The 136,404-nt window shown below is 41.9% G+C and overlaps 2 protein-coding genes across 10 annotated transcripts; one reads left to right on the top strand and one right to left on the bottom strand.

The window, feature by feature from the left end:
• Nucleotides 1-14,901: 14,901 nt before the first annotated feature.
• Nucleotides 14,902-22,277, bottom strand: slc35b3 (solute carrier family 35 member B3). 2 transcript variants are annotated; one of them, XM_079661023.1, is made up of 10 exons: nt 21,768-22,277; nt 20,373-20,609; nt 20,048-20,169; nt 19,747-19,901; nt 18,297-18,404; nt 18,045-18,142; nt 17,543-17,635; nt 17,098-17,209; nt 16,858-16,927; nt 14,902-15,747 (listed from the first exon to the last, which is right to left on the bottom strand). In XM_079661023.1, exons 1-10 carry the CDS (start codon nt 21,816-21,818, stop codon nt 15,597-15,599), a joined length of 1,197 nt encoding a protein of 398 aa, XP_079517149.1. In that variant the 5' UTR covers nt 21,819-22,277; the 3' UTR covers nt 14,902-15,596. The 2 variants fall into 2 exon arrangements, with proteins under 2 accessions (XP_079517149.1, XP_079517150.1); XM_079661024.1 differs by lacking the exon at nt 21,768-22,277 and adding an exon at nt 21,345-21,564.
• On the top strand, nt 21,497-108,036 carry LOC307025986 (uncharacterized protein). Of its 8 annotated transcripts, XM_079661026.1 has the most exons (7): nt 21,715-21,844; nt 21,974-22,056; nt 25,662-25,824; nt 31,484-31,589; nt 88,850-88,985; nt 89,199-89,256; nt 107,917-108,036. In XM_079661026.1, the coding sequence occupies exons 2-5, from the start codon at nt 22,031-22,033 to the stop codon at nt 88,903-88,905; spliced, it is 351 nt and encodes a 116-aa protein (XP_079517152.1). In that variant the 5' UTR covers nt 21,715-21,844; nt 21,974-22,030; the 3' UTR covers nt 88,906-88,985; nt 89,199-89,256; nt 107,917-108,036. The 8 variants fall into 8 exon arrangements, 3 of the variants coding, with proteins under 3 accessions (XP_079517153.1, XP_079517152.1, XP_079517151.1); XM_079661027.1 differs by lacking the exons at nt 21,715-21,844; nt 107,917-108,036 and adding an exon at nt 21,497-21,636 and having other exon boundaries at nt 89,199-89,324; XM_079661025.1 differs by lacking the exon at nt 107,917-108,036 and having other exon boundaries at nt 89,199-89,324.
• The last annotated feature ends 28,368 nt before the right edge of the window (nt 108,037-136,404 follow it).

The following is a 136,404-nucleotide window of genomic DNA, read 5'->3' as shown; positions in this document are numbered from 1 at the left end:
AGAGGAGGCATTGAGGTTACTGTATGTGAGTAAATAATGCCATGCCAGGGTAGAGCTGTACCAAATATTGAAAAACACATCCTTGTAGTGATGCAGCAAAATACTTGCGACTCGAGTTGGAGTCCAACACCAATTCCTGTCACTAGAAGCAGAGCAGGGTGGGAGGGGGAGGGGGGGGGGGGGAGGCAAATGCAGAGGCAACAGGAACCATCAACATAGAGACTTTAATTTAAAGTATAACCGGGCAAGGCAAAAGAGAACAGAACTTCCCGAACAACACAAACAAGAATCCAACCAAGGACAAACAACAACCAGGACGGAAATACTAGCAGAGCTAATGAGGGGGTGAGGTGTGCAAAAGGTCAGGTGGTTGCAGGGATAATTGGACACAGGTGGAACCAATAAGGCCAGAACAGACAATCAAGCCAAGCGGGAAAACACACAAAGACAGGAAGAAAAAACACACACACCGAGACAGGGTTTTTCCCAAAATAGAACAAGATAGAGAAAATACAAAACAGAAAATCATGACAAATACTTGTACAGTAATGTATCTTGGATTTGAGACCAATATTAAAAAGTTATTCAAAAATAGTGCAGCAAATTGATTAATTTCTGTTCATTCCCAGCAGGTCGACACATAATTTCATAAATCCACCTTGTTTGAACCAACTTTTTGAAAAGTTGTGAAAAGAATCTACTACATGGTGGTCGAGGAAAACAAATTGTTAGAAAAAGTGAGGCTTAAAAGTAGCTAAAGGAGGCATGGTATGACTTGTTTTAGAACTTGAGACTTCATGTAGGACCTAGGACTTGAACTTTAGTGGATAGAAGATTTGGGATTTACTTGCAAAACAATGTATTTGCCCCGTCTCTGCCATGAAGAGATATGTGTTTATGACACTACTTTTATTAAACTGATCCACATGTTCTCTCCCGTCGATTACTGCATTCCTTCTTGTATTCAATAACTCCTAACTGAGGTGGATGGTACACTGGTACTCCTGGACAGTGCATATCTGTTTTAGTGAGTCTTTGCCTCTTCTCACCTCGCACCCGGAGAGCTTTTCTCATCTCGGTATATAAAGCCACTTTGTATGGCTATGTGCATATCTGCAGGCGGCACACCTTGCTGTACACATATCATTTGGTCTAGTGGCAACAGACCCAGAACACAGTAAAAATATCTCTCTCTCTCTCACACACACACACACACACACACACACACACACACACACACACACACACACACACACACACACACACACACACACACACACACACACACACACACACACACACACACACACACACACACACACACACACACACACACACACACACACACACACACACACACACACACACACACAATGATACATATCTGCCTCCAGAGGTCCCCTTCGCTCTCTTTCATCTTTTATTCAAAAGTGCTGAGTGGGAATAAAAAATTGGACAATACAGTGAGAGTGACGGGGGGGAGGGCGGTGTATCTGTGGGTGGTGAAGACATTTGCGTACTCATCTTTTTTCCGCCTGCTGTCGGCAGGGGGGACCTCTAATCATGTTTTTAGTAGTGTTTACTAATGTTTCATTCATTAAGCGTCAGCCGCCACGCGAGAGGCATCATCCATCCGCCAAAGTGGAGGTTATTATCGCCTTAAATCATCTCACAGTGTACCTGTTTGGTCGGCTGTCAGCGGCCGAGGGAGGCCAGCCCCTGTTAGCCCCCAGGGGGAGAGAGGCTGTCACTCTCCCTCTCTCTGCTCCTCTCCATCCTTCATTCTTATGCTTCCATATTACTGCTTCCTCTTGTTGCATCCATTTCTTTCTTTCTCTGCGTATCACATACCTGATATTACTGTCATAACATACCATTATGCATTTCTAACTGCACTGCAAAACTATATTAAACTACATTGTGCTGGTTAGATTAAAGTAAATATTGATTGAACCTATACCGTAGCATACAAAAACATGATAACAAATAACTTGAAAATGAAATTCTTCATTGTGTGGACTACAAGCATCAGGGCCTACAATTGTCCTTGCAACGCGAGAATGCTTTGTCTGCTGAATGTGCCCTCTAGCAGTCACACACACACACACACACACACACACACACACACACACACACACACACACACACACACACACACACACACACACACACACACACACACACACACACACACACACACACACACACACACACACACACACACACACACACACACACACACACACACACACACACACTTGCTCTCCATCTCCATTCTGTTCTTCCTTCTATTCATCTCTGCCTCCCTCTCTCTCTCCCTCTTCCTCTCGTTGCCATCCTTCACTTTTTGCTGCTCAGCACAGCAATTATCGCCCCACCTCGCATTGCGGTGACCTCTGAGATGATTAAGTGAGATTACCTGTACAGTACTTGTGGCGAGAAGCATGCTGTGAGACATTTTGTCTTTGTTTGTGTGTGTGTGTGTGTGTGTGTGTGTGTGTGTGTGTGTGTGTGTGTGTGTGTGTGTGTGTGTGTGTGTGTGTGTGTGTGTGTGTGTGTGTGTGTGTGTGTGTGTGTGTGTGCAGGATACAGTCGCTACAGTCGTCTTTAGCCACAGGGCAGGTGAGCCCCTACAGTGTCTGTATGGCTGGCTGCTTACTGTACGTTCGAGGGATGTGTAGCCTAGCATACAAATGCAGTTTATCATCTGAGGCCTCAATGAATATGGAGAAGTAAAAGAGAAAACAGAAAGTAGAATACTCACTTAGTTCTAAAAGCACATTACATAACATGATATGGATGCAGCAATGAGGCCCAAATGTGTTCAATGTATTAAGAACTGAGGACATTTTGTATGTGCTTCTAAAAAACATTACAGAAAATCTACCCTACGGAACAAGAAATCTATACATTGGGCAAGATGTATTAAAAGTCTTTCCTCACACCCCAATTTGAGAGCCCATGCCTGTGTTGGGGCCGTTGTTTCATTACAATATGCGTCTCATTAGGTGTTCGTTGCTCAGCACCACCTCCGGGTGGAACTTACACTAATGAGGACACTACATCTAACGAACATCCTCCTCCCTCTGTCCTTAATTACAGCGCTGTGCCTCTCCCCGAGCCAACGCGGCACCCAGAGTTGCAGCAAAAAATCTGAAACACAAGAACCACGCACAGACCTCCTCATCCCCGAGAGCCGAAACAGAAGACACATGTCCGCGTTGTCACTGCACCGTGTGTAGCACGAGGTTGTGTGTGTCTTTGTGTAGGCAATAGGGTGTTTGTTCATTACACGGTGAGCTGTGCTATTATTTGACATTAGTGGAAACAAGCTGTAGGCTCCTGGGTAGATTGGTGATTAAACATGCAGTTACAAGTCCATGCGTGTCGCGCAGTGCGTCAGTGGATAATAACTTAACAAGGAATATAATGACTGATACGCTTGCTATTTACATACTGATGTAACCACCGTGGCAGGGCCTGCTTTAATTGTACTGTAAACAAAGTTTTATTTATTTTTTAAGGGAAGACACATTGTTTTCCCCACAGTTGGCCTTAAGAAAGTACAAAACATGGAGCTGGATGACATAAAGAAACATGTTTTTCTATGATGTTAACATGATCACGTGATGTTTATCTGCTTTAAGCCTTTTGTTGCAGAATGGTATGACTTTAGATAGGACCTCATCATCCAGAGCTTCTTGTTTCATTTGAGGATACAAACTCTGTGATACAAAGTCTTATATGACAGTTAAGGAGGTAGACTAAAAACAATATATCACATTGCTTAAAAATACTTCAGTAGATGCATGAGGGCTCTGTCAGTTTTCCATTTTAACTTGATTTCCAGGCTCGAGTTTTGTTTTATTAAAATCACAGTAGAAAAGATGTCTGGTGACCTAAATATGTGTTATACTTTTTTCTATCTATCTACAATTCGTGACAAATTGATGCACTAATTATAATTCATTCCTTGTGATTCAATAAATCATTTAACTGTGTGTAGCTGCTAAGCCCTTTAAAGGATGAGTGCATGCTAATCCTCAGTAATAGGCATGAATTATGAACAGAAGCTGTTGACCGATTCTCGGCCACAATAACACGGCTCTAATTGGTCATTTTCAGCTTCTTAAGACCTCCACCACGCGGACATGCTTCCGGGCCTACATTTCCCATGAGCACCCGGGGTTATTATGTGCAGATTCGTAACAATTTCTCAAAGATTGACCCATGGTCGAGGCCGCTGGCTTCTCCTCCCTCTCAGGCTTGGCGAGGATGTGAGGCCACTAATTAGGGCAAAGGGGAGATACTGTAGTATGCCTAAAACTTTTGTTCATTTTCCTTTCTCTCTCTTCTTCATCTCCGGGGATGTTCTCTAATAGCTGAATTAAGCTGGGTCTAGTTAAGCTGATGTACAGTACACTTAAGGGGAGACTAACCCTAACCCTGGGTGGATAGGGTTAAAAATATTAACAAATAGTTCCCAACATGACACTTCTCCAGATTATGTTTTCGGGAATGTTAAGATAGACAAATAAGACATTATCTAGTTGTACATTTAGTTGAAATCTACAGAGGCATATCAAAAATAAAAGTGTAATAAAAGATAAATGCCTTAAACTGAACTGGAGATGGTTTTATTTTTGGTAATCAAAAAGAGAACAAGATGATATCAAAATCTTAAATTTGACCAGTTAACATATTTTGGTCTTGGATCTCACTTTGAATCCAGCCATGTCTTTGAATGCACCACTGTATATTTATTTGGGTTGTGTACAAAGACTCTCCTAGGTTAGAGCGTCCTCTTATTCCTCCTTCCCTCCTTCACTCTCCTCTCCCTGCTCTCTCAGCCTTTATTTCCTCTTCCTTGCTGCGTCTCTGCTACCAAGGGCGCCCACAGCTCGTAATAAAAGGCGTAGGATTTTAAATTAGAAATTAATTTGGATAATTTTTCTCCAACGAGCACTCTCCTCCTGCCGTTCCTGCCAGAAATACTGTATGTTAATATATCATATTAAGTAATTTCTGGGCCCAGATACACATGGAAAAAGAGAAAGTGAGTGTGTGTTTTTGTGTGTGTGTGTGTGTGTGTGTGCATGTGTGTGTGTGTGTGTGTGTGTGTGTGTGTGTGTGTGTGTGTGTGTGTGTGTGTGTGTGTGTGTGTGTGTGTGTGTGTGTGTGTGTGTGTGTGTGAGTGTGTGACAGACTCATCAAGGTTGGATCTTTAATTAGCAAGGTTGGCTCTTTGGGCATGCTCAGTGCAGTAGCACCTTAGCACTGCCGTCACTTAGAGCACCTTGGAACCAGAGATGACAAGCTTAATATAGGAGAAGGGGGTCGGGGTGGGGGGCCGACGAGGTAAGAGGCGAGCACCTTTGAGAGATGGGGGATGGGTAGAAAGGAGAGACCAAGAACTGCGTAGAAAAGAAAAAGAAAAACGGATGAGGATTAGGGTGTGTAACTTCCTATATGCTCCAACTGTTTTCGCTACTTTGTGGCAATGGAAATAAACATAACACTGATTTTTCATCACGTTTTATGCTGATATAGCAACTTGCTATTTATAGTTTTTTTTGCACATCCAACAGAGAGCCATACATGTGATATAAGGCCATCGTTCACTCCTTTGACTCTATTTCTGGAGGAAACACTAGACTCTTTAGCTGCTTAATGCTCTACCAGCTGTAGTCGTCCTGTTGTATTACCAAATATACCTGTGCTGTTCAAGCTGTGTGCGTTTCATCCAATGGTATACGAGCGTATTTCCGTGCTCTGATGAACTGAATCATTCCCCCACTATGCAGAGAGAAAGATGGACATAATACGCTTTGCTACTGCTGCACACGCTGGGAATTGAATGGGGAGAGAAATGTCATGGCAGCACTGGGGGTGGAGTGAGCAGAGTGGAACCGGTGTGTGTGCGCGAGTGTGTGTGTGCGCGTGTAAGCGACTACAACCTGAGATCAACTTCACATTAAGAAGTGCCCCGTGGGTAGTTTAACAACGAGAGGCTGGGAAGAAATATGCATGGCAACGAGACAGAGAGCGGCGAGGTGATGGACGCACATATCACGCTGTGTGTTTTGACCAAACACTGTTTAATCTGTTATGGATTTTTCTCACCTTCTCTATGATCCTCTCTATCTCCCGCCCCGCATGCTTGACACTTTTTATGTGGCTCTCCTCAGGTCTAGCGACTTTCCATGCCTCGTGGCCGGTGATTAAACAGTGTGTCATGATTCAAAGTCAAATCTGCTCCGACGTGCAGCGGGGAGCTGTCACCTTGCATGTTTTAGGAATCAAATTAGTTTTCAGAGTCTCCTGAATAGTGCCCCCCCCCCCCCCCCCTTCCGTCCTGACTGGCCACCAAATCTTCACAGTTTATCAAATGTTTTCAAGAGGCACCCAGAGGACTCTAGTTGAAGGGAGAGAAACAGAGCATTCCCAATTACAAAATGTCCTTTGAATCCTCAATTGTGGAAAGACAAACTGCAGTTAAAATGGACTCCAAAGCATCTTTTGCATTATTAACAACCATGATGTAACAACAAAACAACTTTTAGGAGAGGGGGGACAAGCTTACAATGTGCCAACTGCGCCTCTTCATTGAAAAAAACAACAACACGTAAAAAAACTGTGGCGATATTTAATGCGTTTCACAAATGTTTAATTAGCCTGTATTAATCAAAGGCTTTCCTCTCCCCTTTCTCTTCTATCTCTTCCTCTCCCCCTTTCTTTCTCTCTTCCTTTCCCTTTTTCTTTTTGTGATAGATCTGCAGCATGACCCCCAGTTAATTGAAACCCAGGAGACTCTTCTTGCATAAAATCAGATTTATCTATCCATAAAAGGATTTCGTTAAAAATAGTCCAAATCCAGTGGCTCACAACTAAAAGCCTGCAGCTACCGAGGCGAGCCTGGCTCCAACCCCTTTCGCCCTCTCTCAGTCGCCACGGTGAAACAAGTGCTGCCTACTGCTAACTAGCTAGGGACCCATTAATTAATTGCAGGAAAACACAGACATTATGTCTGTGGGGCACATTTTTTCTCCCCAAAAAGAAAGAAACGACTGTGTGTGTGTGTGTGTGTGTGTGTGTGTGTGTGTGTGTGTGTGTGTGTGTGTGTGTGTGTGTGTGTGTGTGTGTGTGTGTGTGTGTGTGTGTGTTGTCCCCATCCACAGCTCTTCTGAACTGTCTCGAATGTCCCCCAGACTATAATAAGAGGAAACTAATGATGGGCCGTAGTGATAATGAAAAACCATGCATCAAACAAAACACTGATTGTACGAGACAGGTCAAATGAATAGCTGGCAGAGTGGCAGTGAGACTGTCCACTGTTGCTGTTTTCTACCAAGAAGCAGGAAGTGGTCCATGACTGGCAAACAGAAATGAGTTGTACGCAAATATTTAAAAGTTGAGTCAAAGATAATTCACTCTGCCGCTGCACCTAAAGTTAATCTTGCAGGATGGGAACACACATTGAAATTGAAGACACTCAAGAAGAGCTTCAGATATGAAGTCATTGGCTGTTGCCCCTGCATGTTTATTGCCACCACAGTAGTCGTTTGTGACTGATAGTGGCTCGTGTCCAAATACCTCTGGATTTATAGCACCCCTTTTACTCCCCCATGGTGAAAAAGAGGTGTTTGGATCAGCTCCAGCGATATTGGTGCTGCCACGCCTTCTTTAGTTATTTGGGAAGCAGGGGAGGGTTCAGGAGCTGGGCATACTAATTAAAGCGGACTGGGAGAGAATGCATAGGAAGAGCAGGGAAGTCCAGCCTGGGGGGGGGGGGCTATTATGGATGCAACACCCTGAGGACAAAGTCACATATGGGCCTCTCTATCTGTAGGCTCCCCTTTTTAATTCACTATCATTAAGTATAACCTCGCTGCCATGCAACCACTGACATTGTGGGAAACAACAGCACGATTACACTGTGACGTGCATGTGCCTGCCTGTGTGGATTCATGTGGGTGCGTGTGCATATTTCTGCATTTATTTGCGTGTGTGCGCCTTGTTTGGCTCTGAAGTGATACATGATGCGGCTGTGTTGTCTCTCCAATCAGTGCTCCCAGCCTCCCCCCTTCTTTGCTTCTGCAGGAAATTAATAGGCGGTTGCCACTGATGCGTTAAATTGCTTTGCGTTGGGCACCGCAGACAACTGGATTATTTATTCTTTGTATTCTCCATTTTGGAACAACTGCCTTCTGCTTTGCTATTGTTTTTAAATGAGATCTTGTTTCCCAGTGTAGCGGTAAGAGATACTGTATGTAATTGTTCCAAAGCGTCACATGGTTAGAGGTTTGCTATTCTGTCTTCTGATGTTTGATCAAAGATTTATTTAGCCTTTTTTTATGAATACCTTAGAAAATGATGCCCAAAATATGAATTAAAAAACCAAAAGAGCCACATTTGCTACCAGTTAAACATCTAAATGGTGCATTGTCAAAGGTTTATGGTTTCATAAAAGGATAGAAAGGATCATATCTAATAACTATTACAAATGTTTTTCGGTTTGCCAAGCTTGGATTTATTAGCTTTATATTTATGTTAGCATTATTCAAATAAATCTATTCTCATTGCCATTCAGCATAGGCCAACTGTGTGGAGCACCAACCGGTTAAAGTCCGTCTGCACTAAGACAACTTGTAGACTGAAAAATAAGAATTCTATAAAGGGCATCACGATTCTTCTCCAAATGGACAACAACGATGATTTAGGATTTTTTTTAAGTCTTATGTCATGGAAAATCCACCGTTTTATACTGCCCTTTAATCACACATGTTCAAGCACACTGACTGCCCTCTAATTATTCTAATTATGAGACATTCCCAATAGAAACCCAACAGCTATCTGCAAAAGGTGCACTTTTATTGTCAATCAACTTTAATAATAATGAATTCATTTAATTGAAGCAGTTTTCAAACAGGGGCAACATTGCAATTGATTTGATGCAAATACTAATACTACTGCTAATTCAAACTATTGCCAAAAAATAATAACAAGGCTGATATTTTATTTCCTATAACGGAGAAAAATTATAATTTAACTTCTTGTTTACCTTGCAGCATGCCGGCTCCTTACACACCAGCTGACCTAAGCAGTAATTTGTTTTGTGTTTTAGTTTTTATTCTCAGTGGCTCTGCTTCTGTATATGTGTACCATAGTGAAGGCAGGAAAGAAAGCCTGCTGTTTGCCTCTGCATGGAGGTCTGCTCTCCCCCCACCGGACCACTGTCACCGGGAATCTCCTTCAAGCCCCTGCTGCTGCCTGGCCTGGCATCGCCTCACGCTGCCTCCGCACATATGCATGTCATGTGGTGTCAGCGCCAAGGTGTACTCTGACGTTATGGGGCCTGATGGTAGCATATTCCCTGCTGATAGCGATGATTGCCAGGTATATCGCTGAGTGTGTGTGTGCCCTCTGAGCCCCCCCTTCACGTTATGGGTCTTTGCCCGAGCTGACTTCTTTGCCCCCTGCTCCTACGTGAGTCCGCAGTGAGGATTCAACATGGCAGCTGCAGGTTTATGAGGCCGCCGACTCTACACCCGTGTCCTCTATGCTCTATTTCACCTGGCTCTCCATCCTCTTGCCCCCGTTTCTTGCCCTTCTTCCACTAACCCTCCCATTTTTCCATGTGGCTGAGCTTGGAGTATAAGGGGGTGACTCAAACACTGTGGCTAGTGTACAGACTAGGATCATGGCTCTGTGGCTATTTTGCAACCCCCAGTTCAATTTAAAGAGAGGAAAAAAATACTCTGGAACTGCCACGAGTCACGATATTGGAGGGATTAATGAATGCCATCATCATTAAAAGATATATTTAAAATGATCATGATGTCACTTTTTAAAGAGGATCTGTAGCAAACAAAGATATGTTATTAAGACCGTAGAATAAGATTTGCAGGCGGGAACATCTATACAACAAAAAAATCCTTCATTCAGAATGAACCATACTATGTAGATACATGGCATCCACGAAAGTTATTCAGATAAGGCCTTGGATGAGTTTTTTCCACTTGTATTAAAAACAGCACAGAGTAATATTCAACTTAGCTGTGATTTAATATGACATTTAGTAGATTTTCCCCTCGCCCACAGCGCAGGCCAGGCAGCACCCATGGGAATCTCCTCTCCTGGTACACAGTTAACATTCTGCATTTGTCCGGCACTCTGTAATTTATTGGATCTCATCTGTCCAGGCTTTGATTTATATATTGATTTGAAAAATAAATAAAAGTGATAGGAACCTGCATTGGGGTGTAATGATGGACTGTGTCGACATGCAGGAGTAGGGATATGAAACATTGGGAGGAAATTAGATATTATGCCCCGAAGACAACTGCAGCCAGCAGCACATTCATTATTGGCTGGATATTTATTATTAAGAATTTCTCTTCATGAGTGACTGCAGCGGAATATTTCGGCCCTGCTCCAGCTACCCAAAACGGTGTGTGTGTGTGTGTGTGTGTGTGTGTGTGTGTGTGTGTGTGTGTGTGTGTGTGTGTGTGTGTGTGTGTACAGTATCTGTACAAGCTGAATACAAGAAGATATGGGTTGTCATGTGTTACTCTTTACATGACACACACAAACCCACACACATACGCTGCTGTACAAGCTCCTCGGGTAAAACAAAAAAAGACATGCAGTAGTACATGTTTAAAACGCCCTGATCTTGGTTAAACAATTCAAAATCAAATCCTCCATATTTCCACCTGACAGGACCACATTCATGGAAACAGTGTGGTAGAAAACACTAGACAGCTGTTAAAAACCAAAGCTCTTTGCCAGGACTTCCTCCAGTTTTAATCACAGCACAGTGAATTTTAAACAGCAGTATAGAAGGGCCGCTGTCCAAGCCCCCAGAAATGTTATTTCATTTTTTCCCTCCCGCCTCTCCGCTCTAATCCACTTCAATTATGTTTCCTCCCATTTCTCCTGATCACTTTACAGCTCAGCAGCACCTGTGCTAATTGTGGCGGCGATGATCGCTGATATGTTTTGCATCCTTAAAGGAGTTTGAGAGGGGGACGACAGATAAACATCTCGCCCCCGGGCTTTTGGAAAGCGTGGCTCAGTCTAGCAGATGGCCATCATATTATATGAGGAGAGCTTCTCGCTGAGGCTGGGGCATGGGTGGGTGGGGTGTAATGAGTCCGAGGTAGCAGGAGGAGAAGGAAGAGGTGGGGAGGGGGCTGATGTGGACAGGGAAGGATTAAAGGAAAGGAGGAGGGATGGGATGAAGGAGGGAAACTAAGGAAAGAATATAATGGATGTTAGAGAGAAATACAGGAGAAATAAAGGATGAAAACATGAGGATAAGGAAGAAAAGGAAGGAGTAATATGTTTTGTAACCTACATGTAGCAGTATATATATATATAGATATATATATTATTTTTGCACATTTCCTCCTTTGTTGAAATTAAGATAGGAACATTAAAACCACACACTGTACATTTTAAGCTACCATAGCATTCGGTTAGGTTAGCTTCGTTTAGCATAGCACAAAGACTGAAAACAGTGGCATAGCTAGCCTGGCTCAGTCCAAAACAAAGGAAATCCACCTACCAGCATCTCTAAAGCTTACTTGTTAATGTGTTTTCCCTTATTACCTCAAACTGTTAAAATACCGTTAAACTACACATGCTTGCCTAGGGACCTCAAAGACTAGGAAGTTACTGCGCCTAGCAAATTAACGGTAGCAACTTCACATAAAACCAAAACAAACTGTCTAAAGGTTTCTTAAAAACATGAACAAGTTCACACTTTAAAGAAAATGTGTTAGCATTGAGTCTCAACTCAATGCACTGCCTTCAACCAAAACACTGATGATATATGTAGCCTACAGTCTTACTATTTGTTTATGTGTAGCTCCTATTTAGCAAAGGACGACAGAGATTGTGTGTGAATGTGTTTGTGTGTGTGAAAGAGAGAGCAGGTGTGTGTGTACATGTCTTGGTGAGAGCGACCGCGTATCCCTCACCTAGCCACCTCGCTGCCCCCACTGAACCGATTGCCCCCGTAATGAATGTGCTGCCAGCCCTCCCTGCTGTGGCTATCCGAGGCCGGGCCACATATTATATAGCAGCCCATCTGAAGTGGACCACATATTATATAGCAGGCCATTTGCTGGGATGATGAGCTCCGGACACCTCCCATTATTTATTAGGAAGGGCCACAGCAGAGGTTGGATGGCCTAGGTTACCAGGTGTGTGTGTGTGTGTGTGTGTGTGTGTGTGTGTGTGTGTGTGTGTGTGTGTGTGTGTGTGTGTGTGGTTGGGAGTGGGGGGGTTGAACAATGAGGTGGCAGTTGGATAATGAAAAAGAGAAAAAGGTCAAGACAAAAGAGTTCAAAAGCTGGCCTATCTATATTTAAACATTATTTTGTTTCATTTGTCTGAATCATACACACAGTCATCGCCTTCTAAAAACAACTAAAGTCACTTCTGCTTAAAAAAGAAAACATGTTTGTGTAAAACAATAAAAAGGCAAAAAGAGGCAAATTCCTATGTGGCTTTGAAGAATGGCTGAAATCCTCAGCGTTCTAACAGGGGTCAGCCTGCTTTGTTACGTGTGTTCTCCTGGTGCTAAAAGACAAATGATGTACTTTGCCTTGGGTCAACTGGGCTTTCCCATCCCATAATGACCTTTCAGGGAGCTGGAAGAGAACAGCAGTTCCCATGGCGATGAAGCAGGACTTTACGGCGCACGTCAAACCTATATATAATGGCAAACTAATGTTGTAACACTGCGACCTCTCGACCTATAATGGACTGCTTTACTGTACATCAATCAAATAAAAACATATGCTTAGCACGTTGTCATAAATAAAGCCTTTTGAAAACTAAAATGTTTTCCCCAATAAGAATCTGCAGCCAAACAAGAAAGTCATTTCCTGTTTTCAATCGAGTTACACGCTCCCCATATGTTCGACACAGGAAAACTTCTGTGTGTGTGTGTGTGTGTGTGTATACTGCTTCACTGCCAAAGGTTCCCTGGAGGAGCGAGGATCTCTGTCAGTTTGTCATCAGATACAAGCTGCCAAATCCTATGAAATACCAAATTACTAATTGGCCCAGCGTTCGGTTTCCCGCCTGGAAGTGAGACTGTAATATCAGGGCCTCTATTAGGATCACAGGGAGAGCCACACTCAGCGGGCCCCTGCTGAGTTGGCAAGTCTTTTTCATTTCACACCATGATATGGCAGCGACACTCACACACATAAAGAGAGCATCAAGGACAAAAGACTCCTCACATGAATTCCTCAAATATCTCCTTGATTGGGCGGTTTAAGTTTGCAACCATTTAAACAAAGTGAGATTTTCAGTTTATTGTAATATAGCATTTCCTTGACCTCTCTCAGGACATTCTCTTCTCACCTGTGTGTCCATCCAGAGGTCAGAATGAATGGTCAGCTAACAGAACTGCTGCAGGGCATCTGACAGGGACGACTCTGGGTCCAAGGGTGAAGGACGGTGTCTCTAATCGCTCTGCAGCCCTGCAGCTTACAACTCATTAATCTGGGGACAAGATTCTAGTCATATTTTGTGGATTTTTACTCAAAGCAAAACCGTATCACAAAGATTTTACAATTTAAATGAGATGTCTCCTGTAAAGAAACTGGAAAAAGTAATTGTTTTTTTGTGCACCTTCAGCATGGAATATGTTGCTGTAAGACTTAACTCTGGGTGATCGATCTCATCAGATGGGGAGGTTGTGGCTCAGTGGGTTGGTAAGCTGATCTTCGTTTCAGGGGAGCGCTGGTTCAATCCCCACTGCAGTCAGCATGTCGTTGTGTCCTTGGGCAAGACACTTTACCGGAAGTTGCTCCTGTGGGGATTGTCCACAGTATTGAGTATATGTAAGTCGCTTTGGATAAAAGTATCTAACAAGTGAATGACATGTAATGTAAAAATGCATTGAAAATAAAAAATATGAAGCACATTCCTTTAAATGTCACTATTTATTTGTATTTTACCTGGTTACGAAACAGACTTTTAAAAACACTTTTGAAATGTCAAGTTCCTTTTCTTGATTATTTGTTCCTTTAATATCTTTTCTCTTTTTTCTTCTTCTTGTATTTGCTGGTGTCTGCCTTGGCCAGGTCTCCCTTTTTCACCATTAAGGTCAAACTACTGGTTATTAAAAGGGACAACAATCTATATATATATATTGGATAAGTATTTTATATAATACGTAGATTGCAACACGATAAACAGTTAGTTAGGCAATCGCAGGTCCCAATTACTATCTGGATTAAATGTTGTCCATTAAAACACAATGCACAGTTGTATCTATAGTAATGCAGGGATTCAGTGCAGATGAGCTCTGCAGGAAATACAGCAACCCCCCCCGCCCCACAAGAATCAGATGAAATCCCCTACTATTACACATTCATGTAGATTTGTGATTGGTAGAATATCTCCAAAAAAGTCTGAACAAAATATCCTCAAAAGCACCAACAAAGGGGACTGAAGTGTACTGTGGTAGAAGCAGGTGTGAGCTTCACCACCACATAATCATTTAAAGTGAATGAGTGTATGAATGACACACACACACGAACACACACACACACACACACAAACTCACACAGGATGGATCCACATGCATTGGACAGCCTCGGCACAGTTAAGAAGTCTGCTGTTTGTTTTCTGTCGAGCAGTGCTATATTTTTTTCAGGACTCCTAATCAAACATGCCTAGGGCCACTGGATGGATAAACACACACACAGTTTGGCAACATTTCAACTCTTCTCTCAAGCGGTGCAAAGGGGAGAGAATAAGGGTGGGCTGATGAGAAACACTCACACACACACACACACACACATATACACATACACACACACACACACAGACACAGACACAGACACATACACACAGAAAACGCCGGACTTGAAGAGAAACGTCTCAGTTTGTTTTAATGTAAAAAGACCCTTTCAGCCGAACACATGGTTAAGAAATTATGTTGACATTTTTGATGAATCGATGTACATGGGAGCAAATGTCTCCGTATCCCGCCAAATGTCACCACATGGTCACACATTCTTCATGAATCAGGGCACAGTCTGATATAAATTACAAATAAGCTATGAAAAAAAAGCCACTTTAACCGAGACAATGATTATGTAAAACTAAGTTCTTTCTGGCACATGCGGAGGCAAACATGCCTTTTTATGTTGTGGGGGACAAACATTCATTTCTGACATGATCGATAAGTCACCCTGTTTTCTTTCTTCCTATATTACACTTTTTCCAACCATTATACTCGTAAAAGTCATTTCCAGTGCAAAACTGTGCGATTTGGTTAGCGAAGGCGCTGGCTTCCCTTTAGAGAGTCCTCAGTGTCGTCCTCCATGATGGGAATGTTTCCGTAGGGCTTCAAATGACCCTCTTAGCATTGATCCCCTTGTAAAAAAACGGTTAGAGTTCCTTCAGGTTGCTGCAGTTTGAGGCAGTTCTACACCAGTGGTGTACTGGTAGATAGAGAGGGGGATACAGCAGCTATCACCCGTCATAGTTTCATTGTGTCATGTAGCTGGTGGGCCAACTCTACAACAGACTGCCACCAGGACTTCCACTGCACCCTTGGGTTCCTCCTATACGTTTTGTGAAAGAAATCTGACTTTCTTTCCCGTCAGCACCCAGCTCTTAAGGTCCTTGATGGAGGGAAGCTTCATTTTATCGCTGTTTTTACTGTAAACATTCAAGAAGATGCCAAAGAGCACCAGAAGGCCAGCCCAGATGTACCTGACAAAGAAGAGATAGGATATTTTATTATGGCAGAAATGATAAGCAAAACAACAAGGTGCTAATGTAATAACTGGTATAAAGAAGGGCAGGGTTCAACTTGATGGTCATGGAAACACTTTGCATATGCTGATAAGTAGAGATGTCCCGATCCGATCACGTGATCGGCTCCAATCCCCGATCACGTGATTTTCAAAAAATCGGGGATCGGGATTTTTTTTACATTTTCTTTTTTTTATAAATATTTTTTTTCTTTTTTTTATTCAATATTACAAAACAAAAATGACCATGTTCAAGTCTTAAAGTCACCCTGAGGCCTTAGTTTTGGTTTCAAATTACACAACATCATGTATGTGTTGCTTCTTTGGGGCTTGTTTTCATAGACCTGGTTGCTTATTTCTCTCAAATCTGGCAACAGAGTGGGCAGGGCGCAGTGTCTAATTGTAGCAGTAAGCTAACGAGTACTGATAAGCTTTATTTAGTTTTGATCCAATGCTGCACAACTGAACTGATCCAATGCTGCTGTGAAAAAAAGAAGCTATATCCATGTTGGATAGAATATCCAATTTAAATAAAAAAAATAACCTTAGGGACAACTTGAATGCTTTTTTTTTTTTTTATCTTAATGCATTGCATAAAGATCGGATCGCGAAAGATCGGTATCGGCAAATTCTCAAAATCAAATGATCGGAATCGGATCGGGAGCAAAAAAAGGTGATCGGGACATCCCTACTTATAAGGAAATATTTGAGTTTGAAAAGTGGAAGCAGCAGCCATGAAACGGACTGCGAGTCCAGCATGGTGGAGGGCACACATCAGCTGGAGGGTAGAGGAAGTTGGCGAAAGACACACAAAGTTTTGAGTATCTTGTGAGTATGCATGTAAAAAGTAAAGACAGAGCAGGAGAGGTAGAGCAGAGAACGACCCTTTGACAGCAGAAGGAGGGAGAGTGAGAGTGAAGGACAATGTGAAAGAGCAGGGTCTGAAAATGGACTGCGGACATGAAAACTCAGGGCAGTGGGAGCCAGATGAAGTTTTATTAGTCAAAGGAGAGGCCAGAGTAGACTCATTCTAAACTAGGAGGAAAGTAACCAAAGTCCATGTACTTACTGAAAAGTGAAAGGTTTCGCAAAGAACATGAAGGAAAGCACGACAGTCATGGCCTTTCTCCCCGTGGTCACTGCAAAGGATGAGAAACATTTGTGGTTTTAGGTCCTCATTAAAAAGAAATAAAAAGCTCAAGATATGATATGTTACTCTTATATGTTTATACAGACATTTCTAGTATTGTAACTCTTTTTATTATAAGTTAAGTATCAGTCTAAACTATAATCTCAATTCATTACTGACCTGTCACGGCAACCAGGGCACCGAAGAGCTTGATCAAGGCGAGAACGAAGGAGATGCCAAAGTAACCCGTGAGAGAGAACAGGAACGCGTAACCGTACGTCTTCACAGGGTGCTGCAGGGAGGAGGGTGAAAAATAATTGGACAGGGAAACATTCCTTTAAACTATTGCCCGCTAGATGCTGCAACAACATCAGCACACACTAACAGTAGGCAAATAAAGGGGCATCTTATGAGAATATAAAATCTAAATTATTTCAGGAGTTTAGAAATAAATAAGGTTGAGTTGAGGTTATACAGGAGACACAGGCTTTGATACAATTCATCTGCACATCTTAAGGGGAGATTTGACTCGTAACATGTCTGCAAAATGCTGACCTTATCAGACAACAGCTGTATGTAGCAGCAAATCGTGCATCATGTGAATGCAGTATTATGGGACACTCACCTCTGAGCAGAAAGCCACTGCTGGCCCCAAACCCCCCACACAGAGCAGGCCTGTCAGTATGTAGACAAAGCCGATGGAGTATGAGTACAGCACCTGTCAACACAACCACAGTGGATCCGTCAGGAGTCACACACAGAAAATGACAAAAATCACAATTCATTTGATGCAAGCTGCAGATGTACAGATTCTGCAGCGGGCGCCATCAGTGTGAATAAATCTACTTTAGACAAACTTGGGAAGACCTATTCCACATGTACATGGGTATTTTTGAGTTTGCCCTCCTTTGAAATGTGGGTGGTTGGGTCTATGTCCTGGAATTGTATCAGTGGGTGACCTTCCTAGCGCATTCTGACGGCTGCTATAGTAGAACAGTTACTGTACCTCTATGTGTAAACATGTGGACGTCATGTTTGCAATGTTAAAAACAGCAGTACTTGTGTGTACCTAACCTGCGTACATTTGGCCTTGTATCATGTACTAATGTATACTTGGGACAGTGTACCATTTCAGAGTTGGAGCCGTTGTGGAGCTTCATGGCCTTCTCCTGCACGTTTCCGATGGCGGCGTCTGCACACAGTGCCAGGGAGATGAGGAGAACACCTGTAAGTAAAAACACACACACACTCAAACTAAGACCACAGATATCTGAATAGAAAGTATTTGTTTTAGCTGAAGCTGTACAGAGATATGTTGGTGAGTTTGCACAGAGCACAATATGTTTGCCATACTTATTTTGTAAGGATAAATAAAATACCTGTGACGTTGAAGTTGGGGGCCACTTTGCTGTCAGCTAGAGTAAACCAGATGAGACCCAGACTCATGCAGAGAGCAGCCGACACATCGGCCACATTATAGCGTTTACCTGGGAGACAAAGAAACAGCATTAAAAAGACGAAACTAACTAATCAGAAATTAAAACGTCTACAATCTCCTTATCCCATTTTGTCTAACTTTGGTTAGAAACAAAACAAGATCTCTTTCAGGAATGAACCGATACAACTTTTGATAAAGCCACCATCAATAAGGACAGAGTATTTTTCATCACGTAGAGAAATCTTCAAAAAGATAACCCTACTCTTTTTAACTAGAATTAATTGACATTGCACTCAGGTAAAACCTTGAACTAAAAGTTGTTCTCACTCTTGGCAAAAGGTTCTGAAGGTTGTGCATGTAACAAAGAACCAAAACAGCTTTGTGAAGAGGCAAAAGTTGGGAACAACAGAGTGAAGCAGTCTGACGGACAGATGCCTAGAGGTTGACAGGGGGACGCAGCATCAGGTCGACCGTGGCCGGCTTTGATTCCCTGACTGGCCTTTGAAGGGCCTCACATCAGATGCAGCCCCCCCCCCCCCCTCCCCCCCTCTCCAGCCCCCTCTCCCCACTTTCTTTGCATTCTAAGTGAATAAAATCTGTTTTCCACTCGACCCCTTCAGGGACCCTGGTGCTCACATCTATCCATCCAGAGTGAGATGCAAAACATTACACATAACCTGTCTGACGCCGAGGACAGAGAACTTTGAGATGGCCGGGTGAGGATGAAAGGAGAGACAGAACCAGAACAACGGACTCAGATAAAAAGGAGATACCTGAGGATGAAAGGTGGTCAATGCTTTAGAGGAATTGTGAGATGACTGGAATAAGTTTTAAAATGCACCTTATGAAAAGTGAAACTCTCTTGCCTGATGACTTCGGTTAAATTATTTTAAATTCAAAGAAAACATGTTAACCTTTAGTTAATGATGCAATCCGAATTCCGCTTTCCTCTGAATTAACACGTCAAGGCCTAACCTTAGTATACAATTAGATCATACAAAATCCATATCCATTATTTTTTCTTAAGAATGAACAATTCAAATTTTTTTGTCAACTGATCACAACTGCAAATATGGCTCTGGGGGTTTTCAAGAAAGCAGGTTATTTGAAATTCATGATTTCAGTTTATCCTAACCGTTGAATTATGTTAAAGCTTTTCCACGAAGCCAACCCAGAGATCACACTCCACCTTGTTCAAACAACACATATAATGGATCACATTAAACCCCAGGGGTGAGGTGTCAAGTGCAGATCAAATAATGTGGATTAAAGAGACAGCTGCCATATTTAACCCAACAGAACAGCACATACTGAATGACATAGCATGAAGGATCAAATGATTGTCAAACAGGAATCAACAGCATTAGTTGTTTATTGTAAATTCAGCTCACCTTGTATGAACACTCCTCCGATCATGACTGGGATGAGTTTACAGCACTTGAAGATGACCTGTGTGGGGTAGTTCAGGTATCCCAGGGAGGTGTTGGACAGGCCCATTGTACCCACTGTTAGAACGGCTATCATCATATAGGTTTTCCCTGGTATCCTGGAACACAGGAACAAATAAAAGAAATTAGAACAAATTTAGTTTTTGTACTTTATTTGCATATTTAGAAAACAATTCCCTCTTTCATGTGATTTACTGTATTGTAAGTGTATAGTGTGTCATCCAGGAGCAGGATAATAATGTACCTTCTGCGTTTGTCCTGCGTTAGCTGAAGCTCCACCAGACCAAACGTGGAGTAGAATCCAAACTGGATAAGAGTGAGATACCATCCGAAAGGCTTGAATCCTTCCATGGAAAATATCAACTCCTGGATGGAGGAAAAAGGAAATCATCAGAAACAAGCAGGTAATGACACCTTGTGAAATAAAAGCTTTGTTTATATGTTTATATCTTTAACAGCATTATTACTGCAACTAGATCAGAACAGCACATTTTGGAGGGACAACCTTTGCACGTATCTGCATATCCACAAACAAAGCCTTAACAACACAGTCTTTCTGTGTGTGTTACCTGCAGGTATCCATAGATGAGGTAAAAGAGGAAGACTCCGGCCACGCAGATCATGAACTGTGTGGGCGAGCTGTAGATGCTCAGGTTGATCCCCAGGACCCTCAGCTCCTCCACAGACTTGATGTGGGGCGACATCACCTCCGTGGACGACGGGATGGAGATGGAAATGTGCTTCCGTGAACTGTTGTAGCTCACCAGGCCATATTTGGCACTCATTGTGTCTTCGGCTGCTGGGAGCTGTAGGGAAATAACAATGTATTAAAGCAACAATTACATAGGACATTCCTGATGAAGTGTCCTCTTGATTAGGAGAGGCATTGCAGCCGTATGTTGATAGATAGACTTTCAATGCAGTATTTAGATAAAGTAAGGTTTTGAACTTGTTGCATCAAGGGAATTACATCAACAACATTGTTTGAGTATGTTATGCAAAGAAGTGACATTTACTATGCAATACGTATCTACAATATAACATTTGAAGCACACACTTGCATGTTTTCTCTGACTGCTATTGCATCACTAGTCTACAGTTATTGCATATGTCATATATTCCTTTTTTTGAAGTATTCATAATCAGCTTTGTTGTTTATCATGCAAAAATTTGACTGTTTTGATGTTTTCTGTAATCACTTACCTCGTTTCAATGGTCTGTTACTACTGCAAACCGCAGCATCATCATCATCATCATAAACTAAACTTCAACCTTATAATAGATGTATAGTTCCTCATATTAAATGTGCTACATGTACATGTTTAAAGTAAGTATGACGTTAGCTCGGCTACATGGAGCAGCCGGTTGCTAACGATGTAAGCTAAAGCTGTCATTGGATTAGCTGTCATAGGCTAAGCATTTAATCACGAGTGATAATCCTAACAATCAAGGTTATTTTATGAGCAGAGTGTTATTAGCGATTACTTTAATCCCTGTCTTTGATTTGTCAGCAAAACAACCAAGCTACAACAGCTCTTTACCTCCAACAGCACTTCCGGGATTCTTTACGTCAGTTTATTATCTTCTTCAGAGGCGAAAAATCATTTCCGTGGACGTGTCGGCATCTTCTGTCGCACATTACGACCGTTTTCATATTTCTCTTTAACAATGACAAACAGCTAACACACATTGAGCAGCCTGTTAGCTTGCTAAATGCTACCTGCACTTTCAGCAGGAGCAGCCAACAACTTCCGGTCCACCGCGGTCCGCGACCTCTGAACTGCGACGCTATTGGTCAACGCAGCCACGAGTCACTGCTCATTATTAGCTAAGGTAATAGCATACTTATGCGTCTTAAATATGTACATACAATGACATTTGTCAGCCCCATGAGTTGTGGAGTAGGACGTTTAGAAAATGAGTAAAAGATGTTAGTTAGAGTAAACTAAGGCTGCTTTTCTTACCTGTTTTGAAGTATACATCTTATATGTGGGTTTGCTGTCTCCACCGGCCATGGTGCACCTGACCTAAACACATTCAGGTGATGCTAGTTTTTCCAGTTTAGCAAGTTACTTCCCTCCTGTGATAGGCTTATTCACACATGTCTTACCAGTACAAACCTAATTGGAGAATATTAATGTTACATTCATAACCTCTCTGTTTGTATTAGAGAACAGCCAATGGACCGTCAGCCAACAATGTGACCTGCCAGAGCCTTTACAGAAGCATGTGGACAGTCTACAGTGAGCAAAAGTATGTAAGTACACTGATGATTCAAACACCATAAGCCTATTTTTTTAAATATAAAGATGTATTCATTTAATTTACTTATGTATTTTAACTTCATGTCACCCTAAATAATATGGTATACAATTTTTTTTAAAGTATTTAAAGAGGCAATAGACAAGTCTTTGTGATTTTACGTATCATTATGAAGTAAATCTTGATTGCACAATGTAATTATGTTGAAGTAATTTGCAAATGGAAATGTTTTCATAGTAAAACAATACTAGAGGTGCCTTAACATGCATCAATCCCCATCTGTAACACTGGCCATCAATAACACATATTTAAGTACAGTAAATAAGTACATTCTGCTGCTAATTAACGTGTACTTTTACTACTTTTTGAAAGCAATGTTGAAGGCATGACTCTTAATGGACTTTTTTATATTGTGGCAATACAACTCAATCAACACTTACAACAACTTAACATGTCTGAACGTGAAGCCACTTCCATATTCACCTGTTGATGATATGACATGGTGCGTATCATGTTCATATATCATCCTAATAGTGTGGTTAGGTATACACTGGAGAGCAGCTTAGTAGCACATAATGCTTTTATATTGTCCAAATTGAATCTCTCCCTATAACTTCTCCCACCTCTCCTATCTCCTCCCCCAATTATTTCCCTCTGTCTTTCCCGTCCTCTCTCCTCCTTTGAAGTTATGTCCATATAGGCTGTCTCCCCCCCCCCTACATTTCTTTCCCTCTAAATCCATTATTCCCAACTCTCCCTTCCACTATTCTGGCCATCTCATATCCCTGTCTCTCCCTCTTTGGCTCCCCCTGCATAAGGCAAGAAACTCTCCCCCCCCCCCCCTCATTCCTCTCCTCCCTCTTCCAGCTTTCCTTTCTCCCTGCTGTCCAATCTCAAATCCCTCCCTGTGCCTGCCTTGTTTCTCTCCCCTCTTTCTCCCCCTGTCCTCTTTCACCAGCCAGAGGTTAATACACTCCAGGATGGCATTATTTCCTCCCCGGCCCTCTGACAATATAAAAATTCAGAATGGACAGCTCAATCCCTCTTCCATCTCAGATTTGATTGTAATGGTATTGCCTCCTGTCCCTGGGAGGCCCCTGCCGCCTCGCCAACCTGGGCTTTATGACACTAAATGGCCAGGCTACAATTTTTCCATCTATTCAAAAAAATTCTGTTAATAACTCATTTGGAATGAGACGTCTACGGCCAGGTCTCTCACCCCTCTGCTCATAGGGGTCACAATATACACAGGGAAAAGATGCAGGGCGTGAATTGCAAATGTAAAAGGTTAATTAATCTCTGTGAATTTACAATCCCCTTCCCCCGGTTCCCCTTGCACTTCAATTGACAGTCCCAAAGAGACAAAAATGTCATATTTACAACCAAGTGCTCAGCCAGGCAGTGCAGGCCGTCCGAAACACTCTCCCCTTCTCCCCCGTCCAACTTTACAAGTGTACCCATTCATCAAGCGTGATGGATTTATGTAATGAAACCCATTTCCTTTCCCCCCATACGATCCTATTAAATAATAAAATAATTATTTATTGATTATTCAAAAAGGTACATATGCGCGGGTAATGGCTTTGTACCACACCACTGGACCTGCAATAAATAAAGCAGGCAGAGAGAGACAGAGAGAAATAAAGCAGAGCGGGAAGGAGAGAGAGAAAGGGGGGGAGAAATGAAATGACTTTTGAACCAGTGAAATCTGGATCCAATATGGCCTCTCGCTGCACGGATCAGGAAGGACATTATTCAATCTTCAGGAGGCTCATATGGGAGCGCGACCTATGAATGGTTTTGATATACTATATGGACCAAAGAAATGAAAATAGACAACCGGGTGAGTGTCCTGCACAGAGTTTAGCATTTGTTGAATACTCATCCTTAAACCATAATATGTAGGATGTATTTTATGTTTTCTCACAGACAGGGTTAAATACCAATCAATAAATCACATACTAAAAATATAGCAATCCCTCTTCATTAAAACCCATTTCAATTCCAGTTATTGTAGAGATGAGACTCAGAAGATTCTACCTTTTTTAATCATCAACGGGCATCAAAGTGTTTGTTTTGGAGCCGTTAGTTACAGAACAGGCCTTCTCTGGGTTTAGTTAAGTCCCTGCTGATAAAATAACAGTGTTGTTCTTCTTCAATACAAACACCCACTCCCTTATAATGATCCTTCATACTATTTGTTCAATATTAGTATCATCAAAAATCCCCCTAACCCTGGCAGAGGATCATTTAGAAAAAGGAGACACTTTAATGTCAGCCAGATATTACATTGAGGGCTTCTTAATAACCCATTTGTGTTTGGTCTTATCCGCGGCTAAAGTGCACCCGCTCTGCGTTGTCTTCTTCCTGGGCTCGTCTCAAGCCTCCTGCATGCTACGGAAAACAGATGCTATCTCGCCTATATTACTTCTCAAAGCACTCATATCCTCTCCCATGTTATTTTCTTTGATCTGCTAGGCTTGCTGCTCCTTACATTTTTCTTCCCCCCCCCCTCGTCTCACGCCCTCCACTCCTCCACCACCACCCCTCCTCCCTCCATCCCCTATCCTCCCTGCCTGCAGTGACCAGCGAGCAGACACAGACCGGCTCACGGTGGCTGTGGATGTTTGAAATTCAGATCATCTGTTCCCTGTCATCAGAGGGCAAGAGGTGCACGCTGGGTCGGACCTCTTTAGATTCAGCCATTTAATATGCCTTCCCCATCAGAGGGGGGCTTCATATCAGCGTGAGGGTCAATTTACATTCAGTAAACAGACTGCTAAATTCAAAACAGGCAGTTGTACTAATACTAGCAGCCCTATAGGATGACATAACGCTTTTTTATTTTAAGAAATCCTTTTTTAATGTTTTTGCTGACTTGATAGTGAATAAATCCAATCTTGGTTCCTGTGTTTTTTTAAACCAGCTGAAAAGTGGAGTAATCGATTACAATTAACAATGTGGCAATAATTTAAATAATGGAATAATTATTAAAACCCATGTTTAAAAACAAAATATTAATATTTAGCACCTCAAAATGTTGGGCTTTCTAATTAAAATGTATAAGCCAAAGCTCATGTAATTAATGCAAATTTGTCGGATTAAAACAATTCCTTTCAGACAGCTTTTTAGCATTTTCCCACCAATATGTTATTCTATGAGTAAGAAGAAGTAATTACAAAACATTTTTAGTTCATGAAAATCAGTTTGACTGAAACCTATTCTTTCAACCAACTTCTTTAAGTGAGTACTTAAAAACACTTTTAAAAGAAAAGCAACACAAATAAAAGGTCTTACATAAACTGCACTTAAGCAACTGCATCTCCCTTAACAACTATTATAATTTACTTTATTATTTCTGTATTAGATTTTTGCCATTATTTGACAGCTGACAGCTTGTGTTGACACAAGGGGAAGGAAGCAGTGCAGCTCATGTCATGAATTTCCACTTTTTTCGATTTTAGCAGCATAGCAAATGTATACGAATACATTTGTTTAGTGTCTATTAATGCAGTAGTCACACAAGGATTCACTTTGTGTTGGTTCACACACAAAGTGACTGCACTGCTAATGTGGTTTCTTGCATTCACACACAGATACACACCCACATGTGTGAAACGAGTGTGTCCACACACAGGAGTGCAGAGGTGGCACCGAGGGCAGGAAGGAGACCGGGGACTCTTTGGCTTTCTTATGAGCAGCCAGGAGGGGGAAGCATCTCTCTTTGCAAGTGTGCCCACAAGAAAAGGAAAAGAAAAAGTAATTAAACAAACAATTTAACAGGAATTGTGCGTCTGCTTATCCAATCTACCATACTCGCTTTTGCACTAATACTTGTAGACAGAAAATGGGGGGGTTGTTGTCTCCTCAGTGACGGTAAATGACACACATGTTCCATTGCCCATTCATTTAACCTGCGCTCTGCTTATGAAGGGAAAGGGATTGAGAAACAAATTATTAGTCTCATTTAATTACGAGTTTTGCTGTGAGCAATAATCCTGTTTTTCCCTCATAACCTTTAACTACTTAATGGATTTGAGAAGCTATTACCTTTCAAGATTTGTGTTTTTAATCATTTGGAGTATTGTCACAGATATGAAATGTCAATCACACACCAGAATTAGTGCTGTGTTTACGTCTGAATATTATTTACTCATGGATTGACGCTGGGGGAGGTCTCTTTGTTGACAGGTTTTGCAAAAACACTGAAATTGTGCAAATATGCAAAAATGTGCTCTGTGGCCCAGTTAGCTTTTCACATCCTTTTGCAATTACTATAGGCTCATCTTAAATCCATGAGGCAGTTATTTACATAGATATTAACATTATATTTATGATAATGGCAAGCAATGGTAAATCTCAGAGTGATATTAAAAATGCGCTTATGTGAATCTTGGATCAGATTATAATAATGACTCAGTTTTAATATGTACAAACTCAATTTTTACTCTTCCTCCTTTGGCGTTTATACTGTAGGTGTGGAAATAATACCTAGGAAGTGTGTGTGTGCCACAGCAGAGGACTTACCTCTTACCCTGATCACGTTTAGACAACACTTCGACTGAGTTTGTTTACTTCCCCTGGAGGACATCGCAGTCCTCTGCCAACAGTCCCACGTGCCGTGACATCCGGCCTGCATATGCCTACATGAATATAGCCTTAAAAACACGAGCCATGTGAGGTATGCTTGATTGATTTTGCCACACACTCACAGGCCCGTGTCGGCTTGTGTCCTGATCTCAATTCAGTGCTCGTACGGCGGCATTCTGCATAAGTGGGGAGTAAGTGGCTCAAAAATATATATTAAAAGTTGATTACTCGAAGAGTCTAGGAGGATACATGACGCACACCTGGAGCACTTCAAATATTCAAAACCTTATTCAAATAGAGGTTTTCACCCAGGTTTGACACGGCTCTCAGGCTGACTCCTTTAGACCCCCCATGGCACGGGGGGCATGTAATCATCCTGAGAGTCTCTCTGGGTGTCTGCGCTCTCATAAAGCAGGAAAATGGATCGTGTGGCCCAGGAAGGGGAAAATGAAAGAAAAGGAGAATGAAATTACAGACCTGGCTGACTGCACAAATCATGCATATCATGTTTTATGGCTTGCCAGAAGAATTCAACACCTGTGGATCACCGTAGCTATAATTGTACATGAACGCACCGGGCTGGGGGGGGGCTGCGGTTTGTGTGTCACTGAGTGAGAGTAAGTGCCCCCTCGTAGGTGTCTGTGTGTACGCTAGTGTGTTTTTCTTGGCATGTCCGCGCCTCAGAAACAGAGGGAAGATGATAAAAGAAAGTTACGGGAACGCCTGGTGTTCACTTCTTTAGTACATCCTGGGTGAGCCGCCCACAGCCCACAGGGTTCGCTCACACAGGCTTCATTTACCATTGTAATTACCCTGTTTATTTACCCTACCTGCTTTTGGTGGTAAAACGGGGCCCAATTCATCAGATCAGGACCATTTGGCCTCGCTCCGGCTTTGCCATTTACTTTAATTAAATGAGGCAATCAGTGAATCATAAATCACTTTTCCCTGGGACCACTGGCTCCGTTTGAACCTCTTCTTTTAAAGTGACACGCCTTGTGCCAAGACTTACAGTAGACACACCCAAGTTAGCCAGCATTAACTTTGCATGTGGGCTTTTCTTTCTACACCTCATGCAAATGCCCTATTTATACAAGTTGTTTGACACTTCAACAGTAAAGCTGTTTGAATCAAGGCTTAAACGTAAATAAGAGGACAAGATAGCAGATCCAAGAGCCTCGTCCCCCAGTCTCCTCCCTCCCTCCCTCCCTCCCCCCCCTCCTGGATGCTGATGCTTGAGTCAAATTGATTACACCACTCCATCTGCATCATGACCGGCCTCCTCCTGTGTTTGCCGCCTCTGCCTACAGCACAGAGTTAGTGTACAATTACATATAGTTTAATATATCTGCCTGAGCACCTTTAAATAAGCATCACAAGTCCACAAGGTGATTTGTCTTCCAGCCCCATTACTCCGTTGTACATCTTGATAGCCAGGGATCGCTCCTAGCTATGTTTAAGCATTAAATAGTGTATTATTATTTCACATAAATCAAGCTGAGATGTGAGGGTGGTATTCATAAATTTTGCATTTCTCACAGACAGTATTTTAAAGCCTCTCTCCGCCGCTCTCTGAATTCTGAGACTAAAGCAATTCTGCTGCCTGCACTTGATAGTACATTAAAGACGGGCATATCAGCGAGGTATATTCAAAACAACATGTAATGCAGTTTAGATTAAGTTGCTCTAACACATTCATCACGGCACCGTTTCCATAATAAGTACCCTCGCCTTTGCCAGTGATGCATCCACACATGCGCCATTACCATCGGAGGACAGTGTATTGTTATTGTCATGAATAATGGGGGGAAATACTAATAAAAGTCAATTTATCATAATATCTTCCCAGTTAACCGTGGCTACTGAGTGTCTTATCTGCGCGGGGTGGAATTACATTTAAAGGTGAATGTTTGCCGTCAGCCCGTTCCTTCAAGTACCCCCCCCCCCCCCCGCGCTTTTTGGATATTAGTCCCGTGTTTGTGCAAAACGTCTACTGAGGAAATGACTTCACTCAGGAAACTGGATGTCAGCCTCACACACGGGGCAGGAGAGCTGCCAGTGTTTCAGGCAGGCCGACAACACGTTCTTTTCTCAGCTCTCCAGTTGAGTGTAAAGCTATGAAAAGTGACAAAGGAGGAAATTGGACTCACGTTTGTTTTGGTTACTCCAAGGACACTTCGCACGTTCGTTTCTATTTCCCGTCTTTGGCCTTGTTTTCCCGATCGGCGCTGATGTAGAAGTCAGGGAGTATAAGGTGTGAGGAGAGCTTTGTCAGTGGCTAATGGAACGGAGGTTACCTTCACGTGTCGGGGACGTGTTCAAAACGTGTTTCTGTATGCGAGATGGGGCCATGCAAGGAAAAAAAATGTTTGTTTTTATTAGACCAAAATACCTGACTTAAGAAATCAAAGCAGAGCATGTGCTTCTCATTGTCTGACACATGTACAAATCTAATAAATATACATAATACTCCAAAAAAAGTAAGTGAGAAAATCCACAATATAAACTTTAATTATCCCGTAATATTAAAACAAAATCATAAACTTACTATACTTGTTTAAATAATGCAAAAGTCTCGTAAGTTTGTCATTTGCGATTTTACATTTTAAACCTACACCGCAATTAAACCTAATTTTCACTTTTGAAACATGCTTTTCATTTCCTGCACATATCAGTTATATGACCCTCTGGCCCGGGGGGGCTTCAGTGCTGCTACAAAGTCAGTAAAAGAACAAATCTTGTAAAAAAAAAAGTCATCGCAAATTGGAAATTGTCTAGATGCCAGGACAGTAAGTTGAGGGTTGGGGGGGGGGGGGGGGGGAGTGAGGAAAAAATGTCTTTGAACTAGTTTTTGCTTGCAGGAAATATCGCTCCTGGGTTGATATTCTTTCTGAAGTGCTTCATGGCGATGAGAATTAAGAAATAAAGCCCAGCGCCAAGTGATTCAGTGAGAAGATGGCGCACACCCACAGGTATTCTGTTCACATGACATCACCCTGTGTATAATTGACAACTTGTGTTTTTTTTTTAGGTAGGTTCGCTAAGTTTATAAAAACGTCTTTTGAAGGAGAGAGCATGGCTGAATGGAATCAATCGGCAAAAGCAGTCATAATGCAGGAAATTAAGATAATATACTACCGGTATATCAAATGCTTTGATTGATTGACGTTTGGTGAGTCATGCTCTTTGAATCAAAGCCACATCAAGGCCCGTGAGAACGAGATCATATCTGTTCTTCATTCCTTGGGAGAGCGTGTGTTCTGACCTTGACATGTTTCCCACTCTTCAACTCAAGAACTGGAAACTTTTCCTCCTGTCATCTCTCCGTCATGATCACTCTCCTTCCCTAGCTTAAACACACACACACACACACACACACACACACACACACACACACACACACACACACACACACACACACACACACACACACACACACACACACACACACACACACACACACACACACACACACACACACACACACACACACACACACACACACACACACACACACACACACACACACAACAATACCTGGGAGGATAAATGCCCAGTTAAATAAAACAAACAGCATCCAGACGTGCTCCATTCCAGCTCCGTCCGTCCGTCATGGAGCGCGGTGATCGCTGATTCCATCGGTGGAGAAGGAGCACAAACAACAAGCGGAGATTAGACGTCAGCTGAGAGGCCAGCGTTAGATAAAGGATTATTCACAGCTCTGGTGATGAAGAGGATTTGAATCAAACATCAGATAAAAACACCTTCATTGCTGCCTTTGTTATCTTTGATGACCGACTCTCACGTGTTCCCTCCTTTTTCTTTACACAGTCTCGGTTGTTTGCTTGTTTCTGAAGGAGGTTCATTCATGCACTTATCCAAAGATTCAAAAGCTTTATTGTCATATGCATAAAGGCAATACAAAATATATATATAACAACGACCCTAGCTTCCCTAAAAGTACAATATACAAGAAAAAACTAACTATAAAAAATGATAGATAATATGAAAACAGGATGTGAAATAAAATACTGTACGGTGGAAAAAAATACTGCATATTATATTAATCTATAAATAAGCCAAACAGATGTATGTGTACTATACATACGTAAGTTTTCAAACGGTCACAGGTTAGGAATGCTGTGTTTTAAACAATCTTATACTGTGCTGTTTGAGTCAAATCTTCCAAAAGTGTTTCATGAATGTTGGAAAATTGCCCCCCCCCCCCCAGTTCTTCTCCGTGCTGCCTTCTCTCCGATGTCCTCTCATGTTAAAACAAAGCATCTGCCCGTCGATCATCTCACCCTGGGCTCTGGGTGGGGCAGCGCTTCCAGTCTTTGAAGTGAACTTGTCGTAGGAAATCTGCATCAACGCGGCTCAGCACAACCACAGGATGATTGTTTGTGGTGCACCACTTCAAACACACTGCATTATGGGATGAACTTTTGTGCATGGGGCCCCCTCGTCACCTGTAAACACACCTGCACATGCACACACAATACATGTTCTTGTAAGGTTCAACTCAGATGCGTCATCAAATACTTGAGAAAGGATCATGTATTTACTTCAAGAGATGCACACAGAAATGACGGTTTAAATGTGTATTGACAAGTAACACCCCCTCCGAAAACACACTCACACACACTCACACACACTCACACACACTCACACACACTCACACACAACTCCAAACAGACTGCAGTAACACAACATTAAGCGCTTTTCTCTTCTCTGTTATCTCCAGCTTCCTTTTTGCCCTTTGGTTAAACATTCTCTTGGCATGCATGATCTCATTTAACTTTGATTTCCTCTTTTTTTTTTTTTCCAGGACGGCATCGTCGGTGGTTCCAATTTCCAGCCCATTCCCCAATTTTCAACCCCAATGACAGACAACACACGCTTGAATGGCTGTTCAGCTAAAGAAGGGGGAATTGGTAAGTGACAATTTTAAATGCAGTTTAAGATAAAAATAAGAGTTTGCAGCTGATAAGGATTTGCCCGGACAGCGAGCAGGAAGCGCGGGGAGGTATTGGATCACTTTGCTGCTGCAGAAGCTGCATACCACGTGTGTGTGTGTGTGTGTGTGTGTGTGTGTGTGTGTGTGATTTATGTTATTGCGCTTTAGGAAACACTGCTGCAGATTAGCTAGTTTGTCAGAAATGACAAACTGTTTTTACGTCAGCTCATTATATTAACACAATTGTTTAGTTTGATCTTAATGTTTTTAATAAATGATTGATGTTCCAGCCCAAAAAAACAACCGATTTTTTTTAATATTTACTGCTTAAAAAAAGAGTGATATTTAAAAAGACTTTAAAACATTATCAAAAACTGATACAATTTGTTTTTACAAGATTGTGAATTAAAAACAATATTGCTATTTAATGAGCATGGTTTGTAAACTTTGAAAAATATAATTTTAGGATAGTAAATTGTTGAAGATTCAAAACACGAGTTTGAAAGAACATTTTGGGCTGAATCTCATTCAAACTGGGATGACATTAAAGTTATAGGGCTGTCAACAAATACAGAAATGAATAAAGTTTACTTAAGTCACTTAGCAACGTTCCCGTGAATATATAAAGGTTTTGCACGTTACAATTTGAACTGCCTCACATTGCCCGGATTTTGTATTTTTCAATGTATTTATCATAGTCTAATTCTCTAAATCACTATTGAACCTACTCCTCTGTGCAATTAAACAAATACAAAAATATTTGTTCAAGACCTTCAAAAAAGAAAGTTTCCTCCTGCTTTAATAATAAAAAATCGAATTGTTTTTATTGTCATTCTATATAATACGTGTAGCGATGGTGGACGGCACAATCACAATATTTGCTTGATTTGTTCCTGATTGACCTCTGGGGTGTGGAGAATGTGTCCAGCATGAAGCACTTCTTGCAGCTTGAAAAGAGAAGCTCATTGTGGAGCTCTAAGTGGTTTGTGTAATCCCCTATAACCAATACCATGAAGCCAGAGCGTTCTGAAAATCTGTTTTCAGCACATTTTGAGTAGGAGCGAACCTGGGAATGCTCTCCCTCTCTCCCCCTCTCCCCAACTCTGTCATGAAACACAGCACCCCATTTCCATATCAATCGGATTAGTTCCAAGACCAGGGAAGTAGGAGTAATGTAAGTAACCGTACAAATTTAAATATAGGACATCAAAAACATTGTTAGGCATTCATTTATTTTTGAAGCAGCCCTGGCTCTCCACGTCTCTCTCTGTGAAGATGAGATGAAAATGCATCGGTATGATTTTCATTTTATTTTGAAAGGTGCTGAACGCCGCAGTATTTCAGCGTTTGCATGTGCACAGTGGCGTCCCGCTGCGCTTGTGTGCTTAACCTCATTTGTTGAAATGAATATGTCAGATCAAGCGAGTACACTTGTTCGAAATGCAACATCCAAACAATTTCAAGTGGGCAGCGTTCACACCAGATGATTGTTTTTGAACGTTTACTGCACACCGTACAAATGGTCAACTCCTGGTCTCCTGTGGTGTTGATGCCAGCTGGCAACACACAGATATGGTTTTACATACAATTCACAATGTATTGGCACATATATGTTTTTAACATTTACATGCTTCTGGAGGAGAATAAAATATGCAAAGTTTAACATTGAAATCACTTGTCTCCTTGTTCTTCATTGTTTGACTTCTTACAGTAGACTAGCATCTTTAAGCTAATAAATAAATGCATATAAAAAGAAAATATTCAATAAAATGTCTAAAGTGGAGGATTTTGAGCACGAATGTACCTTTTTAGAGTCAACTCTGAATGTTAAAACTCCTACTGATGTTTGTACTTTTCTTACATAACAAATCATGCCTTTTGGAAAAATGTGGAAATAAATTCCTTAAAAATACAAAACCTTAAAGAAATAGGACTTCATTTTGAAGACACTATTATTATATAAATATACAAATATTGTTTGTTTTGTACTGGGAAAAACTTTGGTGAATCTTAGAATTATTTTGTGACTTAAACATTTTCGAAAAATTACAGTAATTATCCCGACTACAACATTTGTTTTGGGTTAATTCTACACAGCGTGTGTGTGTGTGTGTGTGTGTGTGTGTGTGTGTGTGTGTGTGTGTGTGTGTGTGTGTGTGTGTGTGTGTGTGTGTGTGTGTGTGTGTGTGTGTGTGTGTGTGTGTGTGTGTGTGTGTGTGTGTGTGTGTGTGTGTGTGTGTGTGTGTGTGTGTGTGTGTGTGTGTGTGTGTGTGTGTGTGTGTGTGTGTGTGTGTGTGTGTGTGTGTGTGTGTGGGGCCCATAGAGATTATTCAGCAGTCTGAGCCTTGCTGAGTGATCTGACCGTCCGGATGAACAGGGGGTTAGATGGATGCCTGTCTGTGCTTCCTCAGCCCTTTATGAGCCCGTCTGTGTGTAATTGAAAAACTAGCTCGGCTGTGTTGTCTTGGGATTTGTCCCTTTTTTATAATGCAGCTTCAAAACAGGAAAACCAATAGTGGGAATAGACCCAGAATGTAATTAATTTCGTAGGGGGGGGCGGGGGGTGAAGCTGGGGGGACTATTATTGCAGGAGGAAGAATTCTAATCAGTTGCAGATTCCTTCCTGTTTGGTTAGCGTGACCGTGGCCAATTACCAGTGAACTCTGTGTTACAGTTTCACTTCCTGTGCTACCCAAAGAATGGACTGAGGCCGGCGATGCAGAGCTGGCAGGGTGGAGGGAGACCGAGAGGGAAAGAGAGCGATAGAGGGAGAGACACAAAACAAGACACTTGAAGATGAGACTGTCGGAGAGTAAACAAAGCAAAGGGGAAGGAAATAATGGAAGGGGGGGGAAATCTCCAGCCAGATCTAAGGTGCACAGACATGAAGGCACATACGTCCCTTATCCAGCTAATATATAACATGACATGTGGTTTGCAAAGGAAATGAAAAGGATTTCGGTGCTGACTTCTCTCTCAGTTAAAGCCGGAAACTGCTGAGCAACAGAACGAACTCCAGTCACAAACACATAACTCAATCATTGCAGCGATGGTATCGAACGACACAATTTGGCATTGCTGTTTTCCCTCAAATCGAATTAAACCACCGGACTAAACAACTGAATGACAATTGCTACGGTGCACCTGAATTTGCATAAAGTCTTGTTTTTTTTCCTTCAGCGCGCAGAAGTAACTCAATATGCCATGGTACTTCCTGGGAAATTCTCCATGCTTATTAAGTCTGATAATGCTTTCGCTAAAGGCTCTCCAAGCCAGTAGTTTACATTATATTACAACAACATGCCAGCAACGTCAATCATGCTTCTCAGGACGTTTTCTAATTTCTACATCAGAAACAGGAGATATGAGAGAGAAACACCATAGATTTCCACAGACAATCAATTACGACCTGACCCGCCATCATGGTTCCCTTTGGCTTGATCCCGCTCCACAATTCTGTCTTCTTCTTTTTTTTTTTGCTCCTCCAGAGGGGGGTCTATTCCCATAGTTTCCCCCTGTAATAGTTTTTTGGCGTATTACTCTCCACGATCCACCCCAGAGGTCTCCCATAATTCACTTTTGATATCGTTGTTTAGTTGAAGAATTAGGGGAGGGGTGCACACTGGGAACAGAATTGGCAGTGGGACATTCAATCATTCAAGTGATAGGCATTGCAGACATGAATTATGGTAAGTTGCAGTCTTTATAAATTAATTCATCATTGGAATTTTATTGTTTTATGAATAAAATTGATATGTTTTGGGTTGAATTGAGTGTTTTATGTAATTCTTAGCTTAAATATATGTGCTTTTTCGATTGTCAACGCTATAATGTTTATTATTTCAAGTGTTGTAGATTAAATAAAAACCTGGAGTGATTTAAAACTTATACATATTGGAAGTGATAAGAACAAATTCCTTTCCGGTAAAATGTATACAATCTGTTTCTGCTTACCGAACAAATGACATTGCATTTATTACCATTTTCCAGCAAAGTTGAAAACATCTCAAGGGGACCAAATACTGTAGCTGCTACAAGTGGAATAAACAGTTTAGAAGATGTTTCAGGGATGATTCCCATAACTGGCAATATGAATGTGAATTCCCTGGGAAGCCTATTTTACACACACACACACACACACACACACACACACACACACACACACACACACACACACACACACACACACACACACACACACACACACACACACACACACGGGGGAAAAACATGAGAAATGGGGAAAAACATGAGAAATGGGCGAAGCGCCACGCTATTCAGTGTGAACTGGAGGGTCCAAGTCACTAAACTAATCCTAGTAGCACACAATCCCACTTCCAGCCTTCGTCTTCTGCTGCAGCTGCCTGGAATCATTTCACAAACACAAGGTATTCCTGGAAGAATTGATTCCGTTAGATAGTGCATTGATCAAACACATCGCCTGCGGACAGAAGATGGCTTTACAAGCAATAAGACGGGAGACAATTATATTATTTTAGTGAAATAAGACAGAGTACAAGCAGCGAGTGCCAATGGGAGGAGGGGCGGGGGGTACACAGGCGGGCCCCTATGTGGCTGCCGCGGTGTGTTTGTGCTCCATCCTCAAGTGGCACGGTAATCCACTAAAGTTTCCTCCACCCGCTTCTCTCAATGCAATCAGGATGCGAAGGCTCACCAGTGATTGCGTTCATTTGTAAAAGCATCCAAGCCAAAATTGAACCCCAAGGCTGATAAACTATAAAGATGCTGATCAGATCGCGGCTAAGGAGTCCACACTTGAGGGCACAAGGTGTCAGGGCTGGAGCCAAAAGAGCAATGACTCTGTATACCTCACTCGGAGCCAGGCGGCGGCCCCGGAATACAAACAAGAGGAGAGAAAAAACACATAAAAACGACAACAAACTGCAGTTGGATATTTCATCCTCCAGCATCTTTCAGAGGGGTATTATCTGTTCCGCAGATTAGCCGTTTTTCAGATTCTTTTTCTCTTTATCGACTCCATTGGTAAATTGGGTGCATTTATTGTCTGAGCTTTAGCAAGGTGTTGTATTGATGAGCACGGTGTGGATTTCATAATGCATCTCCGGGAAGCCCAACAGAGATACTGTTCAGGGACGTCATGTTTCCAACCTGGCAAAATAACATTATAAGCGTTTTCTAAGAATGAAAACGATGCATAACCGCAATGTGTAATCCATTTTGTTTTTACGGCACAATCCTTATTGCCACAACACTTTAAAGAAGTACTTTTTGTCTACTTTGAAGTTATTTCTCACAGCTATTGCACTGTCTGGCACTAAATGAACAGCGTCATTACTTTAAACACACATACCTGCTCTGCTAAAGCACAGAGATTGAGGACAGACAGACAGACAGACAGACGGAGAGAAAGAAAGAAAGAAAGAAAGAAAGACAGACAGGGAGGATCTGAGGATGTTTTTTTTCCTCTCCATCCTCGTGGCCCCAGTGCGTTAAATGTCAAAGAGCAGTCAGCGGGAGAGACTGATTCCAGGAGGCGATGTGAATGGGACGATTGAAGACCCGCTTTGATTGACAGCTCTTCCTCTCTTGCTCTGCCCCGAGGGTGATTGACAATGTGGTTCATCTCACATTTTGTGACTGAGCTAATCCAGTAAATTCCTACCAGACGCAGCACAACTCAGCAGAGACCCGCCGCTCCTTTCCCAGGTGGAGTTTTTATTTTATCTCTTCCACCCCAAAATAAATATGTTTTTCCATCTGTGGCAATGAAAACAAACCAAGGAAGGGGGGGCTATAATTAAGTGTAAGTACATAATTAAGCGAGTTTAGAAAAGTGCTAGTTTTCGATGAATTAAAACGTAGACTAATTACATGTGGGAATTAGCCTGCTGTTGTGTTTAATATTGTCATAGGTTACTGTTTCAATATGCTGCCAGTTGGAGATGGGATCACCTGACTGGAACGATTGATCTCATGCCAAGTTCGATAATTAATTGACTCAACAATCACTGACACACAACTATCTCACACTTTGTCTCGCACGCCCACGAGGTGCACCGCTCGTCCTCTCGACCTTGCACCTGTATTTTGATGTGTGCACGTTTCCCAGAAATCTCGTCCGCTGAACTGCAGCTGGCTTTTCAAAGAAGACAAAAGAGGGAAACCAAATAAAAAACTAATACGAGAAGGAATCACTTCGAGACGGAATTCTTCTACAACCGTGACCCACATTACCACAGTCGTCCAATAAGAAGAGGAATGCAAGGGAATATTTGAAGCTTTCATTAATCATCATTCCTAAATGATCACACTGTGAGGGGATGCATTTAAGCGTGATTAATTGCCGAGTGAGCCTAATCAAGCAATGAATTACCTGCCTAACCTTTCGTAGGAGGTTGTTGTTAACCTCGAGTCGAAGCAGAGAAACGCAGTGTGGTTAACTGTGTCAAGGAAACTTAGAAATAGACAATAATGAGAATCAGTTAAAGAGCCCATGTTTAAAAAAAGGACACCCGTTGTAATTAGGTTATCAGAGACCTCGAAACAAGTTGAGAGAAATACATATTTATAGGCTTTCCACTAGTAGATGTGGTGAAGAAGACATTACATACATCCTATTGCTCGCAACTAACCTCAATATTTGTCAAAGTTTCCAGATACAGTATGTTTTGAATATATAAAAACACAAACCAGACTTCTTTGAATGCACATGCTGCTTTTATCAGGAATCCATCTCCAACGCACTGCAGACAAGCTGAGAAAACACTTTCTGTTCTATCTACAAACTTTCTCTCCTGAATCGCATTGTCATTTGTAATTCCTCATGCAAGTCGGCGGCTTTTTTCCGTCCACTCCGAGCCAAGAAGACAATACCCCAGTGTGTGCAGATCATGTGTTTACCTTACGAGCATGATGAAAGCCCCGCCAACCAATTGTGACAATGGCAGTGAGATAATAACCCGGCGAGATGATTTTAAGAATGACTTGTACACGCATCAAGCGTTGGGCATTGCACAGTCTAAATGGTATGCGTTTGAAGTGGGAGAAACGGAGGGGGGTGCTAGACGTCGTCTGGTCCACCTCATTGTGTTGTGCTACTGTTTACACTCATAATAATGTAAATTCATCCATTGTGTGGACGCTTTGTATTCATGACATTCAAAAACAAAATAAAAGTGAGACCGGATCCTGGAGAAGCGAATAAATATTGCATTTAAATATACTCAGCATTTGACTTCAGAGCCAATACTCATTAGAGGCAAATATTTGCTCACATGCACAAACGAGGCCTCATAATTGCACGATTTTATTCACAATTCAAATCATTCCTTCAGCCAATACATCTGTCACGAGGCTTTTTTTGTTGAATAATTAAAAAAAGAAATAGAGAAACATACTAATGAGAGAACCTTACTTGAGGGCTTTGCCGCTCCACTGAGTATCATATTAATGTATTCCTGTGTGAATTAAACGCATCATCAAACACCTAAGTTCCCCTCCGTCTTTTCCTCTGAAGACGAGGGCTGGACACCGGTGTCTACCTTGCCCTCTGCAAAAATGAAGGGCATTCTTCATTATCGCACCTCTTGTGATTACTTGTTAATAGCCATGTGCTAAAGGTCCCCCCATTTGAAATTGACAAAAACAATGGGAATCAAGATTTGTATGAGAATGACATTGTTTCGGTCGGTGATTAAGTCATTAAGATATGTTAAATTGGATTTAAAGTAATATAATTTTTGGTGTCTCGCTGGCTTTGTCGTGTCTGGTTTTAGTTTTGTAAATATTGAATATTAGTTAAAAATATCTGCTTTTTGATCTTCAAATGATAGATTTACATTTTTTTTCTTCATGTTATAAAAATAAATAAAATATCTCCACCATTTTTAGGTAGATTTTCTTTTGAACACCAAGCCTCAATAGTAGAATTTCACCTTTTCTATGCTCCTCTGCCTGAAGCTCCAGTGTAATATGTGCCTGACCTTTGTCCACCTCCCTAAACCTCTCTCTGTTCCTCCCTCCTTCTCTCCATGCACTCACCCCCGTCTCCCCCTCCACTCACCGCAGACTGACAGTCATCACAGCTCCTTTCTCTCAGTGGCTGACAGCTTGAACTGGCTCATTAAGGCAAATTGGGAAAGGGAGACTAAACTGAGCATGCAGAGTTATTTCAGAGGCCGCTTTGAGTCAGAGCAAACATGCCAGCTCATGCTCCATATAATGGCTTGTCCGGGGGTTGAAGAAATATGTTCGATTTAATTATCATAATAGACCATTAGTGCTTCGGTGCTAAATGGATGACACGGTGTGCTACAACAGTTTAGAAGTTCTTACAATTTGGAATAATAACTTCTTGCACTACAAAGGTGCTGAAAGTACAAAGCAGGTAGGACTAAAGTTTGAATATTTCTGAATGATTCGCCCATAGCTGTTGGAGCAAAGCAGGCAATGTGTGATTGATCACGTCCCACAGGGGCGACAGCCAGCACGCCATTTATACACAACAAACGGTGTTGGCGACACTAAACTAAGCTCACACAACCTATGCAGATTGCACAGTCTTTCATTTTCACATGTGCATGCTAAACCTGGCTGATAAACGATTTGCCTAGCAGCACTTCCGTCCATATTTTATCACGGCAGACAATGCTCGGTGGCGTTGCCAGACTTGGTGTATATCCAGTATTCAGGCGAAAAAGCTTCTCCTCAACAGCTTGGCTCCCATAATTAACTTCCACAGGACTGATGGGGCCTTAGTCACAGGCTACAGGAATAGAAAAGTATGAAAATGAAGAAGACATGTTCAAAAGGAAAAGAACACACACTACTGTACAGGGAGAGATTATGTTTGACAGCGGGAGGTCTCGGGTCAGTCAGGCTTGAAACGTATTCATTGTTGCGCAGATAACCTCCGTCGTACAGCGACTCCTGTTGAGGGCAGAAATGGCTGAAAGGATTAATGAATGTTTACTCTTAAAGCGTCGGAAACGTTTAAGCCGTGGCAAGCCGGCAACATCTTAAGCCAATATTCTGAATATGCCAATTTTGCCCAAAAATATGAGCAGGGTAGGATGTTTTATCCAGAGGCGATGGTGGCTGGTACATCTGCTGCTCCATTGTTTTTTTAAAGTATCCGATGAAATAAACACACACAACAATTACTTAATATATATTTACTTTCATTATTTTACAAGTTGCTTTATTAGCTTTAAAACCAACTTTAAAATGTATCGTTTTACTTTAGTTCGCATGCATGTTGCCATTTTTTTAATAACAATGCAAGAAATTGCAGGTCATTTAAATATGTTTCTACTGTCATTAAACACAATGTTAAAAAATATATACAATATACAAAAAGGTACATGTACACATTGATTGGGGCAGATGACTGACCTGGTCGTTCTTTGCCAGCATATATACACACACACACACACACACACACACACACACACACACACACACACACACACACACACACACACACACACACACACACACACAGACACACAGACACACAGACACACAGACACACAGACACACAGACACACACACACACACACACACACACACACACACACACACACACACACCAGAGCCGCCTCTGCTCTTCCTCAGTCTAACCTTAACCAGACAGATCTTCCTCTGGAGGCCCCGGGTGACTCCTGCGCGCCCTCTGATTGGATGGATCCTGTGCGTGCTTTTTGTTAAGAAGGGATCATTAATAGGCCGCGTACGACCTCTGACCATCCCTTTAAATCATTAGCCGGCCAACTGATGGTTCCTATTTACCGTCCCCATAGGAGATCTTAAAGAGGAACACTTGTTATTATGAGGATGTGGTGACACTGCAGTTGTAATATTTAGTTAGTATCTGGACCTTTTTAAGTGAAACAGGGAAAATGAAAGCATGGCATTTTAACTATGGCCCTCCACTTCCATGATAACACTGAATCAGTCAAATAAATACATTTATAAAAATGCACTTAATGCATCTCATCATAAAGCGATCCCAGGATAATATACCTTTTAATGGCTAGTTATTGTTATTATTTGGCAAAAAGAAATGTGCAATGCCGGATAGCATTTTAATCCAACATATATAAATGAATAAAAGTGTTGGATCCATTTAGTTTGACTTTAATTTTAGGAAAATGTATATTACACACAAAAATAATAAGAGTGTTGGTATTTGAGTCCAGCGAACAGATACAATAATGAAATACAAGTGTTAAATCTATTAAGTTCGATTGTTTTGGAAGAAAATCAACAATACCAAATTATAATTAAGTACAAAATAGGTCAAATACATTTTCTAATGGACGGTCATTTCTTTCAGGAGGAACATTTTAAATTGAAATGCTATAATATATAAAGTAACACAAATGTTTGACATGGCACACGTTTGTGCTTTCATACAAGTGTCCGTGTGTCCATCCACACGCGTGCACCCATGTTAGTGGACGTGTGTGTATATAAATGAGATATATGAGGGTAGCTCCATCCACCAACCTATATCACTTAAATCTGGCTGCGGGCCACAAAGTCCATTTGTCACGTCACACTTTTGTTATCGAACTGGTCTTCAGAGAAAGCAACCAACAAAGCGCACCAAAGACCTCGACAGGGAAAACGCCGCCTCATCCAATGAGAGCTTTGCATGAGATATGATGGGCAGAGCAGGAGAGCTGAGCCTCTGCACAGAAAGAGGAGGAGGAGGGAGATGTGTGATTAAATGCTCCAGTGTCACTGTGTGCACGCCACGTGTTTGTGTGCATAAGTGCATTTGGCTGTGTGTGGAGGTGTGTTAGGAATAGACCCCGAGCAGTGCCGCACCGTCCCGTGCCTAAATCATGTGTACAAGCTGTTTCCAATAAACTGTTAAATTTGATAAAGAGGTCTGGTATTATATTACCAAGCCCACAGGGCACTCGGACCGCTGCTATCATGAATACATTTTGCCTGATAATAATGCTTTGACTTCAATCGCTGCCACAGGAAAAACTGCTGCCCTTCTGGAAATCAAGTTGCGAGGCAGGGTGACACCTGTATAAATGGACAGGTGATGAGATTATAATATATTTATGCTTTCTGGGTCAGCGTTAAGGGACTTCTACAAGTGAGCGTGAGTAACATGAGGGACTGGAGGGCCGAGATGGAGTGCCACGGGGGGGCAAATCCTCACCTCGCAGAGGAGCCTTTTATTCATGAGGGGGAGCTGCAGAGATATACAGTCGCATTTGGTTATAAGTCATTGTAGGTACAGTGGAGCATGCATGATACCAAAGATCATTCCCACTATTTTTTACAGCTTGGGGAATCCTATTGTTTTCAAGATAAATGAAATGGAGCATTACATGAAAACTAATTAATATTGTTTCTACTGAGGATTATTGAAAAACACAAACTGCTGCTAAACAAATATTTAATATGGGTCAATATCACACTGAGATTAACTTAGCTCTAGTAGGGTGTTGGTTAATGAAACTTTGAATATGTGTTATATTTCTGTAATATGGTGTAGTGCTCTTTCCAAGATCACCAAATGTTAACAATGTTTCCTTTGCAATTTATTTTTTTATTTTTTATTATTTTGTAAAAGTAACAATAGATCAGATCATAACACTGGGTCAAACTGATCTTACTTTAGTGCAATATAAATAGAGGTAAAAAACCCAACAGTCATATGAAAACATAGCACTAAAATTGGGTCAAAATATCCCATTTATTCCTGTAGAAATGTACCTAATGTTTGCAAACTGGCACCCAAAGTAGATTATTTTCATATTTTCATATATATTATCAACTTTTTTTAAAAATATCCACAAATACACAAGATCAAACCTCTCAAAACCTACACAGATTTCTAAAAACATACACACACAGACACCAAAACATGAAAAAAAAAAAGTCTAATCCTGCTTTCCCAGGGTTTAGGAAGTCATTACTGTGTTAGCAGCGTGTGTTACTTGGTATTCCCGACTGCACCGGTCTGTCCCATATCTCTGGTCTCCATACTGTATCTAGGTAGCTAAGAAGGTAGGCAGGTGATGAATGTTCAGTAATTGTAAGAGTTCAGTGGTAAAAAGATTCAAATCCATGACAGTGAGAAATGGAGGAGAGCCCCGGGGGAAATTTCAGGCTGTGAGGAAGTGCATCCAACCTGTCTAAATAACAGATCACACCTCAACTTGGTCACTTGCTCAGAACGTGCTCTGTGATATTAGAAATGTGCCTTTATTGCAAATGAGTTTCGCTGAGCGGTTCGGTGCAGCGGCTTGATTGTGTTATACGAGAATAAAGTAGTAACCTAGTGCACACAACAAATAATTCAAGACCTTTAGTAGGATTTGAATTAGAATTGAGAAGAGACTTCAAACATGGCGAGAGTTCTCAGGTTCTCCTGCAGCTGCTTTGAAGGCTCTGAGGTTTGCTCACTGTACTCAATTTGCATAATTATGAGATGTTAGAAGGGCTGTTGTGTGTTTGCGTGGGTGCATCTAGTCTCTGCATGCACACAGTGTAGGAGAGGGGAGTTAGTGTGTGTCATTGTTTTACAAGTGCCTCTCAGGTCTTTAGACTCAAGTCCACAGTTAAGACAAGTCCTTTGTAATATAATGACATTTTTCGATGCACATGTTTGGGATACTGTCACTACTTTTGCTTTTGCTCGTAAACAAAATAAATTGGTGGTATTTTTTCTAACTGCAACAGTACTCTAAAATTATATTCCTCAGGTTTCACTTGTGCAACTTCATTGTTTTGCTCAGAATTAATAGCGTTAAAGGGGCCCTTATTATGATTTTTGGGGTTTTCCTAACTGTGTTATATAGGTTTTAGTGCATGTAAATGGTCTGCAAAGGCTAAAATCCCAAAGTTCCCTCCCTATGTCTGCTCCAGATTTACACAATGTTATTCCTCATCCATGATGCAGTACAGCACAACCGAAACCAAGCAGTGGTTAAATAAATCTCCAATCACATTCATGTTTATCTTAACCAATAATCTGCACCTTATTTAGACATGCAGCTTCAAACCACGTCCCGCTAGGCTCAAGACAAACACCCCACCTATTACGGCGAACGTCAGATTTGGCTAGCATGCCTCGGATTCTGACTGGAGACTGTAAAAAGTCCAAATTAAACGCAACAAAGAATGGATTTTGTTTGGCAAGGAGCGCAATGAATAACAGTCAGGTAATTATACTGAGCTGTGATTATTATCAGCATTGTTATCAAGGATTTTGTAAGATCAGTGTGTGATCCACGTGTGCATTTTTCCCCCGGAATACTTCCCCCTGTGCATGTCTTATAATCTTTCTGTCAGTATTTCATTCACCCTCTGTTTGACATCGCACCACTTAAGCAGTCAAACATGCCGTATCCCATCCAACGTGGAATGTCAGGTAGAGTTTTTGAAGCTAAGCAATCTTGCAGGAAATTAATTGAAGTATTTTCTTCACCCAATACAAAGTGATTGAGCAGAAAGTCTGGATCCTATAATAACAGTCAAGCTATTTATATAAAGCTGACATTATTTTCTATTTTTATCGCAGTTATTATCTTAATTTACCCGTCAACATTAGACAAAACAGCCCTATTTCTATTATAACAAGTGGCTGTCACTAACTTTTACACCCTTTCAGTTAGAGATGTCCCGATCCGATCACGTGATCGGGGATCGGAGCCGATCACGTGATTTTCAAAAGATCGTAATCGGGAGAAAAAAAATCGGGGATCGGGATTTTTTTTTTTTTAAATACTTTTTTTTTTTTAATTAATTGTTACAAAACAAAAATGCCCATGTTCAAGTCTTAAAGTCATCCTGAGGCCTTAGTTTTGGTTTCAAAGGACACAACATCATGTATGTGTTGCTTCTTTGGGGCTTGTTTTCATAGACCTGGTTGCTTATTTCTCTCAAATCTGGCAACAGAGTGGGAGCAGTGTCTAATTGTAGCAGTAAGCTAACGAGTACTGATAAGCTTTGTTTTGTTTTGATCCAATGCTGCACAACTGAACTGATCCAATGCCGCTGTGAAAGAAAGAAGCTATATCCATGTTGGATAGAATATCCAATTTAAATAAAAAAAATAACCTTAAGGGACAACTTGAATGCTTTTTTTCTTTTTTTTCTCTTAATGCATTTCATAAAGATCGGATTGGGAAAAATCGGTATCGGCAAATTGTCAAAATCAAATGATCGGAATCGGATCGGGAGCAAAAAAAGGTGATCGGGACATCCCTACTTTCAGTGTCTTACTTAATGAGTTTTCACAGATGATGAATACCTTCTGTGGGTATGGTACTCCCAACAAAGTTTTCTAACTTCATCATCAAAAATGCCGCCTTGGTTGCATAAATCATCAAGGATGCTTACACTGAGCGGTGCCTGAGGCTATTTCCCAAAGCGTAGGGATAAAAGTTTTTGCTAATAATACAGGCAGCTTCATCACTTAGTCACAGCAAAACTGACATCAAATGACAGGATGAAGAAGTTTGAGGGTGATCACCGTAGTCGATACAAGAGTGCACTCCTGACAACATCCCCCTTCAGAAAGTACGCGTATCTGCAAACAGGATGGAATTGGAGAGACAGTGCAAAGAGAAAAACCTACTGAACTGTGTGTTGCCTCAAGCAACAACTTTGCAATAAACTAAGTTTAACTCAGCGGTCAGACAGACAAAATATAGCAAGAGGGAACATGAGGGGTCGCCTGCTTTACTGGAAGCAGGGCTCATAAAGGGCTGACCTTACCAAACAACAATAAATGAGCACCCTGTGTCCACTTCCTCCTAAGATAAGCTGTAGAAATAAAGACCGGACGACTGGTATTAGCGGGACAATCATCGGGCCCTTGCAATATTAATGATATAATTACTGCATGGAGACAGAATGAGGGAGAGAAAGGGGAAAACAGTGAGTTTAGAAAGCTACAAATGAGGCAGATAGAAGTGTTTTAGAAAGAAAAGATGGATTGACATCCCCTGTAGGGGCTTGTATAGAGAACATTTCCCTCTTTTTTTGGGGTGGCTGGACCCTCCCTCATTCTTAATTGGAGTCCTCGCTTGTATCCCACCGTCCCGTACTCTGTCGGCGCCCCCCAAGGTGCAGGGAATTGCCGTGTCTGCCTCCCCTCCTCTATATTTAGGCCATTTAAGGTTGCACGGCTTTAAAAGGGAAAGTCAAAAGATGCCATTCTTCATGAATGTCTGAGGATATGAATAAGGTCGCCGCTCCTCTCCCTCCGTCCCCTCAGGAGTCCACCTTTTCAAATATAACAAATGCCTCAATTAAAATCCCTTTCAAACACCATGCTTATTTTTCGATAACAATCGTCCGCCGCTCCCCTTTAGTTCCTCAGGAAGGGAGGGTGTGGAGGACAGAGGATACTCCTGTGTAAAGAAGAAAGGAAATGAGGAAGAGGAGACAAAGATAAACTTGGTAATGCAGAGAAACAGAGAAGGGGAGAGATAGCAAGGTAGAGGTGTGTGAGAGAGAGAGAGAGAGGGGTGTTTGACGGAGGGATGGATGCAGGGCCTAGAATGATGTGAGCCAGCAGATGGCAGGGTAAGAACAGTAATATGGCCGGTTCCACTCTGTCTGTCTGTAGCCAAACTGCAGGTCAGTGGGGAGTCCACATCCTACACACACACACACACACACACACACACACACACACACACACACACACACACACACACACACACACACACACACACACACACACACACACACACACACACACACACACACACACACACACACACACACACACACACACACACACACACTGTTACAGCCGCTGCCTTCCTGGTGCTGTTAACACACACACACACACACACACACACACACACACACACACACACACACACACACACACACACACACACACACACACACACTCTTACTGTACTTTTCTTTATGCATTCACTTATAAGACACACACGCAAGATTATTTGTAGCAAATACACCTATTTATGCAAGATTACATTTCCTCAAATGTTCTATTTCATTTCTTTCCTCATGGGACTGACTCTGAACATGTATTTAATGTATTTTTCTTCACACATAACGTTAATTTGTTCCCTTCCTGATAAGTTAGTTGAAGTACTTCCACCCTCGTCGTTGGAAGGGGTTGCGGGTGGCGTGCCTGATGCAAGTTAAAGCTCTAATGGCTACAAGACAGTTTGTCGCCATTTGAGGCTCAAAGGGAAATGAAACTAATGCTGAGTAATGCGTTCTTAGGCCGTCATTAGCATCGGAATAGTGAAACGCATGAGGGCTCCATGGAAGATGGCTGGCTTTAATAAAAGACTACTTAAAGACGGCAAACAACAGCAAACAAGTAAATCTAAAAAACGTGCGGCCCCCGCTCGCTCGCTTAAGACCCGTGGACATTATCAGCATCTCGACTGTACGGTGGTGGAGATTAACTGCCTGGTGTTGTTTAGCTTAGCTTCATCTTGGCTCAGTTCGATTAAGCTCTGGGGAGGAAACCAAAGACAGACTTTTTCCATTCAGTAATATCGACTAATTAATAATTATGTCAATTCCTGCTTCCAAGCTTTTGGTTACACGCTGGTTTGCGGCCACGATCGCGACCGTGTTTTTTTGGCGAAAGCATTCAGTTTACTGCGTCTTAAAACATGCCTCTCTGCATGCAAATACACAAGACTAAATTAGAGTGACGGATGGTTTACTGTACATGTTGAGGATATAAAAGTGGATCTGTCCCTGTTAGCAGCTCACAAGCAGCCTTGTTGTGGAGAGCAGTGTGGTTTCCATACAGAGCTCCAGCTGTTTCACATAGAAGGACATCAAGAGGCTCAAAGCTATCTGTGCCGTCGCTAAGAGGCAATATATTTGAGCATTCTCCCTCTCCGTCTATATGTGTCTGCCTCCCGCCCCCGCTATCTGTTTGTACTGGTCTCTCCCTCACTCTTTCTTCGCCAGTCTAAACCAATAATGTATGATATCTTTATCTTGAGAGTCACGGTAATGTCATATAGCACACAGACATCCCCACTTGCCTTTTGGGCTTTTTCTGCCTCCACTCTGAGCGGATACTCGTCGTCAGGAGCGTCTCCTGACAATTTCTAAAATGCGATGTAATGGTTTGTTTATGATTATTTTTCTGTAGAATTTGTCCCATTTCTTCTGACTGATGTTTATAGAAGAGCACGCTGGCAAATTGGATGGTGAGATCCCCGGTGATTGTGTCCCTTACATATCCACCACCACGCCAGTAAATAAATCTCTCAGACTCCAATAAAATATGTTATTTCTTCACTATGAATCAAACAACATGGCCTGGTCTTCATTTCTGACCGTACTGTGAGGCTGGAGGCTCTGGAATTGTTCAGAGAGAATTATAAGATATATAGAGTAGGACACTGGTTGTTAAACACTGTCAGGGAACAGTTTCTCAAAAATGATATGGCAAACTCATCTGGAAGCGTATATGTTAAATGATGCTGCCTATAGTACATTGCTACACGTTGTATTTATTACCTTCTAGGTTGCAGCAGATTCTTGCTCACTATATGCCTATTCTTTACAATTGCCCTTTTAAACGTAAACTATGATGTATTTAAAGGGTTGATAAAAGGAATAAGCCTCTTAACAAAGAAGCAGATAATTATCCACACCTGTGTTGGCTGCTGGTGTATTGTTAGAAAACCCCCCCCACCCCCCTCCCGTCTCTTCTTTTTGCCCACTCCAGCATCACTCTGACTGCCTCATATTATCCTCCTAAACCCAAACAGCAGTTTACTGCGCTGCTTTTCACCTTGTCGGGTCACAATGCAGCAGGCATGTCGAGGCAGACCTCTATTTAAAGATGGTGTAAATGTTTGGGTGGCTCAACCCTTTCAAATTAAATGGATGGCATCCCAGGGAGGCCTATCAAAAATGATTAAAAAGGGTGGAAGACAGCATGTGTGTGTGAAGTGTCAAGACGAGTCGGCACAGGCTAACCGACCTGCACCGAGAGCCAGGAAGCTTATTAGCATTTCAGCGCATAGCAACCTGCCTAGCCCCGAGCACTGATCTTAACACGGTCTGTCCAAAACCGCACCGCGCTCTCTCTCTCTCTCTCTCTCTGTCTGTCTCTCTCTCTCTCTCTCTCTGTCTCTCTCTCTCTCTCTCTCTCTCTCTCTCTCTCTCTCTCATTCCTCTTTCTACTCCTGCATGTGCAAAAACATTCATGTCAAGTTGGTGGTTCACTCGAGTCAGGAATGTTTCTGTGCCTGACAGTGAGTGTTTGTACACAACACTGAACTGAAAAGTTTAACGCCGTCCAAATACCGTGTGGGAAATAAGTGAAGGTGATCCCAGGTTCTCGGTTATCAGATCGTGGCATCAGATTGAAGTGTTGAAATACATTAAAGATGTGGTTTTAAACAGTCTGAGGTGGAAATTGAACGTGATGGAAGCTCATTAAAACTGTAAAATTCCTGTCATGTTTGGACCCAGCAGAAACGTCCGTTTTTTTTATAGAGGCACTTCTATGCAAATATATTCCCAGGCAAATTCAAAGTGCCAACTTTTCCCTACATTCATTTGGAAGACCTTTTAACTTATGGCCATGTGTCAGACGCATAAAGTATGTTTAAGTTTCAGTTTGATCAAGTGCTGCAAGAGTATTTCAGTGAGGAAGGACCAGTCAGCCGCTGCAGGCTGAAACCACTATCTGGACAAAAAGTGGCACTCTCTTTCATTTTTAATCTCTGTCATTCCCTTTTCTCATCTCACCGTCTTTGTCTGAGTCGGTATTGACTTCACGACTGGGGAAAAAAAAAAACTGGGCTGTAACCTCTACCGCCAGACATTTATCACACAAAGGAAGTAAAGCGGAAGTAATTGGTATGTTTTAACCATGGCGAGAGGGTATGGGAAATGTATTTCATCTTTCCTTCTTGGTGATATAGCATCCATAATTGACTACACAGATTACTGTCATCAAGCTAAAGCAAAAATAATAATGTTCCTGTCAAATATCAGATGTCATACTGAAAATATATGGCTTAAAGACGTTATTAACATCTCTACTGAGTCACCTTTTGAGAATAAAGCAATGAAACGTGACTAAGGATGTCCCGATCACCTTTTTTTGCTCCCGATCCGATTCCGATCATTTGATTTTGAGAATTTGCCGATACCGATTTTATGCAATGCATTAAGACAAAAAAAAGAAAAAAAGCATTCAAGTTGTCCCTTAAGGTTATTTTTTTATTTAAATTGGATATTCTATCCAACATGGATATAGCTTCTCTCTTTCACAGCAGCATTGGATCAGTTCAGTTGTGCAGCATTGGATCAAAACTAAATAAAGCTTATCAGTACTCGTTAGCTTACTGCTACAATTAGCCACTGCGCCCACTCTGTTGCCAGATTTGAGAGAAATAAGCAACCAGGTCTATGAAAACAAGCCCCAAAGAAGCAACACATACATGATGTTGTGTAATTTGAAACCAAAACTAAGGCCTCAGGATGACTTTAAGACTTGAACATGGGCATTTTTGTTTTGTAACATTGAATACAAAATGTAAAAAAAAGAAATCCCGATCCCCGATTTTTTTTCTCCCGATTCCGATCTTTTGAAAATCACGTGATCGGCTCCGATCCCCGATCACGTGATCGGATCGGGACATCTCTAAACGTGACACAATAACAACCATTATGCCTCGGAAACACAAGCAAGAGCAAAACCCTGCACAGTATTCTTTTCCCCTCCTCTCTCCCTCCATCCCCCTTTTTCCCCTCCTCCGAGATGCTAGATCATCATCACAACTGGACCTGGACCCTTAATCAGTCACCGGGGCGCGGCATGTTTCGATATCAGGCCTTTCATATGACTTTATTGACTCTGAGTTGTTATGCTCTTCTTCATCCTGACAGTATAAAGAATGGGCTGACGGCGCTCTTCCGAGATTGGAGGCCATTTTGTGGCTGAGCTCGGTGCTCAACAATGTGACTAATGGGAAGCCCTGGAGGACTTTCGAGGGTATCACTCAAAAACAAAGTTTGGAACAGTGAGAAAGAGTCTCCTGTTTGCAGATGCACTTTGGCAACAAGTAATTGAACATTTAAAATGTCCGATGCAAACAAGACTCAACTTTGAGTTGAAAGGGGTTGCTTCTAAAATTGATAATTAAACTGTCATAATGTGCGCTCACACACAGCGGGTATCCTTTGTCCCCAGACTCGTCTCACTAAGGCGACCTTGGGAGGGGGAGCCCGCCTGCCTACCTTATAGCTCCCAGCCCTCCACAAGCCCCCACAGAGCATCTCATTGTCTCAAATTAAAGATAAGGTCTGCCTACTCTGTGTACGGTAGATACCCTACCTTTGGCATGTGGTCGTTGCTAATTACTTTGAGCTGTTAAGGGAGACATATCTGGGGAGACAGGCAGGAGGGAGAGACCTACAAACCCAGTTTAAAAGAAGAATCTGATTTTCCCAATGCTCCCAATGGCTTTGTCTGACCTGTTGGATGTGCATTGTTCTCTAACGGTCGATTTCAGTTTGGGTTGTACCTGTTGTTTTGCTATGCTGAGCGTGAATGGAGTGATTTTTTTCTTTGCAATCATGTCAGAAAATTGCAGACAATTAATAAAAAATGTAAGATGAGGTGATGGTATTCATCATATGTTGGATTTGTCAATATGTGTGTTTCTATTCGCCCTCAGTCTCTCCTGTGAGCTGGCCTCAATGTTAGTTAGCGGCCGCCTGGGAGCAGGTGTAATTTTCTGTAAAACAATATCCGTGGCTAAACCTGTGACCTAAGATTTTCATCGTCATAACTACCGTACACTGTAGCTATGTTCGTATGACAAAATAAAAAAAACCTTGAAAAACCTGCTCTGGGTTGTGATTGATAAAAAAACAAAAAAAGGAAAGAAAAAAAACAATGGCAAAGCAATCATTAGTGAAAACCAAACAAAAGTGGCGTTAATGAATTTGAAACAGTAAATTAGCATAAATCATGGCCGTGGTGGTGTTGCTGGTGTCAGTGATCTGGTTTAGCGTGCTCGCTGCCTGGTAAACTGCTCCATTTAACTCCCCTCCGACTCCCACTGGCTCATTGCTAAATAAGGATATCAATTAGGCTAAAGCACTCAGCAAAGGCTCCCAAGTTAACCATCAGCCGAGGCATGAATGGATCTTTGGGGATATTGACTGCTGCGGCAATAGGTTTGTAAGTGGGCTGACCAAGGGGTAATTAAAGCAGCATTATCATGTTACGCCGTTTATGGTACTTCTGCGGCTCTTTGCTGTCCATGCAAGCAGGGATGCAAGCGAGGGATCATTTGCTTTTTTATTCTTGTAACCTATTGATTTAAATGTGTGGAAAGGTTAGTTCTGGGTGTGTTTGACTACGTGTCTTAAGGAATAGTTGGTGTTGGTCTTACCTGAGCCGTTCTTAAAACTAAAAAGCCTCAATTTAATGGTAATTTATGATTTCCCCATTCAGTTTCTATGAGAAATGTCTTTACATGATGTGAGGGAATCACACTGGTAAGCTCAAGCCTCCCCACTTTAAGAGGTGGCCTTGATGTATGTGCAATTACAGCATAATTGCAGAGATAATTACTGTATGTGCAAGATTAATAACTTTATTAGCTAAAAATGGTTCACTTTTAAAAAAGGGAAATCTATACGTCGGTCTTGCAGATCTCAATTTGCTAAGAGTCAATTAACGGCTTGATTTTGTGTCTCATTACTCACGTGCTTCACCTTGGAAAGGCACCTTGAGAAGCTAAATTTAAAATGTAAAAAAGGTCAGGAAGTCCCAAGTACAATTAAGTCAGGAGTTTCTAAAGAATTCCATCATTAATTGAGGAAATGATAAGTGTCTATTTTGGCCAATCTAACGAGAATCCTACTTTAGAATTAAAAATCTTGTTAACTGTCGGGCCAGCCTCTTCAACATCTCAATTACCAGAGGAGCGAGATTTAAATACAGGCTGCAATTTCCTCCCCGACCTCTTTTATATTGGTTTTTACTTTGTTTTAGACAGAGGGGGGGGGGTCAAAATCCAAATGCCTGTGTTTTATACAGAGTAAGAATCAGCCCTTAAGCTCCTTTGAAACAATAATAACTTCTCCTCTTTAATTTAGCCAACCTAGCCATGTTGCACCATTTGACAGGGCTAGATTGGTCTTATCAAGACCTATTAACCATTTCCATTTTCTTATTAAATGCATGCTGCATAATTTGTGATTTTTCCAACGTGATGTAATTATGATGTATCATTTCCCTCAAATAAAGGCCCTGTCCTCTCTTGGTGTTAATTTGAGCGTGTGAACTTTATACTTTGAACTAATTGGTTGCTGTCGAAATCCCCTGAATGTGAGTAATTCGATCAGGTATTCCATAACCATTGTACAATTTAATTTGAGTAATTTAATTGGATTTGACTGCTCATTTCTGGGCCACTCTCCACTCAGTATTCAAGAACTGCAGAGCTGCAGAGGTATCCTGAGGCAAACACACACACATGCCGCCACCAGTCTCTCACACCAACAGAGCTGAACTTCCCACCATAGCGCTGCTGGATCAGACAGTGGACTTTGAGAGGACACAGTGTGCTCATTGTCATGTTCATATTTGTATTTAGTGTTTTTGTTTTGTGGGAGAAACTTCCTTTGAAGGGAACTTTGGGATCTAACCCTTTGCAGGCCATTTACATGCACACAAATCTATAGATCACACTACAGCAGGGGTGTCAAAGTCAATTTCATCGCTGGCCACATTCGCATAAAGGTTGCACTCAAACTGCCGGTTGTAACTATATAAATATATAATATATATATAAAATAATGTATTATATTACATTATTGCCTCTGAATTGGATTATTATCGGATAGGATAATAACTTAGTAATTAACTACGTCTGAAAGCAGAAGTCCAGGGCAAATAATTGCAAGTCTCTTCAATGCGCATGTCACAAAACAAGATGCATTGTGGGACATGTAGTTTATGGGCAACCTGCTTCTGTAAAGTAGCATGTAACCGTATAATAAACGTATTATATTCTTTGCAAGCTCTTGCGGGGCCACATAAAATGCAGTCGCGGGCCGGATTTGGCCCCAGGGCCTTGAGTTTGAGTCCCCTGCACTACAGGAAAGGGAAACCCCCAAAAGCAGAATAAGGCCCCTTTAAGATGCTTTCCATGGGGGGTGACATTAAAAGATAAAGTGAAACAACATGAAAGGTTAAGATCTGTATTACTTGGTGGTCAGCCCACACTATTATCCATCATGGATCCGAGGTAATAAAAGCATAATATGTTTACACATCTTTCTGTGTTATACGCTAAATCAGAGGGATTGCTCTTCAGTACTTACATTACCAATGCCATCCTCTTTCATTGCCTTTTTTTAACCAATTGAGCTCGTACCCTGCGCGTAATGTCATTCACGCTGCACCACAGAGGACTTTATCTGTCCTCAGAGGGTCAGCCATCTTGCCTTAGTGATGGCCGAGGCCCGGAGACTTTGAGGCGGCAGAGAGCAAAAGCAGCAGAGACAGGCTCCCCTGACACCCTGATGTGAGAGAGAGAGAGAGAGAGAGAGAGAGAGAGAGAGAGAGAGAGAGAGAGAGAGAGAGAGAGAGAGAGAGAGAGAGAGAGAGAGAGAGAGAGAGAGAGAGAGAGAGAGAGAGAGAGAGAGAGAGAGACCCCCCATGGGCGACACTGTCTTGCCTGGCCCTCCTCCCAGAGACAGGGATGACGCTGCCACTCTGCATTAGTCTTATGTAGTATTCATAGCAGCAGGTCCTCCTAACACAATTTGTGACCTCCACCCCAGCCGAGGAATATTGGAGTTTAACAATGACCGGCCCTGTAGGGAGCGAGCGCGCCGAGACCCCAGCGAGCAACTTCCCCGACTATTATTTCTCTTTTTATATATTGTGTAGAATGTGTCTTTTCTGGGAATTCTACAATAAAATGACTGTTATTTATCATTACCAACCTCTTTATCATTTAGTCAATAAAAGGCCTCTCACTTTCTCTCTCTCCTTCCCTCCATCGCAGTCTGGGAGTCAGATATCTGTATTAGTCCCCCCCCTGCCTCGGGGCGAGCTGTGTCAAAAGCTAAATCATGATCAGCTATGGCTTTCTGGCTAAATTGTGTATGAAGGCCCCGGGCGGGAAAAGGTGCACATGCTCATTATTGGAGACCAAGAGAGAAAGAGAGTGAAGTTTGCACACACGCGCACTCGAGCATGTGCACGCAGACACACAAACACACAAATAGAGGATAAACTGCAACAGCAAACATATGCTAAGAGTACGTGGGTCAGGAGGATGTCCGCTAATGGCTCGGGTAATGACGTGAATCGTGTGACTTTAATGCAGATCACCGCATTAAACTGTTTCTACTCTTTTAAATACTCTCTTATAGTTTGAAACACAGCCACATCTAATGCTAATAGCAACTTTCAGTGAGTGCAAGTTTTTCATTAAGACTCCTAAATTACAGGCTTGTTTACCATACCATGACGTCACACATGCATTTACTGGAAGCAACCCGATTCATTTGAAGCTGTTTTTTGTATTTTAGCTGAAGAAACATTGGAGAGACCAGCAAGACAAAAAAAATATCTACCACATTTTTTTCTTTTATAATTTGAATTAACAATTGTTGTCTCGACATGAAGAGTATTTCAACAATTATGGCCAAAATATATACCGTCTAAAATAAATGGCCCACCATAACCATCATGATACGCGCAGAGGCATGCCAGGGGGGGCGCGAGACACCAGGAGGAAAAATGGTTATAAAAAAAAAAAAATCATAAATTGAAAAATTATTTATTCAAAAATAATATGATGCAGTACTATTACGTCTGGGTCTCTGTGTTTCATTAAAGCTCGCCTGTGTGTGTGTGTGTGTGTGTGTGTGTGTGCGTGAAACGAGCCATTTTGTGTGCGCGAGCGAGAGAGAGAGCGCACCGGTACCGGAGATCGTTATTGTTAGCTGCTGGTGCTAGCGAGCTACGCTAACGGATATAAGGAGTCCTCTCCTGTCAGACTGAGAGGCTCAGTGAACTAATGGACTCTCTCAGTGTTTAGATAGTTATGATTAATGTAAACAATTATTTCAGAGGCACACATTTCTATGATCATTATAGTTATAAAAAAATGAGAGAATAAATGAAAAACGGGTATGAAATACTATATGACATTAAAAAAAGAATAACGTTTAAAAGGGAGTGATTTGTAAAATATCCATAAAGAAAAAGTAAATCTGTTAACAGTTCTGTTTCATATGGGTGTTGAGATGTTCTTCATGTTGCTCTCAAAGTGCACCAGATTGATGCTTTTAACTTCAATATTTAAAAAACAAATCTTCCCGGGGGAGCATGCCCCCGGACCCTCCTAGAGGAGGTGAGGTCCACACACCACCTATAAAAATAGCACTTTACCCCTGCTTACACCTATATGCCGTGAGCTGATTATCGAGCCTTCATTGTAACAGTCACACTGTGTATTTGCGTGGGGAATGTTGCAGTAGAAAATTCCACTGTAGCGACCGGTACATTAATGGGAAACCCTAAATGTTTGAGCACCCTCTATGAAACGTCAAGCTACCCCACAGCACCCCCAAAAGAAATCTCTAGCGCCACCACTGAGCCTGACTATTTGTGTTGGGGGGGCCCGACTTTTTTTTTCTCCAAAGGGGGGGCCTGACAGAAAAAGTTTGAGAACCACTGACTTAGCCTAAGCCTAACAATGTGGGACATCGAGCATCTGCCTCAAGCTCCTTCCTGTATCTTGTATGCTGTTTGTACATGCAAACCTTTTCCTTTCTTGGTTAACAGGGACTCTAGTCAGAATTAAGCAATTAGGTTTGCTTTCAAAACATAACTTGGAAAAGTTAGTTTCAATTTCTAATAGACATGGCTGCTTAGACACAGCTTATTGCAATAACCCTTGTTTTAATCATCGATACTCAGATTTTGTACAGTTTTTATTGAACTATTTTCTGAATAATCCAACCCAATATCTGTGAGACACCCAAGCATAATAAAGTTTCTAGGTTGGTTGAGGCCAGATGTGTGCAATGGGAAACATCCACTATGATTCGTACTGTAACTTCAGAGCCATTAAGCATCAGCTAGCTACAGTATATGACTTAGTCTCCCCTTTAGGACATTATCACCTTGTCCAGTCCTCTGAGGACCCTCCTCTCCCTGTGGGCCAGCGCTTCCTGCTAGCGCTAATTAATTAAGAGGGCAGGTTGGCCACAGTGGAGAGCGGGCCCACAGCCTTTTCATCTACCAGCAGACAGGATGCCTAGAGACTTATCCCCTCCTCTCCCAATAATGCCACTGCACAGCCTAAAGAAGTCAGTAGAGATTTAGGAACCGGTATGAAAACTTTACTGTAATGGGAATAAGCGTTTGTAAGAAGACATCTATTTTTCAACTCCTGCAAGCTTGCTATTACTGCCTGTCTGCATTGTGCGTCTTGTTAATAACATGATAAGGACACCCACCTCTAGACCTTACTGTATGTAGTGATACTTATAACCTAGACCTTTATATTACAATACACCACTTAACAGCGCTACATCGTGCACGTGGTTCTCAAACACAATATATAAAAAGTGTCGGAGGGAAATAGAGCTGGGAAGCAAGTGAGGGAAATAATACGACCACATTTAATGAAAGGTTAAATTTTCATTTACTCACTATTGACTGAGCTGAAAGGGCCATTATTTATTGTATTGGCATGATGTGGCCCATTAGTGCTGTATTGGAATTGGTTTGGCTTCTTTCTCCCTGACTCTCTTGTTCAGCGTTGTGAGATCGCTCCAAGCTAAAGTGTGAGGAAAGACCTGTTTGTGTGTGTATGTCCTATGTGTGTGTATGCGTTTCCACATGTGTGTGAGAATTCGTATGCCGAACTCCTCAAACTTTCCCCCAATGAATTCCTTTTGTTCATTAATGCATCTTCACATATCGCGCGGTGATTCTGTCATCGATCTGTTGTTCCCACGATCCCACTGACACATCAATGACAATCTAATTCCGTTCAACGGATTTTATCGGCCGCTGTCTCCGCAAAGTGACAAGACACATTGCGGCCGTGCGTAACCTAATAAAAGGGTGCTCGGCTCAATCCAGATTAAGTCACGAGACACTGTGGCTCCAGAAGCGCACGGCACATTCATTTAGAGAGGCCTTCTAATTGGGGTCGGTGGAAGGGAGGCAAGAGGTGTGAACGTTGCTTTGTTTGAATTCATACAAACCCCAAAGACCATTTATAAGCATCCCGGTGTACACAACACATTATTGCAATAATGAGGCAGCATCTACATAATTCCACGCTTAAGAAGAGGACCCTGAGGCCAAACTTTCCCAAATATTCAAACTCAAGATCAGGTCAATAGCTCTCAGGGTAATAAGGCTGTTTAGACCTGTTTAGACCTCTTGTCTGTTTTTTATATTCTTGCTTAGAAACAGTACATTGAAGCAGAATTGAAACCCCTGATCTGCAAGTCAGGAGGGGTTTGACCTTGCTGTACCAAAGTCTTGCTTTTAACAACATTCGTAAAGTGCTCAATTTATCATATTGAAAAATGAAAATCAATGCACAATGGAAATCAGTAGAAATTGACATCTACAATGACTTATTAATAGGTATCACAAATATCTGAAAGAAGCTGGTTTTCCCTAATGTAAGCATATGTGTGCCTTTTTTCTTCTTCCTTGTTTAGGGCCCATTGCTTTTAGAATGCTAGCTTGCTGAAAAAAAGTCTGAATTGTTGCCGTGTTCAATGGCCCCTGGAAACTTTGGTGACTATAAAGACACAACTTTTTGAGGTTCGGGAATGTATAATACGAATGGAGAGTAGGTTGCTTCTTTGAAAAACTACCCAAAATAAAGGGTGCTATCTCAAGGGTGAACATGCTAGAGACATTTTCTTTGTCAGCCTTTCACTGGTTTCACCAACTGGGAGAACATGGAACATGTGGAGCATATTTTCCACTGCCGTTGTTGGGTGCCATTTAAAAATGTATTTGAGCTATAAAGCAATATGGAATACCTGTATTGGCTTACAATCTAAATGCAGTGTAAATGCAAATTGCAGCTTCTGCTAGAATGCTGTAACAACATTCACTTCACGTAGGAATCTGTACTGCTGTTACCTGATTTTAAGAGCAGAGTAAGTCAGGCCTTCTGTATGCACTATTTGTGACATTTGATCAAGGAAAGTCAAATGAAAGCACTCTGACAGAGGGCACCAGATGGCCTGGGCTTTAGACAGACTGGCATGGCTAGAACGACTCCTCAGTGTCACATTCACATGGACATGCGTTCACAGAAGAGCTCATTTAAACAGGTACACAAACACACATGCTCAGCAGTGTCACAGAGGTCAATGTGCTAAGAAGGGCAATGCCACTGTGAGTGCCATCTGGCAAAGTGGGGTCAAGGTTACTCCAAAATGAGCCAACTGAGCTCACTCCGAGAACATTGGTCTATGTTAGTGAAGATTTGCTCTAGATTTAGCAGATTGCAGTGTAGTGGAATGTTAATTGCTTTGCATCCTGGTCTTAAACGCATTAAAATGCATCCCGGTTCCGCATGTTCACCTCCACAGAACACACATACCTGAATGCTCTTCAAATCTTACGACACTGTCAATTCCCCTTGACACGCTTTCTTTTCCCCCCGTTTCCTAAACACTACATAAACAGCGTGTGGCTTTACAGCCTTGTTTTGTGTCTGTCGGCGCGCTGTGCCAGCATCCGACACAAGCTCCCTGCCACTTTCACAGGCTGTAAACATCTGGGCACGGCCTTTCATCTGGTCAATGTGGCAAGGGGACCCAGGGGCTCTGGATTAGCATCACGATAAAAACAGGCTCCTGCTCTTGGTTTAGCAAGCTCCGAGGCCCGGTGCTGTGACAAGCTTGTGTTTTAAAAAAAGCAACAAAAAAAGAAAAAGAAACCGCTTTACAGGCCAGCGTCACAAATTAATAGTTTCCTCCAGAAGGCGAACTTGTTCCAGAGTAAGCTCATTAATTTAGCATTACAAATGGCCAGAACTAAGAGCTATTGTGTTCCTATTTATTTTCCTTTTTAAGTTGTAGTACATATTGTGTTGTCGTATTGGAAGAAAAAACATGACTTTTTTTAGGTTATTGATGATTCAGGAGATTTTGTATATAAAAGGCATATTCCTCAAGTGCAGAGTTCATATAATTATACATTCTTTCATGGCACCTCTGCTTTATTGGATTTTGTCGGAGTGATAAAAGCAAAAGTCATGAGTTAGACTCAAAACACTGCGATCCCATAGCATGCACCCCATCCGACAGTCCCCCCCCCCCCCCTCTGCCCCAGGTTTTTTATTTCTAAACTTCACAGTAAATCTTCAGAAGCAAGGTGTCAGTCAGCACCAGAGTCATCACAAGAGATGTTGTCATTCATCTATCCATATATAGAGTCACATGGACGCGGATATGTCTACAGTGTGTTTTATCTCACTGAAAGGGCAAGTGATTTTCTTTCACCGCCGTGTCAGGGTTGAGATGGACTGCGGTTCAACAACATTAATATTTAAGGAACCCTGGCAACCGGTCTCACCCTCATTTATTATTTGGGAGCTTCCTGACACTCACGGATTGTTGTCCCTGGCTCACACAGCATCGAAATCTTACCCCCATATTGTGAAATAGCAGAGATGCTCATAGTTGATCTAATGCATCCATTCCTGATAGCTCTGATTCCTTGCTTGATGAGCCTTTGCCCAGGCGGGGTCCTGCAAATATGACCTCATCATTTGCTATGCATTTGTATTTGCAAATATGGACCAAGTGAAATAACATGCAGAGTCTGTTGAGGTAATTGTCCCTCTACATGGCTTGCATGATAATCAGATGATTTCCCACTTGACGATTGCCACAAGGGAACATTTTGATGTTCTTTCAGTCGTAGTTTAAAATGATGTTCCCATATACAGCACGTGTGCACGGATCTCAACAGCAGTGCTCCTCAATCTCACACAAGCAGACTCGCATACCTGGAAATGATTTTAAGGACTCGGGGGAATGTGGCCCAGCCGACACCCCAGTTCTGATGAAGCAGCCCCCTGCCCCTACCCTTTCCTTCAGCCCCAACCCACCACCTCTGTGTCCTGTTTTCTGGGGCCCCCCTAATGCATCCCCAGACCCCTACCCAGAGCAGACGCTCTACAACATGCTGGAGCAAATCAAGGATTGACCTGAAGCAGTTATGTGCTGTAGAACATTATATTCTCATCCGGGTGGCGTGGCGACTGTAAAGAACACTCTGTTTGCCGTGAAACATGGCTTTGCTTATGCGCTCTGCTGCACGCCCAGGCGCCACCACGCTCGTACATCAAGCGCCGGCCTTGTCGCTCGCTTTATTGAGAGGGAAAACAAAGGGTTGAGCCGGTTGGAATCATTTTTTCTCGGGACGATTTTTCAAAACAGCACCAAAAGCTTTCCTTTTGGGGTTTTGGGGTGGCCAAGGAGGAGAGCACAGAGCGATAAAATTGATGAATGGCAGATTGATGGATTTCATTCCCTCACTGAGGAGGAAAACAAAAGGGATGCACATAAGGTTTTTTATGTTTCCAGAGTTGGAGAAAGTTACTTATGACAGATGGAGGCGCTTGCTTGCACATTTCCATGCACAAGTGATAATGGCAGGTAGTTTTAGGGATAGTACCTGCAGAGATCTTTATTTATTGAGCCAGTTGGACAAATGTAAGGGACAGGAGGACAGGGAAATGATGTCTTTGGGAAATCATCTGTATAGCCTAAATGTGGACATCTGTCTTTATGTGCAGAGATCTCACAAATGCAGGATGCAGGATGAAATTTGTATTCTAAACCTTGTAAAAATAGTGGATATATATATATACGTTTTTGTTATCATTCACGGTGTTACAGCCTGGATAAAACTAAAATGTGCCTAATTACCGCACTTATGTTGCACACCTTATTCACCAAACGAGTTGCAGCTGTGTAGTAAGCTACAGCTGATCTGATTCTTAAAATGATTGACAGCCCATTAAATCACTTACAATCAGCAAAGCTAGCTTCACTTCACAAACAAATTGTTAAATAAGTTTGGACGATTCCATATTTGCGACCAATCTTCATGGTCCAACCCAGCAACTCCATGGAATTGAAATGATGGACAATAGCCAAAACAAAAAAGTGAAGAGGGGAATGTTGGAGTGATCAGTCCATGCATGCACCAGCAGATTTAAACATTCACCGTTACCTGCAGCTAGACAAAGGATGTTTAGCTTCTACCAAAATTCCAACAACCAGAAATGGAATAAACATAAGTGCCAAACCAAAGTAGCGTCAAAAAGATTCCTCCAAAACAAAAGGCTTACAAACCAACCAAGTTATCCCAAGACTTGCAGCACAATGAGGCAAGCAAACTGTAGAACCAAGCTCGCCCAGCAGCCACAACTTAAACAGACCATACACAGCCAAGCAACTGCAGCCATGTCCCTCTAATTACCTCCCCTGAAACGTACTAAACACCCCCCTAGTCATCCCATTTGTTAAAACCCGCCTCAATGACTGAAAACAAGATTCAAGACCAGACGAGTTTAAATGTAACAAAAAGCATATTAAAATACATTTAAAAGTTATCACTTTGTTTGCATTACGTTTCCTTCAAAATGTATACTGTTGAAAATCAGCATGTGAACATAATTTCTATGAGACGTCATGAAGTTTATTATACAGTATGACTGAGAAAATGTATTACACCCCCTCAGTGTGGATAATATTATTATGTAACGGCCTGACAAACACTAAACAACAGGTTGGTAATAAATGCAAAAATATTTCATTTTGAATTAATTACCTTTGAATAAAAAATATCATATTTAATCACAGAACCTCAATTTGTCCCCCTTGCGTTCTGTCTCCCAGTCGATACGAGGCCTTAGACTTTAATAATGAGCCATTAAACAATGTGTTTAGTAAATTGATCTGTGAAGAAACACACAATCACCAACATCCACTAATGAGTTCCCATTCGTCTCAGAGAGCGAGGAAGAGACACGGCCCTTCATCCCTCTCTTTTCATTTATTCCGCTATCTTTCACTTCCTCTTTCCATCCTTATAGTCCTTTTCCCCATCTCATCCAAAACTAACTATCTGTCCATAGCTCACCATCGCCTGCTACATCTCTCCCCCCCCCCCCCCCCCTTCTTCCTAAAGGACACAGGTGACTGAACCCATGACTGTCCTGGCGTCGGAGGATGATACATAACAGCTCAGCCTCGAATGACAAATCCAGCCGACACTGGGCCGAGAAGAGACATATTGATTTTTCAATGATTAATAAGTGGAAAATAATTGTGTTTCATTAAGATGGATGGAGTTTCATTTAGTCCTGTCGACTCTTCTTCACTTCAGCGCCAGGGAGGCAATCAAATCTACCGCAACCTGTTAGCCTGCTATGGCAACAAGGCCGGCCACATGTGTTTCTCCGTGTGTGTGTGTGTGTGTGTGTGTGTGTGTGTGTGTGTGTGTGTGTGTGTGTGTGTGTGTGTGTGTGTGTGTGTGTGTGTGTGTGTGTGTGTGTGTGTGTGTGTGTGTGTGTGTGTGTGTGTGTGTGTGTGTGTGTGTGTGTGTGTGTGTGTGTGTGTGTGTGTGTGTGTGTGTGTGTGTGTGTGTGTGTGTGTGTGTGTGTGTGTGTGTGTGCACGCGCTGGGAGAAGGAGAGCAATGTGACGGGGAGCTGAGAGTCTTTCTCTCAAAGGCTGCACATTTACTGGCAGCCACAGAAGACCCCATAGAGAGATCACATGTCGACCACAAGAACTCAACGTGAATATTTCGACAACACTGATTGTGTTTACATGCATTCAGATTTCCCCCTTTGAGCAACAATTTTCATCCTGGTTTTAGGTCAGCATTTTGGAAATATCAACACTTGGTCAGAGTAACCCTGCTTAGCTCATGCACTTATTATGTGAAACTAGAAACCATCGGTGGGGATGATCTTTGGGAATCAAAGAGCTTCATTCTGGACTCACTCACCATTTTGCGGTTATGCAGATCACAGGAGAGGAAGAGAATCCAATTTCCTCACTGATAGGAGTTTTAACATACACTTAACTGTACTGCAGCTACGGAAAGTGGAACAACTTCTCCACTCTGTCATCCTTACTCTAACCTTCACATATTGATTGTTGCAAGACCAGGCATGTTGCTTAATTATGGGAAATTAGGGACTTCTCTAACTAAAGGAGATAACAAATGTTGATTGAAAGCAGGTAACCTTTAAAAGTACTCAGATAAACAAATGTGTAGGCTGTACGTGCAGTGCATTGTGGGTACATTTTGATACGCTGTTGTGCAGTACTTAGCAGGCGGTAAATGAACACTGGCCACCGGCCAAGCGCTCGCAAATTTTGTTAGTGGCCAGTGAATCTGTCTAACCTTGTTATGAGCTGTGTTGTTGGAAAATCATATGCAGACACTGGGCGCAGTGAAAGGGATAGTGTTTCACAGTTTCGCAGCTTTGTATATTTCCAATTAAAGATGATTACACATGAAACGTAATCTGACATATTTAAAAAATGTTTATTATTTACCCCTAAAGACATCTAGATTTTTCCGCCCTCGTGCTAAGATAAATATGTCTTTACAGGGCATAGAAAAAATAGTCATTTAAATTTTAAGACAGTGTTGTTAACTGGTTACATAGCATTAAGATATTTAATTTATCAAATTACTTTTCATGCAAACTCAACAGAGACCTTTACGGGAATATAACTAATATCTAGGAAACCCATGTTATGGAAAGTAACAAGTGATACAAAATAAATGTAGTATTTAAACAAATTGACTGGGGGATTATACTGAAGAGATTATTTTTATAATTTCATGAGCCAAAAACAGGCCTCACCTTTTGTTTTAATGGAGGAATCACAGCGCATGTAGACATTTATTATCAGACAGATCAATGCAAATGCCCAAAATACTCTACATCAACCACTACCTGATCAAGTGCTACATTTTGTCCATTGAATAAGACGTAATAACATTATCCTGAGGGATAAAGCCATACAAGATAGGGCCTTGTTTGAAATGAAGGCATCGGAGGAGCGGGGGGGAGGGTTGGGGCACCCTGGCCCTCCATCCCAGCATCCCTGTGTATCACTTTAATGTTCATATAATGACATCCCCTCCAAGTTTGTGTCATGGGCCATCAACAATCATAATTGTAAAGTGATTCATTGACTGATGTTGTCAACAGTGCTACTGTCAAGAGAAACTGATACCAGAGGAAGAGAATAGGGCCCTCTAATGAATATATCAATAACCAGTGACAGGTGAAGGAGTACTCCTGACGAAATTTCAAATAAGCGCTAACACCTCTCGTTGATGCCTTCATTTGTTTTGCCTCTGCACGTTCTGTCGAGACGAGAGAGGAGAAAAAACTCAATTTACTGCAAAATGTCTTGTTATAAATACATTTTTATTAAGATTTTCAATTATTTGTATTGTAACTGAAAAAAGAAGTTTGATTTTAAATTCTAAATGGCACATTTTTTAAATTGGATTCTCGACTTTGTTCTTGGTGACTGTTTATTTAACTTGTGTCGGATCTCTCCACTCTGAATATACATATATTACATTTGGATGCCATGTGGCAGAACAATATGTGATACCACCAGACTCTCAGAAACGGTAGCTCACTTCAACATTCGTCCATATCAAGGACACCATAAGTGCGAACCTCAGATTGCTAGGGGACCGATTTGTCGTCTTTCGCCCTGTGTGAGTGTTTGTGTTTGTCTTTGTGTCTGTGTATAATCACCTGCACACTTCACAGGGGAACGCTAGTGATACATCACCCAAATGAGGTCCAGTCGGGGCCATGATCCATCAGCTAGTGTCTAGTCTAACAGCCAAGGTAATGAGAAAGGAACCTATGCAACATTGATGGGGCGGGGGCGCAGACAACTCATGGACAATGCTATTGATGGCTGACCATCACTATTAATGGCTGTTTTAGGGTTATGACACGGAGAAAAGAATGGACTTGGATGCCCATTTGTATTTGATTTTTTTAAATGTAAGTGTCCAATGTCCACACACACTCATCTCCTGCGTACACCCGCCACCCTCACCCCGACTGAGAAATAAAAACCTGGCCGAAATGCAATTAAAGGGGCACTGTGGAGCACCATTGTGGCATCACGCCGGGGCTACCTCTCTCCGCCTGCTGCATTAATAGGGTTTCAATTGCCAGCGCCCGCTTCTTAATGGCTGATTTATTTCATTTTAATACCCTTGTCATGAGGTAAGGCCTCGACTGTGGGTCGCATAATAGGGGGCCATTTTCTTCTCTTTCTCTTTCTCCAGCGGGAATGCTTGGCTCTAAAGATCTCCATTTGATATGTGGGCCACAACCCTTTTGACTAAGGCAGTGGGGGTTGATGAGTTTGGGGGGATGGGATATTTTGGAATATAAGAAAGTGTTAAACATACATATTCACAATTACTTACTTCTTAAAGATAACTTGCATGCAATCCAACTGTTTTTATTTTTAGTATGTTGCTCAAAGTTGGTTTTTGACGTAAAGGGGACATTAGGATTAACCATATTACTTTATAATCAGTTAAAGAGGCCATATTATGCTATTTCCTTTCCTTCAGTGTGTTAAATAGGTTTTTGTGCATGTCAATGGTCTGCAAAGGCTAAAATCCCAAAGTTACTCTCCAACACATCCCCCCCCCCCCCCTGCATGACATGCCTCAATTGGACTTCTTTGTTTACTTATGTAACATAATGACATCACTATGTAATACTCCTTGCGTTTCAACACATTGCACGTGATAGGCTATGGAGGAGGACATTTCCGACACATCTCTAAGCGATTGACCAATCACAACAGAGCCGGCCAGCTAACCAATCAGAGCAGACTGGGCTCTGGTTTCAGACAGAGGGTGAAAAGAGGTGCTGCAGCACAGGCAGTATGAGTAAAGAGCTTTAGGATGTAAACATGTCACAGTAGAGGCACAACATACAATGATGAACCTGGATATGAGCATAATACTGTATGTCCTCTTTAAAACAAGGAAACTAACTATCTGGAACATTACTTCCTTCACATGTTTGCAGTTAAATGTAGCAAAGGGTTTCCCAGAATAACTGCCTTTGTCCTTTCTCTGTTTTTGAATTGTAGAACAATGGAAGGCTTTTTCCCAAGAGAAACTCAATTGACTGGAACCTCTGTCATTTAACACACTATTAATTGACTAATGTGCGTCACATCGCTATGCGGCATAGGTAGATGAGGACCATGGGGCCCTATCAGAGTGGATTATGGGAAATTAGCTGAAGCGGCGACAAAACAGGCGCGCTCCTGTCTTTCCTCAGCATCACAGAGCGTACAATCAGCTGAGGCAGAGCGGATGTTGCTGTTCGAGATTATTTGCACAAAGGCGATTATTCTAATCACTTAATTCCGGTATTATGAGGCATCTGCTCTGTTAAGCTTTATATTTCCATTTCCCCAGACAACTGCGTGCAGACGAGACTTCATCAATATCATTACTCACTACATTGTTTTACTCAAACAACGCATGTATGATTAATGAATAGGCAAAGACAGTGTACAGCCATAATTCTCACAAATCAATTACTCATGCTAAGGAGGCCCGTGTTGCAGATCAGCCGTAATATAGTTAATCATACACTTTCAATGGGACGCATTGGAGTCAGTCATTCAGTGTGTGGGTGTGATAATCAACACTAATGTATTAAGTGTTTACTGTATGCATGCGAGAGGAATGGTACAGTCCATATGTACGAGCATGCTCTGCAGAACATGCAGCTTTTTGGTTTTTGAATACGTCCATGTAATTGCATTATGTACATTACACGTCGCTTTCCTTGGATATAACGCAATAAATGAAGAAGACAAATGCCTGTTCACTCACATCATCCTCCCCAGCACATGCTGTTTACAGCACCCGGCTGTGTGCTCCAATCATGAATGTTTCTATTAGCATAAGAAGCTTTGAATTTGAATGTCTTTCTTGGCATCAAAGGACAATTGTGGCGATAAAGAAATCCCAACAAAGTCCTGTTAATTACAAACCAGTTGTGAATACATGATGCACAGATATATCACACACACACTGTCTTTGACACACATCTTCTTACAAATAAACGGCCGCCCCAAAACATCAATAAAAATCATTATTTCAATTATGCTCCTCGAGGTGTCAAATGAAGTATATCCTGATTACGGAGCTGGGATCCATCCATCTGGACTCACTCTTTATTCTGGCCTAACGGCTCTAATTAGCTTTCTGTCCATAGACCAATCTTTCATTCATCAATCGATTGATTTTCCTGTCTTCATTACTACCGCGCTGACATCGTGGCGCTGAGTTGAAGCAAAGATGGCCAATCCTGTGCGAAAGGTTAAACATGTTAAGCTTGGCAACTAGCGGCAGACAAGCCATTGTTTGGGACAGGTTTATAAATTAAGATGTCATGGCCAGCTGTTTGTTTTTTCTATCAGGGGATTGCCATTAATAATAACTGATAGTGGCAATAAAGAGTCAATATGACTGTCACAAATATAACAAAAATCCATTAAATAAAATAAAAACATGGCAATTATTTCCATGTTTAGGTAAGATTTCCATTTACTAGACTATATACTACAGTATCACTCAATGATGTTAGTCAACCAATGGCCTCGTACACACCCTTAAAGCCTCAGGAGGTATTCTGCACCTCTGAGGATTAAAGCCAGTGTTTTATGGGCGGTGGAGTGTTTATCCATGTTTCCGCAATTTCTCCGCTATATCCGACAATCGTACTTTTTTTTATAGCCGTTGCGTCCCTATGCAATCCCTTCTTTGTCTCCTCGTCATGCTCCACCCTCTGATGCGGTATCGTTCGACGCCAGTCACGGTTCAAAGCGGAGATTACCTTGGTTTTATTTAGAAGAAGCGGGTAAACTTTAGTACAGTATAGACTTTTGCACAGAGCCTGCCTCGCCTGTCAACGGGAAAATAAACAGATGTACATTTTTTGTTTATAACTGCTCCGAATGATGGATTACAGCGCACAGATAGCGGTAATTATCGGAAAACCATTAACATTCCGACACTATTCAAGCCCTTAACACACAGTCTGCATCGTACTTTGGACATGGGATTTAGGATCTACAGTATACGGGGAACATGTGCTGAGCGGAATAAACGCTCGCTTAAACCCACTCGCCTTGCCCTTAGGTTATCTTTATCCTATATTTATTTTTGATCCTCTCTTTCCCTGATTCCCTATGTCTCTCTCTTTTCTCCAAACCAAGGTGTATGGGTTTACAGTAATGCAGAGTGTATTGGAACGGCAGTGGCATGCATTGTCCCGGTTTGACAGCGCTTCAATAGATAATCTCCGAGTGTCTTGGATTTCGTTCAATCTATTAACCATAATGGCATATATTTAGTGCTTTCTAACTTCGCCTTGGGCTTCTGTCACCCAAACACAGCATTGAAAGTGGCAGCATGTTAAAAGCAAAGGAAAAGCACGCTATCTGGTTGCTTATGAGACCTGAAAAGCATTTTGTTTACATTGGAGGAGAGACAATTTATTTGTAATTCGCAGCAATGGAAGCACTAAAGCTTCCAGTCTTTTGAATGTAGGCGTTTTTCGAGACACACTGATAAACCCTAATAAACCTAGCTGACAGGAGCAGTTTGAATGCATGGTGCTATTGTATACCTGCAATGAACGATAACAAAAGCAGCTAGCATCAAATGGTAGGATGAGTCTGCTTGCACACTTGAGGATTTCCAGGACTACAGAATCATAAAATTCAACTAAGCTTCGCTCCTTTCCTTATCCCACTCCATCTGCAGAAATGAAAACACACAGTAGGCGCACAAGATCTCAATACAGTTTACATGGTATTATCAAACTGGTGTACATTACAGTATACAGTGCAGAACTAAGCTCTTAAGGGGAAGAAAAGTAGATGATTCTTAATATTTATCCTATATTTTTCAAATCTTGTGAATCATCATCATCATCGTCATCGTCATCATCATCATCTTTATTTAAAGAGACTCTTGGTCCATTATTACAAGACATACAACATTCATGTAAGGGCTATCTGATAAACTATTACACTGTTATTATAAATTATTGGCCAGTCATGCACTGCCAGGTCCACAACTACATGTAAACGCCTATTCAACTTCAAAGAAAGTATTTATGTTGCGATGTTGTTGTGCTTTTTAGTAATTCACATTTAACATATATCCTTCTTATTGGTTATTACATTTAAAAGAGACCTGAAAACTGAATCTTTAAATAGCGGTCACAGATAATGGCATCACATATTAAACATCTGGCAGCTTCAGGTCATAAATTCAATTAGTGTTAATCCAACACCTAAACTATTTTTATCACCTACACACGTTGTTATTTGAGTTTGATAAAAAGAAACAGAATGGTCCCAATGTCGGAATAAATATAAAATACTGTCTTTAAAAAAAAAGCATTTTACAAAAAATTATGTTTTAAGTGTAATATATTTGATCTTTGATTAAAGTCACAGTTTAATCATGTAGTTAATGTTGTAGATGGTATGGGAACTTAATTTGTAGGATAGTCAATACCAAGGGATTTTAAATGTGGAAGTCAGTTAAACACATCAATAAGAGATGACTGTCCCTTTAATGCTTCAGTGGTCTTTGTTGAAATCCTTTCCAAACTACATGTTTGACTGTATGAAACCATCTTGCACTGTGTGAATCATCTTACACCCACTGTCACTGTATATACTGTAGCATGAACACAATAAACATAAAAAAACAGGACCATTTCTTACTTGTGCACATTCCCCCCCCCCCCATGTATGCTAATAGTCGTGGTGTTGCATGATTAGTGGCAACTATTTACAGTAGAGACGTTCGCTAATCAACCCAAAGAGTTATGCTGCAGATCTGGGAGCAATTATGTCCACACACACACACACACACACACACACACACACACACACACACACACACACACACACACACACACACACACACACACACACACACACACACACACACACACACACACACACACACACACACACACACACACACACACACACACACACACACACACACACACACACACACACACACACACACACACACACACACACCTATACAGACCCTAGCATACTTCCACACACACACAGTTTGGAACACATCAATTACCAGGGCCAGCGTTTTACATTTAATCTTCTTATTGGATCCTTGTTAATGTTAACCACTTCCTTCCCCTGCAATTTATTTTGCTTTGTGCATGTGGCCTCTGCACCCAGCAGAGTGTTCATGGACCAGACCATCCATAACCTGCAGAGACAGACAGACAATAGAACAGACGGACGGACGGACAGACAGAGGGACAGACGGATGGACGGACGGACGGATGGAGGAACAGACAGACACAGAGAGAGGGAAAGAGGGACAGAGGGACAGACAGACAGAGGGACAGATAGAGAGACAGACGGAGATATTCGTTTTTTTAAAGCATTGTTTATAGCAATTTAAAGATATTTTTAGCACTTCATTTTCATTATTTAACCCTAACCCTTACCCCAACCCTAACCTCAACATGTTTGTTTCTGTTACTACACCTGAACATAATCACAATGACCTAAATGTGTTCACTGCTTGAGTTATCTTTATTAATCTAAAGGTGATGAAGTTATTTCCGAGAAGTACCTTGCCAAGATCGTCTATTTACTTGTGAATAAGAAACTACCCTACCTAGTTAAAAAGCAGTCCCTCAGACTCACTTCCTGAACTGCCCTCCCTGTCGTGCTTCCATTCATTGCACAAAAGTTCCCACCACTTATAAAAAAAACCCGAGCGCTTAACCTCTCCTCATGGTGCAACATTTTTCCTTTCTAATTACGTAATCAATGGCCTTTTAAAGGTACAACCAAATCACCATGATGGTGAGCCGCTGACCCTCTCTGCGAACCTTTGAGGCTTAGAAAAACGAGATTTGTACCAATCAGGCAGAGCTGACGCTTGACTTGGAGCCGCGGACAGAGAGTCAGGACCCCTAATTAGGAGTTCTAACCCCTTACTGACAGACAGATTTGTTTTTGCCTCGCCTTGTGTTTGGCCAAGATCTGCTGGGACCCCCAGATCGGCAGATATGCGTCGGGAACTACCAGCATCCCGCGAATGGCGTTCATTAACTGACTTGTTCAAACAAAACATAATCAAACCCTCGGTGTGCTATCCAAATAATATAAATAATGGGTCTTTTCCTCCCCTCTTTACCCCACGAAAACCAAGGAATATGGCTCATATTGCAGGGATTCTAGCTAAAGTCAAAAATAAATATAATAGGACATAGAGAAAATGGAGGAATAATCAATTTCACTTTAATGTCAACTAGATTTAAAGGCTTTTTTGTTAACATCATGTCAATTGTACAAGGACAATACGAGTCTACATAATTGATTCGGTGCATTTGGTTTCAGACATGGGAGGCTTGTTGGGTAAAGAGTGAATCCAGGCCGTCAGTGCTTCTTATTAGGCATCTCTGGTATTTTCCAAACAGCTGCCTTTGATTATTCGCAGCAGGGGCTGCCACAATACTGCCATGAGATAGCATCAGCTGCCTCCAATGATGCAGCCAGGGACAGGCAACAAGGACAGGATGCAGATGCAAACACACACACACACACACACACACACACACACACACACACACACACACACACACACACACACACACACACACACACACACACACACACACACACAGGCAGAGGGGTGTACGCACACACTCATGTCAAGCAAAGACAAAGGCCAAGTGGCGTGGAGGAGGAGGGAGGGGGGGGTGGATGGCCTGCAGTGACTCTTCAGGGCTTCCTGTCTTTTTTTTCTGTCCCTTGGGGCCAAAGATACTTCCCATGGCTGGTCACGCTCATCCAGACCATTTCACATAGACTCCAAACCTTATTGGATGTCGCACATAACCCCAAAAACCAGACTCACTTCCCCTCCCTGGCAACTGTTTTTATTAAGCATCTGAGTGAGGTTTTTTTACGGAAAGTGCTTCTTTTATTTGCACAATCAACCCCCCATTTCGACATGAAAACCCAATCATTTCATATTGCAGCATCAATTACTGCATTTTTAATACATTAAGTCATGATAGTGTTTTAAGAAGGCGCAGATGTCTCCATGGGTTGCCTTTCATAGCATCTGATTAGACATAAATTAAGGTGAGTTAGAAAATAACGATAATTGTGACTCATTGCTTTTGCTTCAACGTTAATCTCGAGATAAACAACAATATTTGGTAACCCGATAATCAATCGCAGCGTTAGATTATGGCATACAATCTCCATTAGAAGTCAATTGTGGTTTCAGTCTGATTAAAATGCCAAGGTGAGGTATTCTACCACCATCTGTTGAATGGGGCTAAATTGAAAATAGACTTGAGTGAGTGGGGGGTGGGGGGGGGCTGCTGTTGATGTCTGCGTGGCGCTCGTAGCCTTTTCCATTTGGGATCAAACTGCGATGGAAGTTCCCCCCGCTGCTCGCCTCTACAGCAGGTGCTTCATGGTGTGTGCCGCTCTCAACTCAACCCCTTTTACCCGCTGACATTTAGCAGACACACACATTCTGATCCCCCGCTGCCACGCTGCCAAATATTGAAAGGCAACGAGGAACATAAAGAGCACGTATTTACTTAGCGCTCGGCAATGACACCGCACGGGGGGTAAAGAGGGAGAAGAGAGGTTAGGGGAGAGAAAAGTCAGCGGGGATGTATCTGTATCCATAGAAACCTCAATCAGAGCCGATTTGTGACCTCACCATGTAGAAGAGTTCAGGGGGAAAAGCACTCAACTTCAGCCTCTCCGTTCGCACGAGCCATTTGGCGAATAATCAGTTTGTTATTGGTCTTAAATAGTGCCTAATTAAAACCGTGACCTCGACCAGGCACCCTCTTCCTACACCTAAACTAAACAGGAACGATCTGTTTAATTGCAGCTGAAAAAAGAGCAGGTCTTTCTATGGAGGGGGGGGGGGGTTAAGGTGGTGAGAGGTAAGTGACCCTGTGTGAAACAAATGAATCCTCAGGGGGAATCTGGCTCAGATGGATATTTAAACGCAAACAGTAGTCAGTCCTCTCGCAGCGGAGGGCCAGAACCACGCGGCCCCCTTCGGTCCCTGATGAAATCCTATAAAATCAAATCAAAGAATCTGACATTTTCACTAACCAGAGGCCCTGGCGCCGGTTCCGCTACAATAACATATGGACTAACGGGACAAATTGAAATGAAAGTTGTAAATGAAGCTCACGTTTTAAAATGCCTGGGATCAGAGAGGGAGGCGGGGAGCTGAGGCGAGGAGAAAAAGAGAGGGAGAGAAGATTAGTGGTTAGGTGAAAATGTTTATTTTCACACTTCAAAGTTCCCAGCTCAGTGTGTGTGTGTGTTTAAGATCAACAGACCTTGTGATGAACAACCTGTTCCATGCTGGAAATACATTCTGTGAAACACAACAGTCCTCTGTAGAAACCCTGCAAAGCACTGACTGGGGAGTATTGAATTACAAGTCGACTGCACTGTGAAGCAGCAGCCAGAGAAACACACTCTCACTCTCCTTTCAGAAGATGTGACTTTTATCTGCATGTCCCAGCCTCAGACACAAATCCAGCCTTTTTATCTCAGCTGGGAAACCTGCTGATTCAGTTCTGCAACAGCTGAACCGCATCGTGACGGTTACCACAGTTTGCTGTGTGTGCAACAACTGTACGGCAACCACTTAAGAAATGATGTGTGTCACTTTTTTAGAGAGATGCACGTGTTTACTTTTACCTGAGTTTTGACTGTCAGGTAGTTTTCAAATCAAATGGCAACTATTTAGTGTTATATTTTCGGGCTGCTTTAACTGGAACCATCATTTTTTACAGTCATGTATTTCATGGATTTTTTAGCAATGAGCTTATCACTTTTTGGAGTAGTTTGAGATTTATAGATCAAACATAATGTAGTAATTATCTTAGCCGGCTCAAGGCTTTATAGTCCATTGAATGAAAAATGAACTTTTCTCAAAAATGAAGTTGAAAAATGTTCAGTAAAAATGGAGAGGAGTGTATTAAACACTTCAAATTATGAAATGCCATTCAACATTTTCTCACATTTATTATTTAAAAAAATGTATTGCACATAAAAACAATGGAAAGGTATAAAGACAGGTTGTATTTTTTAGCTTTAAATTAAGTCATATTGGGGAATACATTTTGCGACATAATTCTGGTCTGCTTGTCTTTTTAATTTCCATTTAAATTCTGAGCTAAACCATACTCTTTTAATATTTAAATAGCAATACTTCTCAGTTAACGGTGCAAACATATTGTCAGTTGAGGAAATAATTAGCAAAGATGACAGACATTACAAAAGATCATGATAAATGTGTATTGTCACACTCTGCTCTTCCTCCATGACTCTTATAATCAGAATCAAATTTTCCAAATCTACTGATCTCTTCCGAGACTTGGCCTCGAGTGGCCTTTGACATGTGATTGAAGTCTCAGCCGTCTGAGGCTCCACAGTCTGTCTGTAAAACCCGTCTGAACAACCAAGAGATGGCAGTATTTCACAGAATATGTGCAGCGAGCAGGGAGGGAAGGGGGGGGGGGGGGGGGGGGGGTTATCAGCAGCCCTGCTTTACAGCGTCTTCTGTTTGAATTGGAAAAAAGAAGGTCTTATGAGAACTTGTAAAGGAATATCTAAGGAGCATATTGTCATTCCATACTTGTTACATCTCTATATGTCGCTCTTTAATATTTACATCTCCCTGCTGGATTGAACAGCGCTACTGGCCCTCGGTTCCAGTGTGTGTTTAAAAAATAAAAAGAGTGAGACGTAATGTTGACGAAGTAAGTAATTTATATCTGAGTGGATTTATTTGTAACAACAGACGGAGTCATTTCTTGTGTGCTTGTCAAGGATTGAAGCAAATAATGACAAGACATGTCATCTAAAAAAAAAAAAATCAGATTTTCTTTTTTTTAAAAAGCTAAAATTAAATAACTAATAATATTAACATTATTACACTTTGAAAAATAAAGATAAATATTTACACAAAATATAATTAAATACAAAAAAGTACATTAAAAATGACAAAATCTAATATAAAAATTATAATATTATTTAATATAAATATAATTGTTTTTAATAACACATCAAAACGTACTTAACATTGAAATGTAATATTATTAAAATAGTAGCACTTTCCTGTCGCACTGCCCCCTTCACATTAACAGTGATATTAGATTTACGCTCTCTGCTTACAAGTCAATATCACAGGCTGGCGACACACTTATTTGTGCCCTTGAATGAGATGCTTGTGAAGCGTGTATGGAGAGGCAGCTGCTCAAATGTTAGGGAAGAAATGGAATCTAAATAAACAAGTTGCACCAAATGTTTCGTCAGCTGTCGGGACGCGAGAGGAGGGTCACACAATGAGACGAGAGACTTCCTCCTCTGCGTCTCCCCGCGCCTCCCCAGAGCCTGCCAAAGTTTGCGCGAGTGTAACATATTCACTGAGTCAATAAATGACGTAAAAAGTAGAATCTGATTGCAGCTCCTGGCTAGTTCTGCTCCTGCTATTCATTCTTTGCATATTCAACATTGAACTCTATAATTGTTGATGGCATGAATGTAGGACATCAATTGTACTATATATTTGTATCTGCCCACATCAAAGCGTCCGTCAAATGCATACGTTGTGATGTGCGTGAGTCCTCTTTTTGTTTCCTGTGCACCTTCCCGTGTGTGTGAGTGTGTGTGAGAGTGTGTTACAGTGTGCAGGGTAGAAGTCAGGCTCGGGCCTTTGTAATGAGCAGCCTGGGCTCTTTCTGGTTCAGCTGCTCCTCTCCCTTATTTCACGCTGCGCTGCTCTCCAACTCCAGTTGCCCAGTCACTAGAGTCCCGCGTCTCTCTTTTCCCTTCACTCTTTCCTTCCCCTTCTTTTATTCATCTTTTTATTTTCTCTTTTCCCTTCTTTCTGGTTTCCCCTCCCCTGTGTTGTTGCACATATCTCAAATCTGACCAGCATTTGAAGGGGGGGGGGGGGGGGGGGAGGTGAAGGAGCATGCATGAATGGTCACTACTGCTCCATACCATTCATTCCAGTCAGCGAAGGACTCCAAACGCTCCCCTCCACCTCCCACACCACCTCTGCAGGCCTCTGTGGGGCAGAGGGGCCTGAGCAGCTTTAGTGTAGAGTGGTTTTAACAAGCACACACACAGAAACTGTCCCCCCTCCCCTTTCTCCCCTGCGTCTCCTTTTAAAATCCCTTATTTCCGGTAATCTCAGACAGATATTTTTCTCTTTTAAATGCTGTTTCGCCTCGCTCTTTTCCTTGATATGACCCCGTACAGATAAAGTCACTCAGACGAAGGTATATGGGATGGGTGCGGGGGGGATTCCTCTCTTCATCCGGTGCATTTGCCCACTGAGGCTTGGTGTACAGTCAGTAAAGTGGCACTGCCTCACTATAGTCACACATTGAATGAGCGCATTGAAAAGATGAAGGCACGAACAAATATGGAGTATTATTAGAATAGTAATAAAAGAAGAGGGAAATGCGACTACGCCTTGACTTATTTTCCTTCTTTTGATGAGGGGGAAGAAAGGATGTTCCACAAAGGGTCCAATAAAAGCAGGCTTCCCCGAGTGGAGGCAGAGCGACGTGTTTTTGAACTCGGGGGAAGAAGCTTCCAGGCCACTCTTTGCAATGGGTGGGAATGTGTCAGTCACGGAAGTAAAGGTGTGCTGTGGAATTCAAAAGCTTTGTGAGTTACATTTCAAGGCCAACTTCTAACAACTGTAAAGGTTTCCTTCTTTTTCAACTTTTTGATTAGCCTGAAGCTGACGAATGTGTTCGGGTTTGTATTAGTTGCTGTTGACAGATATCTCGTCAAATGTGTTCACTTGACCGTCGTTGGCGGTTAGTTCAAGAGAGAAAATGAGTGAAAGGAATTTCTTTCTTTCAATTTGACTGTCATAGATTTTTATACTTACATTTTTGTTTAAAAAAATGGTGGGTAATCTTGATTTTACAAAGAGAAAGCACAATGACATCCCATTTATACTACAACACGAGTTTTATCTTTAAAGACACACATTTAAAGAGATGCACTTTTGGTATTTACCACAAATATTGTTTAGAATATATTTTCAGATGAATAGCACATAGTTCTTTATTACTAAAATGCTGAATTTGACCTGCAGGCAGTGAAGTTAAAATGTAATCTGCGTCATTAACATATCGAATTACTGCAAATGTCCTAAAACAAGTATGAAAGTGTTTAGTGCAAATGTATCTCAAACTTTAATGAATAAAGAGACTAAAAGACAATTTTGGCAGAGTTGCTAAATCAACATTTTGACAGTATTAGTGTAATATTACATTCCTTTAGTCACTGCTCATTTTGCAGTGTTGCGTATCAGAAGTGTTATTTGGGTGCAGAGCTCTTCACACCTTGCTCCCTGTGACAGCGCTCCTTGGAGAATGAATCAATTTACACCACACTATGGATATTAAAGCAGGTGATAAATATAATCGTCTCTGGCGATCACCTTCCAAAGTAGCCGTGTAACTGTTTTCAGCGGCGTGAAATCCTTTATCAAGCCGTCGCTGGTTGACAGAAACAATTATCCAGAGAGGGAGGTAAATGAATAAAATTAGCACTCGGAGCCCCCTTGCACATTTGTGCCCGTGGCTATCACCATGCGTTGACTTCCCAAACTCTTATCATGAGCTTCGGCAGCAGAACGGCTTTGTATCGCACAGTAACCCCCTCCCATTTCACAATAGCACTCCAAACACACACACATTTCGCCTCACACTCCATGCTTGCTTTAATCATGTGGCAGTGGCAGTTCATAAAGGACTATTTTTTTCTGTGGAGCGCCAAAGTTGCAGAATACATGTGTGAGTGTGTGTGTGTGTGTGTGCTGAACAGGCTCACAGAGGAACTTCGGTTCACATACTTGACATACATTTTTATTGCAACAGGAAACACTTAGGCCAAATGCTCCCATGTTCAGAGGTGACTTGCGGTTTCCAAACTGGGCATTCCTTTCCGAGAGAGACTATTAAATGAGGTCATAATTGTTTCCCCCCACCCTCCTTACCCCCTCCATCCTCACCCCCACCTCGTTCACCGGTCCCCTGCACAGCATTTCCTGTTAGGACGGCAACCAGACAGCCTTTATTTACCCTTGCGCTCATTTCCCTAAATGAATACCCATCGCCCACATCTATGGCATGGGCTCTTGTTTTGTGTACCTAATAAATGTTTGGTAAATGCGCCGCAGTTGGTTCCAGCTGAGCGAATAAAACACTTCCTCCAAGGACCATGACACCCTTTTCAGATTGGTCAAGTCCCACCCAACTTATCATCAGCGCACAGTGTCTCAGAGAACATTTTGGTAGATTTAAAACCGTTATACATTAAGGAAACAGAAACATCAGACGGCGAACTCTTGATGAGATTTAGGTATTTAAGGATTTCTGTTGAAATTGCGGCTAAATCCAATATGTTTTCCATGCAATCAAGTTGATTTAATACACCCATAACCATACACTACATGTATGCACTCTAAAAAGGATAACCCTAGAGTATCAGGTTCTGGCGATCTTAGGTCTCCACCAAGACTTTTGGGGGTCCCTGGACTGCAATCTGAAACCCACTGAAATTCTCGTTATAAAAATACAAAAGCACAATTAATGTATATCGGCAAAGACTGAACAATTATTGACATTTGTTACATTTAATAATAGGATGCATCAAGATCGTGATTTACATGAAACTGCATAGTGCGAAGGACAATCACATGATACTTTTGTCAGTATTTTCATTCATGGAAGTGCATTTGATCGTAACAAAATAGTTAAAATAAATAAATGACGTAGAAGATTTTGTTCAGGATCTTAAACTGCGTCAAAATCTAACTAGTTTTTTGGACCATGGCTTCACCAAATTTCAAATGAGACCAATGAGACATAAATCTTTTGTAATCATTGTAATATCTGTGTCCTTGGTTAGATGTAATGTCCTCTAAAGCTTTGTCTGCAGTTGCTAATAATAGGCTGTATTTAGGGACACCTCATCATCATCTCATTTGAAATCGTTTAAAAACACCCTAACCCTACGCTTCCTAATATTACCAGCTACGATTCACAGCCACTCAGTGAGTGTGTTGTCTCAGACCCACCCGGATGTGTTGAAAGTGCTTCATCCTCTTTAAGAGTGTGCCACTGGTTATCTCCTTAACTCCTCAGAAAATCTAATTCCTCTCTGGGCAAGCATTTAAATGCCTAATGACTGATAAGTGCAGCTTGGACTGTGTGTGTGTGGTTCCTCCTTCAGCTGGATTGAGATAAGAAACTTTGCAGATCAGTTTTTTTTACCCTCTCTCTCTCTCTTGCGTTGGGGGGCAGCGATAACTCCCCAGCTCTTTATTCGCTGCTTATTCGGCATCATTATGTGTAATCGGCCTAATAGAATATGTCAGGTTTAATGCGCTGAGGTTTTGGCATGATGAAACCGCTTTCTGCCTTTTGTAGAGGTAGCTGACGCAGAATGACATCCATCATAGATGAATCTTTTGAGTAAATAGAGGGTTTCATGTTGCAAAAATGAGAGTATTGATGCCATCCTACATGCCCTGTAGCCAGAGCTGAGAGAAGAGGGAATGGTGAGAGAAAGCGCGACAGAGAGAAAGGAATCAGGATAAGCGGTGTAGGATATCCAGGAAAAATACTATTGCTTTGGCTAAGCCAGGAATAATGACTTTATTGAATTTGACTGTGGTGCATTACGGTCTTGCATTCTTGAATGATTGACTTCTCTCTTTTATTGTTTGCTTTCCCCCTTCTTATTTTCCCTTCCCCTCCAAGACATTCATCTTTGGACACACAGAGACATGAGAATAATGTTTCTCAGAGGCGATCAGCAATTGACCTTGGGCTCTCTCCGCCATGCTTCAGTTCCAACAGAAATTGTACTCCACTAATTGTGTATAGAAATGTACTTTGAACTCGGTGGGGAACTTTAACTTGATTTTTGCCCACAACCGATGCCCCGGCACTAATGATTTATGTGTCAGTGTTTTGAATATATACACTTTTTATTCAAGCCCTGACACAAGTACAGTAGCTCATCAGAAATCCAGCTCTGCTGCCATCTCTAAAGGCGACGCCTCTGTTGAAATAGTTTAAAGAGAAAGTGCACTATAGTCAATTGACTTCTTGTTGGTGATTGAAATGGTATATGCACACATAAACACAACTGTCCACGCTCAATCGCTAACACACTTACCACACAATGCACACATCTCACACACTGTCTCAGTCCCCTTGACACATTCGCTCGAGTCCCTAAACCGTGACATCCAGGACCGTGCTATAATTACAAGGCAGATGAACACATGGCGACAAAGCGCTCTCAGGGGGGGGAGCGAGCGACGGAGGTAATGATCTCTAGAACAAAGAGGCAGACCTGGGAGAACAGGTTCCAGAGCGAGCCACAGGGCCGCCGACACCACAGGCATGACCTTGGAGAACTTTCTGGAACACTCGAGACTCTCTCCGCGAGCTCGCCTTTACAACGTGTTTATGTGCAAGGCGGTTCCACTGGTGTGTGTGTGTGTGTGTGTGTGTGTGTGTGTGTGTGTGTGTGTGTGTGTGTGTGTGTGTGTGTGTGTGTGTGTGTGTGTGTGTGTGTGTGTGTGTGTGTGTGTGTGTGTGTGTGTGTGTGTGTGTGTGTGTGTGTGTGTGTGTGTGTGTGTGTGTGTGTGTGTGTGTGTGTGTGTGTGTGTGTGTGTGTGTGTGTGAGCGTTCAAAGGCAGACGTGTCCTCGGGGGAGGAAAACCCTAGAAATTGGTTATTGTATCACTGAGGCTATTTACCTATTTTGGGGATTAACATATTTAATTCCCCTTCTTAATCCCGTTGGAGTTAATGCCCTCGCATTTCCAATTATCTGACTAAGTGTAACGCAGAGGGAGTCAGGGCTTCCTCTCTTGCCTGTAACTGGGTTTAGCATGCAGGTCGCAGAGCTACAGTGTGTGGTGTCTTCAAAGACAACTTGTTTACGTGATGGTTTAATTGACTTACCAAACTGAGTAACTTTTTAAAAATTAGAACTTCATTTAATCTAGCAAGAATGAGGTGAAGTCAAAGAGTACATTCTTATTTTTATTGTTTCTTTATGGCTGCTGCAATACATAAGTGTGTGTGGAAAAGCCCAGCATAGTGACCGTCTTCAACACTTTATTTTGGATGTATATTAAAAGAAACGGCAGCTTTAAGGCTCTTATTTGACCATTCATGACTTTGTTGAAGGAGGTCAGTATCAAAGGCATTTGTGTGATGTAACATTGTGGTTATATCAGAGATCAATTACTTCAAGTTGCCCTGTTCCGCTCATTTTCAGGTTCATATTTGCATTTTGTGCCTCTCCTGTGACATGTCTCCGTGCTTTAATGTTCTAAATAAAGCTCTTTATTTTTCTCCTACTCCTATGATGCAGGCACCCTCTGTCTGAAACCAGAGTCCAGTCTGCTCTGATTGGTTAGCTGGCTGGCTCTGTAGTGATTGGGTCAACAGTTTAGACCTGTCCCACCCCATAACCATCACGTACAATGTGTTGGAGCGCTAGCAAATAGAGGCAAGAGTATTACATAGTGATTTCACTATGTTACAGAAGTAAACAAAGGATGCCAATGGAGGCGTTTCCATGCACAACAATCAAAGAGAAACTATGGACATTTTTTAAAGTTCTTCCTTGAGGATATCATTTTTTACTTTGAGTAATGAATATGACATTTTTCCCCTTAAAAATATGCCAAATCTTTAAATACTTTCCTACAAGTGTCAACAAAGTTCTTCATCATAATCTTCATCATCACTTCATCTTGGTCACCCAGCAGTGTTTTCAATCAGCTCCACCTGGTTCCCAAAGCTGGGCTGAGTCACACACAAACAAAAATCTTTCCACAACACACATGAAACGCATTGTGAGTGTACAGCACACACATGCAGACAGTACATCTGCACACACACACACACACACACACACACACACACACACACACACACACACACACACACACACACACACACACACACACACACACACACACACACACACACACACACACACACACACACACACACACACACACACACACACACACACACACACCCTCTCTCTCTGCGGATGTAATCACTTGGGTCGGTCTGCTCAGTGTCAGTTCCCAGACTGGTGAGGAAGCGTGGCTTTTAGCTGCCTCTGCTTTTAAAGCCTGTGTCTGTCTGTATTTCTATCTAACTTAGTAGACATTACTTTGCAAAAAATCCTCACAAATCACAGCTTGAGGAAACATATGGTTAGGATAAAAACAATTCACGGGATGTGCATAAGGCTTCCTAAATGTTCAGTGTGTGCCTCTTTTTATGCGTCATAGCCTCGGATGATGGCTGCATTCTTCATTAATCCGATAATGACTCAAAGGCTGCACAGAGCAGTGTTGTGAACCTTAATAAGATGTTTTTGTATGTTCTCTCACTTTCAGCATAATTACGGCGTACCAGTTCCTGCATGCCGAGCGAACACGGCCAGCATGTGCATGTGTCAGTCCCATTAAAGTCCCAAAGTGTTGCATCATTTAGGATCCTTTCTGTTTAAAATATCCCAAGCGAATAAACGAAATGTCAAGCTTGAGCTAAAACATGCTCATGCGCTCATCAAGGGCATTTTTTTTACATCTCCAAATCTTGAAAGCAAGGAAAATTAAGAGACGATTTGTCTCAGCCAATATCAAAAGGCCATTCAGTGCCGTAGCCATTACCCATAAGCTCTCTATTGTGGACGGAGACGCTCCCTGTCACAAGACTCCAGTCCACTGGCACCATCCTCAGAACCACCATCCTGCTCCCAAGCCATTGATGAATGCATCAGATTCATAGATGTAACATAAAACGCCATGACATACCAACTCGTGGCATGTTGGAGAGATTCTCTGAATGTGTGTGTGTGTGTGATAAAAAGTGAGTTGCAGTATACTTTCACAAAACTACAGGAAGTCTCGTTGACAAAACAACTCAACATTTCTCTGCCTTTGGCGATAAAACTGTATATATCAGACCTACAACTAACACTACAGCATCCAACAAGTGCACAAATATATTCTGTTGTTGCCACTGCTATTGTTTAATTCATTTAAAACTACACAGGGTCATGTAAGGTGTGAAAACAGGAATGCAGATTCACCATCAACATGTTAACTGAAACGTTAGGAGCGTGCTCTTGGCTGTTGAGCTGCGATGATCATCGGGGATCTACCTTTCCAGATCTTTGGAGAGGTCAGGACCATGATGCATTGCAAATCATGAAGTTATGTAAGAGAGCAGTTGGAGGCAAATGGCTCAGCGACTAGTAAGCTATCGCATACAAATAATCAAACTTTTGGAAACCTGTTAAGTTGAAGGAATAATGATTATTTTGACTTTTGCTCGTCCTCGTACTCCTTAGTGTACGTGTTTTTTTTGTTAAAATACATTTCATTTTTTTGTATTTACTTGTTGAATAATATACATAAAAATTCCTACAGATCTCTAATTGTGTGATATCTCTTAATTAGATTTTTCTTTTGTGAAAGGAGAGCTTAAACAACATTTTTGACAATGAGACACGCAGCCCAATCACCCTGGACAAATCCTCCTGCCTCCCCCCCCTCATAAAGGTCTCTTTCTCTGCCCTCTGGAGTGACAAGGCCACTCCAGCACCTCTCTCCTCCAGCAGCACTTGTTGGACTCCTTCAACCCATTCCTGAAAAAGAAAAGCCCCAGTCTTTCATTCGAACAAGTTTAGGTCTTCCTCCTCCCCCTCCTCCTCTGCTCCCCCCTTCCCATACTCCATTTGGCGGTGACAATCCGGTCATTATACAATCTTCACCCCGTCTGCAACCCCCCCCCTACCTCAGCCCACACTTCTGCGCTGCCCTCTCCTCTCACCCCTCCCCTTTCGCCCAGCCACTATGAGCTATATTACTTTGACCCCGGCCCATCAATCTGCTTCAATTGGATAATGATCTGTAATCACGTTCTTTCAGGGGAGTCTATAAAACGAGCCGGGGCCTCAGCACCCCCCCCTGAGAGGGCTCCTTCTGTTCCCCAGCCCCCCCACACATTTGATCCAAGCGCTTCTCCTTTCAGCTTTCAGGCCCCCACTAAATACCCTCGCACATGGGCAGCCGCTGCAGTCTTGTAAAGGGAGCGGAGGAGGGTGGGGGCTCCGCTGTTGATTTTTCATGGCCCCCCGCTCCAATGGAAAGGGGGCTAAGAGGGACAAGGTGGAGCCCAGCAGGAGGGAGCAGGGGGACACAGGAGGAGGAGAAGGAAGGAGAAGGGGTGTGCTAAGACCCCCCGCCCCTCACATTAAAGCTGACCCTCCATTAGGTTGTTTTGTACGACAGGCTTGTAATCGATAGAGCCTTATAACTGAACAGGAGGAGCGGCAAGGGGTGGGGTAGGACGGCGTCGGGGTGAGTGTGGGGGCAGCGGGGGCGCGTCAAGGGTGTCAAGGAAATAGTAAGAGGAGAGGGATAAAGAGAGAGATTAGGATAAGGTTGATGGACAGGGAGAAAGAGGCAATGAATGAATAAGTAAATGAATGGAAGGAGAATTAAGCCGCGAGCTTCACCTCTTCCCACCCTGTCTTAGGCTCGGCTAAATTAGGTCTGAAGACAAATATAATCCGAACATGGGAACAAAAATCTAAAATCATAATCCTGCTTGCAGATAAAAATCAAGAGTAAAAACTAATAACAATCCAGTTCCGCGTTTCACTCTCAGTCTTTCCGCCGTCTTTCCTCCTCGGTTTGTTTGGAGAGGGAAATGACTTAATGTGTGTAACTGTATGAGATCTTAAGTGGTGTTATCACATGTGGAGATAAGATCTGAGAGGGGGGGGGGCAGCACAAGGGGCCTGTTTTCACAGCATATTGCACATTTCCAAGTTAAAACTGACCTGGCGCGCCACCTCGGCTAACAGTTATCAATTGTTCATTGGGGCTTCCATTGTGACGGTCGGCGGGGCAAGCTGCGTCTCCCTTCGTGTAAAACACACGTGCATCACAGTTCAGGAGGCGAGTGGAGCAGCTTGACCGCAATTTAAAACGCCATCACTTCAGCGGGGGCTTTTGTGTAATCTCTTCTGCGCTCTTGAATATACATAAAAAGGCTGTAGAGTTTTTAAGGGCCATACAATAAATTGATGAATGGTTTATTTTCTCTCTCAATCTCTCTCTGGCTCTATGAAGTGAGGGGCCCGTCTTGTATATCATTATTCCCCCCTCCACCCATTCTCTAGCAAGTTTAGGGCTCTTACATGTGGAGCATATGCCTTTTGAAAGGGTGGCACCACGCAAGGCAGGCACAGATGGAGTCACCCTCCCTGTCAATGGGCGGACAATGGGAAATGGAAATGAAAGTTAAAGGGGTGCATCCATCCCCATTTAGCCCACACAAAAGGCGCTTGTAGGAGGCAGGGCATGAGGGACCGAGGGAGGGGAGGGGTGGAGGAACATGTCCCGGGCCAGTAGAGTCCATCCTCAGCTGGCCTCTCCATCACCGAGGTGATAGAGACATGCTGCCACGGCGCTAGACACCCCAGCATCGTTACTTTTAAAGTCCCTGTCGCAGCGCCTGATGAACGGGGCCCGGTGATAATTGAATTCTTGTATTTGTTTTTAACGCCTGGCCACAAAGCGCAATTTGTCACCTAAAATTGCGTCTAACACTTTACAGCGTTAAATAAAAATGTAGCAAAGTGCGCCTCAGCTGGCCTTTCTCCATTTCCTGAAGGAGAGGGGAAATGCTGACATGGCGACTTGAGACTGAACACAAGTTGAATGCATATAAACCTTAACATTTACAGCAAATGGTTACTTTGGTGGATTTATAAGATACCTCAGGAGAAGGTGGAGCTGATTCATTGACCGTTTTTATTCTGGGATTGTCTTTGCCGCACTTATCAAATGACCCGTTTTGATACTAATAAATAATGATTTTCCTGCCTAACAAAAATAACTTTGTCATTGTTGTTGATGCTGTATTAAACTACTACAGTGTTGACACCCGTTTGTTTATCATACATGATATCCATGACGACCAATTAGTAAATAAGGCAGGGTTAATAGAGGAAGTAAAATGAAGCAGAGGAGGAAGTGGTGAGCCGTCCATCCTGTTGTTGTGGTGGATGCTTGCTTTGAACGCAGCTCTGATGTGACCTATAAAACAGTGTGTGTTGTTTTAAGAGACAGTGATTTCACTCTCATTAAAGATAACTACACTCTACTGTACGCAAGTGCACCACACCTCCGCTGTTAATGGGACAGTTCTCCACATGGAGGCTCATGTTTCCATGTAAGGAGTAAATAAACCTCACTAAAGTTATTAAATGTTTTAATTAAAAATAAGTCAATATTCGTTATTTGTTGTTGATCAGAATTACACTATATGAAGACCATCATTCATAATGAGAATATTTCATCTATCCCTGGGGAAATTGGGTTTTCTGAAGGTTGCTCCATTTCATATAAAATACATAAATAAAAAATAGAATAGAATGTATCCAAAAATATGTCGTTAAAGTAAGTTCAATAAAGAGATTAGATACAATAAATAAATATATTTTTACAAGTAATTTGTCCAATAAAGAAATACAATAAAATCAAATATTTATAAAAACATTAGAAGTCAATTGTGCACTTTGTACTACAATATGAAACTATTATATAACAAACATACAGTGGAGTATTATTATTATTAATAAGATATGAATGCTAGATGCACAGTTTAAAACATATTGGCTACTGATATCTATGTATAAATGACTAAGTACAATGTTAATAGAAAATGGTGTACTGAATACTGCATGAAAAAAATTACCTCATAGTCAATAATCAAGTTTTCCCACTGCATAATGAAATGTATCCGTATTTGAAGTGCTACAGTAAAACCCTTTGTTACCATCCTGTCTGCAAATATTTTGGTTTAGTGTTCCCCTCTTCCCATTGTCTGAAGGCAACTCTCCATGTGATGTGTCTTAATGACAATAATCCTTCATTTGATCTGTTTGTGTCTTGCAGGGCTGCTGACAGTGGGGTGTTGGCGTCTGGGAATCCTGAAAGATGGCAGGCCATAATGAACCTCGGCCCGACCTTTGACCTCCCACCCCCGACACCATCACCAGCTGAGGGCTTCCACAGAGGGCCTGCTTGTGTGGTAGGGCGCACACACAGACACATTCACACTTCCCTCCCACGATCACTAACACAAAGGCATTATAGATTTAATTATTTATAATTACAAACACAATACTGTTGCAAGGGATGCCACTTTTCACTTTTATCACAAATGAACATCTCCTAACTGTCTTTGAGTGTCTCCAAATACTGAAACATTTGACTGCGGGTTTTATCTGTGTGCTGGTTTTAGAATGCAGAGTTCTTCCAGAGATGGTTCACCTCAGACAGCCTTCTGTGCTGTGGCGTAGGTAGGGGCTCCACACAGCTGCTGAAGCGTAATACCCTCTGACATTTCTGTGCTGTCAAGTCTACCATATCTCCAATGCATGAATAACTCATGACTCCAAGTGTGGTATCCGCTGTCTATGCCTCAAATGCAATATTTGTTTCCACTTTCTGTCTCTCTTTTTTAAATCTCATTTGCAACTGGATATATTCATAATATAAACACAACTCTGGTCAAGTAATATTTCATTCTGCTATAAATACAACTCCAAAAATGTACATGCCGAACGAGGAAGTATTGGAATAATTTCCTGGTAAATACTATTCATTTATTTAAATTAAGCAAATAGATTAGATAGATAGATAATATTGAATTTATATGATAGCAAAAGTAAAGGGCTTTTTTGTATACAAGTCAATATTCCCATGCAGTTGCTAATTATTTATTTAGCAGTATTCTATAGATGTAAGGAATTTATTTTAGATGATTAGGGCAATTTTGTGTAAATATTCCCAGAAATGTCCCATATCTTGTGAAAATAACACGAAATACATAGAATACATGCATACGACATCTCAGTTTTGATCTTTATGAGCCTGCTACAGTAGCTGTGTCTTGCATCACCACAAGCCTGGACAACAAAAGGATGCAGTATTCCTCTCTCATTATTCTTCAGCTTTTCTCATACTGACCACATTCTCTCTGTTGGAAACATCTGCAGCTACACAGGGCTTATTTACAATGCACAATGTACAAATGAGGCCCCGTGTTCACCGTACAGCCAGCGTCCCAAACAAGTGCCCTCCTTAGCCTCACTCCAGCTGCCCTTAACTCTCCTGCAGAATATGCACCCGATTATAATAAGGCCGTTCTGTGAAGCAGACTGACCACAGCACATCCAGAAGGACCTTATAATTGTATGTTGTGTTTACACGTGCATCTGTGTGAGTGCACTTGTGTCTTCCACCTCATTGATCCCCGCAGACATTTCCGGAGCACGAGTAAACATCCAGCGTAAGCCGCTAGACTTCACCCCGTATGGACAGCGTGAAGGATCAGCCTTGGCTGTTAAACGGTCAGCATGTGATTAGTTTAATAGCCTGACAATGATTGCTCCGGTGCCTGGATATAAATTACAAAACATAACGAGACTTTGGTGCTTATTGTAATGGGCCTCCTTAGTAAGAGCAACAGATGTAGTCACCAATACTGGACGCCAACGTTTTCAATTGCTTTTTGCATCCGTTATTTTCCAAAAATGTGATATTGCTCCTCAAATATTCAAATATGTTATTTTAGGGACACCATTTACACATCCAAAAAGGACTATACCTTCTTTTTTGTGTGTATCTTCCTGAGAATCAATATTTTCTGCAAAATCTGGCATTTCTCTGAATATGTTGAAAAAGACCACTTTTCGTCCCAATCTGGCTTGTTTTGTTTGTATCAAGGGAATAACACTGAAACACTGAGAACACAAAGACAATAATTGACTAATTGATCCAACTTGTCAAGGATCCAGCCCGCCTCCTCTCCATGACTAACCAATCAATCCAGGCTCTCGTCCGAAATGGCATGTCCCATAACAAATTACAGCTAATGAAATAACCATCAGAATGTCATTACATTGGCAGGCCCTCAGCATTATTACCCAGCATGGCGTGTGTGTGTGTGAGAGAGAGGTTATGAGAGTGTTCATAAACAGGCCTGGTCATGCTGTTATTATCCCGCATGCTATTTAACACCTGAGTCGCTCTGTGTAATTGACAGGCCTGATGAAGGCTCTCTCTGGTCGATCGGGATATGAAAATGGTGATTGTGATTGTGGCGTATTATTGGTTTTAAAATGCCGTACAGATTTTACATTTTCAAGGCAGAATTTGTTTTTAAAACTTGGATCCTTGTCTCCTGGAACTCACACTCACTTAGCTCGTTCCCATTTGTTTGCACCGAAAATCTAATTTAGCTCCGTCGTGTTTCATGTACTGCCGATGTCCCTCCGACAAGAGACCGCCGTGGCAGCTCGCGCTCTCCACGTGAGTCCAGCCATTCTTGTTCCGTTCCGAAGCCAAATCCATCGCTTTTTCTCCCATCGCCTTCCTCTTCCATCTCCTCCTCCACCACCTCTCCTACCATTCCAGAGCTGACGGCAGATGGTGTTTTAATAAAGTCCAGTAGGAATAGGACTGTGAGTAAACAATGCAGCACATGCCAACTCAGTAATTGCTGGGCACTATTACAACCCCTGTGTCTGGCAAGGGAGGGAAGGATGAGAGGATGCAAAAAGAGGATGAGGACAAATCAGGGAATGAGAAAATAAGAGGACGAGGATAAACCAGAAAAGGAAAAAAGCAAGAGATGGAGGGGAAAGAAGGGGCTATGGAAGGGGCGGGCAGCATACACACCTAGCAGCTGGAGCCAGAAAAGCGCAGCTGGTGAAGGTGCAGGGAGGCCACAGGGAGGGGGGGCTGGTGGAGGCTGTGCTGGGCTGGTGGAGGCCAGCGGCTGCAGTCCTGGGCCTTCAGCCTCCAGGCTGTGGGCTCCCAGCCCAGTCTCTGAATCCCAGGCCCTGCTCTGCGGTCTCCACTGCTGACACAGGGCCAATGCAGTCCCCTGTCCAACCCCCAGTCAATGGTCAGACACATTCTGGAGGAGTGAACTCAAGCGAGACCAAAGTTAAAGCTCCCGTTCCATGCAGCTCTAATGTCTGTCCTTGCTGTAGAGCAGAATTTAATATGAAAAGGATGACTGCAATAATACCTTAAAGGGTACGCTCAGACTTCATCAGCTAGATGGCTTTACACTGATTATAGTCTTTTTTTATTCATTTAATTTACCCTAAACCTTCAAAAGCAACTCCCATATCCAAAACCTAAATAAAAGGTAGTATGTTGCATAAACACAAAATCCTTCCACATGCCCGACTTGCTATCTGATCCCTCTTCATCGAGCCTTCATCACATACGAAAAACGGTCCTTACAAGTCTGCAGAGAGTTTTCCCATGATGCTCCATTATGCTTATCGCCTCCAGCGGTGTCAATCAGAAACCATCTCTCCACAAGTCTGACAGCTCGGCTACCTTACGTCACACACCTGTGTGGCTCAGGTATTCCAAAAGAAAAGTATGTGAAGCGATAGATTACCAAGAAGTCCAAGCAAACGCATGGCACCTCAAAACAAAACCCTTAAATGAATCTTAAAGTTGGCGTGTTTCACTTATACCTAAGGGACTTTAACAAGAGTCAGCCCCCCCCCCCCGAACAGAAAAGGTAGAACAAGGTAATAAAACAATAATATTTCACTTTTGCATGCGTAAAAGTTGATGAAAGACCTCCCACAGCTATATAGTTAGTGGTCTCATCAGAGACAATTAAGGGAAATTACTTTTATTTTAAAGCTGAGGTTAAATGACCAGTCTCCTTAACCTTGAAGTTCACCGTCCGCATGAATATTGAATGATTCTTAACCTTCTGTTCTAATGCTAATTGAAGCGGAGGGGGGATATTACATATTTGTAATTAGGGGCTGTTGGATAGGGCTTAAGCTCTGAGCCTCATTAGCTTAATCATGAGGACTCTATCAATTATGCAGGTGGAGGTATGGTGGTGATTTCAGAAACATTCTGCTCTGTTAGAAAACTTTCCCCCCCCTGGAGTCATTACATTGACGAATACCTCTTGGACCTTGTCATTAATTCGAATCCCATTGAGGGCACATTTGACCCTGCACATACGAATATATATAATCGTGTTTGCAGCGTCTTCCAAGAAATCGTCCGCGTTATATGAAGCTAATCCATATGGAAGCTAACACAAACACAATGCCCGAGGACATCACCCAAATACAACTTCAAACGGCTTCTTGACAGGAAACTGATGAGCACAAACAAGACTTCGTGTCGAAACACAACTTCTCCCTTACGACATCTTGAACTTATGTCCAACCAAGTCTTCTCACATACTTTCAGGCCTTGGAAAATTTGCCTTTTACCCCTGAAGGCAGAGACACAGAAAGAGTGAAAGACAGCGAACTCGGCAGCTCAGAGAGAGTGAAATATGAGCTAACGCTCGCTAGCTCCTGCAACAAGATGTCTTCACCGTAAGGACACTCCCAACGGACTTGCCATATTTGTTTGAGTGGTTATACACAACCACACAGCACTCCTATCCTGCACTCCAAACTTCTGTCAAGCCTTACCTCCGACATCTTCCTTACCTCCAGTTTGCCAGCAGGTTTGGGTTCAGACCATTAATCTTGAGCAAGAAAGCGGGAGAGGAGATGGAGGAAGGGAATTCGCGGGAGGTTGGAGAGGTTGGAAATTGGGTCAGAGGACTCGGACCGAAGCGAAGGCAGCTGCCCCTTCAGCACCTCGTGTTTCTCCAGAATCCTCCACATCGCCCTCGCCTCCTCTACGAGGGGTGGAGGTGACAGTTGGTGAGGGACCTTGGAGAGATCTGCAGTTTGGCTCTGGCTTTACTGTACCAGCCAGGGCCTGCATGCAAAAATGTTTCCAAGAATAGGAACGCTGCTTCGGAGAGCTTTCTTTTGGCAAGAGCTTTGAACTCAAGAGGTTGAAATGGTCTCAGTTGTACACTGCTATTCTAAGATAGTGTATGTCATGCTTACGTACTGACATACTTGGGCCTTCTTAATCCCAAATGACACAGAGGAAAAAATGCTGTATTTCCACTTGCTTGGACCTGCTTACATTTAAATGGCATACTGTATAGTCTTCATTTGAACATTAGTATTCAGATAGTCCGGATACTTTTTAATATAATGTACCCAACTTGTGGGAAATCTATAATTTAAGTTTATAGCTTTGTAGTATTTTTTAGAACAAACATAACATTTGAACTCTTTATTGCCATTGTATTGAGCAAATTGCTTACATTAGTGAAGAGTGACTTTACCCTGATAATACACTTCCTCTTATTCTCCAAATGAACTCATATACCACTCTATCTTTCACCACAGAGAAGCGGTGTTTCCACGTCAAAGGGGATGGAAAATATATAGCCATAAATGTGTTAAAATATTGCTTTTACAGCCCATCTATCACAGCGCAATTTCATGGGTCGCCTTTTTAAAAATTAATTTCATTCTTTGACCTGTTACGAGTGGAAGCGCCAACATGGGTAGGCTTTGAGTTAAATTGCAATTGTGACTTCATGGATCACATTTTCAATTACTTCCGAAACACTGCGTGGTGCGTGAGAACGAGGGAGAGAATAAATCATGAAGGCAGGAACAACAACTTTATTTACCGGGACAAGTGGTATGGAAAAGTGAGATTTAATGAGCTATGTTCAACGGCAAGAAGGTAATGGAGTACAAGCAGGAGTCTCCGACAGACAATGACTGGCTGTCGATTGACTGCACACTGTCATGTTGTGGCTTCAGTTCAATAATGCCACAGCAGAAAAACACTTTCACCCATTTAATGCTGGGTTTTTGATCCTGTTGGATTTTGGATGAAGCTGCGTGTATTGTAGAAACAAAAGAATATAGCTATACAGTGTCTGGATAAACAAATATAGCATATCATATTTAATTTTACCGTAAACAGTGAGCTGTAAGAATATCCCACGTCCCTTCGTCTTGATCAAAACATTTTTTTTTTGTATGAACAGACTTGTTTATGTCTTCCTACTATGTGTCTAAGCAAGACAATTGTGTTTTTATTAAATCCAGATGGACACAGACCTTTTTATTTCCTGACTTGGTCAACAGGACATACCTTGATTTATTGTGGATTAGAGTCAGTGGGGGGCATGATGTCCCGGTTCTAAGATTAATAGTAAATATTAGCAATAGTAGAGACAAAGATTGTTTTCTCAAGGATTAGGAGGATGTATAGTTACCCTGGATTGTCATGAGGTAAAGCCACTTACATTTCAATTATAGAGGCTTTAGTTTGGAAAATGGCCCCATTAAGGCTGTGAGTTTTAAGCTTTTCCTCTACAGATATCATATTTGAGATTACCCTCAAGGCATTTCTGTGTAATTAAATGCGAAACAGTGATAATTATTTGGTATATATAAGCTGAAGTAACAAAAACACAACGTTGAAAGCAGACAGAGACAGTAGTCATAATAATAATAATAATAATGCATTTTATTTATGGGCGCCTTTCAAAGCTCTCAAGGACACCTTACAGAGCATAATTAAAACCAAGCAACAAAGAAGATCACACAGTAATACAAGACTTAAAAACAAAGACTTAAAAACTGTACTGTGTTTTATTACCTATCTGACCCAATACCAAATCAGCAGTTAGATACAAGTTACTTCAGAGGTTGATTTTGTCGAAGTTAAAGGATAAAGAAAGACAAGGATTCCACCAATACGAGATCAGAGTTGCGTCGTATAATTACAGGGCTCAATCACTGAGGTAAGCCGTAAAGCTGATGTTGACTTACCGCACAACCTTTCAACTGCTTAATTCCCGCTCTGCTTTGGGAAGAGGTGAAAACGTAGCCGCCTTTCTCCTCAGGGTGAACTGTCTTCACAGGAATTAGAGAAGCAAAAGGAAGAAAAGTCGCTCAGTGATAGATATGAGAGCGCATCTAGATCCCTTCATGGCATGTCAACCACATCCTGGGGTGAAGAAGACACAATGAATAATCAAGTGGGAGGGAGAGCAACTTTGCAATGACCAAAATAAATATCGATATTCAAAAACAACTTTATTCATATATGTTTTTCATCAATTCAAATAAAACATTTTGTATTCAACATGCAAGGCCTTGAGGGGTTATTTCATTGCATCACTCAAGTGCCATTTACAATGTCCACACTTTCTAATTTTGCTTTTAACTGCCTCCCTTAACACCTGTGACAAACCATTTGAACTATTAGCTTTTCCAAAATGTCTCTATATTTTAAGCATAATGAGTAATGGCTTTCATTTAAATAATTATTACCTAAAATAGAAGCTCAGTGTTTTGGAAACAACTCCTCAGTTGTCCCTCCACCATGTTTTGTCATTGGCTGTTGTCAATGCCAACCAAGCTACATACGAGCTCAGAGCCTCTGCCATATGGATGTAATTTCACCGGGATGATTTTTTTTCTTACCGCAAATCAAATAAAAAGATTCAGCTTTGAGGGTAGAAAATAAACCCAGAACTGATCTGCATTACGCCGAAACAAACAAGAGTGAAGTAAGAAAACGAGGGAGACAAAATCTGAATGTAAGGGTTGTGGAGCTATACACATTTCCTTTGATTACAAGGTATTAGTGTCATCCATGGGCCCATTGGCAGGAAACGCTGGGCTGTTCCCCACATTGGAACAAACACAAACGTCAATGTCTATTAATTCAGTTATAATCATATTTGAATGGATCTCCACTGCTCTGCCATATCTGTCTTTCTACCTGCAGTTTTGACTGAGAGCTCTCATTGGGAAACCACACAACTGGATTGTGTTTGTTGAACATATGTGAGGAAGTTTTTTACATTAACAAGATCCGGAATCGATAGGGCTGATAATGACGAGGGATCATAAAGTACACGATAGCATTTTAAAACACTGGGAGCAGTTTGACGTTAAAGTGTATGTAATCATCTCAGCCAAAACCAAGTAGCATTTGACTAAATCTCTTTAATGATTATATATGGAGGTGTTGCTTGGGGTCTACATATCTTCTTCTTGGCTGTATATGTTTGTGTCTTTTTCATCAATCATGGTATGTCTTTGAAGCTATTCAATACAGAGCATACCCTATACCCTATGCTGGAAAGCATAAAGAGACATAATGTAAAGATCTGTTCTGAATTTTTTTTCACCTTCACCTTTTTTAAAATGTAATACACAAACATTCACAGGGAAAATAATAATAATAGATTTAGAACATTTATTTTAGAAGAAAATCAAGTTAAACATTAGTCTTGAATGGACTTGACCAATGGCAATGTTGGCTCCCCAAGCCATCCACACTCAAAATTGCAATATTTCTCAATTAAACTTTAGAAATCTATTTTTTTCATTTGGTTTTGAAAAAAAAAGAAGCTTATGTCAGTTCTAAATTTAGCCAAAAATTCTACTTTTGTGAAATGATCTTGCTAACCCTAATCCTATGCTTTCTGTGAAAAATCCTGACTTCATAGAAACAATTCTTAGATTTTACAATTAATACAGCGCATCAACTTTACCAATGTTTTCTGTTCAAATCTTTGTTGAACTTGTGGCTCAGTGTAACCCCTTACATAACTCTAGCCTTCTGTAACTGGTCTGATTGAGACTCACCAGGTTGTCAGAGGTCTCTTTGGATTTTGGCATTAATGTCCACTTCTATCCCAGGATCCTGTGGAGACAGACGAATAGGAGGGCAGAGGACTCATTTGAGACATTGTTTCCATGTATTATGAGGAAAAGGCACATGTGTCTTTCGTTATCTTTTCGACAGTCTGTTGCATTGACCTTTTGCAGCCTGATGCTCTGAACCATCATACTCTTCTCTTACATTACACCAGGGACAGCATAAGGAAAAGAAAAAACCGCTTCAGAGCTGAGTGTCAGAGTTGATTCAGGAGGGCCATTTTTCAGTTATGACAAAATACCGCTTTGCAAAATGGAGACCATGGGTGCAGTCAATAAATGTCCTTCAGCATTGTTGACAAATCATTTGAGTGGTGGCACGCGATGCCACAGAGGCATTTCTGAAGCACTGCAGCGTAGCCTCTGTGTAGCCTCCCACTGCCATCTATCCTCCCAATTAATCAGACTTATCTTCACCTCCATCACTGCTGTCAGTCACACTGCTTTCACTGGAGTGAGTGAGTGTGTGTGTGTGTGTGTGTGTGTGTGTGTGTGTGTGTGTGTGTGTGTGTGTGTGTGTGTGTGTGTGTGTGTGTGTGTGTGTGTGTGTGTGTGTGTGTGTGTGTGTGTGTGTGTGTGTGTGTGTGTGTGTGTGTGTGTGTGTGTGTGTGTGTGTGTGTGTGTGTGTGTGTGTGTGTGTGTGTGTGTGTGTGTGTGTGTGTGTGTGTAGACCGTGGAATGAGAGTTATAGAGCATGCTTCTATGAGCTCATGCACATCTGTGTGCAGGGCCAGTGTGGTGTGTGTGTGTGTGTGTGTGTGTGCAAGGCCAATGTGGTGTGTGTGCAGGCAAGCGAAGCGTTAAACATCTGTCTCAGCTCCATCCACACAGACAGACTGAGAAGGGAAGTTTGTTCTGCTCTTACTAAGACAAAATGTTTATAACTGTGTCACTCAGTGTCCTTACAGTCATGCAAAAGGCCCAATCTGTGTGTTATTTTTGTGACATGCAAACAAACAGCAAAAACTAAAGTTATGTAACATTTAGAATTAAATTCTGTTTCAGTAAATGTAAGAATCGTACAACATTAGTATGATTTAAAAGTAGAAGCCAGGTTAAACACAGTGTGTATTGAGTTAGAAAAACATTTCTCAGTTAATTGAGGAAATTGAGAATTGTAAAACAGAAAAAAAAAAAAAAATGAGGTTATTTTAAATTCTAATAGGCTTAATTGTTGGGTTGCATTTTGTTCCTATGATGAACATAACTAACGGATAATTAAAAAACCAAGAAGCAATACAAATAGGAAATTCTCTCCTTTTAAATTAAAATTAAACATAAGTTTTCTTTGGTAAAGGTTAAAATAAAACTGTGGATTCAAACTTTTTCACATGCACACCAAAACAAACCCAGTCCATGATGCATATCTGGATGTGAAAAGAAGTCATTTTCACATTAAAACCAAGTGAAATAAAGCACAAAGCAACTGTCTGATCAGTACATTTGACATTTATTCTGCAGAAACCGCCATGGGACACTTCGCTCATTCTGACAGTGTTATGGAATCTTTTATTTTGATAATCCTTGTATTGGGTATACCTGTCAGAGCGCACTGTAGAGGAACCACGGAGCCCCCTCAATCGCTCAGCTAAATCTCCCTGTCTACACAACATTGGCCCTGTGATAAGAAGGTGACACTGTCACTCCAGCCCCCACACACACACACACACACACACACACACACACACACACACACACACACACACACACACACACACACACACACACACACACACACACACACACACACACACACACACACACACACACACACACACACACACACAGCCTGATCACATAAGTACACACGCAAACAGCCTCGGAGGCGTGCAGTGTGCATAGGCGTTCAGCATCATGCTAATTTTCATTGTTGTGATAAAAATAAGCAGGTCTGGGGAGCCGAATCTGAAGGCCCGAGGGTCACGGCGTGCTCGACTGACAACGGGGGGGGGGGGGGGGGGAGTGGGGTGCGGCGGGGGCTCAGACTGAATTACCTTGATCCAGCACGACAGCTTCACATCACTGTCACCAGCCTGTTTGGAAGGGGCTTGATGGGGCTGCGGTGCTAAGTTAGAGTAAGCCGACTGCGATGGATGTGTGTTGACAGTGTACTGTATTCAAGGGCACATTGAAATGAGCGGGGAAATAGGGGGGAAAGTTTGCTAAGCCATGTGTGCCATAATTATCCCGGGCTGTCCTCCTGCCTCTTATCTGCTGGCTGGTGGTGATTGTCAGATGAGTGAGGAATCGACTGTGACATTATCTCCATCTCACAATAGCCTCTAAATCTCACAGAAGGTGCTATGTCGGAGACATTTCTGTAAAACTCCTCTGCATGGGACTTAATACGCTTGCTATAGCATTATAATGACATTAAATCATTGTTTTCTAACATTATAAAAACTAATATCTCAATTAAATATTTGGTATTTTACTTGTGTTATCTGTTCAGTTGCATCATTATGCTGACAGGTGTACTTTACATTTGGAGATATTATTCATATAACTATTATAATATCCTTTGTTTCAATGTAATAATCAAAGTATACATTTTTGTGCACATTTCTTATTAAATAGGACCAACATATTAAACATATACATGCTTATCAATAAAAAAAAAAATCACGTTTGAAGCTCTTACTCCTGACTCGAGGTGTTTTACTTCACAGGTGAGGTGCCACGCTCGAGCACTAGGTGGTGCTTGAACACAGCACTCACACACACAACTACACACACACACACACCTTTTTTCCTTCCCTTACACACACTATCATCAACACCCATTCTATTCACTCCAAGAGAACAACAAAACACCCCCACCCCCTGCCCTTACACACAAGCGCACGCACACACATACAGACACACACAAAGCAGGCGAAAACATGCACGGCTCCACTTACAGACCTCTTCTCTGTTCATTTGATATTCATCAGCTTCTCTTTCACCCCTCCTCTCCTTCACACACACACAATCACACACACAGATACCCGTCTCTGTACCTTACTCATCAAGTCTCAGCTACACGTGTCTAAAGCTATGATATCCCTCTAATCATCTGCCCCTTTCTCCGCTTTCTCCTTTCACAACCACTAGCCAGGGGTTGGTAGCATGCTTAGTGTTTCAGGGGCAGGCGACCAGTTGCAACACAATACCTGTGAAAGCAGACACACACAAACACGGACACACACACGGTTTATTCCCAAAAATGCCTAAATTGTATTTGGGTCAAATGTTTGGACAACCTACAGTATTAGATATGTGTATTTTGCCGTTGTGTGTTTTTGTGTGTGAATAGATACAACATGTGCTGATTTCTAAGCATTAAAGTAGAATCCTCATCTTGTACTGTTTTAGTGAAGTGGGACATTTTCAGTAAAAAATTCTTATAATACTAATAAAGATTAAAGTGAAGGGATATCTTGATTAACCATCGTTATTATGTATTATAATATAATAATCACGATAACTTAATTTGTACAGAACCTTTCCTGCATGGATAAAGTCAATAAATAAAATAAATATGTATCTAATTGTATTTAAAAAAAGGTAGAAAGGTCTAAATGCCATACAATGTGTGCATATATGTTTGGTGCTTGTAGCAGCAGTGTGATCATTGTACCAAGAGGACTGCAGTCCCTGTGTGGCCTCTTTCTCATGCTAACCAGCCAGTGTTTAGTGCCGTGTGTTGTCTGAACCAGGGGCTACATGGGGTCTGTGCATGTGTGCATGTAGTATGTTTTCAGCGCACACATCTGCACGTGTGTGTTTGCTCCACATGGCCGTGTCCTGTGTGTGCATGTCGGTGGGGCAGCTGCGTGAGCATTCCTGTTGACGTTAAGCAGCTAAACAGTACCAGCTTGCTGGGCTCTTAACCTCCCCTCTCAGAGAGAAGACCTAATGAAGTCCTGAAAGGCTTCCTGACTCCCTCATCTGGCTTTGTTTAGGCCCTGCTCTCCCTCCCTCTGCTTGAGGAAAGCCATTAGCCCATTGAGAAGACAGTCAAACAGGCCCTGGAAGAGAGACCTGCACTGTTGGAAACTAATAGGTTGCTTCAAGGACCTTCTAGGGACTAGAAGAGTGTTTATAAGGTGCCTGTGAGGACCTTAGGGCCCTTTACATATATTCTTAAAGGTTTTAAACTACATGTATTTCTATTATAGTCACATTTCTACTTCGTCATTATGCATGTGTTCCTCATCTTTTAATCATGTTGGAAATATACAAATGCCTACATGATAGTTTATACATATATTTATTGATACAATGAATCATAGAGTTTATTCTAATCACATTTGGGCAAACAAGACCACAAAGCAAATTATCTTTTGAGACACGAGGATTTATGCCAACTATGAAAAGCCAGTTAAAAATGTGAAGATGTCAACTTTATTGATCATAATTATTAATAAGAATTATTATAAGGTTCCATTTGAGTCGGATAACTTGCTCTGCGTTTTGCAATATAATAAAAGGCAATATTTTCAGTATCATCATGAAGTGAATCTTGAGAACTGTATTTGTTAAATCCCCTCAAGAACTGTATTTGTTACACTGTGTTCAAGGTGAGTATGTATTACAAATGGCCGATCCACCAGAAACAGGGATTACCAACATTTACCACCACGGTTGGCAGGAAGAGGGGCGGGGGGGAGAGAGCTATGGGCAGAGGTAGATAGATGGAGAGAATAAAACAAACTAGAGGGATCATTCTATCTTGCTGAGGAGACTTCCAGTCCCCCCTCTCCTCTTTGCACACATGTAATAGCACTTCATTTTAATTTTATAGCTTGTGTATACTCAATAGAGGAAAATTGTTTCTACGTGGTTATTCCAGTCTATTGAGAGCAAGGCAAGTGAAAAAAAGGAAAAGGGTGGGGGCACGGATGGCAAATAAAAAACTGCGGCAGTTAAAATTGAATTTGTATTCACCAGGAAGTGGGTTAACCCAGTTAAAAGTCAGGGAATCCAATAGCACGAGCTGATATGTGGTGTCGAGACAATCTCCTTTGGGGAGCTTAGGCACTTGGCTCATATGCTGCTTACCCGGGCTCATAGCATGTTTTCAGGTAATAATAATACATCAGATTGCTTAACGGCATATTTATGTAAGAACTCAGCGAGAGGAGGCATCTGGAGTGCCTTGGTGTTGTTCTTTGAAATCACCTCCTTCAGATATGTGCCACTCGCTGTTGTTATGTTTTCTCTTCCTTATCAGTTTTGCAGAGACGGAAAATTCTATTACAGAGCGTATTTGGTTTGTCACAGTCAGATGCCTTCTCTTCAGGTTGCGGGAATTTTTTTCCCCTAGATTTCTCTTTTTTTTTTTAAGAGACTGTATTCTCATCACCCCCCATCCTTCTCCTGCTAAAGACATGTTTTCATCAAAAAAAGGCAGAGAGTGGGAAAATGACAAATCTCTCGGTCTTTGTTATTGGAATATATTGACTGCCCTTGGTTCATTGACTTTTTATTACAGGAGGTAGCACAACCGTCAGCAAATAGGGAGAAATTTGTTTCAGCCATTTGCTTTGGAACATTTGAAGCTGATAATTTTTTGTACTCCATGAACGCAAGGTTTTTTTATGTGTGTCAGCAGCAGGCGTATTTTTGCTGTGTGGATTTGTGTGTAGGAGGTGCAGCTGTAAGCAGGGATGGTGGCTGCTACAATGAAAAGGAGGAAGAAGTGGAGACAGAGAACAGATAGATAGAGGGAGGAGGAGGAGGGGGACTCACAGAGACTAAGGCAGGGAGAGACAGCCAGACAGAGAGGTGGTTTCGGTCTACCAGGAACACACAGCTCTACCCGCCAGCAGTCTGTCAGTGGTGGTCCCCTCATCCAGTCTGCTGCAGCATCTGCCAGGGAGGCACCAGGCTGAGCGAGACCCAGATCCTTCCACGGCCCCATTTCAAGTCCAGAGCCCCATCAACTGACTCTTCCTCCAGGCCTCGCTGTCTTCTTCTGAGCTTCCCGCCCCATACCTCGCTGTCTTCACACCAAGCCGTGTTAGCAACCCTGACCCAGGACCCTCAGGCCTGTATCTATTCCCTGCACTCAGCCTCAGCCTCCGCTCCCTCCAGCCCCATCTTCTCCTATTCCTCTGTGTCAGGCCCAGTGTTAGCCTCTTCAGACCCCCCAAAGACAAATCTGTCCTCCGGGCTTTTCCCGTTCCATCATAAAGGACTGTATAGAAGTAATGAAGTCTATAAAGTCTATGGACCTAACCACAGAAGGTTTTTTTTGGCCTCGTCTAAATTTGACATTCTCATATAACAACACAGTTTCACATTTTAAGACATTCCTTTGAGATATTTTCCAAATTCAATGCATTTTAGTTTGGGTTAGGGTTGGAGTTAGGGTTAGGGTAAAAAAAAAATCTATTTTCGGTTTGAACTTCTTGGTGTCCCATCAGATACAGTACAAGCTTTAGTTATTCAGAGCTACTTTATCTGTTACTGATAGACCATAAAATAGTGAGAATGGTTAATTTGGAAGTTAAAAAGTGACATCACCTTGCAGGCACTCTGATGTGTGTTTCTGGCATATACTGTAAACTCAGCTTCATTTCAATTTCCCAACAACAAATAATTTCCTTACTGTAACAAAACGACAATACACTGTAACTGTAGATGCCTAAAAACAGCAACAAAACAAATACATCTCCTAGTATTTGCTTCCTCTTTCTCTACTTTGCATACTTTTCCATGCCCACCTCAAGAACTAATACCCTTTAACCTCTGACTAGACCTGTTCCTTTACCCCCTGCACGGCTCTCCGCCATTCCTGCCTGCTACCCCATCTCCATCCGCTCCCCATTACCCAGCCGTAGCCATTCTCCTCCAGCCCTATCCCCATTTAAAGCCCTTTCTCTTTCCCTGCTGGGGCTGGAGAGGGGCCGAAGCCACAGCATCTCCCCATCCGTTAGCCAGGAGCCAGAGATCCCAGCCAGAGATGCCATCTGATACAAGTCTATCATAATGAAGGTCCAGCATGGGGCTAAATGAGTTTCCACCTCAGCCGCGCGAGGGGCTAATGACAAAACAGCCTCCCTGTGCTCCTTGGCCTGCCGCTAGCTTTAATCAGGGCATATGGCACTTGCCTAAAATGCTTGGCTATGAGGAACAGAGGAGAGGATTTGGGAGGAAGTGTAGAGGAGACACAGAAAGGTCTCAGAAGAACATGGAAATGGAGACAAAGGGAATTTGGGAGTTTTAAAAGTTACAGTATGTCAAAAATAAAACTGTAAAACAGGCAGCATAGTGCGTTTACATTTAAGAGTCAATGAGAGGGATTTACGTATGTGTGGTTATTATTATTTAGGAACTACTCAAAGCTTCATTGGCAGGTATGTGTGGGCGCCGGAAACCACTAATAGCTTTTATAGATTTATATTAATTTGCGGGATTTAATGTGCCTTAAATGGCAGATGATCAACAAGGGGAAACAAAAGTGCATTAGTGCCCCAGTGGCATAAAAAAAGAGTGTGGAAGGGGGTGGGAGCTTAACAAATAGGCTACTCCATTTTCATAGCCCACTTTATGGCTTCCCCAACTTATCCAAATTAGCTTAAAGGATTGATAATTCTTCACTAATATAAAACTGTCACTGAGCCCCTAAACTGTGACTTGCCCCTTTTTTTAAGGTTTTGTCAAACACTAAATAGAGGGCTTGGAAATTAAATTGAAATCGCATAACAAGGCTTTCTTTTAATTTGATTAATTCTTTGTTGTTGTGTTAGATCCCCAGCGAAGACACCCATGACGTTTCGAGGTTATTTGTTCCACTGTCTAATGACAATTTTCTTGCACAATAACACCAGTTAAAGAGACGCCTCAGAGCAAATTTATTTTTCTCTGCCTTGAAATCACAGACAAGGCTAAGCCAAAGGGGGACTAATAAACCTCACCCTTAATTCCACAGTGAGGCTACTGCTGCGACTGCTCACACTAAAACTTCCTTACAGTCCTAATTGTATAGAGAGGGATGATCAAAACTTCATTTAGCCTCTTTGGCTTTGAGCTTGCAGGCGTTTGAGGCAACAGTCATTTCTTAAAACTAAAGAGGTATAAGGGACTTTATTGAACCGAGTGACTGATGACCTCTCACTTTCCAATCTCAAGGCCATTAAAGCTGCACAACATTTATTAGACGTAGCCGGAGATGTTTTCACACCTCAATGAGAAATCCTTAATCATTTCAAATAATCGTTCTCCGTGTACACAAAGCAAATCCTTCAACCCCAGCACAGAGAGAACTTGTTTGCTCTGAAAATGCATCAGGACACTTTGGTTTCACTGTAAGCTTTTGGCAGCGAAAAAACAGTCAGGCTGTCCTCAGCATGGGGAAAATGAACCTCTGAAACCCATGCTGACAGCTTTGGTCCCTACTGTTCCTGATTTCCACAACACCATAACCAGTCTTGGCAACCAACAAGCCCCCAGTACAAATTAGCCAGCCGTCAGCAGGGTGCAAGGATTGCTTTTCCATGACAGGAGAAAGATAGAGCGAGGCACAGTTTATCCAGGTGGAGGCCTTCACAGACAGTTTCTTGGACTTCACATCCAAGCTCCCAGTTGTTTCTTCCGCTTTCCTGTTCCTGCTCATATCTCTTCCTCAATCTGGTGCAATCCTTCCTTACTCCAAACATCGTCGCCCAGGTTTCCCCTCAGAGCGGGGTGATTGCTTGCAGCTGGGGTGCATTGAGAACATTTTAATATTATGCAGAAGATTAGAGCAAACTAACTACATTATTCTCCAATTACACTCATTTCATCCAACTGATGTCTTTATATCCTTCCCCTCGCCTCGATTAGCCTAATGTGAAAATGGAAGGGGGGAATGCGCTTAGGACTGTACCGATTGTTCCTCGGCTGCCTATTATTTCACTACGCCATTAAAAGGGAGGCGTCTTTTATAGTGACTGTAAATAAAACGATTAGGGGCACATCCAGCCGGGTGCTGGGGAAGATTTCATTTCAGGGATCTGCTTATCAACGTTCTTGGAAGGTTTGGAAGGATTGCGAGGGCCCTCCACATACGAGAAGCTACCTTCCCCCACCTCCGTGGCACAATAGCTCCCTGTATCTCTCTCCAGAGCCGCATTACAGTAGCAAATCTCACACTTGCTTTGCATCCTTGTCATCAAATAAATAAATCAATTACATTGCCGCACACATGCACGCCTTCTACCACAACACGAGTTAAAATCGTTTCGTCTCACATGCCCGTAAGCCTGCTTAATATCCCGCCGAGCCTGCCCAAATTATTAGAAAGTACACGAGTGACAATTGTTAGCCAATGTTGCAGATCCACACGGGTATGTTAATGCTACGTGGCTGAATGAGGAATAGAAAAAACCTCCATCACCTCATAAACCCCTCGCTGAGAAGGAAGCTTTTTTGAATTGTGGGTGCTCTACCCAAAGCAAACATCATGGAAGAAGATCTCAAATCAGAGAGATCCAACACTTTTATTATCGTATGTCTTTTTTTTCTATATATGCAACAAGTCCAGAAGCCATATTTAGAAGAATGGGGCAACTCCCGCAACAGTTCTTGTATTGCTTTGGCCTAAAAGACTAGAAACGTGATATATACTAACCGTCCGTCAGGAATGATTTTGCCTTCAGCACGATTAGGGTTTGAATTATGCCTGCAAATATTGCATGTTATAATAGACCTTAAGGAATACATTGAGTATATAGAAGATGTTTATGATAGGCCGTTGGAAATTGGCCAACCTTGTGAAACTCAAACTGCTGTTCTTGAAATCGGCTTTTCCAAGGATAACATAATAACCCATTTACTGGATTCATTTTTTGATTAGGAGATAGTTTTATCCAAACCACTTGTAAAACTTGTAAATGAATATAAATGCCGTATATTTATACAGTATTTGCTCATCATACATACAGTAAAGAACATTGTGAGGATGGACACACAACACTTCCTCTCTGTAGGTGGAGCTTATGGATTGTACAACACAACTTTGCATGCCCTCTAGACTTTTCTATTGTATACTATAAAAATACATGTCATTTCAATTAGCTTAGGTGTCAGAGACGAGTAAGCAAATATCAGTAACATTTTGCATCTTTACCACCATGTGGAAAAAATATTCCTGAAGTTCCTATAGTAGTGATATGGTCTTGACTACACATGTCTTGTCAGTGTAGATCTTGTTAAACAAAATCAGAAAGAAAACAGAAATGCATGTGTTATTATTATATCAACTCATTACATGCTGCGCTCCATATTAAGCATTGCTGTGACATTACATTGAAACTCCTCTGGGCTATACAGAGGCACCCTTGTAATGTTTGTTTTTCTTTTCTTTCCCTCTCTTTCCCCCTCCTTTAGTTTCTTGGATTGACTTCCCTTTTGTGTTGGATAGCAGGGACGCACAGTGTTGATTTCAGTTGTACGGCGGTTGTTTCATAGCTCGCAGCGTGTTTGTCTATGGTGGCATTCCTCAATTCCATTCAGCACACAAGAGGATCCCCTCGGGCCGGGCATATCCCAGCGTCCTCTGCTTCTCCGCCGTCCCAGAGATGGACCAGGCAAACATCTGATCTCTTACACACTTGTGTGTCTGCAGTGTCTACACTCATGCCAACGTATGGGCCTGTACACATGAAGACACACACATAGCACAAGCCACCATCTCCACACTGCTCCTGTATCACATTGCAGTAAATCCAGTTAAGGAGCTCTGTGGGGAGAGAAAATAAGAGATAGAGTTACCAGGTCTGGAATGGTTTGACCTAAGCTGTGTCATCATGTACCGATGCCATTGTCTGATGAAATGTTTGAATATGACGGATCTACAGAGGCTTTTAGCGTGTCAGCATTGGTTATTTATTACGGTGCAGTGTTCCACTTGCGAGATCTGATAATGGCTTCAGGTTAGTGTCTTTCTCTGGAACATTTTTCTTCAAGCATGACAGACACATTTATGGAACAACATGAAAAAACTTCAAATCAAAATAAGAAAAATAACTAAAAGATAGATTCTGAAAAAGCTTGAAAGATTACGTTGTTTACTCAAATTAAAACTACCCTGACCACAGTTCCCTTTGGAGCTGGAGAACACTGATGCTTTGACCTTTAGCGAACGAATCTGATCGAACTAGAGCACTTCAGGTAATTACGCAGCAAACCTGCTTTGACAGGAGCTATCTGGACTGAATTACTAACCGTGTGTCAGAGCAAAACAATGCGTTTCAGACTCTGTCGCAGCGCTTGGATGCTATGGCCCTCTGCTAGGGGAGAATGCAGTACGATTTAGAAATTCCCATGTCACACTGCCATAAAAGTCGTCTGTAAGCTGGGATGGATGAGGCCTGTAGGGGTGAGGAGTTGTCCGTTCCTCCTTTCCAACGAGGTAAAAAAAGGTTATGGAAAAAGAAGAAAACGGACAAAGCTAGTAGGTAGACCGCAAAAAAACAAATGATAGCAATGTTAAAATGGACATTAGTCCTTCCTCCGTTGGAGCTGTGAGTGTTAGGGGCCCTCACAGCCGGACACCTGATTCAGATCTTTACATCCATGTGGTTTCCTACAGAGCCCATGCAGTGGAACCAGGATCACTGTATGGAGCTAGAAGCGCTTCAGTGGATAAACCTTAAAAGAGGAGCCATGGGGACATTAGGACTGACCAGAGACAACATATATCCTCACACTATCATGAGCTTTATAGAAAAGTAAATGCATTTCAGGCGGTATAGGTAGACCCCCCCCTTGAAGTCTGGCTTCCATTGTATAGTCTTGGTTATTTTGACACCAGTATTGTACAGAACTTAACCAAAAAAGAGTTATGCAGTATCAGCATCTATCAAGATGAATTCATACAGTAAATAATGACGAAATTGCTTTGACTCAGCCCGTCAAACTGTTACATTGTGTGGATGTGAAATGTACTTGAGATAACGTTTTATAACAATTAAGAGTCCAGATAATACCCAACACCCAAGTTTTACGTGACCAATCATATTTTGTTCGTTCTGAATCTTTAGTGTACCCTGGCTTTACAGCAGTATAATATTACATTGTGTAATATTAACAGCCAACTAACTTTAACAGTATTGGGGAAATCATTGCATTTCTCCATTTAAAATATGAGCCCAAGATCCAAAATGCTGCTTTACCATGGCATCTCCAGGTATATACCATGGTTTCAGGACACTAGAGATTGGTGTAAATAACCTGAATATTAGTGTCAAGAAACACTTGAGCTCTGTTTACTGTCAGCATTTCAAAATTGTGTCAAGATTTGAAGATTTCCAACAGTTTCCAGAACGTCACAAACCAGAGCACTTAGGTCATGCTTGAAATATTCAGGTTTTGAGATACGCATCAAACCTGACCTAAACAGAAGGCACAGTTACTACCTATCAATCAAACTGTAATGGTATGTTGTTTGGGGAATGCATGCTGGTTGGCATACCGTAAAGTGGCTCTGTAATGCTATTTCCTGAAGGATAAGTGTGCGGTTGGATGTATTTATAGTGGAAACTTAAGTGAAATTGACTACTGCAGCTCACCCCTCTCTCTCAGATGAGTTAAAAACAGATCATATTTCCACAGGTGGCTGTTAGACGAACTCACGCTGGAATGTTGGGCGACATAAATCTCTGTAATTGCATGGTATCGATCAGATAACTAAAGCTACTAATGGCGAGGGAGACGCCCTTTTTTCTTCACTCCATACCATTTCTCATGCCTTTTATCTGACACCAAGAAAGGAGAGTTAATCACTACACACACACACACACACACACACACACACACACACACACACACACACACACACACACACACACACACACACACACACACACACACACACACACACACACACACACACACACACACACACACGCACACACACGCACACACACACGAATGCTGACGCAGCCAAGTCTAGCAGAACTCCTGACAGTTCTCCGGAAAAAGTGAGGGCGTCAAAGATGTGCTTGGAATATCTTTTGACTGCTCTGACTTTGACTGCGTATATTGAAAGTATTCGACGAGACTCAGATAGGCCGATAACATCAGTGCCCTGTAATTGATGGGACAATGTCAAGACTTTCAAAATCCGTAAACTTCTGCACAGCACAGTGTGACGACTTGACTGAGGAAAGAGAGACAAGTCCTTTCATCCAGACTGACTTCCATGACATGTGCTCTGCTGTTTGCTCTTGCGTGTCTTCCCTCGGCTCTACAGAACAGAAGGATTAAACCCTTCAAAACGAATCCAGCCACATGAAGCATTGTTTGTCTTCATGTCTGTGTTTACATTTAGGCAGGATATACATGTAAACTACATAAGTTATGTCTTTAGGACTCCTATTGGGGAGGGTGTACACTTTGAGATATCTTGAACCGATTAACTGCAGTATCAGCATTGCTTGCTTTTCAAGTTCTGCCAGAATATATATAAAGATTTATTGATTTTCTGCCTTGTTCTTCTTTTCAAATAACCCCTGATTTTGTATTCTTAGTCCCTACTTCATTCCTATTATGGCTCTCATTGAGAAAAAAATATTTTCATTTAAAGGGGCCCGAAAATGCTTTTTTGTGTTTTCCCTTTCCTGTAGTGTGTTATGTGTGCATGTAAATGGTCTGCAAAGACTAAAATCACTGTGTTCCCTACAGAGGCAGTTTATCTCCCCCCCCCTTCCTTAAATGCCTCCATTGGTTTCAGACAGAGGGTGGAACGAGATGCTGCAGTATAAGAAAAATAAAGACCTTTTTGAACATGAAAGCATACTGTATAGACATGTCACAGTAGAGGCACTAAATACAACTATGAACCTGAAATTAGGGCCCCTTTAAAGTTGAGTCCCCCCATGTCCTTCCTGTTTTGAATGACGTTTTGTTTGCGTGTATTTTTTCCTCGGTTATCCTACCAACATCCCGACTGTTTTAGTAAGCCGTGACATGCAAGCTTTTTCTGCAAGAGGTAGAAAAATGTCATACATTTGAAGACAAAGCAAATTATAAAATCACTTTACCACAATCTGTATACAATACCTGACCTGTAAACAAAAGCTGTTTCGTCTTTCAGCTGCGTACACCAGGCTCTGCGTGCTCTGTAAACAAAGTGAGATAGTCTCTCCAGTTCACTCCTCTGAACTCTCAAACTCCAGGTTGCCAAAAGTGACATCAGCAGCCGCAGACACTGATCCATCTCTCCCCTCGGGGGCTCGGGAGGGGAAGAAGGTGGGATGGAGGGCGGGGAAAGAGGAGGTGGGGAAGAGAGACAGAGGGGGGGGGGGGTTGAGGTCGGTTTGTGGAGGGGTGAGGGTTATAGGTCTCCTTCTCTGCCAGGTGTGCTTTTCACACAGACACACACATCCTCTCCTCTTGCATGGCGGTGTCGGCGGTGGGGTGAAAAATGACAAGATCGGACACTGGAGCCGGCATGACAGAGAGCTGCTGCACGGTTCCCACACATCACAGAGTGGGGGTGAACGTACACTCACACAGATCAGACGCTGAACTATCTCATTACTAGAGTTGTTACCTTTGTATTGATATAAATCAACTTACCCACTACCAAAACCGAGTCACTCATATTTTCAAAACTCTACTTCAATGCTATATGCATATTTTGACTTGTGCCTGTACTCGTACTACATTGGTACACAGATATAGGCATGTTTAAAAGCATATAACTGGATTTAAGTCTTATAAAGTCAGATTAAGTGAAACATTTCAAGATTTTCAAAGTGAAAGGCAATGCTCCAAGTGAGTATTGCCTTTCTAATATATGCCTTGCAACATTTGATCAATCTATAATCAGAAGCAGAAACTGTGACGGTCTCCATCTTGTGCTAATGGACAGCCTTTACAGTGATAGGACAAATATCCCTGGGTCACCATGGAATAACTTCCCTGCCATTAATTACAGCTCAGCCGGGGCATATAAACTACTAAAGATTATCTAAGGATACAGCAGATTATCTCCGGATGTAAGCTCTTTGGGAAACGTAAATATGCTACTTCTTCTTCTTCTTTTCCTTTTTTTCATTCAGCCCGAGCTTTGTCGGTGGGATCAGGGGTTTCTCACATGGTGTCCATTATCGTTAACTAAGTAAATGATGACCAGTTGAGACCACCAGGGCAGCTTTTATACCGCCAGCGCAATTCTTTTTTTTTTTTTAAATAATTTTTTGCAGACAGTACATTTACATTTCCGTGCTTGTAAACAATCTGATGCTTCTTTGTTTGGAGAAAATTGAACGAAAATGTCTTCATGACAGTAAGTGGAATGCCAATATAGTTTATTTTCTTGGTTCACAGACATTCGCTTATTGTGGAAACTTTCTGGACTTATATCATTGTTAAATTGGAACACTGATGTTTTATTTATTTATTTTGGCATGATAATATTTTCTCTCCTGAGCAACCTATGAATATTTTCATAGGTAGTGGTGGAATATTTGATGTACTTTAACGTACTTTATTTTGTGTTTTTCTATATTTCTTTTTATATTACCATGGACTAAACTGCAGGTTACATAAAGGACTACTTGGCACTGACTGAAAAGGCACATTTGTCTTTGTTATATCGTGAATGATTGTTTGTAGAAAATACGTTTTTTTCCACAATAAATACGAAACAATCTGATTAATACATCTTTAAATGTTTTTAAATGTCATTACAAGGGTTGATTTCTAAACAATGCGACGCTTTTTGATTTAGTTCTCTAAATATCTTCGAAGTAAACACAAATGCTAATGACAAAACAACAAAGCGACCAAAAAAAGACCCCTGGAAGCAGAAAGTACACAATTCCTGGCCGTCCATGTGCTTTAGATTGTATAATTATTAAGACTGGATAGTAGCACATGTCCCTTGAAGCTGAATGCCTCTGTTTTCAAAAGGATTACAAAAGACTTGTTTTTCAAACATCACAGTTTATACGCAGAAACTTTCAAATACGTGAATTGATTTCCAAATACCACCCGTTAGTTGATTGTGTATTTTAATGCTTAATAAGTGAGACTAAAGGGGAAGCGGAAATGCAGTGCTTACAATAAAAAATGTCGGCTAATGAGAATATATTAGCAGTTATCAATGCTAATAATTTCCCTCTAAACTTTGTACCCACATTGCTTGCTGTGCATACATATTTTATTTAGTACCCATGTATTTTCACTTATTGCTGAGTTAGAATTACCACACCGCCATTTACATAGAAAAGTGTATCTCGGCATGAGCTCATCAGCTAAACATCCCCTCTAAACAAATGGTGAGACAACCGGCTTTATCCCGAACAAAAGGCGTCTATGGTTACATCTTCTTGGTTACAGAAACATGACACAGTGTTTTTCCTGCAACACTTTCTACTGATTCCTGCCGTTCCCCAGGGGCTGCGGTGTAATTTGTCCACGGCTACCTTTTAGCATTTTTACAACTTTCTGAAGGAATGCTGTCGTACAAAAGGCCGGAGTAGCACTATACAGTACAAAACTTCTCTAGAGGGTTATTCATACCCATTCTGCATCAGTGTGGAGTTACAGTAATACTGAGGAGGTCGTGTTACAGGGATAATGACAGCCAACACTCTTTTTACTTGCCCTCATGTTCAAGGAATTCCCCCATTCTGGAGCTTATTGTTGAAGTGTCTCTGTACCGGTGTCACCTTTTAGATATTGAAACCATATACTGTATTATAATGCCTAAAAACAACCTATAAAATAATAGATTATGTAATTTAGAACCCAGCGGTGTAATGTAATGAAGTACATTTACTCAAGTACTTTACTTAAATACAATTTAGGGGTACCGTTTTATTCTACTTTACTCCAATACATTTATCTGGAAAAATGATTGACTAGGTACTATACAGATTCAGATTATTAGCTAATACAATATATCAACTAATACATACACTATGATATATAATTATAGGTTATATATCCAGTATAAGTTAATAAAGTAATACATTTAGCTCCACCTTTTACCAGCTGTGATGAACACATTAATGCATGAATGATAACTCTCCAGTAAATTAGTACTTACTTTCAACTAAAGATTACGTATGTTAATGCCAAACTTTTGTGCTCCTACTCAAGTAAGATTTTGTATGAGTACTTCTTCCACCTCTGTTAGAACCTCATTTAAGAATCCCGTAAATCTATTTTTCGGATAATCTTTTTACTCTTTATGTAACTTCTCGTACTTAACCCCTGGAGGAGGAATCAAATCAGAACAATGCAACACATCTGGTCTCATCTCAGTCCGTCTGCGACAGTCTGGGCTGAAGGGTCCTGGGTGGAGGGGAGGACCACGAAACAAAGAGACAAGCTACTGCTGTGGCCGTTACCCATGATACCCCACTCGTCTGATCCGTCCTGTCACCCTTCTATACAAATCCCTCTGATATCTGCTACGCGCACGCTCACACTCGGAGGCAGGCGGCGCTCTGAACTTGCTCTGTCACTCCGCCGTACCCGGATTCCTACAGAGGAGACCCCCTCGGGAACCCTAATCGCCAAAGCAAAGGGTCATCCATCAAGTCAGGCTCTGTGGGGACATTAGGGGAGAAGGCAGGGGAGGGATGAACAACATAGGGGAGGGAGAAGTAACAGGGAGAGACAGTGGGAGGGGGGGGGGGGACTGAGACGGAAACAGATTGGAATACAATGAAGAGAGAGAAGGAGGCAGAGCCTGTTTGTTTAGGGTCTGTCATTGAGTCGCCGCGGTAAAGGGGTTACGGGGGTGTCTCTCGGACACTGGGGGCCGCCCTGCTCGCTGATGGCCCTGCGACTGAGCATATGTCACCAGTCTAGCGCGAACGAGGGAGCTGCCTCCGCCGGGGCACACGTCATTAGCACCATCTGTGACAGTACCCATGAGGCCCTGGTGCGCTCAAATACACTGGTTTTGTTTTTTTGGTGAAGGGGGTGGAAAATGAGGCAGGAAGGGGCACAACTTCTGTGTACTATGCCAGGGTCACTGCTGCTCAACTAGACCTAGAACTGCTCACCCCCACAGCTGCAGTAAACCACCAGTACAATGTGTGTGTGAGGGTGTGAAAATGTGTGTGATGTGTATTTCCGTGTGTTTGTGAATCAACACAGTGTCATGCATATGTACCAGTGAGTCCAGGACACCAGTATGGGAATGATTACAGCCCTTTGGGAGGGGAGGGCATGACGGGCCCCGGGTCCGCTTGCTGCAGTCGTGTCGAGTCCAGATAGAGGAAATGCTGGAATAATAAGAACAGGAAGGGTAAATGGCCTATCAAACACACCCCTCTCTGACCTCCCCTGAGCCCGGCCGACCAGGATGAAAGATCCAGCCACTTTCTTCTCCTTAATGGTTTCCTCGGTAATCAGCGCAGCGGAAGTGCTCCAGTCCGGGGTGATTAGCCAGGGCTAGGATTCCTTAATCGCCCCGGCCCCGTTCTCAGGCTTTGAAAAATAAAAGAGGGAGAGGGAAAGAGGGAAGAGGAAGCGAGGGTGATAACAGGGCCCGTGTTTAAAGAGAAAGCGAAGGGGGGAGAGATGTTTGGATACAGGAAGATCTGGGAGGGCCACGAGCTAAGAAGTTGGCATTGATGCTACTTGGGCTCCTATAGATTTGAACGTGTAGTTGCTCAAAAGAGATTAAAAAAATAGCTGTAATGGTTTCAGTTTATCCAGAGAGATCATGTAGGTTTCATACAGTCAAATACTTAATTACTGGGAAAACAGACTATCATGAGGTGACTTCTAATCTGTCGGAAACATGACCCCCCAGACAGCGATGACTCATGGCAGGGGTTAGCATTAGCATGTTGGAAATTGCCATGTATTTACCATTTTATTCCAGGATGTGTTTTTTCGTCACTTCTTTTCTCCATCTGTTACCTGAGCCTTCGTAAAACAACACCATTTTAAATGTTTGGCTGTGTAGGAGTTTGTTTTCATCACCCCTAATTTAGCTGTGGCTTCCAGTTTAAACAATAATGAAATACTCCACTAACACTGTATCTTGTGCTTCGAACAACATGCATATATGCCTTCAATGATAACAGATGAATGTTTTTCATCAACAGCTCACCCAACTTTTAACGTAGATGACTCGGGATTAGTGTTGAATTGTATTACGGTACTATGTTCTTACAGCGTTGAATACATTTGAGGTAAATTCCTCAGATGGTAAAATGAGAGGCTGTCTGTGGGCTGATGGTGACTGATGCTGGGGCCAGAGCAGTTAGCCTAACCACAGACATGGCAGACTGCATGAGTCACAGTTACAGGCAACACTCTTTGTGTTCCCACAGTTGTTTCTTTCACCAAACTCTTTGGCCCCAGCGTTTCCTCTTGATTTTTATATTACAAACATCTCCAACCAGTTTAACCAACACTACTATTGGAAGATTGCTATAAAAGCCACAAATTGTAAGTAATCAAAGTAGAAAAATAAGCTTAGAAATTTGGTTTTTTTTCAGCAAATTAGAGGGGACTAGAACCCTCAAGCCAATAATAAATATATTGTCTTACTGAAGGTGCTGATTTTTGGTTTGGTTGACTTTACAGAAAAATAGTGAAGCATTTTTATTCCCCCCATACTTATATTTTTGCATTTGAACAATATGACTTTGTTTGTGAACTAACTCCGTCCAGTTAGTAGCTGATGGCGGGACCTAATAATGCGGCAGTAAGTAAATAAATAATCTATATAATGCGAATAAAACAATGATTTTAAAGACTATTGGTATTTATTATTAAGAAGATATCTCCCAATGAGACTGACTGATTTGCAAAGTTAACTAATTCCGTAATGGAAGAATTGGAAAGTTAATTTGTTCATTTCCACTTGTAGGCCTCAGGGAGCATGTATACCACCTGACACATCTTCCCATGCTGCCTTGGTGTGTTATAAATTAAAGGTCTGCGGAGAAACAGAACCATCTCAAGGTTCTCCTGTGGTTGTCTTTCAGGAGCCACATTCCTATAGTGCGATGATACTCCTTTCTGCTTTCGTTTGCTAATATTCCCTTGCTGTTTAAAGCAGCGTTCAGTTTCCCCCGTCAACAATGACAATGTACAGTGGCACCATTCTTCAAACATACCTAAATACACAAACACCCAATCCTGTTTGACAGTGTAGAGATTTCTTTCAGGAATTCCCCGACCGAGCACTGATCCTACTTTAGTTCCCACCCAGTCAAACCTGCTTGTGTCTCATATTGTGTTCCCTACTATTTTTCGGTGATCGCGTTACAGCAGTTAGTATCCAAAATGTCTCCGGTAATGTGAAAGAGCTTACATGCAGGTATCATATATGTCCACTTATGTGCATCACAATGGCGGACCCCACCTGGGCTTTTGTCTTAGCTGCTACAAAGATTTGGCGTCTCACAGTGCGACTTCTCATGTGACGCCCTTTAAAATTCCCCTGTCCATGTTTTTACCGCAAGTACACACACACACGTCAGGCTGCATTGTGGTGGGTATTTTCTGTCAAATATGATCACATGTATTCCAAATAATTGCGAACCAGGAAGTTGTAAGAGCAATAAAGTCAATTTAGTGAGGACTTTACAGTGTATCGATGGGTCCAAATACACCTGGAAGCCATTGTTCGTTTATCATCAACCTGTACTTGCTTTAGGGTTAGGTTTAGGATTGTGCCCCTTCGTAGTATGTTTAATCAAAGCTATGATTTTTCATAGTGTACAATTGTTTCCTGTAAAGACAGGAAGTTCATGTTGAGTTTATTTGTGCAACACTTTTGGCTAGATATTGTAGTAGAACAAACAGCAAATATGAAATAACTTCCCATTGTATGCGGATTTGTTGCACGGCTACACTTACACAATCTGATAATTACATAGCATTTAAACTGCTCTTAAAGGATTGCTTTCACTCTTGTCTCCACTACCTGAGTCCCGGGGGCTAAGCAGGTGTGTGTCTCTAAACACATTACTCTCATACCTGCGCACACCTCCAGGTCCTGACCTCAACCTACACCCCACCCCACCCCTCATTTCAGCTATTACTTGGCTCATTTTGCTAACAATACCCAAATTGCTTATATGAACATGTCACATTCAATCAGCTTAATGCCAGGCTTATGCATTACAACATTTACAAAAATGCCCTGTAGCTGACAGCAGGTGATGTGAAAGGATATCGCTATTAGGCTGCTGACATTTTTTCCAAACTGAAGAGCTATAACTTCTTTGGTGACCAAAAGTATAAGTTTCCACCTTAGGTTCCCACCACAGTGAGTGTGTCTTTTGGAAATTGATGGGTGCTGCTGAGGAGGGTTTGTAAAAGTCCCACGGTGCTGCGACCCTTTTTCACCACAACGGATGGAAGAAAGGTGCACGGAAAGTAGGAGAGCAAGATGAGAGTTGTGCAGAAGATTGCACGAAACAGATGAGACAGAACAAAAGAGCTCCACAGACAGACACACCAGGCGTTTCTGTCTCACCATCCCGCAGTCAGTGAGCTGTCAGCGATCCCCCCGCCTGCTCTATGGGTACAGCCCCGCGAGCGATGGCATTTCAAATAGCCTTATAAATCAAGAGTTATGTTATGTCACCCTGCCACTGCCATTAACACACAGAAGAGAAAACCACCACAGAGTGCAGCACATGAGGTTGTATATTACTCTGTGCACCCCCTACTGAACCATTAAAACTCTACATCAGGCTCGCTCTCAGGCCGTAACGGAAATTTGAGAAATTTATCCTCATCGTGCGTCCGAGTCTCAGGAAAACTTACTAGCACTCAGAAAGTGGCCATTGAACCATTTTACTTCCCAACTTGTAGTTTAAGAAATACACTCCCCTCCCTCAACAATTACTGAAGAGATACCCTTGAGCAAGGCACTTGACCTCCAATAGCTGCAGTGGACCTGCTCATTGGTCGATGGTGTAAGACTGTTTTGTATCCCGTCTGTAAATAAACCTGCATTAACAGGGGAAAAAGCATCCTTACTAATGTGTTAATATAGATCCAGGCTCTTGTACATCTATATTCAAAGCCTCGTCTTTTGTCTGATACCTTTGTTTGACTAAATGACTTATTCACTGTGCCAGAGCGACGCTGTTTCCAAACAACTTACCTTAATGATAGACAGATGGCAAAGGAATTCATTGCTACACCACTGTGCCTCGTGTCACCTTGAAAACTTTTTTCTGCGTGCCCCGTACGACCCGCCGCACCTGCTGCAAAAACTATTTCCCCGCGCGAAGCAAGTCATGCGTAATACACGTAAGTCACGGTTGCCGGGGTTAAATATAGGAATCATGCATAGAGGGGTAATCAGGAGTTTTCATCGCAGGATCCCCGGAGACCGATCCCCGGTGTGTGACATGGCTGTCAAAACACTGACAGATTGTTTTACCAACACGCACACACACACACACACACACATATACACGCGCACGTGCACACACACACACACACACACACACACACACGCACGCACACACATGCACACACACACACACACACGCACGCACGCACGCACGCACGCACGCACGCACGCACGCACGCACGCACGCACGCACGCACACACACACACACACACACACACACACACACACACACACACACACACACACACACACACACACACACACACACACACACACACACACACACACACACACACACACACACACACACACATGCACACATTGACAGATTGTTTTACCAACTCCATCGGCTTGACTGACACCTATTCTCCTGGGTATCCTCCCAGCTCCCCTCTTTACGAGGTAAATACAATCTAACACTTTTGAACTGTTTTGTTATTTCATAAGGAACAGACTTTTTCTTCAGGTGGCACTTTGAGTTGCTGCTAAATCCAGGCAGTGACAGTAGGTAAAATCTTATTTGCTTTTTTTCCTAAGTGATTTAAAGGCTGCTAAATACAGATGTAGCTGTCATTTTATTTCACTATTTGGAAACATGTGACTTTGTTGCATCAAATTAAATTCATGTTTCTTAGCATTAATGAAAAACAGACATGCAGAACTGCAACAGCCAAGTGCCCTGTTGGATTGTGCTGTCATTCCATTAGCCAAACCGTAAGCTTTTGAGCATGTCCAAAATGTATAACCTTATTAAACCACGGTGACATATGACAGTTAATTCTGTTGCCGTATGCCACCATGGAGAATGTATTGGTTAAATGCTTCCTGAGACAGATGCTACTTTGAGGCTAATCAGTAGTAATTGATGGTCCAATTGGGTTAGAGTGGCCTTGCTCTGGCCAGTGTCTTTGGCCTAAAGCTGTAAGGAGAACGGGCACAGGAAGGGACACACTGAGACACACACTTGTGTTAGCCATGCCAACCGTTTCTGGATCACAGCAGGAAGAAACAAAACACCTTGAACCTCGCATGATGGAAATATGTGAAGACACTGTCCCACACTGTCAATGGTAATGCTCTCTAAATGGCTCTGTGATAGTATAGTCACTAGAATAACCCTAACCATTCCAGTGCTCTCGCCAATAGACAGGCTTCAATCTGGATACCCTAGCCCTAAATGGTTACTTTTAAAGAGCCTGTTATTATGGTAATGTTCATGTTTCATATTTGTATGTTATGCCTCAACTGTGGCCTGTTTCTATGCTTTAATGTTCAAAAAGCTCTTTATTTTTCTCATACTGCCTGTGATGAAGCAAATGTGTTCACCCTCTGTCTGAAACCAGAGACCAGTCACTGTTTTGATTGCCTTTCCCCTTTTTGATGAGGTTTCAAAGTGAGGTGTATCTTAATGGGTTGTAGTTTGTGATTTTGAATGAAGTTTTCTTACAGAGATAAACACTGCAGTGCACAATGCACTGACATGAGACATATTGAACCATGTTTACCAGCAGCTCTGATTCAAAGCAACCAGAAAAGTCCCTCAAGACTTTTCTAAATGAATAATCTGTGAATTAGGACATGGAAAAACAATCTAATGATGCCCAGCAAAACATTTGACATCCAAGCCTGTCATGTTTTCGAATGGCCTTCAGACTTCTCTTTGTTGCATTATACATCAACCCTTAGCCTACATATTACATTTGCAATCCAGGGGCAAATATTTTCAATTGTGTGTGGGGGGGGGGTTTATGTGTGTGCGCGTATGCTTCGGCAATTTGATACCACAGCACTTGAGAGTTATCACCGGAGTGGCCGTAAGCTCCGCAGCAATTCATAATTGTGTTCTCTCATCTCATATTGCAGCAGCTGACGTTTTTACTTTATTTATTTTCTCTGCAGCACACACATTACACACGCACAAACAAATACACACACACACACACACACACACACACACACACACACACACACACACACACACACACACACACACACACACACACACACACACACACACACACACACACACACACACACACACACACATAATCACATAGATGTCTCATCCCAGCACTTTTTTGATGATACATTAAGTTGTGTAAAGTTGCATCTGTGTGCACATGTATGCATGTGTGTTTGAAGCAGGGTCCCTCCACCTGTGCTGGTTGGAGTTAATCCGGTTAGGTCCCAGTCTCGTCTCCGCGGCTGAGCGGTGTGGCGGGGGCCCGAGGCGCCTCTCCAGCCCAACGCCTTGGCTTAAGCGTGGCGCGGTAAGGAGATGAGGCCCCGCTCGGCCCTCGTTACAGAAATTAGATGGATCAGGGAGTAAACATAACCAGCTTTTTATATGATCCTCGGCTCAGAGCAGACATAGAGCGGAGAAGATGGAGGGGAAGGGAGGGGAGGGAGAAAGAGAAGGCGAGATTCCTCCTCTAATTACTTCATGGGTCACTGCTCCTGCAGGCAGATGTCAAAATCCAACACTTTCTGATGTGAGGAGAGCGCTGCAGAATGGGAGGGGACGGAGTAGGGAGAGAGAGGAAGAATAGCAAGAGCATGAGGAAACGGGGAGAGTCATGAGAACAGGAAGAGGGATGAGGAGGTTTTGGGAGGGGATAAAATAGTGAATTGGGAGGAGTGGGTTACACAAATAAAGGAGGGCGATGAGGAGGATAAAGGAATGGATGAAAGGAGAAAGTGAGTGGGGATTAAAGGGGAAAGGGGGGTAGGAAGCTGGATTGGGGTGAGGGGGTGTAACACGTTGTCAGGAGAGTGGGAGAATGTGGCGGTGATGACACAGATTGGTTGTGGAGTGTTGTGACCTGGGATGGCCTGTGTCTGGCAGAGCGGGCCAACACAAGGCCCTTCACATTGGCCACATGCCCCCTGGCTCACTGAAGAAAAAAACCCAACTGAAACGAAAAACTGCCAATGCCTCGTCAGAGATATGCTACGGCCATTTACTATCAGAGTGATAAATACCTACATGTCAACATTTCAAAAGTTCTGTGCTTTTCAAAGTCCCACAGCAAGCATGTTGACTCAGAACAGCATCTTTCCTGACTGTACTCAGAGGGCGAAGAAGTACTCAGATTATTTACTATTTACTACAATACCTCAGTCAGTGTAAACATACTAATAAAAAACCTGCATTAAAATGGGTACTTAAGTAAAAGTACAAAAGTATTGGCATCAGAATATACTTTAAATACCAAAAGGAAAAGTACTCATTTTGCAGAATGGCCCGGCCGATTCAAGCATCATATATTTGAATAATTGTATTGTTATTACTGATGTTGCACTTGCTACATTTGGGGTTTATTTGGATTTATTTGTATACTACTGGGTAGCTTAACCTTTAATACTATATAATAATTGTATAAATTGATTCATAATTTGTTTTTATAATGGAAATCCTCAAAGAAGTAGCTAAATCTCTAAAATAAATGTAGTGGAATAACAAGTACAACATTTGCCTCCGAAATGTAGTGGAGTAGCATGAAAGTACTCAAGTAAAGTACCTCAATGTTTTACTTAAGTACAGTACTTGAGTAAATGTACTTTGTTACAATCCACCACTGACTGTACTTGTATTCATTTCATGTCAAATTAAGGCGGTGAGGAGATCTTCAAACACTGCTTCCATCAAAATGAAGTGAAGGACTTCTAAGGATGTGGTTTTATTATTGTTTTTGATTTAGTCCATTGATACTAGCCGAGACAACTCAAAAGCAGCTGGATGGAAACTGCAGAACCTTCTCAGCTGGCAGTCAAACATGTACTGCGCAGTACAAAGCGCTCACACTAACCCCATCCATCCCTCCGTTTGCTTTTCAAAGCAAAACGTTTCCTTTAGAACTCAATCCGTCTGCCTGTATGTATCGTGTCTGTCGTCTTTCAAACTGTGTCTCGGTTTTAGATGGAGAGAAACAAAGATATCAGTCCAAATGCTTCTCTTGCAAACACCTCCGCACTTCTCAGGGAAAGCAGGTATTACTGCAGGTGTCTGGGAAGTCTTGAATATAGTTAATCCAAAGCCTCTTATATCGTCTGTTTCATCGTCCTTTCATCACGTCTGGGTGAACAGCCAGACTTCTGAACCTGTTTTTTGTCATTATGTATCAACGTCTGAATAAACAGCCAGTGTACAGGCAGTTAAGGATTCAGCGAGGGGGGTCGTGGTGGGAGGTTTGATTTGATTGAAGCACCTGCCTCATTAACACTCCCATCATCTGTTGGAAGTGGTTTGTATTGGAATCTAACTATGCGGTAAAATAGCTAAATAATAGGCCTTGTACAAGTACACAACTCGCAACCTGTGTTTGTGGGTGGGGTGTCGTTGGGTCAGGGGTATGCATAGTTCTCTAAGGCCAGATTGAGGCTTATTTGGTCTCAGTGAATATGTCTCACTTCCCCCTCAGTGAAGCCAGCATACCCCAAGGTCCTGAATTGCGGGCTGCCTGTGTCAAAGCAAGGCACCACCCAGGGCTCTATGAAGCACTACAATAAACACACACACACCTTCACGCAAACAGCATATGCATAGCTTTGCACTTAGTTATGAAAACCAACATGTGTGTTCCCAAGGACCTACGTCATTTAGCACTTTAGGAATTTGAGCTCAAATATGAAGTGCGTTATAAATGAAACCCATTATTATTGTTATTACTATAGATAGATAGATAGATAGATAGTAGCGAAGGTAAAGCAGATGGAGATCCCTTCGGCGATGACTTCTAAGCCCCGGTCTCCAGGGGACTGCTGAGATTTTCATTTCAATGGGCCCTAAATATTCATCACTTTCCCTCTACCCACCATGTCTTTAAACCCGTTTGAGTCTCCCAAACCGGCACGCCAGCCAGGAGAGGTGAAACAAACTAAGGCCTGGGCAGACCAGCAAGTGGGAGGATAAAACTCAAACACTCACTCACACACACATGCATGCAGCCCCCTCTCCATCACACACACCAAACATAGCACGCAGAGCCAAGAGCCAACAATGTGCCTTTTGTTTTAAGGAAGGCTCTCTTATTAAATCAAATATCAGGGCCGTCTTTTAAGCCAGCCCTTTGTCTGTGTTCGTCTCATTCCTCGCCGGCCTCTCGGCCCCCGACGGCCTGCGCGGGATTGTTAAGAGAACCCATTGACATCCCTGGATTAACATATATTAAGGGGTTAAATGAAAGTGCCATTATTGTGGTTCAAGAGTGAAAGCGACCCGTGGGATGTTATGCTTCCCACTTGAAGCTATGAATGGCTAATGCTAAGCAGCACTTCATTATGGGAGCGCGCTTTATTGACGGTGCCTATCAGAGCTGGAAATCTCCTCTTGAAAAGCTGTTGAGGTTAAACAGCCTGCATCTAAGCAGGTTGAGTTGATACTCCACAATTTATTGACTTAAGCTAATAAAACACCATTCAGTGTCAGTGTTAGGCTGTATTTGTGATTTACCATAGTAGTCCCAAGCACAGGATGATGATCAAAATAAGTTCAATTACTTTTTTTCTTATACATTTTATAACAGGTTCTGAACACATTGTAGGTCCCCAGTTTCGTATACATATTAAATAATGACATGATTTAAAGTTACACTACGAAAATATATGAATAATTCAACATGGAAAATATAACTTGTACAAAAGTATTCCCCAGTAAAATCTTGTTTCTGTAGCATTCAATATACATATTCCAGATATATCGCTTATTAAAATACTTGCTTTAGGAAAGATGTGTCAGTATCACAAATATGTTTTGCATTGCTTTTGCAGTGTACTCTTTAACCCAACGCACCTTGTATCCCAGGGACTTATCCTTAACAATTGCTTTCAATCAGAAGTGTGTGTAACATTAGGGATGTGTGCAAAATGTGCCACAGGTATACATGACAGTATAAGGTGACGGGGATTTCCAGCCATCTAAACCTATTGACATGGATTTGAGGATCAGGTGAAAGATACTGTGTTGTGTCATCCCAACAGAGAGGATCTGGTTACTGCAACAAAAAGTGGGTAAACAGGCACATTTTTAAAAAACGAACTGGAACTAGATGTAAACAATTAAGGATTTATTTACAGTATTAGGATAGACAACCTATTGAGTGACAGATCTAACCCTCAATTCACCAACAATTATACATTTTGCTACACGTTATGAAAATGTTTTAGGTCCCTAGGTTCGTACACATAATAACGAACATCATTTAAAGTTACATTAATGTATGAATAATTCAACATGAACAATATATATTATACACTATGGCTTAACATAAAAATGGAAAATGGATGTTATTCAGCATTTCCATTGACTTAACCTCAACTGGACTTTCATTATAGTGATTTTCCATACGAAGAACATGTGGATAGTACCTTCCACTTTTTTGGTATCATTAGTGGGCTTAGCTAATACTAGAAGGTGAAGTTAAACCACTTCACACGACTGATTTGCATTAGCCATCGTTAGCTTTGTATTAGCTATTCAGACACCATGATGAAATGTGGGGGCATGCAGGAGTGTGAGGGCAAGGCGTCCATCTCCTGCGTGCTGTGTCTGTCAGAGGCGCGTTGACATTGATGAGAGCAAACTGGATGGAGACAGCGTCCTTCCAGTCAGACGCCTCATCATTATGGCTGCAATCCTTTTGATCATCCCTCCTTCTCTCCTTCCCTCTCCTTCTGTCCGTTTGTCTGTCTCCGTCTCCGCTGTCTCTTTGCCACCGTCCAGAAGCAGATGAGCGGTCGCCGTTATGGCACATGACACACACCCTTCTGTCTTTTGAGTTCTTCCATCTCGCTGACCCCCTCCTCCACAACACCCCCACTCCTACCTACCTCCTCACATGCATGCATGCGTGCACACACACTCACACACTCTCTGCTGCCTCTCATCCCTCTCTCTCTGACAAGACAGAGCATGGAGGAACTCCTGCTGCGTCACTCAGCTGGGATGCTATTAGGGCGATACTGGTCACATTCACGCATGCATACGTGGTAAATAAGTGATATTTCATCCCTTATTCATTAAGCCAGGCTTTAAAGCAATAGTTTGACACTTTTGTTGCTATGAGACAGGGTTATCATACCTCTATGTCCATTAAATATAAGGTAACAGCAATTAGCCATTAGCTTAGCATCAATAGTTGAAGCAGGGGAAGACTGCTAGCTTAACTTGTCTTTGGGTAATAACATCTGCCAACTAGATAACATTACAATACACTTACCAACATTTCAGATTTTTTTTATATTCAAATTTCCCTAAAGGTTTGATTGTACACACGTGTAGAATCATTGCGTGCATTTCAAGCCGTTTTGCTTTTACGATGAAGTTCTTGTCTACGTAACAAAGCGCTATGCATGAAGTTAAGCCTTACCTAGCTTGGTGTGTGACACCTGTCAAGAGAACCTTTGGGGTCAAAGGTGAAATCTACCTCTCTTCCCATTGAAGGAAGCGAACAGGTAACGCGATATCGGTGAAGTCACCCGGTTGAGTCCATTGTGCAGGCAGCAGGGAGCGGCGCAAAGGAGAATTGATGAGTGTGCGGTTGAATCTGTCATGTGTCAGAGAGCAGCGCTTTGTAATTGTGTAACTTTTGAAGCACTTTCAAAAGTCAAAGAGCAACAACAAATGCGACGTCCAAAACATAACAAAGGACTGACACTGAGAAGGCAGATAATTAAATGAGGTCATGGAATGAGGGGGAATATTGAGACAGTCATGTTATAGAATTATTGTCATCTTTCAGACGATGACAGCTTGTATAATGCACGGAACTCATTTTACATATCGGGTCTCAATAGTTTTATGGCTTTGCTTCACTCATTTACAATATTAACTATCATATTACAAAACACTTTTTTGGCAAGAAGTTTGTGCGGTTTAATTGAAGTTTGTGGATTTCAGGATTGTCATTGAGTTTGAGCTGTTGTTATTGAGATGAGACCAACCCCTGCAGTCCTTGCAGTCTGAGTAAACAAAGCTAATACAAAATAATGCTGGCCTGATTAACCTGCATTATTCCCTTGTTTGCGTAGCACGTCACTAGCAACAAGAATCTATCAGTTCTCATGCTAGAGATTAAGAACAACTACCTGTAGACAATAATTTAATAAACAACAAAACTGTAAGTGAATAGAAGTTCAACATTTGTTCATAAGACCTTGATTATATGTTGCAAAACTTAAATAACATCATTATTTTGAGTCCTCATCCTGACAAATGGGAAGACTTACTTTTGTTTTATTTAACTCATTTGTAAAATATTTGTACTTTTATTTTTGGGAGAATTACCAGGTGAATCCTTACTTATGTGATGTTTGGCCTCAATACACAGTGTGTAGATGTTACGCATTACACCTTGAGTAGTAGGAAATTACTATAACCTTAACGCTATGCAACTGCAATCAATGTTGCATTACTAATCGATTAAACACACACATATCTTTATTAATTTATTATTTAAAAAATGGAGGAAAGTTTGGCAATTATGATATTGTATTTGTACAATTCTAAGTATATATTCAATGTTGAAATGACTCGATAAGGCTTTTATTTAGTAAGCTAGCTATTGTTATAGTTGCGGTTTTGTTTTATCATGTTAAAAACTGTTTCTAAACTAAACCAGTAATTTAAGTGACATATACAGTATGTCAATAAGAAATACATAAATGTATACTTTATTTTAATTTTATTTGTCAATAGTAAAGTTCTCCTTTCGGAAGTGCTTTCATAAAAAAAGCCTTCCTTGCTGTGTCACAGACTGAGATCATGTGACCAGTGAGATGAGGAAGTGTTGACAGAAGATTCCCTTAAAATACACACATATCAAGACACACACACACACACACACACACACACACACACACACACACACACACACACACACACACACACACACACACACACACACACACACACACACACACACACACACACACACACACACACACACACACACACACACACACACACACACACACACACACACACACACACACAATCTCGCGAAAGGTGATATCTTGTGAAAATCCTTGCTGAGGAAGTAGGGATTAGGGCGAAAAGGATGGAGAGGAGTAATAAGAAAAAAAAGGACAAAAATGGGGGAGCAAACAGAATCCATGCTCTGTTCTCCCTCTTTTTATCCATGCAGTGTGTGTCTGTATCTCCCTCGCAGCTATGAGGCAGCAGTGATTGTCCCACATTGGTCCCAGGGTCCCCGCGGTGGAGGCCCACCCTACAGCCATGCCCCCAGACACAGAGTCTGATGAGGAGCACAAGGCCACGAAGGCTTACCCGAAAGCCCAGGGGAACACACACACACACACACACACACACACACACACACACACACACACACACACACACACACACACACACACACACACACACACACACACACACACACACACACACACACACACACACACACAGAGAGCAAGGAATACATGCACAAAGGCGAGCAGGCACATGCACAATCGGCCCGACATGTACAGTGCACATATGATCACGCAAACAGACAGATCAACACAAAAGCAGGTGGGCGAACTCATTCGACTGGCACACTTACACACACACTGGCACGGTATCAAAAAACATAGTAAAGCATGGAACAACACAAACACACCCGCTGCTACTTCCTGGCACAGAAACTCGTATCACATCAGACATGTACTCTCAGAAATAAGCCCGGTACCAAATCAATATTTTCCGTTCAGATTTAATCTTTATTTACCCATATGTCACGACAGCATTGACATCTCTTTTACACCGGCCTTGGAGACATTACACTGAAACTGACATGAATGAAAACGATACGAGTTCAAACATAAGGAAAATAAATGCTTTTTTATGTCAGCACTAGTATTTGTTTGAAAATGTAGGCTAAAAGCTTACTTTCTTGATTAATGTGCAATTCTAGGTTCATGTTAAATTCGAGATGTCTTTTATTGACCCTAAAATGGATGTAAAATCAGAGCAATTCATTTAGAATAGTGTGAAAAATAATGCGGGGAAGGAATATGATCATTTCCCCATATTTTCCTATCTAAAGCCCATTGCCTCAGATCGGTGCCTAAGGCCTACATAGAACCACAACATGTGTGCACCTCACTGGGACCAATTTTTGAATTTTTCCCAAACAGACCTGAACCAGCAGAGAAGAATGAAGAGTCATCTGCTATTGACATAAAGCGCTTAATCCTGCCTAGCACTAACTAGCTCTTCTAAGACGGCACCTTTCACCTCTGAGTTGGCTAACTAGCCTTCCCTGCTGCCTGTTGGCTACACACCTGCCCCAAAAGCACCTGGAGGCAGAGGTAGGCCCCAAGAGGACTTAAACACACATTTATGTATAAACCTGAGTGTGTGGACTCACATCACACACACACACACACACACACACACACACACACACACGCACACGCACACGCACACGCACACGCACACGCACACGCACACATTGCACCGAGTTTACATTCAATTCACTGTCCTTTTGTCAGAGCCGTTGCAATTATAGCTACCAAACACACACCTGGTGCTGGAGAAAACACCCGGCGCGCCAAAGTAAATTAGCAATATTAGGAACGCGCACTCATCATTTGCAGTCAATTTCCTGTCGCTAATGAGATTAGAAACAATGCTGTCAGTCAAGAAACAGTGGCAAAGCGTTTCCATTTGGTTATTTTCTTTTTAGCCCGTAATCATTGGTTTAATAATCATGAAAATAGCAGGATATGGCAGCACTGTTAATTACATTCTGAATATCATGGACTTTTTAGTCACTGGGAAATGTCATTTCGTATGATATTGGATTAATATTAACAGTAAATGAGGTACTGTAATATAAAATTATAATTTCTTCGTGGGTATGACAAGGGAATAGGATAATAACCACAGCACAAACAAACCGTTTTAATTGTGTTGATGAGGGTTACACAAGATAGGGAATGGTATTGGAAATTGCTTTTTGTGTTTTTTTACACAATTCATTTTTATATGTGCCAGAAACGGTATATATTTTCCTCATCTCTCACTCGTCTCACCTTTTATCTCCTCCTCTTCTACATCTCTATCCCCCTGCTTTTTGCATCTCCCCCCTCCCATCCTCAACCACCCCCTCCCCCCAGTGGGGACTATCAGTGTGGATGGTGGCGGTGGTGACCAGAAGAGGGCAGACATACTGTATTTAATCTCATATCCTGTTATACATCTCCTCTATCTCTGCACCCCCCCCCCCCACCCACATCTTTCTATCTTTCTCTCCCTGTCTCTCCTTTTCGTGAAGTTCAGAGGAATTTCTATGACTGACCCCCATGTACCCTCACCCACTTCTCCATCACGATTTACCTCATCATTGCTGCCTGACATACAGTACAGGAATATGTGTTTATTGTCTTGGTAGAAATAGATCCTGGCTAAGAAGATCCACTGTTTGTTTTTTTAAGGTTTGTTTAGCTTTAACAGTAGACGTAACCAAAAGGAAAACAATGCTGGAATTCATCTGAGATTCTGAATCAGTAGGTTTGGATATTTACCGTTTTCATTGGAACGTGACGTCATATTTCTACAGAATAGGGAAAAAGAGACTGCACATAGCAGATTATTTGTTTGTGCGTAAATGCAGCCGACCACTGACAGGGGCTCTCATGCTCTTACTCATCCAGGAAAGGGCAGGGCCAGAGCTGGACATTATTACATATCGATCGAAATCCCTCCTCCTTTCCTCTCTGTTTTATCTGATCAGACACAGGCACACAATGGCCGCCTTCCCTCTGTCTAGCTCTTTTTCTGAAACCTCCCTCTGGTATATTTTAGATCCCGGATGCCTGAGGCCTCTGCACACCTCACTCCCCCCTCCCTGCTTTCTCCCCCCCGTGCTAATGAGTCGGTGGTGCTAACAGTGCAGGGCTAGCTAGCCTGCTGATGAAATGTAAATGGGCAGTGATGAGCACAGCGACGCATTCATAGCAAAGCCTCCATCTTTCTATCACTCCAGTGCTGATGGACAGGACCCGGTCCCAGGGTGGTCATGTGACTGACAGGGCCTGGCCTGGCGCTGAGGGGACCCCAGTGGGCCTCTGGAGTGGCCCTTCATGACTTACCTCAGGGACAGGGAGAGCGGCGGCTGCGGCTCGGGTCTCGCTGGCCGTTCTAAACTGGTCCATTAATTACATCAAACCCTTAGAGAAAATGTAACAGGCAAATGTAATAACAGGGGGGAGGAGGAGGTTTGTGTGTGTGGGTGTGTGTGTGTGTGTGTACACTAGTTCTATCCACCCCCTGCTATTGTAAAGGAGGAACGCTGCAAGCTTATTGTCACCACTGACACTCATCAAGCAGCGCCTTCTGACACTTAAGGTCAATGATTTACGATCCAACAGGTTTAGTGAGGGCAGTAAATCGACACATTGGATCCCTAATTATGAGACCCTAGTTTCTTTAATTGGTGATTCATGACGAGCCATAAATGATGATTCTCCACATGGAGGTTTCATGATATCTGAAAGGCTTCATTAAGAAACATTTGACTTTACGTTTGGTTTCTAAGGAGAGTGATTCATCATTCAGTGATGATCAAATGAGGAGGGAATAATATAAAAAGATTTGTTTTAATTGTATTTTCTTTAAGCAATATGATAGTTATAGACTCTTTGGGGATTTTGAAATACTTTCAGTTTAGATTAATTTGATATTAGAGAATTTAAGATCACTGGGATTTTATTTTTTGGAAATAACTGATGATATGATTTGAATGTTATACATAGGAGGCACAGACTTTATCTATTGAAGGGCTTTTTATAGACTCACATTGAGTCACAAGTGTTTTCCCAATGGCTTTCTATACAACAGCTCCTGGGTCTCTTGGTGTGGCTATTCATTCATAAATCAGGAACTCTCCTTTACTGAGTGTTGATTCATTATCTAAATGACTATACATTCCCCATGTGGAAACAATTCAAAGATGTTATTCTGTCCAATGGATTCAAATCCAGAAAGATGTCCCCATTGAAACTTAGCTTAAGCTAAACTAAGCTAAGTTTCAGGCCAATTGTAACACTGTTGTTAGCATCAGAACTGTCCCATAACAAAGATGAAGGTTTGAAAGATACCATTATTCCCAGTCAGCCAGTTTTAAACTAAGTGTACAGTGCTAGAGTAAACTAAGTGCCTACTGTGACTTTTAGGAAACTGCCCAAATGTGGAACAGTGTTCTCATGGTATCTCTGAGCTTTATTCAGGAAACTCCACCGCAGCTCACATGCACACAACATAAGGCATGTGTCACCGAGCAATACCAACGTGCTCTGGGAGATTTGCAAAAGGAATTTCAGAATGGAGTGCAAATCCCTCGGTGCAGTCGCTACATTTAAATGTTGTGTTTTGCACAGGGTACAGTATCTCTCTCACTCACTGTGCTGTTCAAAGATAGATATGCTAATGCAGGAAGTAGTTCTGCTGTTATTCCAATGCACTTGCTGTGCTGGAAAAGCCATCATCTCGGCATATAGTGAATCAAACTCTTGTGTATATGGAAAATAGAAGATGAAGAAGAAGAGAAGAGTTTGGGGTAGCCGTGGCCCACTTCTTCTTCTTCTTCTTCTTCTCCTTCCCCTTCTCCTCTGTGTTCCCTCTTTCTCTGCGGTGCTGTCGGTCTCCCTGGGGTCGGATCAGCGCCGCCGCAATAGGTAGGCCGAGGCTATCAAAGTACACTTTTAACTTTTTAAGACTTTGCAGGTTGGCTTTGTTCTCCTTTTCTCTCTGTTGTGCGGGCTCTCCTGGGCCATGGGTTGGGGAGTCTCTCTGGGTGCTGGCGAGTGGCTCTGGGCTATTAAAAAAAATGCAGGTTATCTACTGGGAGAAGTGAAGGAGCCTTTCAAATTGAAGTGAGCTCACCACCAAAGAAGGAGTTTGGAGGGGGGGGGTGTTGGTTTCGGTGACGAGTATGCAAGTGTACAGGGTTGGGAGGGTAACTTTGACTAGTTAACTGTAAAGCTAATTAAATCAATAACTTCATCTGAGTATCAAAATGTAAAAGTAATGTATTCTGATTACTTCACTTTACTTTTGGATGACCTCAATATTAAATGCTATACAAATGAATAAAAGAGAAAAATAAGGTATTATTTAAGACAGCAACAATTTTGACCTAATTTGGCGTATAGATTCCCACTTAGCCTACGTAATAGTACAGTTTACAACAAATAAAATAAAATCTGATCAAACCATATGCTCTTTTTAGTTTTTGAACTACATGGTAATCCTGCTAGTGATCCCCAAATGTTAGAAATGTAACAGTAATCTGATGACATACTGTATGTTTTGTAATGTAACTGCATAAGGAATACAGTGACCTTTATTTGTATCCTGATTATGTAAACCCGTTACAAGTAATCCGTTACTCCCCAAGCCTGCATGTATAGTATACATTGTTTATATAAGGTTGTTTATGTGTGTATGTGCAGAGGAACACTAAAAGTCCACTGTATATCCTACGTGTTTCAACACCTTGCAAACCGCAAACCGACCCCCTGTGAATGCACACATACATGGGTTCACACAAACACACACAGACACCCGCTTCATCACCCCCCCCCCCCACTCCACACACACACACAGCTGCTGCATCCACGACTACCACGTCTCCCACCAAACAAAAAAATCCCCGGGCTCAAAGCCTTTGGGATGATTTGATTAGCAACGATATCTGAAAACGGCCTCATCGTGCTAACAAGATTAAGCTGAGGCCCTGTCTGTTTTCAGTGCTGGAAATTTGCTAGGTGATTAAAACTGGCTCTCTCCGCTGGAACAGGAGCTTTAGCCGGCTAGTGGGACCGTTGCCAGGTAACAAGACATGACTGCTATTTTGATGTGGCTACATAGGCAAAAGGCTAAAGCTACATTAGGCTGTTTGAGATAAAGGGGGAAAACATTTGTCCCTGGCCAGGAGATACAGGAAGTGAAAACGCCTGTGCACATGGTATACAAAAGAGCTACTATATAGGAAACGCTCCAGAAAAGCTCCACTGTGTGATCATCATGGGACATAAGACCATCAGTAGGCTATATACATTTTTTGAAGGTTTCCAATGATGTATTTTTATCCCTAGAGTAACCTCCTTAGGGCCACATTTTTGAAATTGAGATATTATTTATTTAAAATATTTTAATTATCAGACTCATTAAAAGTGTGTAAACTAATTAAGAAAAATGCATCTGAGTGCCACAAATAAATACAGTTGGTGTACATGGACAACTACAAATGTCTTGTCATAAATGAAGATGGATTTCGATGGAAAAAAAATGTAATTAGAGAGTTTATTTTTGATGCTCAGCTGAGTGATTTGAATATAATTATTATTTATATTTATAAGAGGCACAAACTGGGGTTGTATTCAGCTATTGAATCATTTGTAATACACATAAGCGTTTTCCTATACTTAACAGAGTCTATATTTTCCTGATTTGCTATAGGTTATATTATCAAACATCTGATGTGATGTTTAATATGAATTTAGATGTCATACTGAACAGTGAAATAACGTCAGTCTGCAAAGATTTAATTTAGTTTTTCCTCCATCAGTAAAAGTATGCTTGTGTTAAAAAGAAAATTATAGTAGTAGTAAATATTGAATTAAACCACTGGAAGGGTTTTGGTGCGTTAGAACATAAGTTATACTTTAACCTCAAAGTATGTTTCACTCTACTATTCCATTTGAACGAAAGTCAAGCTGCAGGATCTCCAACTTTCAGTTTACCATGGGTATTAATTCTTCACTCCACACTGTATTTATTCAATTGGATTATGTATGCATGGAAGGCCTAATGAGGGCTTAAAAATGCAATTATTGCTTAAGCAAAAAATGTGACTTTTTTGATAAATGTTTCTATTACCTAATAAATGGAGAATCAACAGACTTAGGAACTGCTTTATTCAGGGCTTGAAATTAGTCCATCAATCATGTGCAGAGTTTGTTAACTATTTCTCTCCTTCTCGCCTCCTTCCTCTGTTGCCCCATCCTCGCGGGTCTGACAATATGCAAAGCGAAAGAAGAGAGAGGAGGGAGGGAGAGAAAGAAGAGATTGCTTATGATAACCCCTTCAAATACAATGAGGCAGGAAAATCATTGGGGAAAGATGCTTACATGCAGGGTATGATATCCCTTAACGACCGGACTATGATAATGAAGTGCATTTATAATTCATACGGGCTATAGGCACAGGTCAGTGGCGCGATGTGCACAAGGTTAATCAGAAGCAAGAGGGTCATGGAGCGCCAAAAGGTCGTCCTGACTTTTTATGAGCCTATTGATTATGTTTTCAGAACAATGAATACCACATAGTAGCATATGTGTGTGTTATCGTATTGATTTGGTGAGTTCTTATCCATATGTGACCTGAAAATATCAAACCGACCCCGATAAATGGACTGTTACAATATTCAAGACATGCTGTGAGTCTGACCAATGGGAGTGGATCGGTGTAAACTATTCATGTGTAAGGACTTAAAAAACTAGGTTTACTTAA

This window comes from Notothenia rossii, assembly GCF_949606895.1.
Source record: "Notothenia rossii genome assembly, chromosome: 12".
NCBI classification, from domain to species: Eukaryota; Metazoa; Chordata; class Actinopteri; order Perciformes; family Nototheniidae; genus Notothenia; species Notothenia rossii.
The sequence above is the reverse complement of the archived record's forward strand: the minus strand, read 5'-3'. Positions and strand labels throughout refer to the sequence as shown.

Excerpts from the sequence above, each read along its gene's own strand:
- slc35b3 (XM_079661023.1), bottom strand. The coding sequence starts at position 21,818 with ATGGCCGGTGGAGACAGCAAACCCACATATAAGATGTATACTTCAAAA. Across the intron at positions 20,170-20,372 it reads TCATCTATGGATACCTGCAG|GAGTTGATATTTTCCATGGA; the intron begins GTAACACACACA and ends TCCTCCATCCAG. Across the intron at positions 16,928-17,097 it reads TGCCCTGGTTGCCGTGACAG|TGACCACGGGGAGAAAGGCC; the intron begins GTCAGTAATGAA and ends CATCCTTTGCAG.
- LOC307025986 (XM_079661026.1), top strand. The coding sequence starts at position 22,031 with ATGTGGACAGTCTACAGTGAGCAAAA. Across the intron at positions 22,057-25,661 it reads ACAGTCTACAGTGAGCAAAA|ATACACACCCACATGTGTGA; the intron begins GTATGTAAGTAC and ends ATTCACACACAG. Across the intron at positions 31,590-88,849 it reads AGCTAAAGAAGGGGGAATTG|GGCTGCTGACAGTGGGGTGT; the intron begins GTAAGTGACAAT and ends TGTGTCTTGCAG.